A 144179-nucleotide genomic window follows, 5' to 3' on the forward strand; every position below is an offset into this window, starting at 1 on the left:
TCCTGCCAACATGATATGATTCACTGTGGCTGTTTATGACCTGGCAGTAGTCGACCTGTCACAGTCCACAACTCTGCTGTCACAAGCCAAGGTCAAAAGGTCACATTTCAGCTACTGAGCTCTGAGCTCCCCACGAGGGGAGAGTGAGTCCAGAGCAGAGAGCAGAGAGTGGGTCGGCTTAGCAGAGGGAATCCAAGCACGGGGGGGGGGCGGGCTTCAGGCAGCAGGCTGGTGTTACTCTGTCAGCTGGTGTGAGACCAACAGGGTTCAGTGATGCAGCAGCCTCAGGGACAGGACACCAGCTCAAACAAGTATTTCACAAGTATTTTAACTTCAAATACATTCTAAGAGAACACGCTCTGTGCTGTAACTATGATCTAAGACCAGCTGTGTACTACAGGGGGTACGAGAGAGGGGGACAGAGAAAATTAACAAAGTGTCAGTCTTGGTCCCACCCCAGGCGTGATAATATATATATATACTATACTTTCACTTTTCACTGAATCTAGTTCAACTACAATGCAATGGGGGAAAAAAACACACACATACATTTATATATATATATATATATATATATATATATATATATATATATATATGATAAAACACTAATTCTAGGAAAAAAAATATTTAGGGTTGACAGAAAGTTTTGATATCAAAATGGGGTCACCAGTGCACTAAAATGAGATTCTTTTAATTCCATCATTATGATCTATAGTTGTTATTAAACAGTTTTCTGCTCTAGACGTAAATAATAAAAAAACAAATACAAATGTAGGAGGCTGTTTACAGGTGTTCTTAATGTCACGATTTGAAAAATATTTGGTTTAGTATTCAGTATCATCCAGTAATGGTAATATCTGATATTGGTTGATTATTGGATTTATGAAGGCTATTTTTCAAGGTTTTCTATTTAATTTCTTATATTAATGGTATTCAATTGTAGAATATTGTCATGTTTAAAGATGACATTTATGTAAACAAATTCAACAAATAGGGTAAAAAATGTTAACCTATAAAAAAAATGTTGACAATCCCTCGTCAAAACTTATATCATAAAATGTGCATACACGTATAATAAAAAAGTTATGAGTGCAAATAATGTTTTTTCATGCTAAACTTGCCCTCAGCGTTTACAGTTTAAACCATAATAACATATAATTATCATGTAAAGGGTTTCACTGGTTGAATGAATGATTATTCTATTTTTGTATTCTATTATTAACAATTAAACAGAGCATTACATTAGATACGTTTACCTGTACATCGTCATCGCACACAGAATGCAACAAAACTTTATTTTGGATATTCCAAACTTTGATTATAAACCAACAAAAACAAAAGGGAGATGAAAATTTGCATTTCTACAAAATATTGAAATACTGTATTAAAATCTAAATAATAATAATAAACAGATCAAAATTAATGATTAATTTCCTATCAAGGATCTAAAAAAAAACTCTGACTTTAGTCTTAGTGTTAGAAATTAAAGATTTAATTCAGTTGTATTGTTCATTCAGGTGCTTAAATGTCAGATTTTGCCATTGTTTGAAAATAAGGATTTGTACAGCAGACATGTTTACATAGAAAAATATTCTCATTTAAAATAAAACATTAATAAACCCAGAATAAAAGTACGAATAAAAATAACCACCTAAAATCCTGACAACCATGTTATGGCAATTTTACTTTTAAAGCACCTTAAAACAACTGACTTATTCTCTTTTTAACGATCATATTCTGTGACTCCTACTTTAAATATGCTAATGTGGAAATTAGTAACAATATTTACAAATTTACCTCAAGCTTTCATTCATGAAGGAAATAAGTGCACACAGACAGTCTGGGTATTTTTTTAGGAATAATTTATTGCCATAGGAAAGCGTGATGCTTGTGGCAGTATTCAATAAAAACCTTAACAAGACCACAGCGTTTTTCAGACACACACAGACACCTGAAAAGTCACGTGTCCATGGATAACTCTGCACTATAAATATATTGGGTCCCATTTTCTCGGTGGAAAAATAAAGAGGTTTCAAAGTCAAAATGTACAAACAAACAATTTAAAAAAAAAAACAAAAAGAAACAAAAACACAAGAATATGCAGTCGTTCATTGAAGACCCTTTTTCTTTTTGTAATGAGCAAAAGCTGATCAACTTTACGAGTAGTACACTATTTCTAGAAAAGCCACGCTCTTCTCTTCTTTTTTTTTCTCACCACTTCTTTTTTTTCCATGAACGTGAGCAACAGTAAGGCTGATATTGTCACACCATTTAACTTGTTTGAAAATAAAAAGCAAAAGATTATCTACAAAGCCTAGTAAACCTTTAAAATCAAAACTGTACAGTTCAATTTACACTGAAAACAAGGGGCTCGTATAAAAACATTTGTACTGTTTCTAGAAACAAAGACGTAACAATGGTGTTTTCTCTTCTTTTTTTCTCTTGACGTTGTTGTTACACTGACACGTTGACCCTTCGGACGATTCACTGTGTGACGATGATGATGAAAGCAACAGCAGTGCTAACTCAGGTAAAGGTCTTCCTCTTCTGTGTCAGCTTGCATGTGTGTGTGTTTACATTTACTAAGAATGATGTATGACGAGCTAACTTTAGGTGTAGCTGTGGTTTCAGGCACTTTTGTTTGGATCCAGTGTCAGACTTCAGTGTGCTGTGTGGAGTCCAGCGCTGTGATGGCCAGCTGCTCTAAGTGGCCGTCGTCACCGCTCTCGTAGTCGCTGATCATGGCCTCCGACTCCTCGCAGCACGCCGACATGTCCGAGCACGAGGCCGTGGACGCGTACAGAGACATGGACATGTTGTCCAGTGCTGAGGAGTCAAAGTCCTGACCGCAGACTAAAGGGTAGCCCCCCCTGTAGCCGTTGGCGCCCAGGGTGGACGTCGGGGTGATGGTGGCAGAGGTGGAGCTGCCGCGCGGCCCCTCCGTGTCACCGCCCTCCCCAGGGTAGCAGTGCTGCGGCAGGTACTGGTTAAGGCTGTAGAGGTGGGGCAGGGCCGGGCGCTGGCGGACGCCGCCCCCGCCCTGAGCAGGAGGGTCTAGATCCCTGCCGAGCCCCCGCAGCGTGTCGCAGCGCTCGCTGTACTCAGGCAGCGGCGGCGGGGGGAGGTCGTCGTTAACGGGGAAGTCCTCCGGTGGGGGGGGGAAGTCGCTCTCTATGTCAAAGCCACCAGGGTAGTAGTCGGTGTCTATAGCACTGGGGTCACTGTACAGGGGGGCGGGTGACTCCACAACCTCATACTGGGGAAACTCCTGGATTCCAGGAAGTTGAACACTTGGCATCCAATCAGATGTGTCCCAGTGATATCCTGTGGGACAAGAACACAAATGTTAGCATTCAGCTACAAATACACACATTACTGTGTTATTGTTGCTAATCCACACCATGCAGGGAAACACGGGTCAGTGCCACACCACGCAACACACACTACTCACAACACAATCAACAACACACACCAAATTAGCCTTTCATTTTTAGTTCAGTTACATTTATGATCCTTATCCCCATAAACTAATCCAGTTTATTGCATTTATATATGTAATACACTTCCAGAAAACGTCAGAAACTGTGGCCATTACCCAACATTCAAAGCAGTTCTCAGAAATTGGTTGAAAATAAACCAGTCATGCACCCATAGATAATATGGTACTTTTTTCTAGGGATCTTTTACACTCCTGACTAGGGGTGTGTATTGCCTGGCATCTGGCGATACGATTCATATCCCGATACATAGGTCACGATACGATGCGATCTATCCCGATGTTAAAGTATAAGTCGATTATTGCGATTTTTTTTTTTTTATATATGACTCAAGAAACAACTAATGTGTAAATGTGTACAGCTTCATGAGAACATTATGTATGAAATATATTTTATTGGCATATTTTACTCTCAAAACATAGGCTTTAACAGTTAAAATGCCATGTGCCAACAAGTTAAAATAAAAAAAATAACAATCTGCCTGTGGCTTTTAAAGCAACTTTGACTTTAGTGTAACTTAACTGAGGTTTATGCCTAGAACTACAAATAAATGCAGAAAGTTAATACTTTAATTTTTAGATTTTATTGAAAAAACACAAGCAGGTCAACATGGCCAGGTTTCAGTGCACGTCTTTGTGCAGTTACAATGTCTCCTGCAGTGGAAAAGACTTTCCTGGTTAAATAAAGGTTAAAAATATAAAATAAATAAAAATCGATATGGATGCATTATGAATTTTTTCAACACCCCTACTGCTGACTGTTGTTTTTTATTGTAAATAGTATATGTGACATCAGTCAGCTTTCATGTTGTAAATGGTAAATGGACTTGATTTATATAGCGCTTTATCCCCTCAAAGCGCTTTACATATCAGCTCATTCACCCAATCACTCTCACATTCACACACCAGTGGGACAGGACTGCCATGCAAGGCGCTAGTCGACCACTGGGAGCAACTTAGGGTTCAGTGTCTTGCCCAAGGACACTTCGACACGTAGTCAGGTACTGGGATCAAACCCCCAACCTCTCGATCAGAAGACGACCCACTACCACCTGAGCCACGGTCGCCGTTGGGCCATGTTGCTTCACTGTATGTTAAATGTTATTATTCGACTGTATGTAATCTCACCTTCACCTGCCATGGGACAACAGATGAAATGTAGCTATGGTGCTAACTCCGGTATATTTATGTTGACGCTGTTTGCTGACACGATGACTGATATGTAATGTCTAAATAAATCAATAAATAAAATGTGCAGCACAGTTTAAACTTTCTGTCACATTAAAGAACAGCCAAAGATTCACTGATTATTTTTCAGTTATGTATTTGGTTTTATTTTCTATTTATTGGGTGAAAGATCGAAACGGAAAATTGACAACTGTTGTTATTTACTATTTAAAGGGCGGTGGAACGATAAACAGAGTTCACGATACGATGTAATAGACAATAATGGGATCACGATAACAATATTTTTGGAACAGAAAATATTGACCTTTTCAACTCAATAGGAACGTAAAAAAGTAAAATAAAAGCAAACCATAACCATGACGATACATCTTCTAAGGTTTTAACATTGCAATATCTTGTTGTACGATATATCGTCCCACCTTTACTATTAAACATTAAGTATGGAGGCATTTGAAATATAGCAGTGAATCAAGGAATAAATAAAAAGTGTATGTTTTGATGTTTATTACCATCAGCTATTATGCAGACATGTAGACATGAAGTTGCTGTGTTGTGTGAATGCTGAATATAACGACAGGGATGGGCTCAATTACATTTTTCAAATACAATTACATCTTCAATTACGGTATACATGTTCAGTTATAACTAAATTATGATTACGCTGACCAGCGAATTTTCCAATTAAAATTACAATTATTATTTTCGTCTGAAAGTCAATTACCATTACATTCTCAATTACTAAAGTTCGATTACAATTAATCATAATTACTGTTCCTGACATGAATTAAATAGCCCTCACAATTTAAACCTTCCTCTTGTGTTAGCTTTGTGTTAGCATCTTTTATGGTAATGGGTTCATTTGACCCATGTCTTAATTCAGCTGTAAAACACACTAAGGAATTGTATCTAACATCTCATTTGTTTCTCATTACTAATCAATGAAAATATTGCTTATTATATAGGGATGTAACGATTAATCGTAAGGCAGTTAAAAATCGATTCATAGGTATCACGGTTGATATCGATTTTCTGACAATTGAATCGCAGTACCTTTTTTAACCAGCAGTGGGCGCTATCCGGAAGTTTTGGCGGCGTCTGCTAATACTTTCTGTCTGGCTGCCTTCTACTCTTAAATATGTTAGTAAATGATTCATTACCCCTGTCTACAGTCCCATTTTGTAAATGAAAAAATCGTGAATCGAATCGTATCGTGAGTTGAGTGAATCGTTACATCCTACTTATTGATATTCTTAGCGTAAGTGTCTGAACCTTTTATGTGTCAGTATATCCCTGGGTTATTTATTTTTTTTATAAATGGTAAAATGGACTGACAGGAAGTGGAAAATTAATGGGAAAATTGGATATGAAACATATTTTAGTAATTGTTAACTACATATGTGTGAGCCATAGAAATGTAAAATGTTTCCCCAGTTTTGTGTTTAATTAAATTGTAATGAACAGTTTTTGTAAAATTTCCACAAAATTCCATAGAATCACAATTACAAAGTCAATTATCTAAACTCAATTACATTTCAATTATGATTACAACAGCAAGAACTTGACATATTATAATTACGCTGTAATTGGAATTAATTATCAATTGTGCAATTACAATTATAATTGACGCTCACCCTGCAGTCATTCCTTTTATAAATAAGATGCTTACAGTACAAACACAGAAACCCTGTCAGTGATCCTGTGAATCCTACAATAGTCCACGTTAACAAAGCCATGCACAGAGCGATTCTTATGCTGCGTTCGCACCAAACGCGTTTGAAAGTCAAAATCGTGCCTCACGCCCCCTGTAGGACGCTTGTGCTCATTTAATCAGTACGCTTGTCACCAGCGTTGAAGATGCTCTGGACGGGAGCGTATTGAGCGCATCGAGAGGAGGGGCTTCTCTGTTGCCGGTGGTGTTCATACAATGGATGATAGTGAGGCAATCAGTTACGTTAATAATTCACCCAGTGACTGTGACGTGGTGGGGAACCATGTGTTTAATAATAATAATGCAATGGATTTTATATAGAGCTTTATCATAGACACTCAAAGCGCTTAGAAGGCTGTGTTTCCGGTCGGATGTATTTTGGTGTGACTCTGTGTGCACTGTGATGTCAGAGTGCTATAGAGAAGTGTGGGTGAATGGAGAATACTGTGTGGAGTTCCTTGCTGAACACGCAGCCTCCGACCCCCGTTCATCGGCTCTACGTTATCCAGAGAGTGACTTGGCTTTATTTGTGCCTCTGTGCTGTTTCTGGTTTTACCAGCGTTGCTTTCAATGCTACTTCTGTCTCTCCAGTGCCCGGTTTGACGACCTGCTGACTCGCATCGGCGCTCGCATCTCCTACCAGGACACCAACTACAGGCGCTCTATTCCAGCAGAAGAGTGCCTGTCTATCTGTCTCCGGTTAGTGTTTTTTGTCTTCATTATTCTGAATATGTCACGGTTGGGAAACGCTCCTGATTGGTCGACACGCCGCAAAATGCCCCAAAATCGGTGTTGGAGGCGCCGGACGCATGTCAAAAGCTTGAAATCTCAAAATGGTCAGCATCCACCGTGCGTAAAGCTTCAAAACGCGCCGCACAGGAGGCGTGGAATGTGCAGCGGGACCTCTCGATGCTCCGAGAAGCGCGTCCACCATATATTGTCTATGTAAACCTGACACTGTTGATGCTTTGGACGTGTTTGGTGTGAACGCGCCATTAGGGCTGTTTAGCATCACCTGTGTATATTGAGTGACAGCAGCTGTTACAGTAAGTCAGTGACTTTAGTGTTAGTGGAACCAACAGTGTTAGTCAGCCCTGGTCCTGCTACAGTCCAATAACAGAACGCTCCTCAGATGCTTCATCCATCAACTAAATGTGGAGAGCTTTTACATTATGCAGGGTGAGTCATCACCAGGAGAAACCAGGGCTGACACACACACACACACACACACACACACACACACACACACACACACTGTAAGAAACCACCAGCAAACGACGAGAACACAAAGGATGAAGGTAAAAAGTCACCTCTTGGATTCTTCAGATCATGAGCCAAAAAAGACACTTTATAAGTGCAGTGATGGGAGGAGAGAGAGAGAAAGTCACATTAAAATCTAAGAGGAAAAAAGCCCCATCAGCTCAGCACAAGAACGGAAAAAGCAAATAAAAAAAACAAAAACAAACACTACACGCACAGCATGAAACACAGCTGCCATTATCTTAAACAGACGGTGGAGGTGTGAAAGCCTCTTCTTTTAGACGCTCCAATGTTATTAATCAGCAGCTTTAGCAGAGGAGGTTTTGTTTTGTTTGTCAGAGTAAGTTAATGACTAAGTTAACGGCAGCTCAGGAAAAAGTCCTACACATGGCAACAGCAAAGACCAAAGCAGATGGAAGCAGGAAAAGTACCTTCTCCCTCCACCGGGTCAACCACAGTGTTGACCAGGTGGATTACTGTCACAATGGAGGCTTGTTGGAGGGAGGGGAGGGGGAGGGGCAGAGTGGGTGGAAGAGATGTAGCATTAGAACAAAATGCTAAACACACCAGGGTTGGGGTCAATTACATTTTTCAGTTACAATTACATTTTCAATTACCCATGTTTAATTACATTTCAATTACGATTACAGTGACCAGCATTTTTTCCAATTACAGGTAAATTACAATAATTATTTTCCCGCTGAGAGTCAATTACAATTATGTTCTCAATTACTAAATTTTAATTACAATTAATCACAATTACTGAGTCTGAATTAAATAACCTAATTAAAGTGAATCTTCCTCTTGTGTTAGCTTTCTGTTAGCAGGTTCTAAAAAAGCTGTAAAATACGCTAAAACAATGATCTATCATAATTTATTTCCTATTGGTTACCTTGTTAGGCTTCGTAATATATAAAAATATAGGTTTTAATATTTTTGGTGTCAGTATATCCCTCAATTACATTTTTAAAATGGTCAAATTTAAGAAATCTTGACAAGAAACTTATTTTAATAATTGTAAACTACATATGTGTAGAACTGTACATAGAACTGTAACGTGGTTCCCCAGTTTGGCGTTAAATTACAAATATCCATTTTTATGGATTTTTCATGGTGAATTTCAATTACAAAGTAAATTATGTAAAGTCAGTTACAATTTAATTATGATTACAACAGCAACAGAATTCTAAAATTACAATTATAATTCTAATCACGCCATAATTGTAATTAATGATCAATTCCGCAGTTACAATTATAATTGACCCCAACCCTGAAACACACAGTAATGAAAGTCATGTCACTTGTGACCATTCTCTGGTCTTTTCTGCTTCAACACTGAAACATCAGGATGGTCAACACAACACATGACTGTAGGGTGACCATACGCCCACTTTTACCCAGACATGTCCTCTTTTCACGGCTTGTCCGGCGATATTTTACAAATTAATTAAATGGTTTCCCAGGGACATTGAACGCATGTCGGGAACATGTTATATATAAAAGACTGACTCAGCTAATATTTGCTCTATTGGAGAAATTCCACCAGTTTCTAAGATCTAATGAGTTGCTCTTTAAAGCCAGCATGGTTTAGTATGGTAACTTTATTTACACAGATGTGACAGAATCATTAACAAGATGGTGCTTTGTTTTGACAAAATCGTCACACATGAGGAAAAGAGAAAGACCAAAGTCCGAGAGAGTAAGAGAGAGAGAGAGTAAGAGAGAGAGAGAGAGAGAGAGAGAGAGAGAGAGAGAGAGAGAAAGAGAGAGAGAGAGAGAGAGAGAGAGCGAATAAAGAGATCAAATAACAGTGGATTTAATTGAAAAGGTTATTTATCAATATTTAATGATTATTTACTGTTCTGTTAGCAATGAGTTATTTTGTTATAGTTTTAATTTCTAGGAGGAGATATTTATCATTGTTAATGATTGAGAGATTTCAAGAAAGTTTATATGAGATTGTTAGAATGCATAATAAAGGTGGTTGACTTGAGTCACTATTGATTTCACATTTCAAAGAGAGAAATTACTTTTTTATACCTTATGGAAAATAACCACTCATTTATTTATTACATTGTAATTTGTCATTACAAGGTAAATTCAAGAAAACGTCGAGTACTTTTTGAGTACGAAGAATTTGGCCCGAGTGTCCTTTTGTTTTTGGAAATCAAAATATGGTCACCCTAATTATTGGAGATGCTGGGACGGATTCTGGGAGCGTAGAGGGCAATGATTGTGTGAGGAAGGAAACACAAAAACAACACAATACGATGCTGGTGCTGTAGACGACACAGGTGGAAGAATCAGTGAAATTCCCCAGAGGTGTGAACGCGTTGCAAAGCTGAAGCAGATCTAAAGGAGAGTTTATCTGCCTTTATTTTACTTTAAAATGTGTAAGGTATTGATGACCTTCAGTGATGGAGGAAAGATGATGTAAAGGTGAAATGAGAGAACATAAAAACCATGTATATACCCATGTGATAACTTCCTAGATGTTTGCTTTAAACATCCGTTTGTAGCTATGGTGGAGAAAAGAAAAAAACACAAAAAAAGAAAAGAAGAAGAAAAGCAAAGTGTGTAAACAAAGAAGAAACAAGGATTTGTGAATAATCTCCAAACAGAAAGTGAGCGCTGTGTGAGAAAGTCATCAAAGCCCAGTTTTCTGCTGAATTTTACGCGTCAACCACTGATAAATGATCCCTGGAGAATTCCAGCCAATGGGTGAAGACTAAGGACTTACAGGCAGGAAGCCACTATTTAAAACCTGGTTCTGGATTTGTGGACCGATTTGATCCAAATGGGAGCTGAAGCCCCGCAGCCAATAGAGAGAGAGAGAAAAAAGGAGAGAGAAACACATGACCCTGAGCCTCTGGGAGGCCCACCAATCACAGCACAGAGAAAAGAAGGGTTGCCTTTTAAATTAGCAAAGAAAACACAAGTGTTAGAAGATTTATCAGAATCATAAGATCAGAACAGACTAAGACAGTGTTTTTCAACCTAGGACAGTGGTTCCCAATCTTTTTTGTCCTGTGTACCCCCTTTGCATATTTGTCAAGTCATGTGTACCCTCTCTTAAGTACCCTCTCCGTAATTTAATATACTTTTTCATTTATGGAACAGTGGGCTCTCCTAAACCCCTAAGGTTCCCTGAAGCTTAATCTACAAATTAAAAACAATGAGTGAAATTTGAAGTGAATTAATTATTTTTTTTAAATACCGTGCACCTTTATGTGATTATTTCAATAGTAAGTAAATACGGTCTCGCTAAGTGTGATAAAATGGCCTCTACACCATAACATAATTATTTTTCAATACATTACAAGAAAATATAGTATTTTATTCAGCAATGGTAGATATAGTTTGTAGTCAATTTATTCAAAAAATAGCATAAAAAAGAACTACGGACATTTCCATATTATTTTTAAATTAATTGTTAAATCTTTCCGAGTTCCCCTTGCAATGTGCCCCTGTACCCCTAGGGGTACACGTACCCCTGTTTGGGAACAACTGACCTAGGGGTTGCCTGAAATGTAAATGGAAGTGTCCAGTAATTGATAAATAATAATAATAATAACAATAATTAGTGATTAAAAACACAATCTGAAACAACTGTATTCTGAAATATAACACTAGTTAAAAGAAGGAGAAATAGGAAGAAAAATTTAATAAAATAAAATATGAAAATATTTGAACTGGAGCATCTTATCACATTGTGCACTAATCCTAACTAATACTCTGAATGTTACACATTATAACAAACATGATCCAAAACTAAAAAAGGCTTTGAGGTGACCAGAAATGAGTGATATCCAAATTGGGTCATGATGATAAAAAAAGGTTGGAAACCACTGGACGAAGATCAACTTGATTTTGAAACATCAGGTCTCAGTAAAGGGAGAAAGGGTTAAGATGGCAGCATACCGTTGTCATCACAGGACTCAGACTGGAAAGAACTCAGGGACTGGACCTCAGACATGCTGCCTCTGGTGTTGTAAGGATGACAGGCTGTGTCTTCCACTGGTTTCTTGGTCAGGCACTGGTCCAAGTCCACCACTTTAGCTGGAAGAGAAAGTTATTTGGTCAGTAGCGATTTTCTATTTCTTGTAATTCTTCCTTAAAACTAGATCTCCATTTAAAGGGATCCTCCACTGTTTTTACTAATGTGGCCTAAAGTCTTTATTAGAAGATCTTTACCTAACAAAACAGTATTATTATTATTATTATTATTATTATTATTATTTAGCACCATATTCGTTTTATCAGCTTTTAAAAATGGGACTACCTTACCGTTTAAAAACGTATTAAATCCGCCATCTTGAAATCAAGTGATTGATGATGTCACACATCTCATTGTTTTCTATTGGAGTGAAGCATTCAGCCTGCTTTTTAGATCATTCAGCAGCTTTTTCTGTCAAAATTACCATTTCTGCTGCTTGTGGTTGCTCTAAATCAGTGGTTCTAAAACTTTTGTGACCCTTTCTTTTATTTCTTTTTTGCTCAGAATTCTATAAAAAACAACTATAGAGCATAATGATGGAATGAATGAGTAATAACACACACCTTAAAGAATCCCATTGTAAATAAGTGGAATGAAAGAGTATTTAGTAACTCTGAATTAATATATTTATATAGTTTTTCATCTCCCACCTGGTGTGGGACCCAGACTGAACCTTGTATTTTTAGATTATGTTCTATTCTAGATCATTTTAATCATCATTATTATGATTATCATTTTGAACTAAAAATAAACATTACAAAGCACCACATTTTTAATGTTTTCATCTGTTAATTTTCCACTTTCTCGCTCTCAAGTACCCCCTGTAGTACCATCGCGTACCCCCATTTGAGAAACCTGCCCTAAATAATCAGGAAAAGTTAAAGATGTCGATATAACTTTGCTACCAAAAGATCCAAAAAATAATCTATGATCGCAAGCAAATGGAGCTGTGATGTCATCAATCGATCTTTTTTCTGATAAATTCAAATGTTTTTGGGTATGAAGTAGTGCTATTGATTGATCCTGGTCCAACTGCCCATATTTGAAAGTTATTAATATATCTTTTAAAATCTAAAAATGAATGTAATACAGTACAGTGATGTCAGGAGAAAGCAGGGGTTCAGTTACTCTTTAAAGATTGAGCCATTCAACTCACCATCATAGTCATAATCCCAGTTTGGCTTCTGGATGGAGTCGCTGTCAGAGACGGAGTTGGAGGGTGGGGGCGGGGGCAGATTGGGTGCTACGCTGCACACAGCCACAGTCTTGCGATGCCCATGTACAGAGTCAGGGTTGAAGGTGCTGAACTCAGGATGCTCCGGGATGGTGGAGCCTTCAAACGAGTTCCTGTCCAGGTTGTTCCTGGAGTCACTGGGAATGCTGGGAGTGTAAGAGATGGGGCGCACCGGCACCTGAGGGGGGATGTCTGAGTAGATGTTTTTATTTAGCTTGGCGTCAAAGTAAGGCCTCTGGAGGAAGGAGTGAGGCACGTTTGACCCTCTGCCGTCCTTGTCGTCATCTCTGTTCTTTGATTTGCTGCGACACGCCCTCTTGCGAATGATGATGAAGAGGAGGACCAGGATGAAGATGCTGGAGACAAAGACTGCGATGCCGATCACCTCCTCTCGGCCGATGTTCCAGGAGGAGGAGATGAACTCGTTGTGTATCTCGGTGCGGAGCTCACATAGCTGTCCTCTGAAGCCCAGAGAACAGTTGCACCTGTAGGAGCCGTAGGTGTTCTGGCAATGGCCCCCGTTCACACACGGGCTCTTTATGCACTCGTCAACATCACCCAGACACCTGTGGCATGGAAGGATAGCTCAGTGACACACGTTCCAGTTGGAGTGTGTAAATGTGCTTTCATGCTGTCACATTATCATTTGACTCACATCATATGCATCATTGCTTTCTGAGCCATGTGGCCCAACTATCACAGTTTCAACCTGATCTTTAGAATATTTGGAAAAGTTATCAAAAATGAAAGAAGCACATAATGGCTGCTTGATTTGTTTAAAGGGTCTTTTTTTAGTGATTTAAAAATAATAAACATAAGGTAGAGAAGGTAGAATAGAACAGCATAACTGGGATTGGTTGTCATGTACTGTCATTTTTTTACAATTTCTCTACTATTATTTTCTCAGACAGAAACCCAAACATTTAAAGTTGATCCCCACAACAATTATCTATTATATAAAAACATAGCGTATGCCTCATAGATCAATGAATCGAACATTTACGTTTAAAAAAGAAATGAAAAAAAGTCAAAATTGAAAGTCTGTTTTCATCTCCACCCTAAACACTCCATTTGTTGACATTTTGCCGTATTGCATTGTGGGATGTGGAGTCACAAAGAGACATGCATAGCTGTGTTTTCACTTCATTCTGATATCACAGCGAATATCAGGAACAAATAGAACAAAAAGTGAATCACTGTCCTCATCTGGCAAATAAACACACAATAGGAATAAACTTCTATCCATCCTTTTAAGGGGATTCACATCCCATAATTTGATGTGGGAAATTTTCAACAAACGGAGTGTTTAGAGTGGAGATGGAAACAAACATTTAAGCGACAACTTCAGCCTTTGCCAAGAGGCAGAGCCTTCAGCTACCAGGCTCCTCGCCTTTGGAACCAGCTCTCAGTCTTAGTACGGGAGGCTGCTACTCTTTCCACCTTTAAAAGTAAACTCAAAACCTCCTGTTTGTTAGGGCGTATATCATATAATAGCAATAACCTAAAATGGACATGGTCTCGTTGTTCTGGTCACAATCACAGACCACTAGACTCAATGGTCAGCACCTCAGACCATTGTGAGAGACCGTTACATTCAAAACCTACTCATTTACTAAAGCGTACACTGTATAGTTGCGATAATTCAAGCGGACAAGCTCCCTCTTGTAGTGATCTTGTACTGATTGTGATCGTCGAGTTCACTACGTGCGCCCAATACAAGACAAAACACTGCCTGTAATGGTAGCATCAGAGCATGTGGGAGACCGCACAACATTTAATATTAATATTAACCTCACCACTAGGAATGAGTGTGTCATAGTGTATCATGTTTTTCCTGCAGTCTGTGCCTTCTCCTCACCCTACGCTTTCTTCTCTTTTCAGGTGTCATGATGCTGGAGCTGGTGGTTCCTGATCGATGGTTCACGGCTCAACTAGTCTGGAACACTCGGATGTTCTATCTCTCTATCCTATTCTGTTGGTCCTTCTGTCCACTAACTCCAACTAGTTGAAGCGAATGGCTGCCACCTCTGAACCTGGTTCTGCTGGAGATTTCTTCCTATTAAAAAAATAGTTTTTTCTTCCCACTGTCGCAAAATGCTTGTTCATATGGATCTTGTTGTGTTCTTTCTTTCTTACTACGGACTCTATATTTTGTGAAGCGATTTGAGATTACTTTGAATTGAGTTGCCCTTTCTTTATGGAGTAAATTACGTAATTTCATTGATCTATGAGTCCTACACTATGATTTTATCTAATAAAAAACAATGGCGGGCAGCAGCTCTATTTAATAACTGAGTGCATTTTGCCAAATTAAGACTGGTTTACCGTTCTCCGTGGAAACCAGGCTCACATTCACAAACAGGGCCGTCCAGGCTGTCGATACACTTCCCACTGTTTTTACAGGGATTATCTTTGCAGTACGGGCCCAGCTGGCACCTGCATTCACAACACAGATGATTAAAACAAACTTTCTAATATCAGAAAGAATCCATACTAATACTTCTAAATAGTGGAGGTTTATTATGTGAATGTACGACAAGGAAAGTGCATGACAAACATGATGTCTTCCAGTATACAATGTGTAGGTGTGATGATACCTTTGCCCTGAGTACTGCCCTCTGCACTGACAGAGAAAGTCTTCAGCTCGGGGCACACAGGTGCCACCGTACAGGCAGGGGTTGGAGGCACAAGGACTGATGGAGATCTCACAGTGTGTGCCCATGAAGGAGGCCAAACACTTACAGAAATAACCTGTGGGGAATAAAATAGAGAAGAAATGAAGCATCTGTGAAGCATCTGTGTTCTCAGAATCTGTGGAGGAACAGCTGATTGTAGGCTGATAAACAAAAAAGTTTAAGATTTTAAAGGTAACTCTCTTTGAATTTAGGGTCAGAAATGATCAGATCTCATTGGACACAGTGGGTGAAATATATCAAATGTCTGAGACCCAATTTTGTTTCTTAGATGCATTAAAGGGACACTCGTGTTTTTTTGTTTCATTTTTTCTATCCTTTTTTTTCCCTCATGTACAATAGTCCCTCGCTCTATCGCGGTTCACCTTTCACGGCCTCAGTGTTTCGCGGATTTTTTTACAGTGCAATTTTGGATGCATTTTTTTTTACAATGTATGAACGCGCATTGTGTTCTGCGTCCTGATTGGCTAATGCTGCGTTCACTCGCATCCAACTCGGTGAGTTTCACTGCCTGCTGAAGCAAGGAGCTGCTCTTCTTTTTCTCCTCCTCACTGATTCTCCTCCACGCCAAATCCTTCCCAGTCCGGTCCCGGTTATAAAGGCCGTGTCATACAGCTCCAGGTGGTCACACACAGCTTCTACTCCATGGTTGAATGGATGAACAGAGCGGTGCCCGTGTTGACGGCCTGACGTCATCGTCAACAAAGACTCTGAATGTGTTCGGTCTGATCGCTAGCAGTGCGACTCTGAAGTGCTGTATGTTTGAAAACAGGTTTATGTCTTAAAATCTACAAAGGTTTGAATTTTGAGTGTTTAAACAAGAGAGAAATGTTAATTCCTGTCTGAGGAAAGTGCATAAAGTGTGTGGTGAGGGGTTTTACAGCCTTAAAACATGTATAATAATTGTAAAAAATAAAGCTGACTACTTCGCAGATTTCGCTTATTGCGGGTTATTTTTAGAACCTAAGCCCTGCGATAAACGAGGGACTACTGTACTGCATAACCCATTTTAATCATGGTACTTTCTCTCTAGATGTATATAGTTGTATCCTTAGCTACCCATAAAACAAAAAAACAAGTCCATAGAGGTCAATATTTGTAGTTTTAAAGTTGAAACTGTAACCTAAGTTAATTACTACAGTATACGTTTGATATGGCTGCATGATTAATTAATATAAAATCGAAATCAGATTATTTATTGAGGGAGCTTTTAAAAAAGTCAAAATAAAAACCGATTTTACCGTTTAATGTGTAATCACGACAAGATTCTTTACAAACAAGTTTCAAACGCATGTTTAACGTGACAGACCCCCGCTATAACCTTAATCTTCTTTTTTAATTGTGAATTTTGTGTGAGGTTTCTTTTCTAATGCAAGGTGTTCTTTTTAAAAATCCTGAAGGATTCATTTTTGGTTGGGCAGGTTGTTATTTAGTCCAGTCTTTGAGACTTTGAGATGTGTCCGTGCTCCAACCCTCGAGGACTTGAATACGTTGAATACCCCTGCAGTACAGGGGATTTAACCTTCTTTGTTAAATCCCCTGTACTGTTAAGTTGCACTTCATTCCCAATATGAAAATTTGTTTTCACTTTTTCAATTAAAAGAAAATACTTGCAATTATTAAATCCAGTGTCCTTTCTTGTAAAAGGGAAAAAAAAAAATCAAGTTTTCAAAGTAAATAATCGGGATTTTGTTTTGAGCTAAAATTGTGCTGCCTTAGTGAGGAATTCTACAGTTTCTGTTATATTAAATTTAAAGCCTTTTTAAGACTTTTTTTTTTTATTGCCATTTGAAATTCAATTTAAGACCGACTTCACAGTAAAAACAATTGGGTAAAAAATTGCCACATCAATTACACAGGGTAAGGGTAATTTTTTTCCCAGTGTCCAGTGCAGACGTGCAACAGGCATCCCCCAAAACAAACACACAAAATGTCAATAAAATATACCAAAAAAAAACCTGACTAAAATAATCAAAATCACTCAAAACAAACAAGGACAACAAAAATAGCCAGAAATCTATGAAACAACAAAAATACAAAAAAATAAAAGCCATTAAGAAAAATATTTGTTGTACAGGCAATTTTCTTTAAATTTACATTTAAATTAGAGCTGGGTCCGGACTGCAATACCTCTATTTTTAGGAACAACCAGAAAAAATCAGGGCCTTATGGAGTTAATGCAGCTTCTTTCATTTCTGTGGTGACAGGTAACACAGGTACAATTGTTAAATTAAAGAAAAACAAAAAGCTTAATATAGATAAAAAATTTGATTTAAGACATTTTAATGACAATTAAGACCTTATTTTGAGATTCATGAATTTAATGCCTTTTAAGACTTTTTAACGATCCGCGTGAACCCTGTTAGTACTATGTCAAAACTAAAAATAAAATTTAAAAAAGGTAAAGTAACTACATGTTATATAAATGTTATTTCAACGGGGTAGTTTATCCCAGACTGTAAATATGCACAGATATTAAAATACTATTAGACACAGAAGTAGAAGGAATGGGTAATACCTCCATTAGGCAGTGATGTGCAGCTTCCTCCATTGATGCAGGGGTTACTGGAGCAGCTCTCGGCCGATGTTAGAGCACAGCCAGGCGACACGTCCACTATGTCCTCCAGCAATGCGTGAGCTCGGCGCGCTTTGCTGTTGAGAGGCAGCTCCTGGCCGTTGAGGGCGATGGCCTCAATGCAGCCCCGGAGCCCGTTGGTGACGGGCAGGCTGCGGCCGTGGCGAGGGGAGGTGTGCTGGCGGACATGACCGCCAAAGTAAATGTTGTTATCAAGGTTGAGGGTGCGAAGGGTGCCCGGTGCCATGCCTGAGGCGGCGTGCACACGATCCAGCACCAACTTGGCGTAGTTGCCGTCTACCTCCAGTGAGACAGAGTGCCATTCACCATCATTAACCTGGGAACTGTGGACGGAAACCAGACCAGGGCCACTGCCACAGTCGAACTTGTACTGGAGACATCCGTTTACGATCTGATGAAAGACACAAAGAAGAAGAAAAACACAAGGAAAATAATAAAGTTACAAGAAAAAAAACACGGAAGGGCAGTATGGACAGAATCACTTAAATCTAACTACAGTATATCCATTGTTTTCTATGTTTTGGAGTGACTATTGATGTGAATAATGTTAGTGATGGAAATTTGCTTTTCTAAATAAAAAGATAATTAAAAAAAGAAAATAATGAAGTTAGAGAACTTCATAAAATATATAAAATAATCAAATAATTGTGTAAAATGTGTTAAAAATCCATTATGCTGAATAAATAAATAAATAAATAAAAAGTGATAGATAGACATCAATAATTAATGATGATGAGCTTTACAACAAATTCTTAAACTTAATCATCAAAAACAATGACAGAACCCTCTGAGCTCCTTCACTACATCGACATTTTGCTTCTACCTGACAGAGGACAAAAGGAATGTGTGGAAAACCGTTTTCTGTCCTGTCCCAGGACAAAAATAGCTGCTGTATGTGTTTTTTAAGCCAAAACAACATTCCCATAGTGTCTCATGTGAAAAGGATGGTTAAATTCAGCTTTGCCACAGAAATGGCACTGTGCACATACGCAGCAGCTCCCCTGGGGAGGAGAGTTAGCAACATGTTTGGAAGCCCTTTGGATGTGAAATTGGTCAGCATTGTATATAGAGGGAAGAAATCCTAAAAGTAGAAACATTTAGACACACACCTCCAGGATGCTGTAGTCGGTCCCTTTAGCGTACATGATGGTGGCATGGCTGGAGAAGGTTCTGAGCCTCAGAGAAAGCTTCATCAACTCTTTGTTTTCATTTTCCATCAGACGGTACTTCACGTAGCCGCTTCCACTGAACGTCAGAGAGTTTCCCTCTGAGGAGCAGAAACAGATTATTATTATCATTATACATCAGTTTTATATAGCACTTTTCTGGGTACTCAAAGTCAATTTTACAATAAAGGGAGCAGTGTCGGGGTTCGGTGCCTTGCTCAAGGGAACCTCAGCAGTGCTGGAGAAGTGCCCTGGCACCACTCCAGCTACCAGAACAACTTTGGTTGTGATCAAAAATCCCAATGAAACATGTTAGAGCCAGATATGTAACAACGACCCAAATTGTATTAAAACCATTTGGTTTTTTTTAATAAAACCTGATTTTTTAAAAATAAAACCTGATTTTTTAAAAATAAAACCTGATTTTTTAAAAATAAAACGTGAAATGTAATAATTGGTCACCAATGCAACAAGATGCTGAACCCAAAATGGAACAACTTTTAGTTATTACGTTATAGGGCAGGAAACATACAGTATTTTCATCTAATAGTGTAATAATAATTACTCTATAATATAATATTTTTATTACATGATAGAGTGAGTCAATGATTCATGGATTAATGGGCTTATTGCTTCAATGTAGAATGTAGTTATCACACAAATGTGTGTGTGTGTGTGTGTGTACACAGTGTAAAATATAAATATATACATATTTACATCAAAAAGTTGTTACATTTTGGGCTCAGCATTTTTGTTGCATTAATGGCCAGTTATTAATTTTTTTTAATAACAATTCAGGTATTGTTGCATTTCGGGTCATTGTTACATATCGGACTTTAACAAGCAAGGTGGATAGTTCAAAGGAGATAAAGAGAGAAGGAAAAAGGATAATTGTGTACCTGAACATTTGCTCTTTTTGCCTTCAGGGCACACACAACTGTAGATGGTCTCTCTAGGATCAGCCACACATTCCATTCCTTCAGGACACGGACTGTTCTCACACAGGTTGTTCACCACGGGACATTTACCACCTTAAAAAAACCAACACTTCCAGTGAGACCAGCACCATGAACAGCACAAACACATTGACAGCAGGTGTTAATGTGGTACCTTCACACTGGCAGGTGGCGGTCCTCTGGTGTCGCGGGGTAACAAAGCTGAGGCGTGCCGTGCTGTATGTAGACATGCTGCCTTTATCCATGGAAACAACCTCATCACAGAAGTGGAACGGGCAATCCAGACCAGCGCACACCTTCTGCGCCACACGCACTATACGCACGCCCGTCATCTCCTCGATCACCGCCGCAGAAGAGTTCAGCTTTCGGAAAACCACCTGAACAAAGTCAACAACAAACACGATTAAATGGTTATCATTATGTGCAGTGACATCGGACATGATTATGGGGACTGGCATTTTTTCCAATTGGATTTTTTTTCCCCTTGAAAGTCAATAACAATTACATTCTCGATAACTTTTATTCATATTGCGTTGTAATGACTGTATGTGTGTACGATGTCGTTTCAGCATCTTTAAATTTGATCGGTTACATTCACAGTATTGTCAAAATTGTATTATATCCAAACTCTAACCCCTAACTCAGCTAACCCTTACCACCTGTATGGGTGTGAAGATTCACACAGTGCGAAAACTTGATATGAATCATATTTTAATAATTGTTAACGACATATGTGTAAGCCATAGAACTGTTTTGCCTTTAATAGAATTTCCATTGTATACAAAGTCAATTATCTTAACTCAACTAATTACAATTAAATTACGATTACAACGGCAACAGATTTATAAAACTTCAATACCGATTATAATTACACCATAATTGTAATTAATTATCAATTACACGATTACAATTATAATAGTCCTCAACTCTGCTCACAATGGATATAAAAACTAATTCTATTTCTTTTTACAAAAGGCGTTACATTATTTATCTTGTTTTTTCTTATATTTGACCTGACGTCTTTGCTGATCTCACCTCCTGAGATTGATACGGACTTCCAGATCTTTCCAGAGTCAGCAAGACATCCAGATCTCCCTGTTCTGAAAGCTGCAGGCTCACGAGCTGGACCTCGCTCCTCCTCACTCCAGCGATGTTTCTCAGCGCTCGCTGGAAGTTACGCCAATAGTCCCCGATGAACTCCTCTGGCGCGATATTTGCAAAGCGCACAGCGATGGAGTTGTCCAGAGCCTGACGGGTAGCTTGACGGACATGGACGTTTACATCAGCTGAAGTGGTGAAGCGTCCGTCTGTCACCGTCACATTCAGAGGGTAGTGACCCACGTCCAGAGGCCGCAGGGCGATCACTTTCCCATCAGAAGCTGAGACTGAAAACAAGGGGCCTATCTCATCTGAGGATGATGAGGAGGAAGGGGCGAGGCTGTAGCTTAGGGTATCATAGATGTCTTGATCTGTAGCATGGATCTTCCCTAAAACACCTCCAGGATATTCATCACCAGCAGTGGAGATGAAAATGTCTAGTGGGAGAATGGCTGGAGGGTAGACGCTCTCTGCTATTATACGCACACTGATGAAGGCGGTGGAGAAAAGCACGGGTTTGCCACTGTCAGACACCTGAGTGTGGGGGAGATAAACACAAGCTTCAGCTTTTTACATTTGTCAACAGTAGAGGGCAACAAAGCTCCAGCAGTACAGAGAGGAAGTTCAGCAGGAATTACATAGTAACACATTCACCAATTACTTCTATAGAGGAAAAGCCGATGACTCAAAGCCTCTTCCGTGCACTCATTCATCCACTTTTATCCTCTGATTTTATCTTCAAAATAACATGTGATGAGCCAAAGCTTATTTAAGTGACACATTTTCTGAGATGCTTCACGAGTACCTGTCAATTGTGTTTGATGAAAATGGTTTACGGGAAAACAAATGTAGAGATGTAAGTGATGGCAATGCACACAGAAAAGACAAAAATGTGGCAGGTTTGGAGACCAAAGAACGTAGACTGCTCATCTTCTGTGAGTAAATCAATGAAACTCTAGCCTGGTTTCGTCTCAGCATTGAGTCTCACCTGTGCTTGGAGCAGGTAGTTTTCTTTACTTTTCCTATCCAGCACAGCCATGGCTAGCAGAGCTCCCTGCTGATTGATGTGGAAGGCGTCGCCGTCGTTTCCCTCCACAATGTCAAACGAGAAGGGCGGGCCGTTGTGAGAGGCATCGCGATCTGTTACAGTGAGCTGAAGAACGCTCGTGCCAGTTGGTCGATTCTCCTGTGTGACAACACAACAATAGGCTGAGGTTGTTGTGTGTATGTCTTATTGCTGTGTGCATGAGGTGGTGGGAGAGCAGGGCTGTTTGCCCCTGAGTGGTGTCTGTAAGGCTGTGTGTGAGTTTAAAGTCATGAATGTTTCTGCCTGTAGTTGTAGTGACACATCTTAGCTGTGAGAAGTCGCTATGTGTGTACAGACCCATCATTGTGTGTATTCCCGTCTGTCTCTGTGCACAGAGCTGCGTCTTACTGCTACAGCAGTAACGCCTGTAATCAACGCATTTTTTTTTAAATTTTCCTCCTAGTGGCAGGTCAGTAGAAAGCAGGGGTTTAGTTCCTCCTTAAGTTCCTGCTTAAAAAATAAGTGATTTCTTACCCACCCCCTTGCATTATCCTACCCTGACTCCCTCTTCCCTGTTCCCTTCCCCCTCACCTAGGTGTAACACTGCCCTCTCTTTTTATGTTCTCTCTTTAATAAAGTTTTTTTAGCCTTCCTTAGGGAGGGTTGGTGATGGTCACATTTATGCAATAAAATAAAACACAAAACATGCATTACTGTGCTGAGAAGATTGCACTACATATAGTGTTGACCTTTGATAGCATGTGCAGACAAGGTTAAAAAAATAAAAGAATAAATAATAATTCTGTTACTGATTTTTTTTTAAAATGACTAGAAATTAGCTGGTTTGTCACTTGTATAGTCTATAGAAAGGTGTTTCTACAAGTTTTCTTTTAAACTCATTTCCCTGTGGTTCGTTCCCAATGCAAAACCTGTCTAATGCTCTTGTTCTCAAGAAAATAAGGAAAAGGTCATGTTCTATATAGGAAACCTCATGAAAGCATGTGATATATACGTCAACAATCATGGAAATGGTATTAGTGAGGTGTCCGGCTTGAACAGGACAACACAGAGGCTACATTTCTGAGAAGAAACAGTGGAAAGGACGGAGGCGATTATATCAGCAGGGCTTTGTGTGTTGCTTGTCTGTCCCTGAATGGGCTTTACAAGTCTGCCTCCTGTGAACTCTTTTAATCCCCCACTAAAAATGACCTGTATTCTCCAGAGCCACGCCAAACGCTCTTCATCCGCTGCATAGAGTTGTTCATGTTTGAAAGCACTGCATGTATTTTCCTCTTAAATGATCTTTTTTTTTATGTAACCTAGTTAACACATCATTGTTACATATTTTTGCTCAAACCCACTTTTACAAAAGACTTCATGAGAGCCTCTTCTGAGACAATTCATCTTTCCTCTACAATTGTTTTGTTTTATAATTTCTTAAACTGGTTTCCATTGAAGTTCCTGTTCAGTGTTCCCATCTCTGCAGGCGATAACAGCTTAGCTTCATGCACATTCTCCTCTCCATCTCTTTAAGATCCTCTCCTTAAATTCCTTATCTACATTTTTTTTACTTAAAATGCAGCGTCTGACTCGGCTGCCTCACCCGCCTCCCTCTCCTTACCTCTGTTTCTGCTCCATCCTCCTACTTGCTTCTTGATATTCTACTCGCACCTACTCCCATTATTTCTCTTGGTTAATCCCTTTCTCTGTGTCTACTCTCAAATTCCCCTGCACCTCCCCCCTTCTCTACATTTGCTTTTCAACTCTTATTATCTTTCGACCTCCAATCCGTACGTAGTCCTTTCCATCATCTCACCTGGATGATGAGGCTGTAGTTGGCCTGTGAGAAAAGCGGGGCATTGTCATTGATGTCTGAGATGTCGATGTTTATAATGGTGCTGCTGGACAGAGGGGGCACCCCGTTGTCTGCGGCCACCACCGTCAGCGTATACCCAGATGTCTGAGAGACAGGAAGAGAGGAAGAGAGGATAAACAAAAGCAGCCAGTCCCTCCTAAGCGTTAACGCACCAAAGATCGGTAAACACACTCTTCACCATCAACCCTGACATCGCTTTGATTGGATCCTCCATATAGTGCAAATAGCTCCCGGGTGGATTAAACTGAATGTGAACAGTCAGCATTGTGTGTGTTGTCTATCTCACCCTCTCTCTGTCCAGCTGGTGAGCGACTTTCAGTTCTCCTCTTGCCGGATCAATAGTGAAGGGGCTGCCGTGGTTACCATCCACAATGGAGTAACGCACGTGGTTGTATGACGGCCCGTCGAAATCCTCTGCCACCACCTTCAAATCAAACATTAAGATCACCATTAATCACACAATGTTATGCTCATAAGACACCTGAAAAAAATGTTTTAGTGTCATACAATGGTGGGTAGAAACGAGTTGCATTTACTCTGTTACATGTACTAGAGTATTTTTTTGTGATATATACATATATATATGTGTGTGTATATACACCAGGATTTTTCAACCTTGGGGTCGTGACCCAATGTGGGCTCACCTGGAAATAAGATGGATAGTAAAATAAAATAAATTACTGAGTAAAATTATATATTTAAAATTTTTACATTTTTTAAAATTATTTTTATGCATTCATTCATTTATTTTTATGTATCAATTTTGCACAATTAAAAAAACAATACATCATGTGAATTAGACATGAAATAGACATGCAGTGCAGGAACAGGCAGAAAGCTCAAAGACCTTAAATATGTATTATTCTTTTTCAAATTAAAACACCAAACAATCTCAAACAACTGTATTCTATTTCACTTCCTCTAATATGAATATAGTTCAAATAAAATGCTGTGTAAAAATAACTGAGCTGTTGCATATTGTCACTTTGTGCACTAATGCTTACTACTCTGTATTTGTAACACAGTAAAACTAATTTTAGAGAAAAAAGTATCTAGGGTCGCCAGAAATTTGTGATAAAAATGGGGTCATGACCCAAAAAAAGGTCGGGAACCACTGGTATACACACTTTATTAGGTTGATTCAGTTATTTTAATGCAAGCTTCCTTTTTTTAATGAATGGATCCAAGCCTCTCATTCAGCGAGTGATGGTTTGTTTTTTGGAAGTAATGAAATGCATCTGAAGTTACTCACTAATTTAGTAGTTTTTTTAAGAGGTACTTTTTATTTTTACTCAATTTAATTTTTGAGTACTTTTACTTCTACTTGAGTATTCATATTATAAAGTAACTGTACTTTTACTTTGGTACTGATGTTTACCTTCCACTGGTGTCATAGTTTTCTAGAACTAAACTTATTTTTATCTCGACCCTAGGTTACCAAAGTGGGGTATGTTGATGCTAATGCTAGGCTCATGCTATGTTGATGCTAATGCTATGCTAATGTGAATGCTAGCTAATGCCAATGTTAATGCAAGGATAATGCTAGCAAATGCTAATGTTAATTAATGCTAGTTAATGCTAATGATAGGCTAATACTTGCTCATGCTAACGGTAATACTAGGCTAATGCTAATGACATGTTCAATGATGCGGGCTAGCTCATGCTAACGGTAATGCTAATGCAGTGTTCAATGACATGGGCTAGCTCATGCTACCGGTAAGGCTAGGCTAATGCTAATACAGTGTTCAATGACGCGGGCTAGCACCTGCATCCTCACTTGCATTTTCTTCAGGAAATGCAAATATTCTTTTTACATTTGATTCCTCTAGAGGTCAGTACATTTCAGAGACTATTTTCACTGTAGGCCTACATTGTATAGTATGACATTACATTATTATGCAGGGGCATGAGTAGGGGTACATGGCTTCAGGTTAAATGTCTGAAGGGGTATGGGACTGAAAAGTTTGGGAAACACTGATCTAGACTTTACAGAGCTCTCGTTTTCAACCCTATTGGTACAATGCCAATGGGATCTCTGTCAAAGCCACACGTTGACAGTGATCCCAGGGGAAATCAGTCACCAGAAGATTTACAAGTATGCGACAATGGCAGGTATTAGAATCAAATTTCCATATGAATAATTTATCTTCAGTACTGGGGCAGAGGGGCAAGGGGAGAAGCAGAAATGCAATGGGAGATCAAATTTGACGGATTAAAAAAAAAAAAAGGAGAAAACGTCTCATCATAGATTGAAGTCTAATGAGTCACATGCTTTTTAATTAAACTGCTTGAGCATGTGTGTCAAGATACTGCACTGGACCAGAAACGCAGTGAGCATGAAGAGCATTGGTCTTAATTTAGCTGTTCAACCAGATGGTGATTTGCCACAGGTGCAGATATGTGATAGTGTAGTCAGTGAATAATAGGCAAAGACGGGCAGGGCAGAGAGGGAGTTGCTGTTCTAACTGTCCTCCAGCTAAATCTGCCAATTTGTAAACCAAGTATGAATCTATCCCCACTTGGAAGTTTTTCAGTAATTGTGGTTTAATTTGACACAATGAAGACCTGCTGACTATGTTTATATTCATTCTCACCATCAACACAGTCTTTCCTAGCTCAGCGTCTTCACTGATTACGGCAGTGTAAACGTCCTGGCTGAAGACGGGTCTGTTGTCGTTAACATCAGTCAGGTTAATGTTAACGGTGGCCATGTCGCTGAGCGGTGGCGAACCCCCATCTGTGGCCTCGACAGTGATGTAGTATTCATGGGAGGCTTCATAGTCCAGAGGCTCGATCACAAAGACGTCACCTGAGAGAAACGGAGAGGGAGAGAAAGCAGAGAAGCAGAGAGATGAGTGAGCTGCTATCATCTACTTTAGAACAACATTTAATTAAAAACAAAGAAGTGATCATTTTTGCTTATTGAAAAGCATTGTCTGAAAAGTTGGAACCACAAAGAAATGGCTGCCTTTTATCATCATTTTCTGCTCAAATGCACCTTTAGCAAAATGTCAAACTCTTAATTATTTTTTTTTTCCTCTCTGGTTGTGGATTTTAGAAGTAAAATGTTGGCCAACCAAAACCTACAATGCATCGAAATGATTGACTATAAACACATTTGTAAACATTTAATCGCAAATTCTTGTTTAACACATTTTCAATATTAATAAAAAACATCCCAAAATTTTGGATTTCATCATTCTGAATTTTCCTCTCCTGAGGACAACTAACATTCTTAAAATAAGTTTTTCACTTATGGAGCCAATAAATCATTGTAAAAAGTGAACAACAACTCCATGCTGTCTAGATGCAATATGTGTATTTTCAGATTTATGTCGTATTAACTGAATTTTTGACGTAAAGCTGTCAGCCTGTACACGCTAACAGCTGCTGTCTTGCTTTGCCTAAAATTGTCTGGCCCTGACAAATGCTGTGCAGCAGCTATAACTGTAGTTTGTTCTCTTTAATTTTTGTTTTTTATCAATGTCATATTTAAGGAATTTGTTGTTGTAGTTTAAATTAGAGCTGCCACTTTAACACTTTAATTACAATTAATTAATTACAGGAAAAATGAACACACTAAAACAATTAAAACGCCGTTAATCGCAGTTGTTTTTGCACCCCAAACCGCGCAGAACCTTTAGCATTGCACAAGTACCCGGTATACCCATAATAGTGATCCAACGGCTACAATGGTAGAACTTGAGCAGAAGTCTTTGAGCGTCGTGCGCTTTAATTTTAGTTTCAAAAACACACCAGATGGAACACAAATGCCCAGTTGTGTGCAAATTATGCAAGAAAGAGTTTGTGGATCAGTGGAGCTCTTACTACAGCGGAGCTTCTCCAACTCAACGCTAAACATGTAGCAGCTAGCACGGATAGTGGTGCTTCAGATGCTACACTAGACCGAGCAGACAGAGTGGCCAATCCGGACAAGATGACAAGGTTTAGAGCCAAAATGATTTATATTTTCTATTAGTTGGATATTGACAAAAGTACACATCAATATTCCCCGATGGTCTAAACTAAAGATGGAAGCAGCCCTTAGGACTAATCTCACATACAAAGGAATGGAAATATTTACACGTGCATCTATTCAAGTCTGTTAAACAATAAATTACTTTATAAAGCCACTTTGTGATATATCTTTTAATCTGCCGCAACAATGCAATCTAAATGAAAAGAATTCAAGTTGAGGTTTTTCTCAGCAGCCAACCCCATATTGCCAGACGTTTTAGATGATTTTCACAGATTTTTCAAGACCCACAGAATATTTTGTCCTATGACAATCAGACATCTGAAACCAGACTCTGTGATTAGACTCTAGGAATGTAACGATTCACTCAACTCCCGATACGATTCGATTCGCGATACTGGGTTCACGATACGATTCTCTCACGATTTATTTTAGAAAATGGGACTGTAGACAAATTTTTTTTTTGGGAAAAAAAATAGAAAATACGGTACTATTTTCCTTTTATTTTTCATTGTCAAAAGAATTCCTTGATAAACTATTCAAAACAATGCAATTTAACTAAAAATAAATCATGAAAGAAATAAACAAAGGAATAATACAAATGAAAATGAAGCCTATTAATTTAAATTCTGGTTCTATAATAAACAATTCAAAACTGCATAATAGTTCTTTTCTTTTAAAAGTGCAACTGAAAATGTATTTTGTGCCTTAACAATTGGACTTTAAAAAAAAATAAAAATAACCGTCATTGCCGTGATTTACGTCATATTTGTTTGGACCACCAGAGGGCGCTGGTAACCCAGTGGTCGGTTGGCATGCCAATATCTTGCAGTGAAGAAGAGAAGCTATGCTAGCAGACAGAGCTAATAGAAAAACGTGACTTTTACAGATATTCAAGTAATATTACAAATATTCTTTCGGTGCTAAAGGGGAAATGAATCATTTATTAACATATTTAAGAGTAGAAGGCGGCCAAAAAGAAAGTATTAGCAGACTCCGCCCGCCGCCTACACTGCGATTCAATTTTCAGAAAATCGATATCAACCGTGATACCTATGAATCGATTTTTAACTGCCTTACGATTAATCGTTACATCTCTATTAGACTCTCTACTTTCATCAAAAAAAATAATTCTGTTTCTATCTTGTTTCGTTCTTCTGTAATCCACAGTTGAATAGGGGCAATTTTCACACAAATTGCCAGTTTGTGACAAAAAGTTGAGAAAAATTGCTTTTTCTGAAAAAACCTATTAGTGACTTTGAAGCAATTTTTTTTGCTTTAGGGATACCTGAACATTAGTTTCCTTCTATAAAACTACAAAAACAACACTGAGACCTGGCTTTTGATGGCAACATTATTATTATTTTGCTATCTATGTCAGATTTGAATGGATTTGTTACTGTATTTTGGCATTCCTCCAAGTCTTCCCCCCTGTTAGTTCCCACGCACACAACTTCCTCCTCCTCCTGGACATGCCGAGTGTCACCGCTTGCCCCGTTTTATTTAGATCGTTTTATCTCACCATCGCCACACTCTCAATAGTCCACTTAGGTTCCACCAGTGATGTGCCGTCAGGGTAGGCAAGGTAGGCAGTGCCTACCCAAGGGTGAATTGATACTGTATTTTGATTATTTGTTTTAATTATAATATAACCCATTCATAATCCATTTCCAATAGTCTACAGTACCTATAAGTTTGAAAGTGTCAGCATTTTGTGCGTTTCATAGCCCAAATTACTAAACAGCGCTGTTTCCTGGAACAGCTGCCGTGTCACTCCTCTGTAAAGCAGGAGGAGACCACGCCTCCCAAAAGCACACGGCTGCTCTGCCTCTGTTAACATAGCGTGTTTTTACATGTTTGCACATGCGCAGTCAGGTCCCCAAGATGAAAACCATTTACGTCCAAAGGCAGCGTAGAGAGCTGCCTTTGGACCTTGTATGCTATACGTAAGTTCACAGTACATGAGTGAATTGATATCATGTGACCGCTGCTGCTACGTTCCATCTCGCTCCAGCGAATGGGCGGGATAACACTACAGGCAGAATGACAGCGCTAGAGACGATAGAGAAACTTTTTCTTGAGGAAAAACGACAGCTTTTAAAAGATGGGAGACCAACACCTGAGTTACCAGAGCTTCAGCAAAGGTAAGGTCAGAAAATGTTTCATACTTTTCACAGTGAATGGAACAAAAGGAAAGATTGACTTTGTGGTTGCGCCTCACTGAGGCTGTTCTGAGTTGTTGTTGTTGTTGTCATTTTCTCCGAGTTTCTGTGTTTACAACACAAACAACGGATTCACTGCCGTGTCATGAGATATATCGTGTTGGGAGAGTATGGAGACTATATTAAATAATTGTTTATGTTTCTTTAATGGTGTTTTAAGATGTTGATTTTGTTAGATGGCTAAATGTTTGTTCATGTGGATCTTGTTGGGTTTTTTCTTTCTTATTATGAATTTTATTTTTTGATAAGCGCATTGAGATGACTTTGTTGTAAATTTCTTTATAAAAATAAAGTTGATTTGAATTGAATGAACACTTGCCAGCAGAAACATATGAAATTGTCATTGGTGGTCTCGATTTGCAAAGTGCCTACCCAACCCTAGTGGTCACAGCACGTCACTGGGTTCCACACACGCTCTTTACCGATGAGCTGCTGGGAACTTCAGCATCAACTCTCGTAGCTCCATTTTTTGTCTCGTAAACTCTTTTCCTCTCCGTCTGAGCTCTGCCCATCACGGGTGATCTCTCATCCAAAAGTGCGCTGCTCCCACCTACATGTCACCAGTTGGTCACTACATCATTGTTAGATAGTTAGATATTCACGGGAGAGCTTCGTCACACTGTCTCCTCGCAACTCCAGCCGAAAAACACAATTCACGTCTTTAGATGTGAATGGCACTCCACATTACTAAACCAAATAACGTCTGTACACGTGAATGGCACTCAATGAGTTAATTAATCACACTATTTTTTAATCTATTGACAGCACTTAGTTAAAATCTATTCATTAAAAAAAGCAGCTAAATGAAGTGACAGTATTGACATACCTGTGCGTGGATCCACACTGAACATGCTGTGCTCGTTCCCACTGATGATGGTGTAAGCAATCTCCCCATTAGTGTCTGCATCGCGGCTCGCTGCCTGCACTCTGAGCACCTGGGTTCCCACGGACACGTCTTCGGACACAGTGGCTATGTATTCGCGCTGCTCAAACACGGGCGGATTATCGTTGATGTCCAGGACAGAGACCGTCACCTGGGTGAAGGAGGTGTAACGAGGCAATCCTTGGTCGCTGGCTCGGGCCTTCAGCTCGTATGTGGACTGCACCTCGCGGTCCAGGGCGCGCTCCAGGCTTATAACACCAGTGTGTTCATTGATGGAGAAAAAGCCATCAGCAGAGGTGTCCAATGAGTAGAGGACGTCAGCATTAAGACCTGCAACAACACAGAGGAAACAACTCAGGCCTTTGTTGCAACATGACAACAACTAATTTGGTTGCAATGTGATAGCGCTCTGTTAATTAAGTACGTTTAATTTGTCTGCCGCCCACAAAATCATCAGCCACAAGTCTGAGAACCATAGAGACAAAACCCCTCCAGTATAAACCCTCATAAATGAATCAACCTCCCTCCTAATATTCTCCCTAAATAACATCCATTGGCCCCAGCGAAGCTGATACACAGTCATTGTATTCCATGCGGTCCACATAACTCATGTCCTCCCACCAGCAAGACGCTTCCAGGAATGAGACAGAGACAGATTAAAATAATAATAATAATCAGAATACTTCTCAGTAGGTGGTCCCTGTTTAGAATGTGCTATTATATTACTGTTCATCGGGTGTGTCGCCAAACCTCGGAGGATCTCATTATCATGAAGGAGAGGCTAACCATAGGGAACGCCGCTTAAATGATTGGCATCTCTTTCGTCGGCTCTGATAAACCTTGAGACAATGGCACACATCAGACTGGTCATTGCAATCCTGCAGCGTGAGTGATTGATATCGAAGCAGACATGAGATATTAAAGGAATTTGATCCTTCTGTCAATCTAAAACAAGGCAACTAAAGGTGATGTGATGGCACATCAGTTCCTCTTCAGCTGTTTTTTTCTCTCTCTAATGTTCAAACTTATTTCAAGTACAAGTAAAAAGTAACTAAGTTCAAATGTACTCAAAGTAAAAAGGAAGGCAATAAATCTTGCACAATTAGGCCTTCATTTATTTACCACAAAGGCATCTGTATAAAATAAAAGGTCTGTCAAAATGCACAATTATTTGTTAAATAAAATAACACAAATGAATTTAAATTCATAATTAAAAAAAAAAATCCTCAGCCTCTAAGTATAGATATATTTATGGACTCTAAAACTGTGCCATGCCAAATGTACCATGCAGGGTAAAACAACATAATAGGTAGAAACCACAACCTAAACCAAAGAAAGTGGCGGGGCGTTGATCAAAAATGGTACAACTAAACATATGGATTACGTTCTTAGCCATAAACTGCATAAACTTCAAACTATGAGACTATGAAACACAAACAGAAAAATAATCACAAAAAATTATATTTTACTGATAAAGGTTGAGTGTAGAAATGTAACGACTTACTGAAATACAAGTAAAATTGCTGATATAGAAATACACTCAAAAAAGTACAAGTACCCATGAAAGCAACTCAATTACAGTAACATGAATACTTGTAATCAGTTATTTTCCCCTCTGCTGTCAATGATGTGAAACTGGTATTCATCTTTGACGTGCATTCCATCTCTGCTTGGTTAGGTTTTAGATGTGTGTACTAGTAGATACTGGCACAACAACACCTTTAAATGTTCAATAGCTGAATTCACAATGTTGGAAAAACCTGAATTGAAATAGTCTTTGCCACAACTTTTTGATAAATGATTGTAAGCATGTCTAGATTAATCACATAACATATGTCAGAGATTTTTAAAAAACAGACCGGTTTCTTGAGATTTACAATTCATAAAAAAGGAGAAAAAATGGCATCAATATTCTAACATCGGAACTGGAGGGAATTTTTTTTTTTTTATTATTATTTCTTTAAAACTTTGTGCAAGACATTAAAGAGATAACAAACCTGAAATTAAAAAAACCTGGGGACAGGAAACCAAAAAAAAGCCTGCAGCTATCACTAGGCTGAGGCATGAAAATGATCAAATTCCTTGAGAAAGGAGAAAGCTGAGTGGAGAAAGTGAGGGAGTGCATTGTGCCAATAGAGACATAGACAAACCTGAGCAAGAATTCAGTGGTTTATCAACAGATCAGGGAGACATGTCTAGGTATCTGTTTTTTAGGGAGGCTTTCTAGCCACACTTTTGTATCTGCCCAAGGTAGGCTTTGTATGTACCCTTTTATTTCTTGCATTCTACCGACACTGCACTGTACCGACATATGTACTCTTATTGTTATTGTTTTAAACAGTAAAATGCGAAGCACTTTGTGACCCTGGTCTGTGAAAAGCGCTATATAAATAAATTTTACTTACTTACTGACTTACTCTGTCTGGTTCATAATCGTTCCACCGCTCACGTGGATGTGGGTAAGTGTCAACATTATGAAAGGTTCATAAAGGTACGAAATGAGTCAGGTTGACACAGGCAAATGAAGACAATAAAGACACTCTTCTCTCTTTACCGATGAGCTACTGTAGACGTTTCTAATTTAATGCTTGGCTGCAGACTGAGTGAAGTGGGCCAAATGTCTTCCTCTTCACCAAGTTGTACTTAAAGTCCATGTAGAGCAGAAATACATTTTTGTTATGAGTTTGTCACACCACAGAAACAAATTTGAAAGATGAAAAAAATTGCTAAGTATATAAAATTAGATCTCAAAATCATGGATAAACAAGCACTTCTCTCTGCTCTGAAACGCTCGGGGTGTGTCAATTAGAGGCGTTACCCGTTACCCTGCACACTGTGGCATCCTGGAAAGATGCACGAGCGACGTGGAGGAGACATGACTTTTTAGCTGAGTGGTTGACTGGTTAGCTGACCTTTTGACTGGTTAGCTGACTGGTTGATTGGTTAGCTGACTGGTTGACTGGTTAGCTGACTGATTGACTGGTTAGCTGACTGATTGACTGGTTAGCTGACTGGTGGACTGGTTAGCTAACTGGTTGATTAGTTAGCTAACTGGTTGATTGGTTAGCTGACTGATTGACTGGTTAGCTGACTGGCTGACTGGTTAGCTAACTGGTTGACTGGTTAGCTGACTGGTTGATTGGTGAGCTGACTGGTTGATTGGTTAGCTGACTGGTTGATTGGTTATCTGACAGGTTGATTGGTTAGCTAACTGGTTGACTAGTTAGCTGACTGGTTGACCGGTTAGATGACTGATTGACTGGTTAGCTGGCTGGTTGATTGGTTAGTTAACTGGTTGATTGGTTAGCTGACTGGTTAGCTAACTGGTTGACTTGTTAGCTGACCGGTTGACTGGTTAGCTGACTGGTTGATTGGTTAGCTGATCTTTTGACTGGTTAGCTGATCTTTTGACTGGTTAGCTGACTGGTTGATTGGTTAGCTGACCTTTTGACTGGTTAGCTGACTGGTTGATTGGTTAGCTGACTGGTTGATTGGTTAGCTGACTGGTTGATTGGTTAGCTGACTGATTGACTGGTTAGCTGACTGGCTGACTGGTTAGCTAACTGGTTGACTGGTTAGCTGACTGGTTGATTGGTGAGCTGACTGGTTGATTGGTTAGCTGACTGGTTGATTGGTTAGCTGACAGGTTGATTGGTTAGCTAACTGGTTGACTAGTTAGCTGACTGGTTGACCGGTTAGATGACTGATTGACTGGTTAGCTGGCTGGTTGATTGGTTAGTTAACTGGTTGATTGGTTAGCTGACTGGTTAGCTAACTGGTTGACTTGTTAGCTGACCGGTTGACTGGTTAGCTGACTGGTTGATTGGTTAGCTGATCTTTTGACTGGTTAGCTGACTGGTTGATTGGTTAGCTGACCTTTTGACTGGTTAGCTGACTGGTTGATTGGTTAGCTGACTGGTTAGCTAACTGGTTAGCTAGCTGCCAAGTGTCATAAGAAATGCTATCTGGGACTTGAGAGCGAGCAAGAAAACCACCGAAGCTAATGAATGTATTCATATGCTTCAGCAGCAGGGTTTACGCTAATGATGGCTCCGTTACATAACGCAGCTATGATTTCTGACCTGCCCATTAAATCCTGAAGACATTTTTTTAAACACAAATTGTGAAGCCTAGCTCCACAATCATAAATGGTTGAATGGCTTTTAATGTTTTAAGGAATACATTTATGACCTATTTAATGTGTTTAGGAGAAAGTCGCTGAATTTGTTTGACACAGTCTTTAAAGCTTGAGACAGAATGGGAAAAAAGCCAAAGAAACGCCAGACAATATTATTAAAGTGTGCAGTGTGAAAGAAAGAGATCAATTTTCCATTCCTGTTTTCTCTTAGTGTAACTAAATAATTACTGCCCCTGGCAAAACTACAGGAGTCACTTTTTTCCCACAACTCAACCATGATTTTTGAGATTCAAAATATCCAGTCCACTGAGAAGAAAGGTGTTCAATGCTTTTTGATGCTCTTTTCTTTCACCACTTTCTGAGGGACTGGAGTACATCCTCCTTTCACTCCGTCGAGCTGCCCACCTCCTCCCAAATAAGAAAGTTTGGGGAAAAAGAGCAACGTTGGTTTCGTGCCAAGTTAAAAGAGAAAAATGGAGTGTTGCAGCCAAACTGACAGGTTCACTAGGAAGCAATCCGAAAGGGTTTAAATAACTGCTAAACTGCATGTTTCAGGCTTGCCAACCTTTTCCCTCCTAATGATCTGTAATGGTTGCTGAACAGAAGGGAAGTCGGGGATAAATATGGGACCCCGAGGCTTTGAATTATGAAACTTATACAATCGCAAATATCCCTTTAGAGAATTGAAGACAAAAAAGTGTCATTAACGCATAATAAAGCTTTTAATTTGGGGGGTTAATCATTCACAAAATGTCATACTCGTTATCCCTCCCGCTCACCATTTAGAGTAAAGCAGTTTGATAGCACGAAGGCAATATGTTGCATATGTTGGCAAATGAACACTGTTGTAAAGCCATATCATTACCTCAAAACCCTGATTTCCCAGATATCACTGCTCCAACCAGCACTCAGTGAGGCAGACACCATTAAGCATTAAATGCACTGTAGAAAACAGCCAATACTTGGTGTGATTATCGGAAATGCTGGGTAATAAAACATGCATTATTCCAAGCCTAACTATGGGTGTGACTTCGGTCATTCAACATTAAACTGTAACCGTAATATCATCATAGTTTTTACAATCTACAACTAAAAAAGAAAGAAAAAAAAGGAGCATTTAGTAAATAAATGAAATGAAACATTAGTTAGTGGCTCCTGAATAGATTTATTTCTACAGTTTCAGTTTCCGTTCATGTTCTACTGAAGATAATTTCTATCATAATTATTTGTGTTTTTGGTGCATTTTGTGTATTTTGTTGTTGTTTGTCTGTTCTTTTTATTATTCAGTATATTTTTGTGTATTTTTGTTGTTGTTTTTCTGTGTTGTTGGTCTTATTTAAATTATTCTCTCTCAGTGTGTGTGTTTTTGGTGTCGTTTGGTTGTTTCTTATGTCGTTTTGTACGTTTCTCTGTTATTTTTGTGTATTTTGTAGTGATCTTGTCTGTTTTTCTTACATTTAGTGTGTCTTTGTTGTCGTTTTGTGTGTTGCTGGTAAAGGAAGTATTTTTCTCTCTTAGTGTGTTATTGGTGTCATTTTGTGTATTTTTTTGTTGTTTGTCTGTTCTTTATATTATTCAGTGTATTTTTCTCTTATTTTGTGAGTTTTTGTTGTTGTTTTGTGAGTTCCTGGTAATATTGAGTGTGATTATCATGTTTAACTAAGAATGAAATTATAAAACCTTATATTTTTAATGCTTTCATTTGTTAATTTTCCTCTCTCTTTCTCAAGTACCCACTGTAGTGCCATCGCGTACCCCCATTTGAGAAACACCGCTTTAGAGCATCCAATTTGGCCTGTAGAAAAAAGTATAAATAACAGAGAAAACTATAATCATTGTGTAAATTACCAACTAATTGAGTTGTATATATCTCACCCCTCTAAATACAAAAATTCGACAATATTCACAATATCTGCAGGGCTCACATTTTTCTCGTGCTTCTATCACATGATTGTAATCATTTTTAATCTCATTTAGTTTTTCTTTTTTTTAAATTAAATTAAAATTAGTGAAAAAAGTCAAGGAAATTTAAAAATAAGATCCCTGAGGGACTAAAAACTGTTATTTACATATTTATTAGAAAGTCAGTGCTAAACATACTTTATATATAATTTAAACATGGATGTGCAATGAAGGGAACATTCATGTTGAAAATGCTTGTTTTCCCACCTAAAATCTGTGGCCCACTTGAGATAAAACTGGTCTGTATTTGGCCCCTGAACTAAAATGAGTTAAAACCCTGCATTAGAGGATCTCCATTGTTAATAATGCACCACTGGCTAACAATTGATTTCAATATAAAGCAGTAGTTTACAGATCAAATAGACATACAGCCAAATGAGCTCCATGCACACATGTAACCTTATCTGTTCCAAATTATGATAATAAACGATAAATGATAAACAATATATTTACATTCTCAAACTTTGATTCTATTGGTTATTATGATTCACATTCTATACAATAACATGTTTTATGAAAGCGGGGCTGGCCACGAGAGAAAATAATTTAAGTGGGTTCTGACCTAAAGTCAGAATTCTGACTTTATTTCTAAGAAGAATTCTGAAATTTTTTGATTAATTGCAATTTTGTCTAAAATTCTAAGGGTAAAATCTTTGTGCTTATTTATTAAATGTGTCAATACCTTAAATGTTACTAATTTAAAAGACACTGATGCCTCTAGAGGGAGATCATAGGTACAACATGGAACGCCAGAGCAAAACCTTGTGTAGATGTCATGTAATGACCCTTAAATGTGTATAATCGTGAACTCTGCAAAAGCATGTTTAATATAAAAGGGATTTAGCAGAAAGAATTGAGACCTACTGCTCTACTTTATTGGTTATTCACTGAAACCGTGCCTTCCACTGTGACTGCTTAGTCAAGCATCAAATTACTGCACATGCTGACAAAGTACTGAATGTGGCTGCAGAGAAACCAATACTCAGCATTTAAAGACTTTGAGAAATGGTTTCTTGCTTTCAAAGTCTGGAAAAAAAAACCTTTAGCCAGAAGAGCTAATAGTTCACGTCTTCTTCAAGCATTAGAGAAGATTGCCTGTGATGTAAATCCATTCACATTGAAAAACCTTCTTTTCTTGCCACAGGGTTTAGTTAAGTAAAAAAACATCAGCTCTTAACAATGACTGATTTAGGTAGTTAAAATTTCAGCTTCATAAATCATCAGCATGATGAATAGATGAGGGGTAATTAAAAGCTGCTTCCTCACCCAGTTTACAGAGTTCATAAATAAACATAGATTGATCTGCTGAACTATGTATTTACAAATTGTAAGGTTTGTCAGGAAAGGGAAAAACAGCAAATATAGGTAATTAGGTAGGTAGGTAAAGTATGATAATGCTCAGAAGCACTTGGCTTCCTTCACTTCCCTAGACTTTCATAAAAAGTCGTTTTATAATTAGTGTCTGGCTGGCAGTTTTTCATTGGACTATATGCAATTCTACACAATGTTCCTGAATATTAAGCCTCTTACCCTTGTCCACATCATTCGCCTGCAGTTTTGCCACAAAGGTTCCGGGCTCAGTGTTCTCAAACACAGTGATGGAGTACGGGTCGGATGAAAACTGTGGTGGGTTATCATTGACGTCCTCAACTGTGATGTTAATGTCTGATTCACAGTAGCGTCCGCCTCCGTCCACTGCCCTCACTTTGAATCTGTGCTCTTCCTGCTCCTCTCGGTCCAAAGGTTGTAAAGTCTTCAGCTCTCCTGAAAGTCACACACAGGCTGTGTTATCATGGATCCATACGACTAAAAACAAACGGTTCCATTTGCACATTAGTTTAATGTTTTTCCTCTGATCGTTTTATGTAAGACAACAATGAGCCGTCTTGTGTTGACTATCTGCTAACGGGATGAAAAGCTTTTAAACAACTAATGGCTTTCAACAGGGAATGGAGGGGAATAAATAAGTAATTGGAGAACGACTGAATAGCAAAAGGAGCGCAATTGGAAAGGGAAAACATCTAAGTTGGCAGCAATGATGAGCTTTGGATACATCCTGGGAAGTTATGCAACAAACATTACCACAACCTCTCTGGAAAACTCTGGGGCCTCTTGGCTTGGCAGTCTCCATCAGCAATAATCCTCCTCGTCTACACTGAACAAAATAATGTTTCCTCTCCTTGCCAAATAACCCATGGATTACATTGTTGCCCTATTATCTGCCATAGTGTCAGCATTGGCATATTAAAGATAACTGCCTGAGGTTTCTACCCAAGAGCATATGAGCTGCTTGACTGTTAAATTCAATAGATTGATACTTAGCATTTCTTTTCTTTTTTTAAAAAAGTGGCTGATTAACTGGCACTTCTTTTTTTCCTCCCAGCAGCCAGATGGAGGGTCTAATTTGAAATGTGTCCCAGAAGAGATTATATCCAGGGAAGAAGTATAGTTGCCGTAAATCCAACATAAGTGTGCAACTTGGTGCTTTAGTGCCACTGCAGGTCTCTTAGTAGCCCTTTGGGAAAACGTTGTAAGTTCTTTATGAAATAAATTCGTATATAACTGGACACAAGAAGACTATGTTGGCCTCTCTGGCTGACAATAACTTGTATGAAGGAAGAAAAGCAATAAAATATTGCAGAAGATCTGGCTTCCTCACGTATAAAAAAACAAACAAAACATCATGCTGAGCTGTGATTTTGTATGTTGGTTGCTTAAAACAGAAGGCCACAAGTCTGAAGTTTATAGATGCTACACGTGACTTTGTTAAAATCGAAGAAATAAATGTTTATGTCCCAGATAGACAGCTATATTTTACAGGCCTTTGCACCTTAAACCACTGCTGGAATGGTGTTTGAACAAACGCCTGCTACCACATGAACACACACACACACACACACACACACACACACACACACACACACACACACACACCAGTTTCAGAGTCGATAACAAAGAGTTGTGATCCAACTCCCTGGAGCTCGTAGGAGATTTGGGCGTTTGAGCGGATGTCAGCATCTGTGGCTGAAACCTGCAAGATGAGCCTTCCAGCAGGCGAGTCCTCAGGGACGCTTTCACTGTACACAGACTGCAGGGCAGAAAGAATAAAATGAATGTGGGGAGGAAATTAAAGTCAATATCAAAGTCAAACAAGCACAGCAAGCTGAAAAATGGTGCTAGAATAACGTTTTACCTTTTCACACACAGGGCTATTATCATTGGCATCCAGAACCTTCACTTCCACAACTGCTTTAGCAGTAAAGATACCATCACTGGCAGTAATGTTCAGGAGATAGTTGTCCCTTTCCTCACGGTCCAGGGGCTTCCTGACCAACACCTTCCATTCATTCTGAATGTGCTCAATAGCAAATTGGCCAAGTGGGTCCCCTCCTGAAAATATATACACCAGTGTTACCGACAAAATGGCTCAATCACTAGTAATGACACAATAATGGATAATTGATTAACTTTAGAGCAAGCAGAACTAAATTTACTTTTCCAAAACAAAAAGCATATAAACAAACTGGTTATGTGCCTTGATTGATTATAGTACTGCTTACTAGTTCTCCCAATAATTCCAGACTTGGAATTGTTCTTCACACTTATTAATTACCCCCAGAAAAATGGTTTTCTGACATCTATTTCACTATTCAGCGAGGTAATTATACATTTCTGTTTTAATGACCAAGATATTAGCCTGCAATTTGGGTAGAATTAGTAACAGTTATAATAATAATAATAATAATAATAATAATAATAATAATATAAAATAATCTCGTTAAAATAAGTGAATGCCTTATTTCCCAAAGCTCTCCATTCATAAAAACAAAACAAATAAAAAAACAGGTACACAAAGCAGTAGGGAAATATGATTTTTTTTTACCATGCAAATGCCCACCTGTGATAAAGTAGTTCACTTGTTTATTAATGTCTTCAGAGTCGTCATCTGTGGTGCTGAGGATTGCAATCACACCACTCGGAGGGGGGTCATCTTCACTGACTGTGCCTTTGTAGATTTCTGCGGTGAAGCGAGGTGGGTTGTCGTTCACATCAGCAACTGTTACCTCCACTTTTGTACCAGTAGCATGTTGGACTCTGTCTCCCTGGTCTGTGGCAATGACCCTTATTGTGTATTTGTTCATCTTTTCCCGGTCTAGCTCTTTTAATGTGGACACCCATCCAGTTTCTCTGTTGACAGCAAAAAGCTCAGGGATTTCATGTGAATCCTGTTTGGAGTCAAGGCTGTAAACAACATGTCCGTTGGTTCCAAAATCATAGTCATTGGCTTTGACTTGAATAACCTGAGTGCCGCTTGGAAGGTTTTCAACAATCACAGCTTCGTAAGGGTCCGACTCAAAGACTGGCTTGTTGTCATTAACATCTTTAACTTGAACGTTTACATCCACTGAGGCAACTACCTCAAAGTTCTGCTGTATAGTTTGTGCCAACAACGTAAGTTGGTACCATTTGGTTATCTCATGGTCGAGGCTTTTTTGCACTTTCAGGGCTCCACTGTCTCTGTCTATAACAAACACTTCATCTTCATTGCTCTCAGGAGTGTTGCCCTTGACAATGCTGTACACAATTGGCAGCTCACTCTCAGCCTGAATCACATCTATCTCAGAGCTGATGGGAAGGTCTTCAGCAATTGTGTAGCGGTAATGCGTTTCGGCAAATTTGGGAATTGGGGTCTCTGATGTGACAATTCTAATGTATACCTGAACAACTGATTGCTTTAGTGGGTTTCCATTATCTTTTGCCCTTACAATTAATGAATAGATTACATCTTCAAGTCCAATGAGGCTTTCTTTGGTTACAATGACACCAGACGTTGGATGAATCTCAAAGTTTTCCTCCCCATTTTCAACATCTGCTTCAAGTGAATACACAATATCAGCATTGGTTCCCTCGTCCATGTCTGAAGCAGCAATTTTAACAACTGAAGTTCCTCGAGGTACATCAGATGTGATCGTGGCTTTGTAATCTACTGCTCTGAATTGTGGGGCATTGTCATTAGCATCAGTGACAATAACATTGACGGTACAAAAGCCAACTTTTCCACCACCATCTTTAGCTATTAGAGAAATTGGTATGACCTTTTCATCTGGATTTTCACGATCAAGGGGTTCTAGCGTAAATATCTCTCCATTACTGTTAATGGAGAATTTGTCTTTTGCAAAGTCATTGATAATCTGGTAAGTGATTTGTCCGTAGATGCCTTCATCATCATCCGTGGCCTTTGCATCGCCTACCAAAGTACCAGCAGGAGAGTTTTCAATGAGCTCCATCAAATAGTCCTCTTGTGAGAAGATGGGGTTATGGAAATTGGCACTAATTACAGTAACAACAACAAGGGTGGAGCTTCTGAACACCCCGTCGGACACTGATACGTTGAGATTATAAAGATTCTGCATATGAGGCCTTCGGTGGTTGGAAATGACAATTGTGCCTGTGTGCTTGTTGATTGCAAAGTTCTGATCTTCATTTCCAGATATTAATGCAAACTCCAACATTTTCAAATCTGAACTGTCAGCATCAGAAGCCTGAATTTGGCAGATGAAGTGTCCACGAGGTGCCAATTCACTGATTGTCACTCTGTAGATGTGCTCTGTAAACTCTGGAGGGTTGTCATTGAGATCGTTTACATCTATTGTCACCATGACGTCGCTGGAAAGGGCAGGAACTCCTCCGTCCACAACGCGAACTATTAGCTGGTGTTGCTGAATTTCCTCATGATCCAGAACTTGAGCTGTAGCGATTACTCCTGTGTCACGGTCAATCCTGAAACAATCCAAACTCTTTCCCTTTTCCTCAACTAACTGAAAAAATACTTCCTGATTATGGCCTGTATCAGCATCTTTGGCCTCAACCTGTAAAACAGATGTACCAATAACTGAGGCCTCAGAGATATTGGCGTAATAGGACTTTGACAAAAACATGGGAAAGTTGTCATTCACATCTTCCAGGATGATATCCACAAAAACCTCAGAATGTGCTCCAGTTAATGAGTCTGTAGCTCTGACATTTAGCTTATAAGCAGGATGTGTCTCGAAGTCTAAAGGTTTAACCACATGAATAACCCCTGTGTTGAAATCAATTGAGAACTGTTTGAATGGATCTCCCTCAGAAATGGTGTAGACAATTCTTGGGCCCTCAGAGTCAGTGGCCTGCACGAGAAGGACTGGCGAGTGTAACTGGATGTTCTCAGGGATTTCAATGCTGTAAAAGGCTTTCTCAAACACAGGTACTGCTTTGTTCACAACCCTCACAGGCAATTCTACCTCAGCAGACAGAGCAGGTTCTCCACTATCTTTTGCAATAACAACAAGAAGAAAGTCTGCATTAAGTGAATCCTCATCAAACTTCCTTTTTATTGAAATCTCTCCAGCAGGATTAATTTGAAAGTGCTCTTGATGTTCCCTCAGATGATAATGGATTTCTGCATTGACGCCAGTATCTTTATCCACTGCAGTGACTTGTCGTATAACGTGGCCTTCCACTGCATCTATTTGGACCAAGGCGTGGTATGGCAGGTTCACAAACATAGGCTTGTTATCATTTTCATCCAACACTGTCACCGTCAATATAACGTGAGCTCTTTCTTCAGACTTGTCTTCTCTTGTGACCTCAACAACAATGTCAAATGTATCCTGTGCTTCACGGTCAAATGGGATTCCAGTGGTTGAGATGACCCCAGATGTGCGGCTGATTTCAAACCTGCTGTCAGGGTTCAGGATTTTATAAAATAAAGGCTCATTCACCTGATTTCCAGCAGTAGCAATGACTGCCAGCGTTTTCTTGTTTGATGAGTTTTCCTGGATGTAGGCTTTATATGATTCTCTGGTAAACTTGAGTGTTCCCTCCTTGTTTTCCTTAACATTAATCTTCACTCCTGCAACGCTGGCAAATCTACCATCAGAGACCCTGATTTTTAACTCATATCTGCTCCTTAGCTGAGTGATGTTCTGTATTGTGATTATGCCTGTAATAGGATCCATTTTAAATTTGTCACCAATATTCCCCTCAGAAATGGAAAAGAGAAGTCTGGAGTTGGGTCCGGTGTCTGCGTCTGTGGCATTGACCTGAATGACTTCCACACCTTTGTATGTGGGCAGGAGGACGGTAGTCTCATAAAGTTCTTGGCTAAAAACTGGTGCGCAGTCATTCACATCAATTACTTCAATAGTCACATTTGCCGCAACCTCTGCAAACATCCGTGGCATTCCAAGATCATGCACCTGGACTGTGAATCGAAACACACTTCTCTGTTCATAATCCAAAGCTGTTGTGGTCCTGATGGCTCCGGTGCTCAAGTCAATTGAGAAATAGTTGTGTGCAAAAGGTTCAACGATTTGATAAACAAGCATGGCATTCTGATCAGAATCAGCATCAGAGGCTTGAATGACTAAGGGGCTGTTTTTATCAGTAAGGACAACACTGTTGATGGGTGCTGACTCACTGATCACTCCTTTGAATTCTGACTGGGTAAAGATTGGAGCATTGTCATTATCGTCCTTCAGATGAATTACAAGCGTTGTGTTGCTTGAGAGCCCAGCCATGTTGGTGGCCTGTATGATCATCATGTAGAGAGTGGTGGTCTCGTAATCCAATGCTTGCCGTGTCACCACCACTCCAGAGTTTGGGTTTATGTCAAAGGCATTGTTGATGTTCCCACTTTTTATTTGGTAGAAAACTGATGACTGACTGACAGCAGTGACAGAGCTCACAAAGCTTCCTGGGTACAAAGATTCACTGACTTCTACTGAGAACTCCTTTTCAGTGAACCTGGGCGCAGCATTGTCAGAGACTGTTACCACAATTTTCACAGTGGTTGTAGCTGACAGTGGAGGGATGCCATTATCAGATGCCTTGATAGTGAGCTCGAACATAGTTTTACTGCTGCGATCAAGCTCTCTGGCTACAGAGATGGTCCCAAGAACAGGATCTATGGTAAATGAGTTGGCTACATTTCCTGTAAAAAAATAAAAAATTATATATTAAAAATAATTTGACTCTGACATAATAACAATGATAATGTTAACTCAATTAAAATGTATACCCTAAGCAAAGCAATAGCAACAACAACAAAATCAAGCTTTAATATAAATACATAATGTCATCAGAGCAATTTTAAAACAGAGCATCTAAAAAATAATCCAACTGTTGCGTAATTTTCCTTTTTATACATCAACTCACTGAAGGACAAAACCACTTTGAGGAAAGCTGGGAAGGATCCATGAACAAAGTCTTCAATATAAGCAAACTCTAAAGCATTTCATTCATGATCCAGCATGCAATAGGACTCATACATTTTTATGAGCTGATTTCATTAGCATTACACCACAATGAAAGCTTTTTTTGTGCCGTTGGACAGAAACACGAGCGGAAATTGTGGCTAATGACTCAGATGGTCTTTCATACCTGATTCAATGCTGTAGACAACCTCTGAATTTGGTCCCTTGTCCTTATCCAGAGCTGTCACCTGCAGCACGGCGGAACCAACGGCAGCCGATTCAAACACTTGCCCCGAGTACGGCATCCCAATGAACCAGGGTGTATTATCATTGGCATCATCCACTTCAACGATGACACGTACAAGGTTTCTTTTAACAGGAATGTCCTGGTCTCGGACCTGGAAATAAATTAGTTATGAAAAAGAGAAAAGGTAATTATCTGAAAATATACTTTTGTAAATGCCTACAATCTCATACCATAACAGTGAGAGTGTGGCGATGCATGGTTTCATGATCTAGTCTCTCAGTGGTGTAAAGGGTTCCAGTTCCTGGATCGAGACGGAACTTTCTCAGGCTGAAGGGATCCGTGCTGCTCAAGAGCGTGTAAGTTAATTTGTTCTTCTCATCTCGGTCCACGGCACTGATTTGCAGGACCTCGGACCCGGCTGGCTTGTCTTCAGGGAGGTTCACCATGTACACCTGCTGAGAGAACTCTGGCCTGTGGTTGTTTGTGTCGATGACGCGGATTAGTACCTAGAGGAGAGAATCAATATTGTATAGTATTAATTTTTTAAGCAGTTAAACATCTGTTTTAGAGTTAATATTGTTGCTAATAAGTGTCTGGATTGATACATCATTCATTCACAGTTTGACTGGTTGAGTTAAGTTATCCGTAGCCACAGCTTCTGTCAATTTGCGCCAGAGTCATTATCAAGCACTGATAAATGTATACATATAATACAATTACGTGTACTGTGTCCAGGGAAAGGAGCGTTAAGTGCCTTGCCAAAGGACACTGCAAAAATGTTGTTGATGGGAGGAATTTTAACATTCAGCCCTCCGGTTATTGAGCAACTTGCTCTACTTTCAAAGCTACTGCCACCCATAGTCTAAAGTACCGTAAGTGGTATACATCAATAGCAATATTCAGTATTTTAGTAACCTTTCTTGAATATAAATCTATATGTATCATAATTTTACAAAATATTTAAATTAAACGCACCACTTGATGATCTCTCACTTGTAAACGATCTCTAAATCAGTGTATTGTTTTTTTGAAGAGATACTGATTGCTGGTAACAGAAAATAAAATAAAAAACACAACAAAGAAATAGACCTGCCAATATACTGTGAAGACATATTTTATTATGACGTTCCACTTGTGCTTTTCTGTTTTTATTTTATTCTAATCTATTCAACTTAATTTTAGATGTTTACACTGACTTTGTTTTTTCTTATTCATTGTGCACACATGGGGGCCAGTGTCCCCAAAAGTCCAAAATTCCACTAGGAGCAAGTTTTATCAACACCAGCCATTTGTCGACTCGACTTCCGACAGAGGATTATGGAGAGCTGCTGGAATGCCATCTCTGCCTCCCAGAGCAGCGAGGGACTTCTATGGTTGCCAAACATGAGGAACAAAAGGGATCAGCCCAGATTAGACACCTGCATACCAAACACCAGGGGGTGATCTCCCATAAGGAGAAGCTCAAAGTCAACAGTCCTGCTTGGTCGAGGAGTGGACAGGTGATAAGATGCTAGGTGATGAGAGGGTTTGGTGACTTTCTGCTCTGTTTTGTTTTGGTGTTTGTGGATCCATGCAAGCTTCTATCAGAGACAAATATAGACTCAACCTGTCAGGACTGATAACATTTACAATCTGCTGGGTGCTGGGATGTTGGCGAGGCTGCTCAAGCTCACAGATGCCGCCTTGCCGGGAAGCTTGGACTGCGTGGCATCTGTCAGTGCTGTGATCAGGCTGTTTGCAATGAATCATGTGGAATCAGCAACCCATGTCATAACAATAATCAACACCTAAGGTAATACATGCATAATGTTTCTCGTTTTCTTATGAAATGTCAGACAAATAGCCTCCAATCACTGATATCTTACACACAACACTATGTAAGGTAATAGGCCACCGCTATTTAACCCATCATGTCAACAGTGAGTGAGGTGAAAGCTAACAATGCTATCAAGATTCAAGAAGAGGAATGAAACATTTTTAGTAGGATTTACATCTCGTCACCCAACAATGCACCTACATAAGCACAAAAACTTATTTGCATGGAGGCAGTGCACTTCAAAGGAACTTTGCCCCTGAAACATTTCAAAGGTTCATGATACAGGCTGACTGCAGCAGAAATGCTGCTACAGAGGAGCTGGAGTCTTTGTATATAGATTCCTCTGGGAGTACTGAGAAGGAACGAAAATGGGACACAGACATGACAGATAGAGATTTAAGGGGAGAAAGTGCTGCAAGGGTGAGATAAAACTGAAAGACAACTGACAGAAAACAAAACAAAACAAAACTACAGTTAAAAAAATAGCAATTTTAAAAAACCTGGGGTATAGGAAGATAATGCTTGAAGAAAAGATGTGACTGAGAAAAACCAGACCCCAGAGAAAGTGGCATCGACACGCCTGTCAACTTCAGTTTTAAAGGCAGGAAAATGTGTAAGCGTGAGTAAATGAGTTGAACCTTACAGAATGAGGTATAAAGGGAACCTTTGTGATGTGGACTAAGATAACATGGGAAGCAGGGGAGTGGGAACAGATTGGGAACAGAACAGCTTGAGGTGGTACCACACAGCCAAAAGAGGATGCAGTATAGCTGGGAGGAAAGGAAGGCCAGGCTGAGAACCGAGGCTGCCTTGTTGGCAGCTTCTGGCTCTTTGGTGCCAGAGCTAGAATGCAGCACCCCTCGTTTACGTCAGCTGATCCATCAAAGACGCCTTCTTACAGCTGCAATGGTCAGATGGAAAACACATATACGGCTGACTCAATCTTTCCACGGGCCTCCCACAGGCCAAAACCCCTGATACTGTCGGTCACTAAAATCAGTTTTTTTTTGTCTTGAAAATACCCTAATTGTAATTTAAACAAAGAGCTCAAACATGTATAAAATGATTCTTTCTGAATAAAGCAACACCTTTTGTATTCTATCCAGAGCAGGGCACGAGGGGCCTCTCACTGTGCTCATTGTCAGTTTGTGCCATGTGTGGGAGTGGAAGCCCTCCTGCCAGGTGGCAGATTTGGGCAAAGGAAAAGGCTACTGGCACAGAACACTTCCAACATGTTCCCAAAGCAGGATTAGCTCACACCACTTCCTACTGAGGCCCACAGCTCCTGTTTACATTTAATGCCAACAAAATAGAACAATCACCAGCCATCACTTGTGCTTGGCCAATAAATGTTAAAAAAAAAAAAAAAGTTTAAATTGGTGCATGCAGATGTTAGAATAAGGCGGATCTGGATAAAAAAGCTAGAGAGAAACAAAGAAAGAAAAAAAAATGTTTCTTCGAGGGAGGAAAATAGGCCAGCCTGTCTGGCAGCACACATTCCACATGACTTTGATTTGAACAATAGATAAATCGAAGCGCCCACAAGGTGAGCTGCATGAGTGTGATGACTTTCATTTGATTTGCAGAAAAAGCTTCTGCGTGGGTTTTTAACAAGAAAACAAAGAATGTCTCCAAAGAACACAAACATAAACACATAGATCCTTGGTTGACAGGGAAACTTCCTTATTTTCTCCTTCAAACACAAATTAGGTGCAAGTATGCACTTGGAAACTCCTTGAATTTTCTGAATGCACATTAACTGCTTGATTTACATGGTTTGCATGCATAAACTAGAAAGCAAACTTCACTTGATTAACTAACCAAGATTGCATCAGTTAAACATACAAAAAAACAAGCACTTAATTTAACATTTTTGGCTCTAATAATTATGCAATCTGGGTGGAGCTGTTATAACGCGCTAAATAGTCGAAGTAGGAAATAGAACAGGGACTATTTTGTGCATTTCTTTAGCATGTTTGAAAAGCAGGTGTTAACTGCCACTTTACACGTGATAGCTGCAAATATAGCTGCATGATAGCTGCCTAAATGAGGGGGAGACGTTGGTATAAAAAAGGATAACGGGGAGGACAGATCTTTTCTGCTTGACATTTCTGGAATGACTAAATCAAACTATGTTTCCTTTGTTCTTCTTATATCGGTCCATCTTTTCATAACGTCATCTCTTGTTTTTTGTTTTCCACATCATTCACTTTATCACAGACAGCCTCTAATATTGTGTTTCTCCAGCTTATATTCACATTTCTTTGCTGTAATTTAAAAATACTAGTACAGTGCCCGTCGGAAGTATGCATTCATGTGGGAGCATAAGGGGTATATTTGCGGGTGCAATTTTCCTGGTTTAATTCTATGCAACGTGCATCACTTTTATATTTTTTTTGTTTGGTGTATTTTTCTGTTTTTTGGAGTCATGTGTATTTGTGTATCTTTCTGTTGTCTTTTTGTGCATAAATGTTTGTTTTTTTTTTTTTTTTTTTTTTTTTTGGGGTCATGTGTATTTTTGTATCTTTCTGTTGCGTTTTTGTGCATTTTTTGTATAATTATTGTTTTTTGTTGCCATTGCAGTGTGATTCTGGAACGTTTTTGTGTATTTTTGTATCTTTTTTAGTGTAGTTTAGTGCATTTCTGTTGTTATTTTGTGTGTTTTTGTATAAATATTTAGTTTTGTGTATTTTGAGTCATTTTCATATTTTTGTTGTTGTTTGGTGTATTTTTCTGTAATGTATGTTTATTGGAGTCATGTGCATTTTTTATTCTTTCAGTTGTCTTTTTGTGCATTGTGTTTTATTTTACTCATTTAGTATTAGTATATTTAAATAAATAAATAAATACCGTGTGTGTGTTACGTGAAATGCTTGAGACGCTGATAACCAAACTCCATAGTGATTGTAGCACCAATCAGAAAAACAACCAAACTGCACAAAACAAAACGTAAAGCTCAAAACTACATGAGTGAGTAAGTAAATTAAAGTATTACCTACAATTCGGCTGTCTTTTTAAAAAAAACAAAAATCGTGTTTTACCTTCGAACCGAGTGGTCGGAGCTTAGCTTCCATGCACGGCACCACACAGAATCTGCAGTTTTCCAGATGGAGAATTGAACAGGTTGAGGTCAATACCGACTCTAGTGAAACAGCGCGTTATTGAGCAACAGTTATATGGTTTAAACAATGGGAAACGTGTTTGCAAAAAAGTCACCAGTGGCTGACGGTTTCAAATGATCTATTCAGAGAGCTCCCGTGTTTAAGAAGCTAACGACAGCATGGCACAGGAGGAAGCGGAGGAGGAGTGGCCGCACATGTAACTCTTGCTCGGGTGAGGAGCTGTGCAGTGAAATAGATATAGATGCGCCCCCTCACACCCTGAGGTCAAAAGTTGAATAGGTTTTATTTCAGGGCCGTCCAGAAGTGAAATAAAATTAAAATAAACATTTGGAAATGACCAAATTACTTCAAAATAACAGATACACACACTCGGGGTATTTGGAACCCGTTGACCGAGTTTCAGGTCGAACTTGCAACGTGTCGGGGAGATCATCAGAAGATCACCAACAAATGTCCAATGGTGAACAAATACTTCCTCTCTACACTGTGATGATTCTCTGAACCAATCAGTGTCTGCTTTGTGCCTACGTCACATCTTTAGGCCAGGGCTGTTTTTTTTGGAACCTCAGCGAAGGAGGTACTAAAAAAAGCAGCACTAGATACCAAGGAGAAGGTATTTTTTCCCAGTGGAAACGAGCCGATACCGCCAGTGGAAACGCGCCAAAGTGACTCATTTATGTGAAATACGATGGAAACAACAGAAGAAACGATGGAGTGTAACTCGCAGCCAAAAGAGGCAGAACATCCCTGGCCTCACATTCAATCCATATTCACCCCACAGACTACGAAAAAGAACAGCTATATCATGCAATGTCATCTGTGTCAGCCTAGAAATGACAACACTTCAGCCAACAAGAACTTCATTTCAAAATTTAGAAAACATGTTGCAGTAAGTTGTAGTTTAATTTTGTTTTTTTTAATATAGAAAAAAAGCCTTTCAATGATTAAATACTGTATATGATTTGGGGATTATTTTCTTGTTTTGAATTACATTTGATGTTTAGAAATCGTTAGAGCGGCGTCCAAGCGCTGTCTAGCAGATGCCTGCTGGCGTGTATAGTGCTGTATACCCAGCTGACCACTGCAAGTCAGCTTTTTGTTATGGAGGGAGCAGAATTACTGAATCTGTATGCTTTATAAGCCACACTTTGTGACGTACGCCAAATGCTCCTGTTGTGCTGACAGCCAAATGCTGAGCGAAAGAGACAGAATAAAAGAATTCCCAGACCTTGTAACAATTACACAAATTTTGGTCGGCCAGCCATACATACATACAACACTGAAAATAGACTGTGACTATCCCTGAGCACAAATCCCAAAAGAGGAACACATGTCTATCAGTGTAATTGATTAAAAAGGTTTATTGGACTTGCTTATATTTTAGGAGAATTAGTTTCAGTGTCCTTGGGAAACTGAGGCATTTACTTTGCTGCCGGGGGGCTTAAAAGTAACCATAATATGAGGTCTAGCTGCCAATAAGCTTAACAGTTTAGGAAATAATCAAAAATGCATTCTTGTCTCAGAGTAAGTTGGCTGTCTTTTTGTGTTTTGTTTTTTCATTTTCTTAGTACTGCAATAAACATCAAACAGACCTTTTTATTTATTTTTTTCAATCATGGTGACATATTATTCATTAGTCAGACTCATGTTTAACAAAGATCTTACACAAATTCATCCAATTTTGTTGACCTATTTAAAAACTTTTCGTATTATGTGTACAGTTGATTTGCATACCACATTCTCGGCTGTGTGACAGGGCCAGTGCCACAGGAACCTTTGCCTATGATTATTTAATCTAAAATGTCATCACATTCTGTATTTAATGGAAGCCTTTACACCACAGCGCATCATGAGTGAATTTGATAATCTCTGTTGGCTGTTTTAAAGGATCTCTTCTGGAATAAGGGACGTGTTGCTTCCTTGGATGAGCAGCGAAATGCCAGCGAAAGCGGCGCTTTATTCGAGACCGAGTGGAGCGCAGCAGCCAGATGATGAAAGGCTTTATTCATACGGAGTGACGACAAAATAGTCTCTTTCCAGCTACAGTTCTTTGCAGCTCCTCTTTGAGAACAAAGGACAAAACATTTTGAATGCGGCTGTCCCTTATAAATCAAAGTACCATGGAGAAAAACCATCAAAATCTCACACACACACACACACGCACGGCGGAATAATCAGAACAAAACACTAAGACAACTAGCATATTATAAAGGCTTTGTTGCAGCAGCTCAGCTTTGTGCATTGTTGGACATAATTGTTCCATATTTAATTTTTTATGGTTCATCTTCAAAAGACCGTGTCAAAGTAAGAGGAGGCGAAAAGACTGATCGAGAGGGACAGCAGAAAGTATTTTGGGAGGGGTGCGAGGAACTCAGGAATGCACATTGGTACAAAAAGCTTGGAAACAGATGATATCATCGTCATAACAGAATGACAATGCTGCACAATGTACGATTCAGTGTTCAAAGGATGATAAATATTATCACAGTTTACTTTGGTTTGCTAACATTTATAGGATAAATACAACTTTTTTTATGTTTTTTCACATGACTCCTTATTTTCAGCTGCTTTTTGATTTAAAATATGAAAACTGATGCTCTTTGAGAAATAAAGAAGCTAAAATCCTTCCTCTAGAACACACATAGGCAACAGGCGGCCCTCGTTCTAAATTTGTGCGGTCTTCAAAACAAAATTGCAATTCATGGAGTTGGAAGTTATGAAGCCCAATATAAAACACACAACTCCAGAAACAGAAAACGACAGCAAAATGCACAAAATGTCAACAAAAGTACACAAAATGATAACAAAGACAAACAACCACTTATAAACAAAATGACCACAAAAACAACAACATATACAAAAGGACTTCAAAGACACAAAATGCCCTCGAAAATGCACAAAACGACAGAAAAATACACAAAAAGACGGCAATAACACAAAAATATAACACACAAAAGGGCAACAAAAATTTGCCACATTGATAAGAAAAAGACAAAATGAAATCAAAAACACAAAATATCTAAAAACTCAAAAAACACCTAGAAAAGCCATACAAAAGGACTATAAAGACAAAACCCTTTGTTCTTTCCTGCATTAATGCTCACGTTGTCCATTATTCTAAATGCTCACATACAGTAAATGTTGATAATGTGGCCCTCCCATCAGACAATCACATTTTTGTGGGCCACGCTCTGATAGCAGTTGCCCATCTCTGCTTTAGAAGACTCCATCTGCCCATGCCTCACACATAAACATGAGAGCAATGTTACAGCTATCATTTACTGATATTTCAAAGTGAACCCACAAGGCCACTGTGTGTTTCACAAAGCAGTTAGCAGATTACTGTGAGACTGACTCTAGCTTCTGAGCTCAGCTGGGATGTCACATGTGCTGCTCATTACTTAGCGTACTGTTAACAACCTCTTCTGTTTTAAAAGGACATCTTTCATAATCATACTTATTTGGGAGACCTGTTAATAGGGTTGAATCACAAAAAATAGCAAACATCAAAGCAAAATGTACTTTGAAGATGTCCCTAAAATAAACTCACTTTCTCAGTTTCTGAATAGAGATTCAACATTTCTGAATATCTCATTATTTGTTTGTTTTTTTCTAAGAAGGTGATTGATATCAAAGACTGCCTGAAACATAACAGGTTTTATTCATACAAATAAACATAATTTAACCTAATGACACCAAGAAACTAAAGGCCACGTTGCAAGATTATACCGAAACAGGGGTGTGCCAAAAATATTGTTACAATAAATTGTGATATTTCGTCTTGCTGTACGTTATCGATACACTGGTGCTGAACATTAATTTTTTTATTTTTTGTTGTCATTTTTTTACATATATTAAGTACTAACAGGGTTCCCACTTTTTTTTTCCTCAATGGTTTTTCAAAACTTTTCCAAAATATTACTGGTACTGGTTTAACAGAGGTCTGCCAGTGTGCCATGGTTAGTAGCAAAAATGTGGCTCAGAAAATGCAAGTTGTCCTCCATTACTTATCTATCATAGCATCGTACAATGGCACAATGGCTTTTAACACCCATTTTGCAATATATCATAAACATTAAAATGAAATAGCCGACATTTCCAAAACTTTTCCAAAGCAGTTAAATTATTCCATGACTCTTCAAGACTGGAAAATATTTTTTTTCAAATTCCATAACTTTTCCAGGAATTTCATGACAGTGGAATCCCTGCGCTCAGCACAAGTTAAATGTTCTCAGGTTTTCAAGTTTACAAGTTTACAAAAAACAAATTAATATTAGCATTATTAGCACTGAAATGTATGTGCAGTGCTGGTTTAAGTTTTACACATGGTGGTAAGTTTTCATAGACCACCCAGTTGTTTATATTTTTAATGCACTGACTGAAATGTTTATTTTTCATATGCAGTGAAATGTTCCAGTTTTCATAAAACAAGTTCCTTCTGCTTGTAAAGCAGCCCTGATATGAGACCATGTTTACAGAGAAGTTGATAATACTAGCACTGGAATGACTATTTTCTGCATTCATTTTGTTTTTAATGATTTAAAGTTAATTTGCAAATATCATCAATAATATTTTTGGTGCAGCATTATATTGTATCAGTCTTTCCTTAAAGACTTAAACATAACACAAGGACATGTGACTAGTTGTGGTCAGTGTGTGTTAAGAGGAGTCACTGTGCAGTATACACTGTGTTTTACTTGGCTATCATTTATGTGAAATTGATTAACAATGTTTTGTAATTCCTGTGAAATGGATTCAGTGCAGTAGATAAATTCTGAATTTCTTCAGTGACAAATATCGTAATGTGTTATGGATGAAATTTCCCCCGTGTTATATTGATTATCGCAGATTTGCTGTATCGCATTAATATCATTATCGTGGGCAAAATGGTGATATATCGTATCACAAAGCACCTGGTGATAACCAGCCCTATACCAAAAGCTGTCATTTTTGTTTTTATTGTAAATCAGGCGTATCAGTTTGATCTCAAGTGGGCCACAGACTTTATGCAGGAAAACAAGTATTTTGAACATTATTGTGCCATAGTTTTCACTTCTAAAAACACAAAATACGTAAGAAACATCCAAACAATAAGTGGCCGATAGTCCCAACAGGATCTTCACTTTAAACTTCCTAGATTTTGTGACCAATTTCTATTTAATTAAGGGAAATATTACATCAGGATTATAAGGATTTAGTAAGAATTTTGAGGTTTTTTCAACTGTTCAACTTTAAAAATTACTTCAATCTTGGGAAATAAGCCCTGGGAAAAATGTGAGTCTCTGCATATATTGTTGAGTTTAATTTACACAATGATTCATGTCATTTTTACTTTCTGCTGCGGGCCGAATTGGATGCTCCAACAGGCTGGATTTGGCCCCTGGGCCATGAGTTGTAAATATACAGTATATGAACCAAAAATGATGTTGAAACTGTTTAAGATCGAGGTTATTTCATTGAGTACTTATATTTAAATGCTTAATTTTTGTATTAAAATGTTAATGTAACAGGAACTTTTTATATGTTGCCCTTTTTCTATCCAAAAGTCTTATAGCCTTAACTTATTTTTGAGACATCCAAATCAAGTCCGTTGTAGTAAATGTATAGAGTTGGTATAAAGACATAGATACAATGAAGTGAACACGTTTTGACCTACTTTACTGAAACTGAAAACTGCAAACAGGACACATGAATGGTGACTGTTTGTCAGCCTGCTTTATGAAAAAGGGTTTTCAGACGAGATGACATCACCTCACTCAGCACAGCCTGAGGACATCATATACCACAATGCTTGTATTATTAGTCCAGACATTGTTTGGAAGCCGCTAGCTACAGGTAACAGCAATCTGAGGGGAGCCCTACAACTAATCAAATGTTTGGCTTTTTTTCATTATTTGTTGTTGGTCTGTTGAAAACAAGCACAGTATTAAACCTTCACCCAGCTCAACAAACAGGCCAGCCTGACAAAGTGCCTAACTCGGTACTTTCAGCGCCACAGAAAACAACTATGACAACTGCCTCATCAGACTCCGACTGTTTCATTAGCGTTTCAATTACCTGGGTGCTGACAGTTCGTGTCCCGTCCGTGGCTTCCACTGTCAAGTTGTAATTTGATTTCTGCTCCGCGTCCAAGGGCCGAGCTACAATCAAGGTTCCACTGGCCTTGCCCACGTCAAAGCGGCTGTCATAATTACCACCTGTGGAATTGTTTTTCATTGTAAACAGAAGGACAGGAGACGACAGGGGATTAGCAGGACATCATTACTCATTGTGTGCATATAACAGGGTTACTCAAATGCACAATGATGATGCCCATAGATGAACACAAAGACACTTTTTCCTAAACCTCTTTAATGTGTTGGGGTCAATTATTATTGTATTGTATTGTTCTAATCGCGTAATTGATAATTAATTACAATTATGGTGCAATAATAAATTACATTTTAATAAAATAAAAAAACTAAACTATTGCGCTACATATAGTGTTGACCTTTGACAGCATGTGCAAACAAGGTAGAAAATAATAAATAAATTGAAGAAAAAAAATAATCTGTTGCTGTCGTTATCGTAGTTAAATTGTAACTGAGTTTAGATAATTAACTGTGTAATTGTCATTGCCATTAAAATTCTATGAAAACTATCCATTACAACAACTGTCAATTATAATTCAATGCAAAAACAATTCTATTTACAGTTCTACACATGTGTAGTTACCAATTATTATAATATGTTCCATATCAAGCTTTCCCACATTTTACCATTTAAAACATTTTTTAAATCTAGGGGTATACGGACACCAAAAAGGCTCAGACACCCACATCAAAAATATTAAAACTTATATTTTCATTAATTAGGAAACCTAACAAGGTAACCAAGAGATAGGGAAGAAATTAGATGATAGATATTTGTATTTAATTTATTTTACAGCTGATTTAGGACCTGCTATCATAAGAAACACTAACAGAAAGCTAACACGTGTAGAAGGTTAACTTTTATTAGGTTATTTATTTCAGGCACAGTAATTATGATTATTTATAATTGAACTTCAGTAACTGAGAACGTAATTGTAATTGACTTAATGAGGATAAAAATATATATATATATATTATTTCAATTGGGAAAAATGGTGGTCATTGTAATTATAATTGAACATAGATAATTGTAACTGACTCCAACCCTGGTAGATATAGGCAAAGCCGTGTATATGTAACACTAGTAAATACGCTTTGTTTAGGATGAAGGATAAACTGTTCGACAGCGGATATAACCTACAGCCCTAATTCTCAGTAGGAAAGCAGGTTTATCCAGCTCTTGTAAGACCCTTAATCAGGTCACAGGTTTGAAAGGAAAGAGGGAAGTGGCACAACGTCAAACCATCGCACAACACAGGTCAAACACAGCCACGAGACAATGGGGGAGACAATCTCCTAATACAGCACAGCCTGTTAGGAGACGCCAGCAGCTACCTTCTGCTGTACAGTTGTGGTCACAAGCCATCTGAAGGATGAAAAACACCTCAGTATCCTCTAAGCCGTCTTGAAAACAATCCAACCAAACAGAACATTCCAGAGACAAAAGGAGAGCAGGAAAAGAAAAACACAGAGGAAGAGAAAAGAAGAGAAGAGATGTGTCAGTCGGACATTGATTAGAAGGTTAGGAAGGAAAAGACAGAAGATCCAATACTTTTTTAAATCTTATCATGCAAAGAGTGCCTAACACAGTTGAACATTGAACTACTCCAATGTCTCACAAAAGAATAAGAGGTCGCAACTTAATATGCAACACCTCTTTAGGCGTTTTAGTTCACAGCTTCCATAAACATTGGTGCAGTATGTTTCTGAATCTAATCTCTTCAAGGTGTCATTTGATCTGTTTTTGTGAAAGATTGTGAACATGTCTTCATGGTTTTTTGCTTTCCTTACTCTGGATGTCTTGAGACAAATTGCTTCATGTCAGAACTAATGGGATCAAAATAGGGTCATGAAGACTTAGTGAAGACTAGCAATCGCAAAGGCAGCATTTTTTTCTGTCCTGTTTTGTACTGTCCTGTTATGTTCACAGAGTGTTTAAGAAGTACAGTCCACATGTTTACATGAAGTTAGTTAGATATGTTGAAGAGGTAAAGCCACAGATTTGTTTGCTTTATTGTTGTAATCTGTGCTTTAAAATGTATATTTTATATTTATTTAAAGTTTTAATAAATCTGAAATTGTTTATTATGAAATGAAAATAATTTATTGCTTGTGTTCATTGAAAAATACATGACAAGAGGCCCTCGCAATCGCAATATTGAGGAAAAAAATTGGAATTAGATTATTTTCCGAAATTGTTCAGCCCTAGTTTCCATGACAGATTTTCGCAAAATAAAATCAATATTTCTAAATGTCGACAAAGTTATGCTTTGAATGTGTTTCCATTGAAGATTGTTTAGGGGAGGAGCCTCATAAATCGCACCCAGCAAAACTTCGCTGCAGGAAGACGGACGCTCAGAACCTCCTTATAACTCTCCACATTCTTTTGTTATTTCACGTCTAATGTGGCAGTAATAATTTCAAAGTATAATGTTAAGAAATGTATCAGTCTCTTCTTCTGTTTACACGTGCCGCGCCATGTTTTCTCGGAGAGCAGTGGTCATGTGACCATGTACGCCACGTCATGTGACCATGTACGTCACGCTCTATGATGCGTGTTTGCGGAAATAGTGTTTCCATAGCGTGTTTTGCAACACATTTCAATATTGAAATGTCTGAAACACTTCCTCATGAATGCGTGAACACTTTTTTAGCGATGATTGAGTTCTTTTTAGTAATTCAGTTGATTCCATCACCATTTTTCATTGCCCTATTTAGACTTTGCACATTTCCAAGGGTAATGGAAACGTAGTTAGTGCAAGAGTGAAGCAAGAGTGAAGTGTTTGTCTTCTGATTGGCTGGTTAGTAAATCAATGAGCAGTGCTGATTGACGAATCGCCTGAGCTGGTAAAACAGGTACAACATTTTGAGTTTACATCATTAGACAAGATTTGCAATTACAAAACTGCTTTGCACATGCACAATATATTTTTACACATCAAAAACCTTTATAATCCTAATTAGAACCCATAAAAAATTTGTAATAAGTTAGACTTTTAGTCAGCCAGTAAGTCTATAACAAGCCTGGGTTATAGCTCTGCATCATGCACACTTAGTGGCATCAAAACATGGCCTTAATTGCTTTTCTTTCATTATAATAACACAATTACACTCAATCGACATACCCCTAAATGAATGATTGATGTGACTGTAAAAGGACAGTTACCTGTTATTTCAAACCACACAGAGACATCAGAGGACTCTGTGGCTATAACTCCCACCATGTGGGCCACGGGGTCACTTTCCATCACTGAAAATGTGAAGGGAGACTCCTCAAAAAGCAGTGGAGCGGGATCGGCTGGCAATTCTGGTTTGGGGATCCACTCAATGTGAAGGCGACAGGTGGAAGCCTTCTGAGGGCGTCCATTGTCCACAGCTTTAATCTAAAGGGGCAAAAATTTAACAAATGAACGTCATTTTCACTTTCCACATGCAGCTGGTTGTCTCTCTGAAATGATTTAGTGTAAACCATAAAAGCTTTCTTCTTCTTTTTTTTTTTTTGCATCCGTTAGCTCGCTGCACAGGAACTCTGATCAACAAAACATCTTTTGTGCTGGGCTCTTTTGTGCTTCACCCCTTTGTTCAGAGTTCAGTGCACTGTAACATTAACTCTGGTGAGCAGTGTGTAATTGTGGCACACTTTAAAACATAAATCAGAACAGGATCTCGAGAAAATGGAGGGAAATGTGGGTACTTTTCTTTTCATAGCCAAGTGAGGGGCTTGGAGACTTATTGAAACTCAAGGCATATGCATTCAATAGTAAATCTATTATTATTTCTCAATGAAAACATGTATAAAAATATCAATGTTTGTAAATGCAGCAATTTACAGCTTGCTCTCAGCGATTAAGATACTCACTGTAAGAATATCATATTCTCCAGCTGAGGAGAACTTCTTGGACGACACCAGGCCCGTCTTTGGCTCGATGAAGAACTTGCCGTGTTCATCGCCCTCCTCGATGCTGTAGGAGATCTCAGCGTTTGCTCCCTCATCACGGTCCGATGCAATCACTCTATACACAGGGTCCCTTTTAGTGTTCCGCTCTCTCTCGGGCCTCTCTCGCTCAGGGAGTTGGATCTTATAGATCTTTTCCAGGAACAGCGGCCTATTGTCGTTCTCGTCAAGGACTTTAACAATGACGCGGACGGTGGTGGATTTGGCAGGAACGCCGTGATCAGTAATTGTGATCTGATGAGAAGAAAAAGAACATCTCATGTAAAAATCATCTGTAAGCTTATAAACAGACAGGAATAGGATGTATATCTTATGATTTGAACTTATTTCCCACTGAGTAATTCTTCTATCTCCAAGCTAGAGCCACTCTTTTTATTTTCTTTGTATTCCTAGTTGTTTTGATGATACAGACTGTGCACGGGATTAGTAAACATCCAGACATCTGCTTAGAGTTACAAATCCATCAGTCTCATAATAAAGAGAACACATGCTTTTGCACGTTTATAATCACTTATGCCTTCATCTGTGACTGCAACAAAACGCTGACTGCAAATTATTGAGAAATGTAAAATTTATAGTTTCCAAAGAATCTAGTTTAAAAGTAAATAATAGAATTTGATTGATTGTTTTTTGGTTTATGACTGGACATAGGTAGTCTAGATCTGTTATCAATGTTCAGGTATTAGAAAAAGGCTTTGTTATCTAGAAAGAATTGACTTGACAATCAAACAAAAAATATAAATACTGAGTAGGAAACTAGTTTTCGGCCCCATTGTGTAGAAATTTGGATAAATGTGATGTCTTTGACTGTCTTCATCTGAATGGGATGATGTACTATTCTGATGTGTTATTCCATCTGCAAATGGCTAAGATAGAAAGACATTTCAAAATCTCAATCAATTAAATTGGCTGCACTCATATTTATTAGGAGCCATTGCACTACTTTAAAGGGGACATATCATGGTTTTAAATCCTTCCTTTTTACATATAAATCATACAGTTGTGGTCTATATAAAGCAGAACTGCAATGCTTGAGTCTGAATTCCTCATTATTATAGCTCCACAGGCCCTTTTCTACCCCTTTTCTGAGGTGCTTCTGAGAGCAACTCGTTTTGGTGCTGTCTCTTTAAATGCAAATGAGACACTCCATACCTCACCCCCGCTCGGACATTTTTGTAGTTTGATAGAAGAGATACGGCTATGTAGCAGCGCATAAACTTTTTATTCAGAGGTTATTTACAAAATGTCAACAACGGAAGACTTGTCCATCCAGCCTTACATGTTCGAGCCAGAGTCGGACCCGGCGGAGCGAGATAAAAATGAAGATGATGAGCCTGCAGAACCCTAACAAGTGAGCTAACACAAGCACCGAGCTAACGCTAGCGCCAAGCTAACGTCACGAAATGCATTTTAATACAGTCTTTTCAAAGACAAAAACGGCAAAATGAAATGACTAATGAAAACTTTAGACTTAAATTAAATCACGTAGGCCATATCATCAAGGATCTAAAACGAGCACACAGCGTTAACATATGAAGTCTGCAGACGGTGCAACTGCTAATGCTAACAAAACAATTGACAGGGACGTCTTATCATCACACTTTTTAGCGTTATTTACAGCTTACCGAAGTGCTCTGTTCGTCGTCTCCAAAGATAGAAGGAATTGAACCCTCAATCAGACAAAGTCTTTCGGCAAATCCTTCTTTATACTGGCGGAGGTTGCAGAAGCAGTCATCCTTGAAGTGCTTCGTGCACACAAAAATGACCTTACCCACAGATGTGGGTACATTTCTGTGAAAAATAAAACTCAACCAGGCACTTCGAAAAGGTTCTGATGCTGGGAGACGGTGTAATGAAGCGTGTGGGTTACTACATCCAACAACCGAACATTTTGACTTATCCTCTCGTAACTTCGGCATCCTTGAGCTTGGACTACAAAATAAAAGCGAGAAATAAAAATGGCGGATTCCTCGAAGTGTTGGACATGGAGTTGATGCACTAATTTGGCAGTTCCGCTGCAAATACTGTGATGTAATAGTTCAAAAAACGTAATAGAGAATAGAAAAATCGAAACAGATTGAAAAATATGAGCAAAACAGAATATAAAGATATCTACGGAGCATCTGAAGAGACTAATTTGATTTTTTCTGTACTTCTAAGCACTCTAAATATACAATAAAATGCATTTAAGGGCTAAAAAAGTGGATTTAGCATGATATGTCCCCTTTAAACCCACAATTAGCTGGAATACAGTTAAAATAACGAATACATTTGCATTAATATTTTTATCATTAACATTTCCATGCTCAGTTTGAGGAGACGATGAAAACAGAAAGAACCAGATGCTGCCCTGAACAAAGAACATTTTTATTAAGTCCTAGAAAGATATTGAGCGTATACACTCCAACAGCGATAAGAGCAATTCCTGATTTCAAGCAACAGAGCAATGCAGAGGGACAGAGCAAATGTCAAAGTCATTTTACAACCATCTGCTGAGCACTTCAGTGGAAACAGCCAGAAGTCCAGGGCAGCGCCAACACCATTTGGTTACAATAGCTTCAATTACCAAACCAATGTGCTGGTGTTTTCCTCGCAGTGTCTGCAGCTGTCCACTCTGTTCACGTGAAGAGAATTGAATAAACGGAAGGACACTAAACCCGAATGAGAATGGCTCTCCATGGAGCTGTTACGTTGTTTAATTGAGATTTTAAATGTTATCATGCAGGGTTATTGACGGCAGCTAAGAATTGATGTCACTTACTTCTATGGTACTGAACACTTTGGTTACTTTGATAGAATGAACTATAACACAAACAAGAAAATGAAGTATTGCAATGATGCTCTTCTATTGCTATAGCTGTAGAACTAGGAACATAGGTGGACATATTACTCACCCTTATTATTTGAGTAAAATGACAGATACCACTTGTCAAAAACTACTCCAATACAAATAAAAAGCAGCTTGGTCAAAATATTACTTAAGTGAAAGAACTGAACTATTTCCAATAAAAAAAAAAAAAAAACACTTAAGTACCAAGAGTGAATTCTCCAACATAATTTCCCTAATGATAATTGCATATAAGAAAACACTATAGTGCTGTAGTACCACTGAATAACACTATGTGGTGTTTCATTAACTACCAAAACATCAAACCTAATCATCATTACTGTACTCACAGAATGGACAAAGGGCTGCTCAATAAGCACAACAATACACAAATAATGATATAAAGTCTGAGTTTAATAACAGCTGCATTCATCATCTATTTAAGTAACCAAAAAAAACCAAACTAAATGTATGTACACCTGTAGATTTTAGCATCATAGGCAACGTTTAGTGTGTCTTTTGTTTAACTAACCAGACCTTACATTAGGGCTGCTCGATTATAGACAAAATGATAGTCACGATTATTTTAGTCATAATTGAAATAACGATTATTTGTCAACCAAAAAGTTATTTATTTTTTGTACAGCAAAACATAAAATATATTCTTTAAACATAAATAAAATCCTTCAAACACTAAAATCATGTGTGTTCACTTTTGCACAGAACAAAACACTTCTTGCACGTGATGTCTTCATCATAAAACCCAGTGTTCCCATAGAGGAGAATTTGACTTGACACTTGTTTATAGAGGGGTTTTGCTGCTGCCATGTTTCAAGACCACTAGCAACAACTTTCCTCATGTTGGCCTGCAGGCTAGCTTTGGCTTTGAGAGGGGCGGGGTGGAGGGGAGGAGCTTGCATGTGTATGGATTAAACAACTCAAAATTAGTATTAATAACATGTGTGTGCCAAGCTTTATTATTTGTAACTGTCTGAAATAGTGTGTTTGTTTTATTTAGCAAATAAAACATGTGTAAAAAAATATACACATACATATACTGTATATGTAACTATTTTTTTTCTTCTTTTTAATAGTTGTTTTTTTTCTCGATTATGTTATTTTTCTAATCGTTGGGTGTGAAAATCAAAATTGCAATTCCCTACTTTACAATGGCAGCAATGAATTGCTGCTTGCTCTTGCATTGACGAGCATTAAAGGTAGAAGTGAGATAACCCATATTAGGATCAACGGAAACTTTTTACAATCCGAGCTGAAACAATAGAATAACCTAAGCTGACAGGAGAGAAATACGGTGGAGTGAAAGTAACAAATAATAAACTCAAGAAAGTACAGATACTTGAAAATACTACTTAAATACAGTACTTAAGTAAATTTACTTAGTCTGTGCAGCATCAGTAAAACAAAGCTGTTGTTTATTATCCTCAGGGTAATTAAAACAGTTTTTAAAATAATTTTGGAAACAAAACATTTAATTCAGAGTCAACTATCTAATATATTGCAACAAAAGTTACATTGTCATATTTTATTTATTTCTGCTCTTCTTCACGTGATAAAAACAGCAATAACGTTTGTGTATACTTTAGTGAGACATACGGTATTTAGCGGTAAATGTGACGTCAAAATCTCAAACTCAAATCAACGTTTTGTAAACACAGCACAGCCTGTCTTTAGTTACAAGAGAATGAGACATTTTACATTGTGGCATTGTTTGACACCCAAGAATGCCAATTTTCAGGTACTGTGAGTCACTTTGATTAAAATATATAACTTTGGAGAATTCATGAACCACAACCCCTCCCAAATATACAGTGGAGCTGATCAGAATTAGGTTTATTACACATGTGAACTTGTGCATGAATGGCAAACTTCCCAGGCTCAATGCAAGTCCCTGTGTTTAAAGGGTTAAAAAAAAACGATTATAATTATCATTATCATTATTATTATTATTATTATTATTAATAATAATAATAATAATAATAATAATAATAATAATAATAATAATAATAATAATAATAATAATAATAATAATAACAATAATAATAATAATAATAATAATAATAATAATAATAATACAACAAGACAACAAGCAGTAGTTGCACCTATTTAGAGGAATGGTGTGTGGTCGTCTGAAAATAAAATATTACCACACAAGTTTTTATACTTTTGTGTGCTTAATAACCTAAAGAAGCAACAATTCAAAACCAAAAGACCAAAACTGTTAAAAGAATTACTTTAGTAGTTTTATCTGAATCTAAGCTTCTTGATAACTCATTTATGAAGGTTTTTCTGAGAGCAAATCTATTCTAAGGAACATTGCCACCTTCTACTTATTATCATTTATTTATTTGAGACTTTCACTTCTTATTCAGGGCGGAGGCTTGTGTCACAGACCAGCATACAAAGGGACTTTAGGGTTCAGGCACAAACAGCTCATTCACCTCTGCTTTATATAATGCATTTCCTAAAGTCCTGGTCCTGAATCCTCAGCATGTTCAGGCATGTCCCACGTTTGCTATTTACCCACCCCCCACCGTCTCTGGACAGAGGCCTGTGATCCTGCCGCCACAGCTCGCACTCAGACTATCAGGAACAGCTTTGCCTTTTCTCAGATTCCCCCACTGGGTCTCTGCTTTTAGCCGTCTCTCTTTCTCACAAACAGGCACACGACAACAGCCAACCCCCATTCCTCTCATCATAAATGCCAAAGCCTCTACCCCCTAACCCCAACCCCCACCTCTACCCCCTCATCTTGGTATTTGGTGCAAACAATGCTGACACAGCCCCCCACCCTAATTGCTCCACATGTTTCACATGGCTCCACATGTTTGGTTTCTTCTGCTGCCAGGGATAAAATGTGAGTGAGTTGGTTTCTGCTTAGGACTTCAGCTTGATTTGTTCTGCCTGGCACTAAATTGTAGGGTGTGCGGGTCTGCGCTGGAGGCAAAGAAACAACTTCCTCCCGAATTCTCAATAACCTGTGACGACCGTTCACAAACTTAAGTTTCCATGGTTACACAACTCTGTTCAGACTGTGCTCCCTCACCCTTCTACTGCCTATTTAGGCAAAACATTACTTAGCCTTAAGTGTTCCTCCAACTCCCATTTAGATTAACAAAGAATGTGCGAGTCACACTTTTAATATGGTTGCTTATCAGATTGAAGTTCAGCCATAAACTTCTTAAAAAAATAAGCACCGCACAATTGAGTCTGGCTTCACATTAAAGCATTCAATGGATTAAGATGAATGTTTATTGTGGTAAATAAATGTATGTCTAGCGGCATTTTGTTAAAAAAGATAAATGAACAACAGCCAGTGTAAGTTTAAAGCAGATTTTTCCCCAAAGGCAAAAAAGACTTTGTATTAGAAATCGACGGATGCTTTCAACAGCTTTGATGCACATGGTGGATTTTTTTTTCTTCCATTGAAGCTCTAATGAATTAGATACAAAATTTCAATACTCAGAAAACATTCAGCTCTTATGGATTATCCACAATGAATAGGACTTTCTCCACTCCTCCCTATTGCTTTTGTCCAATGTAAAAGTGCAGTGAAATGTACAATCTCTAAGAATAACAACGCTGCTCTGGCACCAGATGTACCAGTATAAACTATGGCCCAGAGATCACAAAGTTGTATAATTTCCAACAATAATTTGGAAAATCATTTAGTTTGCTCCCTGTCAGCACCGGAAACACAATTATAACAGCCATAATTAACCAAAGCTCTCTGACGAGAGAGAGAGAGAGAGAGAGAGAGAGACAGAGAGAGAGAGAGAGAGAGAGAGAGAGAGAGAGAGAGAGAGAGAGAGAGAGAGAGAGAGAGAGAGACAGAGAGAGAGAGAGAGAGAGGGAGGGAGAGAGAGAGAGACAGAGAGAGAGAGAATTTGAAATGAGCCTCAGACCCACAAGTTCAGACGTTGGTTTGCTGGTTTGACAGTTTCCTGTCCCAGCTTGTTGCTCCATCCATAAGACGCAACAGTGGGAAAGAACAAAGGGGCAGTCACTAGGATCTCCCACGTGCTCTCAACCTCTGTCCTCAGAAATCCATCAGTTCATGCAGAAAATAATCTTTTCTTGGATACAAAGGATATGCTAATTGTATCCCTCCCTGATATTTTGCGTTTAAGGTAACTACTGTATATTTGCATCCATAAGTAAGGTGAAAGGAAACTATAAAGTCAATACACAGTTGATACAACAAAAAATATACCTCAAGGATGTGTTCATCCTGTTGCTCTCGGTCCAGTTTCCGTGATGTGGTTGTAACCAGACCTGTTGAAGTGAAAAAAAGAAGAAGTTATTAACACTATTTCTGGTAAATCTGTAGGAAAATCGCATTAGCATTTATTGTAATGCTTTCAATAAGTTATGTTTAGAGATGTGCCGATACAACTTTTTCACTTACGATACAATACCGATATTGCAGCCTTGAGTAATGGTCGATACCGATATCGATACGATACGATGTCAGCACGAATCATACATACTTTTAATACTTCATTCAGTGTGTAATGTTAGAAAAGACTTGATCAAGTGATGTGACCCAAACAGAGAACAATAGTCAACAATTCAAGTTCACTTCAGTTATTTTTTACTGCCAGTATATGGTGGGAACAACTGAGGGCGGGGACAAAAACAGCAAAAACTTAATGAAGCGCTTATATCGGAGATTTTAGATGCAGTCCGATATAAACCGATATTTGTTTTCTGGCTGATATTGGACCGATATTCAATATCAATATCGGATTGGGACACCCCTAGTTATGTGCAAATAATGTTTAAAGGCAGACAGACAAGGAAAATGCAATCTGATTTTGGATGGTGGGAGACCAGAGGACCCGGACAAAACGCACACAAGCATAGAAAGAACATGCAAAATTAGGGCTGGAACTTCGAACCACTGCACCACCATATTGCCATTTCTTCAGTTTCTTACAATCAAAATATTATTGCAATTTCTTAAAAAAATCAATGCCATTGGTGATTCTATGTTTTCCAACCACATTTTCCCCATTTAATTTCTGGTCTTGGTTTAATGCCCCTCTAGGCAGCAGTTTCTCAGTCCAAAACAAATGGCTAAATTGAAATTATTCCAAATGTTGACATAACGTACATTTACATTTCTGCCCAAACAGTTTATAATCACAGTGATCATCACTATTATTCTGTCCTTTCTTCTTTTCTTTAAACTTTATTCCATTTTTATCTAATGTAACTTCAATCAGCAGAGTCTGAGCAGATTTACAAATGATTGCTGAACAGCTTTTAGTTATTTTGACAAAATTTGTACACAGAAAAAAACTGAACATAAGCTCAGGGAGAACATGAAAACTCCACCTAAATATGTTTTGGGAATCAAACCCAGGGCTGGTTATGGTGAGGCAGAAGGCCTAACCATTTCTCAACCGTGCATGAAGAAGTCTTGCACATTTTAAAGTAGAAAGGCAAACATTTTGGCAAACAAAGAAGGAAAAACGATTGTATTTGATGGATAGGGAAGACCGTGAGTGAACTATAATACATAGCTGGATTTCTCATCAGTCACCCATGAGTAAAGTGTTTCTGTCCAAAGGAACAGCTCTCCCTGTGGTCCTCTCTGTTTTCTACTTACCACATAGGCTACCACACTGCCATGCAAATGTGAAATTTTACAAAGAGCCGCAAAAGAATGCCCAAACAGTTTTAACACCCTGCTTTTAGTTTTTCCAAAAGCTGAATAAACACAAAGGCAGCCTGACATCAGTGAGTCTGAGCTTTATTTGTAACCCACGGACATTAAAAACAGGCTGGAGCTTCTATCTCAAGTACAATTCAGAGTCAAATTAATTAAATAGAAACAACATAACACGAGCACAGTATGTGTGTCTCTGTGTGTTTGTGTAATGTATTGTACAATATGGAGCGCACTCAGTTCTCACTCCAAAAGTAATTGCAACATTGCAGAGACACTAAGTGTAGAGTAGTGAAGCCAATTCCAGCCGCACCAGAGCTGTCTGCCTGCCACACTACGTCTGATTAGCAAAAGGCAGAGGATTTCCGAAACCAAAAGCCAACCCAATGGCACATATGGCTGCAACAAGAATAGCAGACCACACAATACTGAACTGTCTGAAATAGCCTACACTACTGTAACTCTGCTGTGGAGGCACTTTGATTTATATATATCCCCCATCCTCAAAAAGAGTGCATTTCCCCATAGTGCAACTTGGATTTTCTTTGCTTGTGTAGATTACATTTGTTTGGATGCGTATAATCTTTATACAACAGGGGAAATCTGCTTTTATTACTGATTTCAGTAGGAATATGAACCTGTTGGGACCTCTCTGATGTTGATTTAACTATATAAAGCTACAGATCTGCACTGGTTTTATGAGTTTGCAAGCTGCAGATGATCATTTTGAAAATTAATAGCCCTGCTGTGCCCACATCAAAGCGAACCCCACCAGCTAACTATCCGTGTCTTAGCGTGGCTGGAGATGATGTTTAGTAATGTTTCCCAGCTCCCCTGTGTGCTGTTTTGTTCAAACTGCTCTCTAACATGTAAATCATACACAAGAACACGTTACTACTGAGTCAAACTACCAGTATCACCTATTGAAAAATGTTCCTTTTCTGATTTGATGTCAAGATGTTGATTTGCCTTAAATAAGTGAGATTAAAAATTACTAAAAACATGGAAAATATGGGAAAATATTGTTTAACAAAACTAAGTATATCCATAGCCTTTTCATACTTTAAAAATACATTAAAAAAAGAACAAAAAAACAAAGCTCAACATTCCTTATGCAGATGTTATAGATCTGAAGGATTTTTTCTACAGTATTCATCAATTCCCTGCATTCCAAAAATGGCAGGAAACATCCTCAACACACACGTGCACACACACACACACACAGGAGAGTAATATGCAGACCAGCTCTCATCCGTTGTCAACCTTGTAGCCCTCAGCAGAGCAGTGCCTGCTGTTAGAGAGGCCTTCTCTCAGTTTACAACCACAGTCTATTTGACCATATGCGCAGTCACCTGGTTGGTATTTTATCTGCAAGGAATAAAGCTGGAAGATCTAGGAGGTGTTTTTTTTGTTGTTGTTCCATTTAAGTTGAAAGAATTCTATTCTGAAAACAATTCCAAACATAAGTATTGTGATCTTTTTTCCTTCTTTTTTATCTTGTGTACCTATATTTTTTATTCTTAGTGTGTTCCTTTATTTTATTCAAACATGGACACCCAAACTGCACTATTTTTTCTGCTGCTGCAATTTTTGCGATCGTGTCGGGAAATAGTGCTCGGATTGTTTACAGCCGAGATCAGCTGTTAGCACTCCGTGCTAATGCTACTCCAGCCTATGCAGACCCGACATCCCCCGTGAACTAAGAAGGAAACAACGGGGATGTCGCACGGGGGCAAAGCGCCAACCAAGGAGGATAATATATGAGCCTGTCCTCCCATCCATCATCATGGGGAACGTTAGATCTATCTTCAATAAGATGGATGAGCTAGCGGCGCTAACCAGCATGAGAAGGACTTCCGGGAGGCGAGCCGTCTGATGTTTACGGAGTCGTGGCTCACAGCGCTGTAGGTACGTGAATGTATAGTTATGTATATATATATATATATATATATATATATATATATATATATATATATATATATATATATATATATCTCCCTTTTTATTGTATCGTACTCATCATTTTAAATTACAGTTTTATTTTCCACATACATTTTTCTTTAATTATGGTTTACTTTTTATTAGTATTTATCGCAGGAGTTAAAAACTACTATGTTCCCCAAAAAAATATATTAAAACTAAAAAAAAAAAAAAAATAGAATTTAAAAAAAATTATGTGGAAAACCTGGTATTTGGAAAAAAGAAAAAAAAAAACGGATTTGAAAAAAAATAAACAGATTTTATCAGGCCCTAATACATGAGCCTTATTGGTATGTCTACAAGGTAAAATGATCAAATAATAGCACGTACACATAAACTTCCTGAAAACTGAATGGTCAACTATTTTTATCAGTAATATATGGTTTGGTTTTGAAAACAAAAGCTTAGTAGAATGGATGCGGTTCTTGCCTGACGTGACAAGTGACCTTTGAAAAACAATGTAGAGCCTTGGGTGGATGACAGTAATCATTGTTTTTATTTCAGGGACTTGATGAATGCAGAAACAACAGCAGGATAGTAAGACTGGTATAGGTCAAACTGGGTGTGTTTGTTCTTGTTGAAAGAAAACAAATCAGGAGTCTATTTTCTACTTTTCCAAACAAAATGTGTTTAAGGGATTTTGATGGAACAGGAAACCTGTAACTATTTTAGGAAGTAACCATCCCAAAGTAGGAACGACTACTTCTGCAGTGTAGAAGAGTTTTTTCAGCATAGCTGCGGATGTAGCTGTTCTTTTCTTTTGTACCAATTACAACTCTGAAATTATATGAAGGCACTTGTTTGGATCAAAATTTTAAGTAAAAATGTAAAACAAAGCTCAGCATGTTATGTCATACTTCAAAAGTAACATGAGCATAATTTTTCTGGCACAAGCATCCTGTCCGTAAAGGTGCATTCTCCAGCATTGCTACCTAAATGTTAAGGAACAGCGAAATGATCAGTTAGCCAGCCAAAGCTGACCAAAAGAGTTTCCAAACCACAGCCTCTGGCACACACACATACACACACACGAGCGTCGTCCCCGGGCGTGGGCTAGAACGGGCCGACAGTAATTATAGTCTGTTTTGAGAGGAGGAGAAAAACAACAGTGAAGCAGAAGTGGCACTCTTAGGCCCATCCTTGAGTGCTATATCAACCTCTCTAAAATGGAGTTCTGAAGGAGTTTGTGGAGCTCTAGATGTTGTTGTGGTGGTAGGTTTCAGAGCGAGTTAATTAGCCGTCTTGAGGGCGGCGCATATTTGTGACACAGTTCTAGCCATAACTCCAGACAATCAGGAATTTGCTACTTGTCTGCCACGGTAGTCAGCATCAACGCTGAACTGACAGAAACAAAAGTTGTTCCTGTCTGCTTTTTATTTCTGGGTACAAAAACATTCACTATTAAAGCTTATTTTGGTGAAACGTCTGCCAAATTAGATCTATCTTCAAAATGCACTGAAAATGAGATGATTACAAATCTCCACTAACACAGACACACAAAGCATTTAAATCTAGTGTAGTTAACTGAAATTGTCTACATAGCAAACAAAAATTTAACCAAATGCAAAAAACAGAGCCCAATAAGCTCAATCAAACACAGTCAAACATACACAGTATCCCTGCAAAAAGATAGCACAATGCAATAAAGAGGGAAGTACTGTTTACATTGGGTTGGGAAATCTCAGCACCTCACAGCTGCAAGGCTTATTTGTAATCTGAAAAGACAGACTTGTCATGGAGGACTCGGGGCTACGGAGGATTCCAGCTCCTGAGTGCTTGTGAAAGTAAATGTTACACGAGTAAATAAATGAAAGCTCAGAGACGGAAATATTACAGAACAAAATGAAGTTACTCAAAGATGAGTTGGGACCTTGTACAAAATTGTCACTAAAGTCCTGTAACAGAGGTATTCCTTTTGTTTGAAGTAAGTTTGAAGTAATTCAGTCTTTCCAGAAGAGAATAGGTTTTTTTTTAAAAATTTTTTTATTGGAAATGATTTTCTAAACACAAACTTTTATTTACCGTACTTTATAGTTCCTTTGATCAGTGATTCTTACCACTGTTCCATGGCACGCACCCTGAGGTTATCTGATGCCCTGCAGGAAATTGAATTTATTTAGACCAATCAAGTGAAATTAAACAGGGAACAGTGGCATTGTTGGGCATCGGTGCCTACAATAGCACAAGAACAATGTTGTCTGTGTGTGTGTGTGTGTGTGTGTGTGTGTGTGTGTACGTGCGTACGTGCGTGCGTGGAGCGAATATCTCCCCGACGCGGTGCCTGTTCCACCTGAAACTTTGTCAACGTTACGTAGACAGTGCTACATAGGTCACCTGATTACTGCAGCTTCACTCACGACACACCTGCCACTACACCTAACTACTGAAAATAGATACGTTTAGGGATAGGGTTAGGCAGGTACACATGGATGGACTGGTGCGCATAAATTTAGAATGGATTCACCCCCTCCAACACACACAACAACAAAAATATGAAAATGACTCAAAATACACAAAACTAAATATTTATACAAAAAATACACAAAAGACAACAGAAATACAAAAAACTACACTAGAAAAAGATACAAAATGACAATAATTATACAAAAAATGCACAAATGACGTAAAACAAAAAACTAAACAATATTTATACAGGAAGTACACAAAACAACAACGGAAATGTACAAAAATATACAAAAAGGCTCCAAAAACAAACAAAATGACTCTCCACAAAACAAAAAAAATATGAAAATGACTCAAAATACACTAAACAAAATATTTATACAAAAAATACAATAAAATGACAACAGACATGCACAAAACTACACAAAACAAGGCACAAAAATACACAAAATGACTAAAGAATCACACTTCAATGGCAACGAAAAAACAATAAATATACAAAAAATGCACAAATGACGTAAAACAAAAAACTAAACAATATTTATACAGGAAGTACACAAAATGACAACAGAAATGCACAAAAATATACAAAAAGGCTCCAAAAACACACAAAACATATATTACAGAAAAATACACTAAACAAAAATACACCAAACGTCAACGAAAATATAAAAATGACTCAAAATACACTAAACAAAAAATTTATACAAAAAATACACTAAAATGACAACAGAAATGCACAAAACTACACCAAAAAATACACAAAATGACTCCAGAATCACACTACAATGGCAACAAAAATCACTAATTATACAAAAATCCACAAAAAGACAACAGAAAGATACAAAAATACACATGACTCCAAAAAAACATACATTACAGAAAAATACACCAAACGAAAAAAATATAAAAATGAGTAAAAAAAACCCAACACATTCATCATGCGCATGTCCCATAGAATTAAACCAGGGAAATTGCATATGCTATTTTACTTTGCACCTGCAAATATACCCCTTAATAATGCTACAGAGTATGTTGTTATTATTATGCCCATAATTGACAACTCTACTTAAGCGCCCACTATATGAATACATACTTCCGACGGGCACTGTACTAGTCAGTTACAGTGCAACATTTAGTGGACAACTTACAGCGGATCTAAAAAGTCAGCACACCCCTGTTCAAATGCCAGGTTTTTGTGATGTAAAATAATGACACCAAGATAAATAATTTCACAACTTTTTCCACCTTTAATGTGACCTATAACCTGTACAAGGCAATTGAAAAACAAACTGAAAGTGAAAATACAAAACTGAGAGATTGAGGTTGCTAAAGTGTGCACACTCTCTTATAACTGGGGCCGGGGCTGTGTTCGGATTTAATCAATTACATTCAAACTCATGTTAAATTGGAGTCAGCACACACCTGTCACCATTTAAAGTGCCACTGATTAACCCCAAATAAAATTCAGCTGTTCTAGTAGGCTTTTTCTGACATTTTTGTAGCCACATCTTCCAGCACCAGCCATGGTCCGAAGAGAGCTTCCAAAGCATCAGAGGGATCACATTGTTCAAAGATATCAGTCAGGTGAACGGTACAAAATAATTTCCAAGGAATTAGATATAACAGGAAACACAGAGAAGACAGTCATCATAAAGTGGAGAAAATGAGGCACAACAGTGACTTTTTTTGATGACAAGATGAGAAGAAAACTGGTCAGGGACGCTGCCAAGAGGCCGACAGCAACATTGATGGAGCTGCAGGAATTTCTGGCAAGTGTTGGCTGTGTAGTACATGTGACAACAATCTCCTTCTTCTTCATATGTCTGGGCTATGGGGTAGGGTGGCTGGACGGAAGCCTTATCTTACAAAGAAAAACATCCAAGCCCGGCTTCATTTTGCAAAAACCCATTTGAAGTCTCCCAAACGCATGTGGGAAAATGTGTTATGGTCCGATGAAACAAGGTTGAACTTTTTGGCCATATTTCCAAAAACAACACTGCTCATCACCAAATGAACACCATGCCTACAGCGAAGTATGGTGGTGGCAGCATCATGCTTTGTGGCTGTTTTTTCTTAGCTGGAACTGGGGCCTTAGTCACGGTGGATGGAATTATGAACAGTTCCAAATACCAGGCAGTGTTGGCACAAAACCTTAGGGCTTCTGTTAAAAAGCTGAGGATGAAGAGGGACTTTATCTTTCAGCACGACAATGACCCTTAGCACACAGCCAAATCAACAAAAGAATGACTTTTTTTATTTTAATTTATTGAAAACATGAGTGAAACAACTAAAAAATTCAGGAAATCCATTTTGTTTTCTCAGTTTATTTCCTATTTTCTACGCATTTCACTCCTCATTAAATAAATCCTACTTTCACACTGATGCGTTTTAGGTATATAGTACTTTATTTTATACTTTTAATTTATTCATATTCCATACCCAATTGCTGTATATAGTTGTAGGAGGTCTGCCAATACCTATCCCGGCTTAAACCAGGTTTAAGGTGGGTGTACACCTTAGACTGTTGTAGGTTAAACAGTAAAAAATAAAGATAATTTCTATTTGAAAAGCAGAGTAATTCTGAGGTTGCAACATTCCCAAAAAAATTATACAAATGTTTTTTTTTATATTTAAAATAAAAAACTCCCAGTAGTTCCAAGGTAAGATTGGGTTTGGAAATTGGATATAAAGGGTGTTCACGGTCGCTTGGTGGACTTAAATGCACTGCAAAGATTTAGAGAAAAACCAGACTTCATTCACCCTTCCACATTTTCTTCTAATAATCTCTTTTGAGAGCTCTGACAAATGTGTAGCCCCAAATCAACAGCAACATCCGGAAGTTGTTGGAAGTATTCATTTCCTATCTTGCTTCCCCTGATAGTGGCTGTGCCTTTGGTGACCCACTGACAATACCACTTTGTGTGTGTGTGTGCGTGTGTGTATGTGTAAAAGATTTGTGACTATGAATCCATCTCGCGGTTTACCGTCACCTTTCTATTCAACCCACAGAATGACAAATGCACATAAAAGCTGTCAAAGGTGTTTGAGCCAGCCAAAGTGAGGCTACAGCATTACTCATTCAGTTGATATCAAAGCAATGCAGGCCTCAGGGAGTTAAAAAAAAAGGTGAAGAAATCCTTCCAATGTGCCCAGACAAATTCACCTGGGTTTATCTTTCTTTACTTGGGTTTAACCACTTGATTCAAAAGCTTTTATTAAAGAGTAAAAACAATTATGGATAAACAGCCCAATCCTATTAGAGGCCAATTTTGGTCAAACAAAGCAACACTTTTGTCTAGTGACACCTTTGGGTATGTACTTTTAAATACAGGGTGGAGTTTTCAACAGGCTTCAACAAAAATGTGCCAGGTGAACTCAAGCTAATGAAAATCTACTCTAAGATTCAATGGACAAGAACCATTAGGTAAGTTATAGGAAGTACTTGCTGTAGAAGGGTAGTGCACCAAACAGGAAGTAGAGTAATAAGCATACAGGAAGATAAGAAAGCCATCGTAAAGATCTGTGCGCCTGCACTCTGGCTTGAATCTAGAAAACTTCCTGTGTGTGTGTGTGTGTGTGTGTGTGTCACTGTAAATGCATGCATGGCCACACACCAAGCCCTGCTCCTGTTCATGCACAACACTAGAGCTGGGTATCATGGCCAATTTCCCGAATCTATTCAAGTTCGATTAATAAGGTCTTGAATCGATTCATCACGATTCGATTTCCTTTTTTTTTTTTTTTTTTTTTTTTTTACACATGCGCAGTAGTCGACTTTGCTAACGCCAGACTATAGTACGAGACTACTGTAATTAGAGTAAAGAAAAACAAATAATTTCAGCACCTGTGAATCCATTTTTTAAAATTTCAATGAAATCCATTCCAGATCAATTAAATCATTTTTTTACTCAGCTCCACACAAGACCCATGTTTAAAGTCCAGTTAATTCAACTGTAACACAAAGAGAAAAGGAGAGAGATATCCAGCATGTAGTAAACTCTACTGGTTCTACTACAAAGTGAACAGCTCATGTCAGTTCTTGCCTTTGACAAATGTTTTATAAGGAGAAATCATATGCTCACTCCAGCTAGACTGACTGTTTAAAATGCTGCCGCATGTGTGAAAAAATTCATCCTTATTTCCCTCCTACACAACAAGCATGTGTTTGTCTAACATTTGGTTGCATCTACTGACAAAAATACTTCAATTTTTCTCTCTAAGAATTTCAGTTCTCTGCAGAATCCAAAGAAAGCCTGAAGAGTCTGGATCTTGCCTGTGGGTGTGATGAGATCTGTGCCACTTGATAACTGAGCACTGGTTCATATTTAAAATGTTTAGACCCGAGCAATAATACTGGAACTGACTGATCTCACAGTGATTTAGAACATATAATTTATATCTAGCTGCCTGGCGCAGTTTCCTAAGCCCCATCTTTCTTTCTCTTTCTCAATCCCTTCAAATGCTAGCCCATATCAAGCTGTTCACTTCTAAGCTCTCAGACGTTCAGATTGTTGCAGCTTCTGTTGGAGAGAAGAGCTGGTCTTGCACTTAAATGACAAACGAGAGTCGAGAAACATCCAAAACAGCGGGGCTTGTTTACTTGGCAGAAATAAAGTAGAGCTAAGCCTTTCATCCTATGCTTTGCTGAGCCACTATGGCTTTGTGCTGAAAAAAAGGCCAACCAGCACCACCCAAGGCGTCAAGTGAAGCCTTGGTACATGTTTGAAGCTGAACAGGCAGCTTGGGAGCAACATTAAACCAAAGCACACGATAAGAGGACAAGCGACTTCAGTTTTTTTTTCTCCTTCCCAACTTCTTTATGTTGAGCTTGTTTGACATGCAAGACAGAGTCGATGTCTCCAAGGCCATTTTTTTTTACCATGTAATCAAAGAGATGTCTATGCTGTAAATTTGAACATGTTTACAACCTGTGATATGCACTAAGATTCTCACATTGAGATGATAATGCAAAGCAGCGTTGATTAATAATTCTATGTAAAGTACCTTAGATATTAAAATTTATCAAAAAGAATAATTCTTCAATATTTCTTACTTCAGCACCCGTTCGTTACTCCTTAAAAAAAAATCAGTGACACTGTTTTATTCTCAATGCTGCAACCATCAAAAAGAACAACAAAGAACATTTTTTTTTACAGTGGCAGAGCTGTGATTCAATGTATTTCTAAGCCCCGTCAGCTCTCTGAGTCTGATGCAAAGAGCTCTGGTGTCCTAGCGATAAAAGTTTTAACAGGCCTTTGATATGCATGGATGGGTATGCTTCAGTAGAGCTGTTTTTATCTCATTTCAATGAGCCAATGTGGAGGAAAGTCATCCTATACAACACATGACCTGTTGATCAGTGTAAATCTCCGAGCAGGAAATCTTTACTATTACTGTTTATTTCTGGACTATAAAGCGCACTGTTTTATTGGCCCCATTACAATAATTTTGTAATTTTTTAAGAAAATTCCACACAAATGCCGCAGCCTAACAGAGGCCGCACTCTATTGGCTGACGAGGGTGCTCTTCAGACAACTCGACCTATCAGAATGGGCAGTTGGCGGGCTGCTGTACTTTCACTGAAATGTCCATGTTTCAACTGATAAGTTTCCTGTACTGCATGAAATCACATCCTCACTGCCCCAAGTCTACATATCAGTCCATTTACAGCTTTTTATGGTCACGTTTTACTGGAACCAGATTGATACACCGCTTTGTCCACTCTTCTTACCGTGAACTACCGCGGAGCGATCACAGCGAACAGTGAATGTGAGTCAGAATATGGACGCGATCGCTTCTGAACAAATCTAACTTGGTGATTTGGCAACTTCATGCTACTATTACAAACTGGCTGACTTTTGCTGTAGACGGAGCGGAGATCATAACTGCCTGGATACAGCCTGGATCCAGGCTGTTCTGATCTACGCTCCATCTGTCCGTCCTCCTTCCAGAGCATTGATCACTCCTGAACAAAGCTAACGCAGTAATTTAACAACTTTATGCTGTTTATCCTTCTATTACAAACTGGCTGACTTTTACTGCATCCACACTGCTGCTGCTGATGCAGCGGGCACTCGTGCTCTCTCTCTCCCTATCTCTGATAACATTTCTCCGCTTTGTTGCTATGATGAGGGAGTGTGCATCATGACAAAATATGAGTGATCAGAATGATTCAGCGCAAGCAAGAATGATTTAATGTTAACAATTTTATTGTTTCACCTGGTCTAATGTGACGGAGCTCAATTCTGTGGCGGCATGAAGCTTATAAAACCAGGAAAAATCCACAATTTAGCCGCGTCATTGTTTAAGCCGCAGGGTTCAAAGCCTGAAAAAAAAGTAGCGACTTATAAGTAAGGTAAGAGTTTACCACTAGTGGCTATAAACAATCACCAGGAAACTGTAACGTGGGCATAGGTCAAATACTTATTTCACAAGTATTAATCAGTGGCAGAAAATGATTAAAGAGTGTGAAAACACTGTAAACTAATGCCACTAAATAACTTGATCAGCTCCTTTACACATTACTCCAGTTTTAAAGTCTTTACACTGGCTCCCAGTCAGCCTCAGAATAGACTTTAAAGTTCTGCTGCTGGTGTATAAATCTGTGAATGGGTTTGGTCCAGAAAACATCAGTGAGATGTTAGTCAGGTATGAACCCAGCAGGTCTCTCAGATCTACGGACACAGGTCAGATAGTGGAGCCCAGAGCTAACAGTAAACATGGTGATGCTGCGTTTAGTTGTTATGCTGCAAAGAAGTGGAACAAACCGCCAGCAGAGCTGAAGTCGGCATCTAATGTGACCATTTTTAAATCAAAGTTAAAGGCACTTTTTTTCTCTACTGCATATGATTGAGAGAGAGATTTTTGGTCATATTGTTGATGTAATGTGTTTGTTGATTTTAATTGATTTTACTGATGATTTTAAATGTTCTTATTGATTTTAAGCTGTTGAATGTTTTATCATGTAAAGCACATTGAGTTGCCTTGTGTATAAATGCACTATACAAATAAATTTGCCTTGCCTTGCCTTGCCTTTGTGTGAACCTTTTTTTGCTTGTTATGGAACCATATTCATCACAGGGTTAATACAACAGAAGGACAAAAACTGAGCATGTAAAGACAAATGTTATAATCTCTCTACCGCTCTAGATCTAGCGTCTTGGTTTAAGTGCTGTAATTTATCACCTCTTTGTTGGAAGATAAAAGCTTAATTTCCAACTACTTTCCTTTTCTGCATCCCAAACTCCCTACCAGAGGGTGCGCGCTGATCTTGCAGACAAAACACTGCCTGCATGCCAACGACGAAAGGTACCTTTCTCCTCCTCTCCAATCGTTTATTTTGTCTTTCTTCTTTCTGTCTGGGGGGGAGTGCCCAGAGTTACAGTGGGGCTTGTTTGTTAGCCAGGCTACATAACAAATCCTTATTTGGTCAGTAAATTCACATTGCTACTTCCAAACCGAAATAACTCACAGAGTTTGTTGATGTGTGCGACTACCTTGGGAAACAAGACCACACACGTCAGTGAGGACAAACTGGGGCACAACTGCTGCATGACCCATTCCTCATTTCAAGCTGATCATCTCTTGCACTCACAGCAATACAGAAAGATCTCCTGTATACACTACTAAAGAAAAATACATTCAATTACTGGCTTTTTTAGTGACATACTGGTGAAAATAGATGTAATTGCAGCTAATTCAATTCTTGATTAAGTTCAAAATGTAACAAATTTAATGAATTTTCCAATACATTTATTTAATTAAAAAAAAAAACCAAGGCTGCACAATAATTTTGCAGATTTTCTTTTTCACTCTGCTATTCAACCAAATATAGCTTGTTCAAGCAACTTTAAAAGAGACCAATGAAATATTAATCATCACACCATTTTCAGTGTGCCATATGAGAACACACTTTTAGAGTGTTAGAGTGGGAAAAAACCCCACAGGGCTTAACCCACTCCTGTTCTGGGTGAGGAGGAACGACATAGAAACCTTAACAGCTGCACACTGCAGCATGTCTTCTTCATCAGATACTTATGAACAGCCTTTATATGCTGGCCTACATATGTGAGCTACCTACAGTATATGTGTAAGCACACTCAGGTTTTCCAACAGACAAAACCTTAAGTTTGAAGCTGATTGACTGTATGCGAGTCTAATAATATCCACTTGACTCTGTAAGAACATTTTCTATGAACAATGAGATGTAGATATATGTTATATTGTATATCAAAAAAGGCTGCATTTCATCACGTTACAATTGCTTCTTTTAAGGTTATAATTTCTCTTCTTATACAACTTAAGCTCTCGGTCAGGAACAGAAACTTCCCGATGCAAGGATACAAGTCACAGCAACATAAATCATCATCCCAGCATCAACAGTCTTACCTGTCTTGGCATTAACGGTGAAAAAACCCTGGGGATTTCCACTGGTGATCCTGTAGGTGAGTTTGTCACTGGCCTTGGCATCTGGATCGACAGCGTTGATTTGAATGATGGATACGTCTTTGGCTGAGTTCTCCATGATGGAAGGGTAGTAGACAGGTTCAGAAGTCTGTGGTGCATTGTCATTGACATCCAGCACTTGGATGTAGACCTCCACAAAGGCAGAGAGTGGCACCACGCCTCGATCCATGGCATAGACAGTAAGCCAGTAGTGAGGAGTTGTCTCGTGATCCAGCAGCTCTTGTGTCCGAATAACACCTGAGAGAAGAGAAAAAACACGTGAGCTGGGATGTTTGATTGAATTTCTTGCGCAACTGCATTGTTAGTGATTTCTTTGAATGATATATGGAAATGAATAAAAACAGCAATCAACACAGCACCTGTCCCTATAGAATCCGGCCATGGAGGAATGGTTAAATGGCCTTTTGCCTAAAACTTGTCAAGGTAGTATATTAGCCACAACCAGTCAGGGCTCTGGTGTTTACATTTCATTGCCATGTGAGGGCTGTAACCTTCAGCTGAGCAAACAAAACAGCTTTCAGACCCATAGAGGAGTAATATAAGTTTACAACAGCTGAATAAAAAGAGAGGTGAGGGCACTAACAAAGGATATATCCAAGGACAGTAGATCATTTGACTTGAAATTTTTACAAACTGTATAGCTGCAGTACTATGATAAAGCATATAGACTTGGTGTTGCTGGATTAAAATAATTCAAGGGAAATTAGCAGATGGGGTTACCTCATTAAATAAAACAGGGCTGTGATCTCCTTCAACACTTTGTTGAAGGAAACAAAACAAAAAAAATATATTAAATTTTAATTAAATATTAATATTACTAATCAATTACTAGAGTAATGTAATTTTTTTAATATTGCTCTGTATTGTCAATGGGTAAAGGTACTAAAGGTGAGACAAAATAGGGATAATATTTAAAAGCCATGAGAAATCTATACATTTAACATTTTAACATCAACAAGTTCTGCAACCAACTTATGTATGATGGGCATTTTGATTCCTAAATATGAACAAATCCTAGTAACACAAATACATTTAACTTGCAATGTTTTGCTACTTTTAAACTTAGCAAGACAAAAGTTCATCGGACAGATGTTTCTTTTACGTTTTTCTTTTTTGTTTTTAATCCGCCCCTTATCTTGCCACTGAAGGACAAAATCAATGTGACGCCCTTGAGCAAAAGTTGGTGTGTGAGACTGCACCAAATAATTACTCCAAATAATAATACTTTATTTACTGCTACTGTTCATTTGAATGAAATACCTGAAGATGCAGGAAACTCAGGCTTAGGGTTAGATTGTTTTCCATATTACTAGTATTTACTACAATGTCTGATTATTAGATAGTGTATTTTATTTAATTATTTGTTTGCTTTTTAAATTGCTTCGTGAATGTATAACACAAAAATGCATACATCCTGCAGCCAACTGAAATTTTACTAATTCAAATATTTCTAGGGAGTAGATACCGTGGTGATGCATTCTTTTAGATTAATTCCTCACATTTGATAATCAAACAAGCAATACTGAAAAAAAATCAATTTGTGCGGGGCCTGTGAATGCCCTAATAACAGATTCCCGATTAGCTATGCACTAGAAGAACAAGAAGAACAATAATACAGAAATCCAAGGTTTTCAAACGCCGGAAGAGAGCTGGTAAATGTGTATCATTATCATACTATCATATCATATTATCCATTAAGTACTCAGAGTCTCATTATCTCACCAAGCAAAAAGACACATAGCAATGTCCGAGAAGAGAAATAAACATTAACAGCGTGACAACTGCCGAAACATACAACAGGTGCAATTACAACTTGGTTTACTACTTACTGATGCACAATGATCACAGAACAGCCATAGCACCACTAAATATGTACAGGTATGTCACAAGGAACTGAAATTGATCTGTTAGCAGTTTTCACTATAATTAATTTATCCCTGATTAGAGCTTTAACAATTTAACATTTCTATTACACAAGGTGGTGGCATTTTATCTTCAATGACTGAAGATAGACCAGGAAATCTATGGAAACCAAAAGATGTTTTTTTGGCCAAATTAAAAAGATGATACATGATATTTCTCATTTTCATTTTGTCACTGAAGTTGAAAAGAGCATTATGAGGAGTTTGTTACAAAACAGTCATAATCATAGTTCACAAAACAGTGATGAAAAATGAGAAGAGACAAATTATGGATAATTACTAATTATTCTGACATGCACTAATTAAGTAGGTTATCTTGGACAAATGCTGGCAGAATGGCAAAAAATAAAAAAAGAACGAGAGCAGATAAGGTTCATGAGTGACCAATAGCCAGGTTGGAAAAGTGGAGAACTACACTATAATTATCAATAGCCTGATATCCTTAGTTGAATCTGGATCAAAATATAGACATTTAGAGATTTAAAAGGGTTAGTAAAGTTTCAGAATTGAACTTAGAGAAACCAGAACACCTTTAGTAGTTTGTTATAATCATAAACAATAGACTTGCTGAAAAAATTGAACCATAACTTGTGTTGTGGCCTAACAGACAAGGAAAAAATCAGTTGAAGACAAGCAAAGATTCCAAAAGAAGAGAGTAAAAGAGAGAAAGAACAGAAAGTAGGGCTGGGCGGTATGACCAAGAAGGTATATCACAGTATTTTTCTAAATTCTAATGGTTTCACAGTATATGACGGTATCTTTTTTTTTCATGCATAATCAGGTGTTCACAGCATTTTCTACTGGTTGAGAGAGGAATAGGAATTACAAATTGCAATCCTTTGCTCTCTTTTTTTGTGTATTACTGCTGAATTGCCAACATGCTAAGCTAACCGTGCCTCAGTGTCCGTGAGTGTTGTTCTCCTGTAGCAATGGCATGCGCATGCAGGCACATGCTCACATGCAGCTTCAGAACTTTCAATTGACTTTCTTATCCATTTACACGTATGATTTACACCACAACTAACACCAGAGCGCTACTGTTTACCTTCCTATTTAGAAGTGCAACATTGAAAAGGGTCCTGTCTGAAACGCGGCGGAGCGTAAAGTTCTGAAAGTAGTGTAATCAAATACACCGGTAAGGCGGTATATTAAAAATTCATATCAGAACGAAAATATATACCAGTATTCAGTATGAACCGGTACTACTTCCCAGCCCTAATTTAAAGTTTGAACACACTCATGCTTTAAGGATGTTGGCGTGCGTGTAAATGGTTAACTTTATAGTCGTCAACTTCTAGTCAACTGCCAAAAAGACGTTGGTTTTTATTTGTTTTAACAGTGATGTAATAATTAACAGCAGCATTGATCTGTTTTAGAAAACTGTGAGTGATAAAGTAGTCGACTAGTCGATAAGGAAACATCATTGTAGTCGACAAGGAAAATAAATTGCTGGCAACATCTGTCGCTTGACAGCTGAGATAAAAGTCATTGTATTGCTGAAACTTTTTTCTTTTTTCTTTGCCTTTCTTTAAAGCAGAACCTAAATATTCAAAACTCATTTGATAAGCTATTGAGCACCACCTCTTGGTAAATACTTCCTAACAATGCATATGTGAATAGGAAAAAAAATCTGTTGCCACACCCACGCCATAAACCTCATATGCCAACTGGATCAGACTAAACCTGCCCTTTGGCCACAAAAAAAAACTCAATCACGCAACTGCTTTGGACTGCATTCTGCTTTTTCCCCTTACCTATTGCTTTTCCTTTTGGCTAATTGTTTTAAGCCCACGGCCATTAGGGAGACTCAGAGTCGGACTACTACTACAAATACAAGTGATGTTAACTAGTTAGTCAACAGGTAGTTTATAAACAGTTGATTCTATAAAAACTTACACTGACTTTTAAAAAAAGTTTAAATCCAATTCCTTGTATTCCATAATTAAAACTCAACTTAATTTGCTCATTTTAAAACATTACTGACACTGATTGATTGTCATCTTAGATTATAAAGACCAAATTCGATACAGCAACCTTTTCCTAAGGGTTCTTTCTGCTTTGAACTTTATTATATCGCTCTAACTTCCCAACATTCCTCAGCCCTCTCAGACCTCCAGCTCACATGCTTGCATAAACTTTCTCAGCGCCCCTCCTCCCATCCTTCTCTTTCCACAGCCCTGGCAGAATGTTTCAAATTCCTCCACCTTCTTGTGGGATTGTCTGATACAACCACATTTCCGGAAAACCTTTGACATTGGTTAAAAAGTACACCTAAACAAAGAAAGAGTCGGTTGTTGTTTTGAATGTAAATACATGTCTATTAACTCAAGTTTGCTTTTGTTTTGTTTTTTTAATCGGTAGTTTTAACAAAATAAGATGACATGGGTTTGCTTAATTCAGGTCTCCTCGGCACACATTTTGCCTATTGTCTGATCCTAATTGTTGTCCACATGTTGGCCATTCAAAGCAAACATCCTTTGAAAAATGACAGAGTTAATGCATACTGAATGAGACATGGTTAATGAAAAGAATAAACAAATACCATTAGATGTGGCTTTGATGGTGGCATGTTTTTCTAAATCATATTATGCATCCTGCATGCGCCCCATGTAGCAATCATGTACTGAACAATTACAGATTGTTTTACTTTCCAACCAATAGTTTATTTTATTTCTTATTTTTATATTATTCTGATGCCTAGGCTGATAATCAATGTTATGGAAAGGTTGCTAGTACTTTGAACTAGGGATGCACCAAAATGAAAATATGTGCCCGAAGCTGAAGCCGAATAAAATATAAATGCTTGGCCGAATACTGAATAAAGAATGCGGTTTTTCACAATTTATTTAATAGTGCATAAATAGCCTAGAATAAATTTAAATAATAATATATAAAGGTTTTTTAAAGAAAGTAAATGTTTGAATATTCTGACATTTTGGAAATGTTCTGGTAGCCTTTGCTTTTCAAAAAAAGCACAGCAAAGTTTTTCATTTATATTAGCCCTTCAAATAAAACAAAACATGCATTCAAAAAAAACTAAAGTGCATTAAAGGGGAGTTATGATGAAAGAATCACTTTACAATGGTTTTGCTACTGTGATATACATCCCTTTAGCCTCATTCAGAGGGTCAAAGTTGAAACAGTTCTGTTTCCTCCCTCCATTGTTATTCCACTTTTGTAAAGTCAGCTTTAAATGGGCAAGTTGGATTTTGCCCAAGTTGGCAGGTGACGTCACCAAACACGCCTCCTAGAATATGAGCTCCTCCCTCTCCAACTATCCAACAGCTAAAACAAACACTGTGGTTCAATATAGAATATATATTATACTTTATTGCCATATATGTAAATTCAAACTGCAATACTGGACGCCCAAACTGCACTACTATTTCTGCTGCCGATCGTGTTGGGAGTCAGTGCTTGGAGCCACGGACCCATTGTTTACACACATCAGTTGTTAGCACTCTGTGCTAATGCTAAACCAGTCTATGCAGCGAGACCCGGTGTAGTGTAAGGAGGAAACGATGGAGATGTTTTCGGATTCGTGGCTCACAGCACAAACAACAAACTCGATTGTGGAACTGGACGGCTTCCAACTTTCATGTGGACGATGGAGAGCGGTAAGCGGAAAGGAGAGAGTTTGGCTGTGTTTGTGTGTGGAAAGGAGGAGCTGCTGCTGCTCTGCTCCTGCAGCAACGCGCACACACTTTTCCAACTCAAAATCACTGCACGTTGTTTGATTGCGTCATTGCGTCACACGCTACTATTCGGTCTTGCTTTTAACTCACTAAACCGAAAGCCGAATGTGGTTTTTTTTGCAATATTCGGCCGAATATATTCGGCCACCAAACATTCAGTGCATCCCGACCTTGAACTTTGTCTAGGAAGTGACAAAAGCCATGTTTTAATTTTGATTCCATGAAAAACTAGCAAATATTTCCAACTCGTCAGGAATCAATATCATCTTTTACGCAAGAGAAATTACACAAGAGTGGGTGCCAGATATAGAGGCAACGATGAAATAGTATCACACAAAAATATCTTCCATTCCATCTGCTCTGACATAATGGACAAACTGTTACAGCCTGTTGAGCTAGAGAGCCATTTCTGCTTGATGCTTGACTGAGCAGGTTATATACTATTCCTTGAAGCAGAACTGTCAGCCACCAGCTTTTGCTAGAGTATTTCATAAACTCCGAAATATGACAATAACGCAACATGAGCTGGAAAAACAATCCAAATTACACATTCACAACCAAAAAATAAATCATTTCTACATTTAATTGTGGTGTAATGTATTGTCTTTACAAACTGTTGTTGCAATTCAGTGATGAATAACTGAATTGAATGCTCTGTCTTAATATATATATATATATATATAAACATTCATTCCATTTGAGATAGCTTTTGGGATTGTGCTGACGACACAAAGCTGCTATTGTTACTGAGAACTGTGTTGTTTCAAAGATCTTCAAAAAGGCCTTGGAGAATGCCTCCTTGACTCAATATCACATTATTATATTGAAACTGTGGCACTGCCTGTTTGTTCAGATCATCATGAGACTCAGCTGCTTGCACTTCTCTATCCCATTAAGCACAATGGGTCCATCTCCAGCATCTGCATTGATCTATTTATCAATATCTATAATCTTTAATGGCACTGCCCGGCCCGCTATAAAAAATTCAGTCAACAGCAAACACTGTCTTTACTGTATTGTCTAGCATGTAGGCCACTTTTTTTGTCGTTTAAAGTTAAGGATGCAGCCAATGCGGCAGCACATTCCATGAGTGGATTTTCCAGCAAGTCGGCACTCATTAGTCCAGTGAAAGTAGCTGTATGGAGCAGAATTGTTTACCGACCATCATACCATCGGTACCGCCATGGCCAGTGTACATCTACATTAACCGAACATTCAAAATTGAGCTTCGGAAGTTGTGGGTAAAGTGATAGACTCACAGCAAGCACAGCCCACAGGATGGATGAGACGTGCTTCGTATGTAGGACGGTGTCTGTGTGCAGAAAATATGTGTGGGAGCGAGTGACTAAAGAAAGTCATACATCTGTTATATATTTGCTTTCATTCTCTATTCCTACAATAAGGTGTTTGCTTAAATAAAAAGTAAATACCGGTAATAAATTGAAGTTTCTGGACCGGAGGGAGGGAGCAGGCTCGCCTGCATTCATGGCAGGAAGAGGGTAAATTAAAGATATAATAAGGTTTCATATGTAAGATATCTCATCCAATTTGTTATAGTAAGACAGGTAACTATCTTCCTCTATCTTTATTCAAGAAAGTTGAAAATAACAAATGGCATAAAGTTGCCAAATCACATAAGGTTTGTTCAGGAGAAGTGATCGCCCCTCCGGACTCTAAGGCTAGAGCACATGGTAAAGGCAGCCTGGTTACAGTAAAAACCATAAAAGCTGTAAATAGACTGATATGCAGATGTGGTTCCGACGGAAACTAATAAAAATTCACGTAAATCTCTGTTAATCAGCACCAGAGTAGCAGCCCTCCTTCCAGCACATTCTGATTGGCTGAGTGGTTTGAAGGGCACCCCCATCAGCCAATAGCGTCTGACCTATGTCACAGAGCGGCTTATTCAAGGATTTTTACAGGAATATTGGAAATACAATCCAATGCAGGAAATACAATCCAATGCAGGACAAACAATACAATGTAATGGTGTGAAACTTAGCCAGCCAGATAAAATGATAAAACTGACGCAAAATTGATTTTAAGAACAAAGCAGCAATGTTTACAAAAATGTGTCTTTGCATCAACATCAAAAGCCGAATGCTCCTTTGGCAATTAAACAAATACATCAAACAATAGCATTGTGATGAGAGAATAATATAATATAGAATCCCTATGACGTACCCAGAGGTGAAATTAGGGTTGTTGGGTTTCAAACAACTTAACACAAGGCCTTAATTCCCTGTTCCTGATTAAATGTGCTGGGGCATATGCTTGCACTTCCTGGATTTGAAATAATTAAACAAAGATACTTGACAACTTACTGCATGATTCATTGAGGTGAATCACCCCTGACTTGTTACCAGTACTGGCTGACATCACTCCCACTCTAATCTGCAAGGTGCACTAAATTCATAAACTGGCAGTGAAAGCCTTTGAGGATCCCACACAACATGGATATAACTCAGTCCAGGATACAGGATTTACTCGCCAAGGCTAATTCTCACAGCAACCCTTTTAGCGCCACACACAAAAATGCAAGAAAGCACTAAACGGCAGGAGAGCCCCTCAACATCCTAGGTTCACAATCAATCAAAACAAGTTGCCCCGATAAAGAAACCTTTAAATAAGAAACCGAGTCAGCTTCAAAAGACATTTTTTGAAAAACTCAATTTTCCAGATATGCATCATTTGCCTTTTTAAAATATTGCACGACATGACCGCTAAATATGACAGGTCTGGAGCTTATCTTCCTACACCACAAGTGATATGGCTTGTATATTTCAGCGTGATAATATTGTCTCCCACAAAGAAAGAAGAAGCCAAAGAACAAAAACAGATAAAGACAATGACTCACTATTTACCATCTTTAAAATATTTTATTGTTTATTACTAAAATATATTGCAGAATACCAAAGACTAAAATTCAAACCATCTAATTTGTATTAATGAGCCAAGTTCATGAGGGTGCAAACCGAAAACAAAGCCTTAGGTCTAAAACTGTCTCTACCATAAACAAGAAGAGGCATGATGTACACCTAATCAATGACTGAAGATTAGTGCCACCAAAATAATCAGGCACGCCCACTAACTGTGGCACCTCCATGTTTCTTATTTAAAACCAATGGACTGAGAGGAAAAAACATATTCTTAATGAGGCAATGTGTGATTTTCATTCAGTAACTTTCTATCGACTGGGTCGCGCCTCACATTCCTCTCTTTTCCACAGTAACAGCACTCAGGCAAATACGATTTGAAGTCATGTGGCACTGTGTAGTTCAAACTGCAGTTCAAAAGTATCCCAGACATAGAAAAACTTCAAGGACTACATCCAAGCTGACCTCTATGACTTCTAATTTAAAATTACCCTTGACACAAAGAGTCGGCTAATGAGTAAGTACGCTTTATCAGCATTGTAAAGAAATTGTTTACTTGCACATGTCGACACTGAGGAAGGAAAATAAAAAAAAATATTTTTTTCATTGGAAAGGAACATTTCTTTTCTCAATTTTTCTCAAAATGTTCATGATTTGGTATCACAAAGAAGCCTTTCATAACATGTGCTGCATCAGAGTAAAAGGGCATCACATATCTTATTCAACATAATGCAAACAATACGATAGCATCTGCTTCTAACTAGTAACTACACAAAATCTTTACTTAAGCAGCATTGCCAACTGGATTATTCAAGCCTAAAGGTTATTATTTCTTATTTCTTCAGGTTACACTAAATCTAAATCCAAGAGGCAACTTTTTAATACAGCTATGAAAGCATAGTCCAAAATGTTCACCTATTCTTTTTAAATATCCAAATGGAAAAAAAAAAAAAACAACAAAAAAAGAACCCATGTCTCTTCTTTACGGTTGGACATAAAAATACTCAGTGAGCTGAACCCACATTAGGTTTTGGCCTTCCATATTTCTAATTGAAGAATTATAAAAGCAACTAGTCACATGACTATTTTTTTTTAAAATTCATACTATCAAAATAGTATTTACTAGAAAGGATGTGAGTCTTTGGGTGTCTTATGATTTGATTCGATTCGATTCCGATTCTTAGGGTCACGATTCGATTAAAAATCGCTTCTTGATTCAACCGATTTTCGATTCAAAAATTGATACAATGCATAATGTGTTTAAGCAAATTATGGCATCAAAACAATACAGTTTGTATAAGATCATTTTAAATAAACTGATTCCAATAATGTAATCAAACAAAGGTGAACATAAGACAAAAGGTAACATTTATTTATGCTAAACAAATGAAAAATAACTTACTGTACAAGAAATAACTTGCAGAAATAAAAGCTTAGGCCAAATGCCCCTTTCTTCGAGAAGTAAGTCTCAACTCTCATTGACTACAAGAATTGCATAATTGCTTTTGTCCTGTACTTTGTCTATTTTTTTATTGTTGTTTTGGTTTAACAAAAATAGATTTTTGAAGTTTATGAATTGATTCAGAATTATAGATGATTAGAATCGTGATTCGTATGTGAATCGATTTTTTCCCCCACCCCTGTTTAATAGCAATCTCTATTTCCTGAGGTTAGAAACAAAGTTAAGCAGTGAATTATTAAAGTGATGAAGAGCAAGCAGAAAAGGCTGCACTCATGCCTCTTGCTCAGACCTCCGTGCAGCTGCCAAGCTGCGCTTTTTAATCGATCAGGGCACAGTTTCCTGACTTGCACAATTGTTGTTAGATGTTGCAACCAAAGGAAAATGAATAGACACTAACTCAGAGACAATAAAAAATATTTTACTATTCCGACGACTGCTTGATATAAGGTGTGTCAGGCAGAGTGAAGCTCATGTACTTTGATAAGTGTAAGACTTTTATTACTAGTCTGTTTCACTGTCAAAGTTGACCTGAAATGGGTTCATGTCATTTTCACCTCAATATTGATGTATTGAATGTGCTGACGATTTTTTTCTCATCCATTGCCATCATTTTTTGCTATCAACGTGACAGGAAATATGCCTATGTTTAAATAGGCGTGTAGTTTAAAGCTGACAAATTCCTGATATTTCTAAAAGTACGGACATACATACACGCTGTAGAGCTTAACTAGATGATATTTCAACCACAAAGTCAGCAGAGCAGCACCTTAACTCACTGACTGCCAGCCATTTTCAGAACAGCAACCCCCCTCACTGCCAGACATTTTTGGAGCATTTTGACTGATTTTGAAGATCCACAGAATATTCTGTACTATGACTATGTAAAATCCAAAACCAGATTCTGAAAGAATAAGCTCTCTGCTTTTATTAGAAAAAAAATAGTTTCTAGCTTGTCTCGTTCTTCCATAATCAGCAGTTGAATAGTAAGTTTCACACAAAATGCCAGTTTCTGAGCAAAACGCTGAGAAAAATGTCACTGTCACTGTCAGTGACTTTGAGGCTAATGTTTTTTGCTTTAGTGACACCTCGACACCTTCTATAAAACAACACTGAGACTGGGCTTTTGTTGGCAAAATTCTTATTATTTTGCTATCTGGGTCAGAGTTGTATGGTACCCTTGACCTATTTTGGCCTTCCTCCATGTCTCGGATCTTGGCTATCGGAACGGGACACCCCTAATAAGCACCAATCCTTAAACACATTGATTAACGTATAGAGCCCCAACATGTAAAATAGTCATTGCCACTAATGGCAAATACTTGTAATAATAATGACATCATTGATGTACTTCTCAAGATTTAGGCAAAATGGAAAGAAACAGACAATAAAAAATCTAAAGTTGTTGATGTATAATATTAAATGGTTGTCCAAGGCCATCTAAGTATTTGAAATTGATACATTTCACAGACTTGCAGAACAAACGGCATTCAAATGTTGGTGCCATTGTACGGATATTCAAACATGATTACAAAATAAGAGAGTTAAAGATAGCAACGAATTCTAGCCTGAAGATCAGATTTTATTTTTAAATACATTTTTACTTCCACTCCATGTATAAACAACTATGAGTAAACCTGGCCATCAGAGCAATGAGTGGTAATTTTGGTGTATGGCATGGGAAGGGGCCCAGAGGAGTATCAATAATAGGAGTACGCTTAAACTGAGATGGCATCATGCCAGTGACCACAGAGCTTTTAATAACATGGGAATGTCTGGACAAACAGTTGCCATGGACTCTTGGGCAAGTTAGACAGAAGAACTTTTTTGTAAAATAATGTATTTAATCTTAAAGAAAATACACCCTTGTTTTGAAACTAGCAGTCAAGCAGATAAGAAGCACGGTGAATTTGCTACTTTATAAAAATAAATGTATGTTGAAGATTTGTTTGTTGCTAACATAGTATTATTACCGTGTTATAGTGGAAATCTCAAAAGGGAACGCTTAAAGAAAGAGTAGTGATTGATACTGCAGTGAAAAAAAACTAAAAATTGCAACACAATTAAAGGGTATGCAACACAGTGGTTTTCGCCAAACATATGTGCATGGGTTGATGGTTAGTATTGGCATTGAGTGAAACTTCAGTGGGTTTCTTTAACTCCATCTAACGCTGAAAAAAATAAATACAGAAGAAGTGTGACAACTACTTTTTTTCTCACACGACATACAGTACATTCATTTTCCAATTTTAAACTACTTTATAGCAAAACAGTAAAAAAGGAGGAAAAAACTTGCTTGTGCAGCTGTAGCGGTTATTACATAGCTGAGAGTGTTTTCCTTTTAGTAATATATTTTAAATGCATATGGTCACCCAAGAAATAACTCCCTTCATCTAGTAAAATCATAGGAGGGGCATTATCACCTTGGGTTGCATTCAGTTGTCTACTTACAGAGCTCACATATAATCCATAATAACAGACTAACCCAAGAAAATATCTTTATTACACCTCCTGAAGATCAAGTAGATAGTAATTAGGTAGCTGATTAAACCAGACACCTGTTGTGGGTGCCCAATACAGGATTTCAAGGTATCATCAAAACACTAGTTACAGCCCTGCATGTAGACCCATCAAGAATCCTGAAGTACATTAGTACTGATACAGGTCAGTAGACCACCTACTACTTACTGTAAATGATTACATTTGTATGTATTTTATTCATTTACATGTGTTATATGTTGAAAAATAGCCACAATATGATCTTTTACTCTCCAATGTTATCCATCAATACCTTTGAAAATGTAATTAAATGCAGCTTCTAAACAAATACTTAACTCCCCATTGGGAAAAAAAACTCATTCTAATGCTCCCAACAACATCCACACAGTAAATAACCCTATTGGAAAATAAAAACTAGGTTGATTAGAACAAAACACATGTACTATAGCTGATAAATCATTATTAGCCAATATATTTGGTCCAATTACCGTTTCCAATAGCACAGCAACTAGCTAAGCCAACAAAAGGCAGTCTCAGTTAAATTGGTTGCCACATAAACCATACCACCGTCAGTGGACCACAAACTGTATTCCAGTATTGCAAAAATTCCTTTGCACTTTGTTTTGTTGGATGGTATTCAAAAAGTTCAGTGACTGCTGAAGAATTAGTAGAAAAAGAATAGATGACACAAATTCAAAAGATGAAACAAAGGTATTAGTTTTACTGTTATTTGTTCATATAATATAATGTGATTACCTTTTTGAATTCTTCTAAAAAGGACTTTTAGAATAGATCTCTACAAAACTTTGAAATTAGGGGGAAATGTGACTGATTTTATGAATTGTAGAAGTGTAAATTTGTCTCTTTATAGGGGAAAAATCCTTGTCAGTGTATGTCACCAGCCAATAATAAATGTTCTTTATGTCATATGGACAACATTGATGAGTGTTAGACATGTAAGTAGGTAATTTGCTTTCTATCATAAATATGGCTTTCCTAGCAATTTTTAAATCTTTTTTACATAAGGTCCATGTGGACACCATAATCTTTTATTAATAAATTATCTTAATATTTAGCCAAAACCTAAAGAAAAACAAATACATGGATTAAATTCTTAATTGCTGCAGACACACAATATAGTTGAAATTTGTGTGTCTTGTAAATTCAATCAAACTAAATTTCATATACTATGGTAGTTTTTGATGGTTAAACAAGCACCTCTTCTTGGCGAGCTTTTAAGGTAAAATGATCAAACAGTAGCACATACACGTTAAATAGTTACTGAATTGATAACTGACTGGTTAATTATTTTAATCAAAGTCTTAATTTACCACATGGCACATAGATTGGATGCCCAACATGATAAGTGACATTTAAAAGTTAATGTAGAGCCCTGCTTTGAGATCACATGTTATGCCAGAGAAAAAAACCCCACTTCATAATGCATAGTTTCAAAGCCTTATTTAAACATTAAATATGTATCATCCAGGGGGAATTTAATTTGAAGCAGTGGAAGTTTCACATTAAAATGTCAAAGAATGCAGATGCCTTGGTTAAAAGGGAGGGCAGAAAGCCAAGGAAAACACAGCTACCTCAGGTGATTGCAAGCTTTGGGGTGAAGACACCCAGAATTTTAAACAGTCAGTTTCTAATAGGAGTCAGCAACTGAGTGTGAAATCCTACATTTTCTCAGACACATAAACATCTGAGATATCATGGTGCAGCAAAGGTCTACTCCTGGAGACAGTTTTTTCAGAGCAGTGATGTGTGTGCCTGTTTGAACCTTAGACAATATTGGAAAACTTGCCACATTGCTGTAGTTTCAAAGATGACAAATCACAGAAGCATCTCATTAGTATCACATAAACTACTCAGGAATATAAACAAAGGGCTGAGTCTAACTTTTCCTGTCACTACTTTTTCCAAAGAAGAAAAATGAAACTCATTGCATAGGACATTCCCTTGCCTCATCATTCCACACAGCAATGTATGCCAATAAATGCAGTTTTGTTGCCTAATAACTCAATATTTATGGATGTCAGACTACCATGGGATTGCTGCAAGCATAAACAAAGTTTATAGGATGTATAAATAGAAACTCACCTGTTTTCTCATCAATGGAGAAAATTCCCAGGCCCGATCCGTCTCGTATAGAGTACTGTATCTCTCCGTCTCGTCCTTTATCTTCATCTTCAGCTCTTACTGTCATCACAGAAGTCCCAATAAGCGCATCCTCCTTGATAAATCCCTTTTCCATAAATGATCGGAAAAAAGGTCTGTAGAGATTCTCGTTCACGTCCACCACGTCCACCTCAATGAAGCAAGTGGACGACAGAGAAATGGGTTTTCCTTTGTCTTTAGCTTTTGCTGTCAGATTATAAACCTGCTTGGTCTCATAATCCAAATTTTTAACGATCCGCAGCGCACCGCTGAGTTTGTCTACTTCAAAGTTTCCATCTCCGTTATCAATGAGGGTGTATCGTACCTGACTGGAGGGTCCAATATCAGGGTCATGTGCCTCCAGCCACATGATTACAGTACCGATAGGAAGGTCCTCCCGCACTTTTACACGGTAGTTAGGGGGAACAAATTTAGGTGGATTATCATTCACATCTTCTAGGGTGATTTTAAGTGGCACAGTGGACACTAACTGAGGGTCACTCACTGCTTGGTCCTGTGCAGCAATCTTCAGAATATAAACTGGATGGCGTTCACGATCCAGCGGCTTTGTCACAGTCACTACACCAGTTTTCTCATTAATTGTGAAATGATCCGTCCCTCCCAAGATTGAATACTTGACAACTCCATTATCACCTTGATCCTTGTCTGTTGCGTCTACCTGTATTATTTCTGTCCCCACAGGAGTGCTCTCACTTATTTCAGCTGCGTAAGAGTCTTTTAAAAACTGAGGGCTATTGTCATTAGCATCTAAAATTTTTACATCCAAGAGACGTGATGAGGATTTTTGTGGAACGCCAAGATCATAAACTGTAATGTTGAGAGTGTAGTGATCCGCTATTTCCCGGTCTAGAGGAGAGTAAATCATGAGCCATCCGCTTTCCATATCTACAATGAAGTGGCTTTCCGTGTCTCCTCCTGAAATAACATAGACCAGTTTTCCATTGAAGCCACTATCAGAGTCTGTGGCACTCAAATGAACAATCCGGGCGCCCGCAGAAAGGTCCTCTTTAACCTCAATAACAATCGGAAAAGACTCTGCAAATTGAGGAGAGTACCGGTTAACAGAATGGATATCCATAAAGTTGTCATCTAGCTCAGTGAGCGTGTGGATTTTGCTACCCAGCAGGAGCTTTTCAGCCAACATGGTAGCCACACCGGTTTCCACACATTTTATCTGGACGGCCTTGCGTGCAGTGATAACCGTTATGTTGATGATCAGAGGGTGAGTCTCGTGTTCGCCATCACTTGCAATGATGTGTAAATTATGAAAAGACACTTTTGCTGCCTCCCCCTCGGTCAGTGTGTGCTTCAGTGTCAGGATGCCAGAGTTTGGATTTAGTTCAAACAAATCCAGATCATTTCCTGCTTTAATGTTGTACCGTACAAGTTGAAGTTCATCAGCATCTATCGCAGACGCGGTTGTGATCTGCTCTCCTACACCATGATCTCGTGGAACGATCACTTCACAGTCCACATTTTCAAACAGAGGCCTATTATCATTCAGGTTATTTAATGTTATGGTGACTGATGCCTCCACTTCCCTTCGGAAAGGGGATCCCCAATCAGATGCCCTAACCTTGAGATTGTAAATTCTGGGCATTAGCTCATAATCCAGGACCTCGGAGGTACTTATCACCCCAGTAAAATAATCAATGACAAATGGCTGGGGGTTAAGGTTAGTAATGCTATATGTCACATAGCCATTCTCTCCGCTGTCTAGATCAGTGGCTTTCACTGTTAACACACTCGTCCCGACGGGCACATTCTCATCGACACTGGCCTTGTAAGATGTCTGCTGGAACTCAGGTGCATTGTTATTTACATCAATCACATCAACAATCACTTTTGTTGATGCCTTTTTGTCGCTCGTGATCACTTCTAGCTCAAAGTGTGAGGTGATATCAGCATTGATTGGCCCTGCGACGCTTATCAAGCCAGTATCTGGATTTATGGCGAACCTGCTCTTGTCAAATTTGTGTCTAAAAGCATACTTTTGTTGCAGATACTTTGGCACAGCTGTTACCATAGTTACAGGTGTGTGAAGAGGGGCAAATTCACTCAGATTTACTCTGTAAATGGCCTTTTCAAAGATAGGAGGTCCCACTTTAAACTGCGGAGAAGTGACATGTACCAATTTTGCAGATGAAAACTGAGGGGGGTTGCCTTTGTCCTTAGCCTGTAGAGTCAGGTTGTATCCATATAGCTGGCTATCCCAGTCTACATCTTTTACAGCTTTGATTTTGTACTCCTTGCTCCCGGGGCTTGTTCTTACAGCTTTGAACTGCTGGAGAGGATCACCGGCCACGATGCTCAATGACGCAATTTCTCCGTTTGGTCCCTGGTCGTTGTCCTCCACCGTCACAATGGCGTATGTTGGGTCATGGTTTGCATCGGACGGTTCCAAGGTCACTGCTGTTATTACAGGAGCGTGCTCATTAGCCTGTTCCACCCGTACAGTGAGTTTGGCCATGCTACTGAAGCCACTGCTGCCGTAGAGCTTCATCCCCCTGTCCACAGCAAGGATCTCCAACTCGTAAAGCTTGGTCTCAGAGTAGTCTAATTTACTGGTAAGAGTCACCACACCGCTTGTTGGATGTACCGCAAACATGTCTGTCCACGCTCTGAAACTATAATAGTATTCTCCATTCGTACCAATATCGGCATCAGTGGCCGTAACCTTTGCCACACTTGTGCGTATGGCCGTGTTCTCTAGTAGAGAGATGCTGTAGGATGTTGGAGAAAAAAGCGGCCTCAGATCATTAGTGTCCAGTACCTGCACTTTGACTCTGGTACGACACTCTAGGTTAGTATTCCTCTCTGAGGCTTTAACAGTCAGCATGTAGTGGTCCTTAACCTCCCGATTCAAAATGGCAGTGCTGCCTCCTTTGGTCCTTATTCGAAGAAAACTGAAATCTCCCAGCAGGTAGTCTTCGGCTTTGAATAGGTTTTCATTATCCCCAGAGATGATTTTGTACCGTATCTCCCACGCTGGCTCCGTGATATAGATCCCCATCTTAGTGTGACTCTCCAAGTACGTTTTAGCAGCAGAGTTCTCATATATGGTGGCATTGTAAACTGAGTGGGTGAACTGCATGGAGGCAGCCCTAGACATCCTTTGGTTCGCCGCGCAGCCAAAGCTGAGCTGCAGGAGCAGCAAAAGCAGTAGAACCAAATGCTTCCCCATTATCGTACCGTGATCTTAACAGAACCACCTGCAAAACACAAGCACGGACACGTTTCAGTGACACATTCAAAAATATATTTAGATATGAAATTGCAATAAAAAATCTAAATTAGCTTTGCTTTTTTATTCCTGCATTTTCAGTAAAGGTCAAAATAAACTGCGGAGAAAACATTGCTACTTTCTCTATCTCACTTAGTCCAAAACACCTTGAAATGTCAAGACAAGTAAGAGCAAGGCTGATAAATAGCTAAATAGGTTCCGGCGTGGAAATAGGATGAAGCAGAGCAGTCAGTCAGGTGACAAGATCTAAGACAGCTCTGCACAAGCCAGATGTCCGCTCGATGTGCAATCCACAACCATCAAAAAGGTTTTTTTTTTTTTTATATATATATATATATATATATATATATATATATATATATATATATATATATATATATATATATATATATATAAGGCATCAGCAATACGCAAACATTTATTTTTTATTAGTGAAAGAATATACCTCACTTTTTTAGACAATAATGAGACCTCCACATCATTTATATTCCTTATTGTGTTTCAGCAGATAGAAAAGCAATATTGTGTGATATAATAACACTGTGAAACTGTGGTAACAACGGTAAAATATATATATATATATATTATTTTTTATTTTATTTTTTTAAGTCAATACTTTGTACAACAGGCAGGAAAAACAAGCTGTAGTAGTAAATCAAAGTCAACGGCGCTCTCATCGAAACACAATATGTATTAAAGTGTGCACCGATGACTAAAGGACTGCTTCAAACTCCACATGTATTCGTTTTGCAGTGGTTTTACAGCTTCTGTTCCCCCTCTCTGTGTGGGAGTCCAGTACAAAGAAAAATGTCTGCACACAGCCGAGCTCCGTTTGAAAAGATGATCTCAAACTTACATTATTTACTTTGGGTGTGTGTGAAGAACCCACACAGCGGTTTAGTTATTAATGTTTTATGTCGGGTTAATAAATAACTGCAGGGCACCAATCACTTCAAGTCTCAAAGCATCGCCTGCAGGTACAAAAGAACCAGCTGCTTCTAATCGACTCCTGGAGGAAAGAAAAAGAAAAAGAAAAGGGGAAATAGCCGAAAAGTTGTGCGTGCTTTTTTTTTTTCTCCACACATACATAAAAACCATTGTTCGCATTTGAGAGAGAAGTGATACGAGTTTTTTTTTCTCTTTTTTTTCTTAAGACGAAACTTTATTCTCAGGCTATTTAAGTTAAGAGCTTTGAGTGTGGTTTCCAAACCCATCCCCCAACAACCACAGCCGTCCACTTCTTGAAACGATGGCAGCGCTGAGCAAAGATTGGCTTGTGGGAGAAAAGGAAAAAAAAAAAAAAAAAAAAATAGCCACACGTACGTTTCCGACGATGAACTAGCTCCAGATAAACTCGAATGAATATTATTTTTTAAAACACACGCAACACAAACACAAAAAAGTCTGAAAACTGATGTTTAAACTTTCTCTTCCCGAGATTTAATACAAACTTATCCAACGGCAGCAGCAGCAGCAGCGGGTTGCTTTCACTACAATGGGAGAAGACCTAACCTATGTCAACTTTTTTTTTTGACGCGTTGGAGAAAAGATAAAATAAAAAAAGGCTGGTTTTAAAAAAAAAAAAAAAAGAGCAAACATACCTCTTCTCTTATTACGCTGGTGGGTTGGGAGGTTTTGCATGTGGTTTATGTAGTCCAAATCTCGGCATGGTAGTAATACATGGACTTCTCTGCCCTCTCCGTTACTCCATCTGCCAGCGGCGGCGTCAGGCAGCTCTCTCCCTCTCTCTCTCTCCCTCTCTCCCTCCCTCTCTTTGGAGCTGCCCGGTATCTCTCCGCGCTGCGCACGCCCGGAACTACTTGGAGCAGCGGGGAGGATGAAACCCACGGCAGCGGAAGGCGGTCTACTTTTACATGAAATCTCTTTAAAAAGCTCCCACCGCCTGCCTAAACCCATTAGTTCTCCTCCTGCTTCACTTTAGCCAACTATGCATAATCGTTTAAGGACATAACCTCTGGGGTTCTACTAGTTCTTCTTTCTCTACAGCCGTCACATTTGTTTTAGTTCAGCGCAATCATGAATTTAGCCAACAGAAGGTCTAAACTAAATATTTCTATAAAGTCAGTGCAACAGTTCAAAACATTTTTTTTGCTTTACTCATACATCACATATTATCCGGAAGAGTATTAGGGCCACAGAAAGAAAGGGGGAAAAAATTTGCAGGCTAAAAAAAAAAAAGCGAAAAATTCGAAATAAAGTCTAGATTTTTTTTTTTTAAGGTAAAAAAACGTCGATATTTTTTAGGGCCACTGAATAAAATAAATAAATATCTGAGATTTGAATTTTTAAAAAAAACTTCATTCACTTCAAGAAAAAAGTCGAAAATCGATGTCAACTTTTTTTTTTCATTATGCTGACTGTGCAAAATGCCTGCCAGGTAGTTTGAGGAACTGGTTAAATTATACTTTAGAATAAATACGGATGACTGTTACTTCAAAGTGCAAAAACTGCGACTCTGCTTACGTGCTTCTTCATATGATGGTTAGTATCCCTGATGAGGAGAATACATCATTATTCGTCATGTGCTTTTTTTCAAATTTTATAGAATGTGTCATTTGTTTGGATTATCTTTCCAGGAACTAACAGTGTTTTAGTCTGATTCAGTCTGCCTTGTTAATTATATTCAGCATTCCGACTGTATAAAAATGGAGAAGATTTAGGATGTCCAATTGTGTCCTGGCTTACAAAATCTTTAATGGATACGATAATGGTAAGTATAGTTTAACCAGTTCCTCAAACAGGCATTTTGTACAAACAGTCAACATAATGAAAAAAAAAAATTCGATTTTGGACTTTTTTCTTGAAGTGCATGATTTTTTTTTTAGCTTCCCGATTTTTTTTCTTCTTCTGTGGCCCTAATACTCTTCCATACTTATTGTCACCAGGGTTGGGGTCAAATATAATTGTATTGGCGTAATTGATGATAAAATACGTTTATGGAGTAATTATGAATTTGATTTTTAATTGTATCTGTTGCTGTCATAATCGTAATTAAATTGTAATTGAGTATAGATAATTCACTATGTAATTGTAATTGCCATGAAAATTCTCTAAAAAATGTCAATTATAATTTAAGAAAGTGTCTATTTGTATGGTTGTCGTACAGACAACCCCTGGTGCTATTGGTACGGTTACCAAAGTACAAGTACGTAGCATTTTAGGGTTAGGATTAGGTTTAGGGTTAGGGTTAAGTTATAACCCGATATTGCAACAATTTTTAGGGTTAGGGTTAGAGTTAGGTTTAGGGTTTAGGGTTTAGGGTTTAGGGTAAGGTTTGGTCTTAGTCACGTGACCTAAACTGTCCAAATTGGGGCGCTGCGTATGGATAGAATGTCGGTATAAAGATATGGCAACCGTACGGATAGCCACTGCCATATTTTATTTTATTTTGTAATTATTTTTACTAAATATTTTAAACATTTTAACTGAACAACAAACAAGCGATATTATTATTAATGATAAATCAATTAATTCGGAAAACTGATTTTTTATTTTTTTTTACTGACTACAATGCTCCATCGTAATAAATAAAAGAGGAAAGGAAAAAAAGTAAGTCAAAAGTATTAAAACCTGTATTTTCCATGATTAAAAAGCCTAACAAGATAGGAAAGACTTTCTGCAGATAAAAATAATTTTAATTTAATTATAATTGGAAAAAATGCTGGTGACTGTAATTGTAATTGAATTGTAATTGAAGACGTAATTGTAACTGAAAAATGTAATTGACCCCTAACCCTGCTTATCACTAAATAAAAACATGCGTACAATTAATCAATCTGCACAATTCCTCGATTTGATTCAGATTATTAAAGTCTCGATTCCAATTCAAACCAATTTTTGATTAAATTGTCGATTATCGATTCAATTTGCGAATATTGCTAATGATTGATCTTCCATGAAACATCAGTCAGCTGCTGAATTATTTGACTTTTCTTTTGAGTAACACATTCACAGCACCTTCGCTATAATGATACATTTGATTTATCATGCACTTTCCATTTAAAACACATTTCTAAATATTATCTACAGTATACTCGTGTAATTGAAATAGTGCGCACGGTGGTGATAGCACGTCTTCCTCACAGCAAGAAGGTCCTGGGTTCAAGCCCTTGGGTGGGCACTTGGGTATTTTCCATGTGGAGTTTGCATGTTCTCCCCTACTTTTCATAGGTTTTTTTCTGTGTACTCCGGTTTCCTCCCACATTTTGAAAACATTACTGTCAAATGGAGTCTATAGATTAGGAGTGTTTGGGAGTGTGAGAGGTTGTCTGACTGCATGTATAATATTGCCTGGTTTGTATTACAGTTTGGAAAATTTAAATAATTAATTATTTGAAATTCAAGAATCAATTCACAAATTTAAAAAAATAAATATGAGCGATCTATTACTGATTGTTTCCACTACCTCTATAGTGTACAATAACATTTGATTTATTTCAATTGGTTTTTTTTACACTCAAACTGACACTGCAAATTGGTAGTGTAAATCATATTTATTTTTTATTTTACCAGGTGGTCTCATTGAGATCAATATCTATTTTACAAGAGAGACCTGGAATAACAAACAATTACAAATAGCAGACAGTGTTAATATTGTCGACCAAAGCTTTCATCATAGTTTTCATCCACTATATTTTGACAGTGACAGAAACTATACTTATATGACTAATTAAAGAATACACGTGAATGACAATTAAATAAAAATGGTTATTTTTGTCAACTAATGAAAACTAAACTATATTGTGCACATGGAACAAAGTCCGATAACAACTAGGTTTCTTTTTTGGAATGTAACCAATCAAAACTACTTTTGTTACATGGAAGGCGGGGCAAGCCTTAATATGATTACATATCAGGTTGAAAAATGGTAATTGAAGCTTAGAAAAAAAACCCAAACATAAATGCTTATCTTTATATTTTAGTCAACTATTCAGTATCTGTAACAGATTTAGTCAACTAAAATATTAGTGTTATTGAGTTGACGGAAACTAGAGACTATAACTGAAATAGTCCTGATGACTACATTTTGACTAAAACTAAGTTGCATTTTAGTCAAAAGACTATGACTAAAACTAAATTTAAATTGTCTGTCAAAATTAATGCTGTAGCACACACCAAACATGGTAGAAAACTACCAGAATAAACAGAAATGAACACACAGTTACAACAATCATAATAATAATAATATCTTAACATTACTTACCACCACATGCAAATTCAGCGTAAATTCTCACTTTCAGCAATCCGACAACCCCCTGAAGTTAAGGAGTTTTAATGAGCTGCCAAAACAAGTCAGATTATTAACAACATAGCTGAGTTTGTCTGTAATGCATCGTCTTGTTTCCCTTCAAAGTCCTTCCTTTTCTTAAAGGCCTCAAATGAGTTGACTGACAGCTAGATTTTCATTTCTATTGCTAAGCCACAATCAAATATATACATTTTTGATAAGGTCACAGATATGTGACATTTAAATCCAACTGCATTACTGGCTTCTTTGGAACATGAAGTACAGTACCTCAAATTTACTGTATAACTTTGTGTGGCTTTAAACATAGAATGCTAATACAATACAAAGTCAAACCGAATAGCCCCACCACAGTTTGCTAACCAGTGCATTGAAAAGCAATAATAATAAATAATGCATAATACAAACCTGCTGCATCACCTTTATCCATTATTCGGGCTACATGGGCACTTTTGTATTTCTTTTTTTTTTATTTTTGTTTTTGCATGACCCCCTGGCTGACAACAAGCAGTATAATCTTGAATTAATTATACAGATTTAAAAAAAAAAACAGCCCCTTATTATAAATTGTAATTTGTTTTCACCATAAAAATGTGAATAAATTGGTTAAAATTATATATTGGGGCTCTCACAATGACGATAAATAGCCTGGGATCAGATGAAATTGATCTCATTACTCCTTTTAAAGCTGTTATCTTCTTAAAACCAGGCTTAGCTGCAGCAGTGCGTCCTGGGGTTTGTGTACAGGACGCTGGAGCAGGTGCTGGTTCAGTCTCTCAGCCATTCTCAGACTCAGATCTGCACCTCAGCACCTTTTTACCCTCCTGCACGGCATGCACAGAGCCTCCACAAGCTGCTGTACACGGAGGGGGTGGAGGGGGTGGCGCTGTCTCCCTGCTTGGCTGCGATGGCTGCAGAAAGCCGGTGCTGTCCTCCGCTTGATTGACATCTTGTCAACACGTGCGGCTCTGTGAGCAGGATGTGCACATTTGGCGAGAAACAGGGAGGTCTGACGTTTTGTTCTTTGGGGCTACCTGAGAGAGGAATGCAGATGAGCTCAATGTTTTAAACTACTCCTTTTAATTACATTACTCATTGGAGAGTTTGGAGAGAAGTAGATTTCGCTTAGTCAGGCCTCTACCTTCAGACCTGCCCATTGGGTGTCCCACCTGAAGACCAAGCTCCTGCTGGCATAGCTCTTTAGGTCACTGAGGCACGCAAACCCCCTGACCACAATAAGTTGGCAATCCCTCAAGGGAGAAAACTGAAAACTGAAAATAAATAAAATTCTTTATTCAGATTTTATCAACCAACAACATAACATATCTTAACTGGATGATTTTGATTTTGGTTCTGTGTTGATGAGTTCACCCAGAGGGAGGGGCGGTGGGGTCCTCTGGGGTTTTGGTAAAACTGTTTGGGTCGGATGGGAGTGAATTTGAACAGTAGTGGCTATTTCAGTCTTCCTAAATGGTGACCAATCCCCTGTTGGCTCTGTCATGGTAGCCGTGGTAACCTTTGAGGATGGTCTGGTGACAACAAGGGGTGAAATGGGGGAAGGGGGGCCAGGGGGGGCCACCCTTATATCTCCGTCTATCCATAACAGGAGTAACACAGCTAAAAGGAAGAAAAAGCAAGCCGGTAACTCGAGGAGTCGGTCCTTAAAAGGACCTTTTTCAGGCAGGCATGTTTGCTAATACATGTGTAAAAATGTGCAGGAACAGAGTGTAATAGATGCGTCTCTTGTGAAATCTGACCATAGAGTGAGGAATCGTAATATTTCATTTGAGGGGGCAAGACACTTATTTGAGGAGGCACTGCCCCCTCTTGCCCCTGAGTAGAGCCAGCCCTGCTTAGGCTTTGTTCGAAATTGCATACTAACATAATACTCGTATGAAGTCTGACGTCAAAATGAGTATGCAGTGCGTTCATATTAGATAATACGGAAGAAATACCCGGATGTATACTATATTGGCACAGTTTTGAAGTATGCATGGTGGGCGCTCATCATACTAAACAGCCCCATGATGCATTGCGAGCAGAACGTAAAATCGTCCTCAAACCGGCTTCAAGCTTAAAATCAAACATCCCCTTTTCAAAACAAAAGCTTCTCTTCTTGTCTTTCATTAGCGTTTTAACTCTTTTGTAAATAGGGCTCTTGTTTTGAAGTTAACCGGAAGTTTCGTCAGTTGCACAATGGATGGTCTTTGAAAATCTCTGAAATGTCAGCATGAAATGTGTTTTCGCACGTTTTATGGATTAAATGACCACATGTTGATATTCTACTTTCTCACTTAAAATGTTTTCAGAACTTTCAAAGGTGGCGAATAAACGGAGATATTTAGCCTCAGTGTGCTTCAGGTTTTTGTCGTTGCAGGTTCATAATGGATCTTGAGAAACCTCGAAGTATACTTCAGTGGGAATGGTCATCATCCTAATCATACTTATTGATATACTGATTGAGTTTGAAGCGCATAGTACGGAGTATGCCATTTCCGATCACACCTGTGAAGAGCAGCTTGATGAATTGGGTCGGATCAGATTGGGTGGAACATCCTACTGTTGCTGTCTTCATAGCACTGCAATCCTAACAGAGGCACAACAACAAGCACTAAGCCTGGGGAAAAATGTTGAGTGGGTCTTTTTTTTTTTTTTTTTTTGCATCTCTCAGGAGAAGTAATAAATCCGTTAAAGAGGTGAAGGAGGGAAGAGAGGAAATCAAATGAACTATTGATGGTAAAAATCACCTATCTTCTATTCTTAACCAGTTATTTGTCAGAAGCATTTAATTCCTTTTTATCCAAAAGATATTCCCTGGTGTGCATTATTTTCTCTACTTTATATCTGAATACATTATATTTTTACAGTTTGTTTTTCTCTCACAAATAATTGATGCTCTTGTCCTCTAAATGGCCACAGATGTATAATTTTGTTTTATGTTTTTGTTGTTTGTGTGTTTTTCACATGTTTTAGGGTTTTTCACTCAGGGTTGGAATTCCAATTACTACTGGACTGTTGGTTTAAAGCCTCCCACGTCCTATTTATTGTCCCCGTGCCCTTGTGCAAGACACTTTATCCACATTGTCCAAATGATTACTAGGGCTGGCCCGCCAGTGCGTGGAAGATTGCATACATCCATGTGCGTTCCATAACGTAACATAACAATCCCGAAAATATCCCCACATCTAGTGATGGCGTTCTCCTCCTTTCCTGAAGTTGTTTATATTTCACTCCAAGAGTTGTGAGCCGTCTGGCTCATCATTTTCTTTTAAATTGTGAGTTTATAGATGGGGAGACGGGGGATCTCCTCACACAAGGACCTGGACATGACTCAGAGATGCCAGAATGTAGAAAAAATTAAAATAAGTTACGTTTCACAACAGACTTTGTTAAAAAAAAAAGCTACTGTAAAGGGTAGTTTTATTAAGGCAGCAGAGATTGCAAAATCAGCACGACCCTTCAATGAGGGAGAGTTTGTGAAAAAGTGCATAAAGAAAGTTTGTGAACTCATTTGCCCAGAGAAACAGCAAGCATTTTCAAATGTGAGAAGGCTGCAAAAAAAAGAGGCATACTGTATGATCTTTATTTGAATTTTATTTTAGAAATTAATGCCATTCATGTGTTTTTTTTTTTTTTAATTTGAAATTCTATTTTTTAATTCTGCAATATTTAATTATATACTGTATAGTATTGAACTTTGCTTGTATTGAATGTAAAGCAAAGCAAAACTTGTTTGGACCTTATGAAAATGTAATGTATGAAGAAGATTATTACATAAATATCAATGTTGGCCCACGACTTTGTCCAAGTTTTACATTTTGGCCCACTGTGTATTTGAGTTTGACACCCCTGCCATAGAGCATGAGATCCCAAACTTTTCAGCCCACGACACACAATATATATTCTCTTTGCCCTCGAGACGAGGGTAACGCATTAAACCTACCTCCCTGCTGGGTACCTGGGGGGCGCGTTGAACGGGGTGACGGCCAGAGCAAACCGCCGCACCCGCCGGAGCAAAGCAACGGCCGGCAAACCGTTAAGAGCACGTTCGTAGTGAGAATACATGTGAATGAAAACTAAATAAAAATATATTGTTGTTTTATTTTATTTTATTTTTACTAATAAATCTAAACTATAGTGTGCAAATGGGACGAAGTCCAATAACAACTGAGTTTCTGTTTTGGAAGGTCTCCAATCAAAACTACATTTGTTACATGGAAGGCCGGACAAGCCTTAATACGATTACAAATCCGGTTGATAAATGACAATTGAAGCTTAAAAAAAACATAAACCTCCGTCTCGGCGTGGAGCCAAAGCCGTTTGCGGTGGGGAGAGGGTGAGACCCGGACCCTACGGGAGCATGCGGGGCGTCAATTTTTTCAGCAAAAACGTGCCACATATTGCTACTTCAGTAAATTAGCAAGCACTATTAGCATCATATGATATAAGGTCGCTGTGTTGCTGTCAGCTGCTTCATCAAATTGTATTTTTGGACAGAGACCATGTCTAATGCTCAGTGTTGGGAACGTTACTTTAAAAAAGTAATTAGTTATAGTTACTCACTACTTGTTCCAAAAAGTAACTGAATTAGTGACTGAGTTACTCTATAACAAAAGCAACTCATTACCAAGGAAAGTAACTATTTGCTTTACTGTAAAGTTGCTATATGTCAAATAATTCAGATTTTTTAGATGCATGTGTCGTTGTGAGGTGCTTCATTAAATTTGTGTTGCTTACAATGGATGTCGACAAAGTCTTCACTCCTGGATATAATGTACACTTCACATGCACATTCTTACCTTTGACCACAATTAATTTATAGTAGTGTTTGTAACGCCACCTTAAAAATGACAACTTTTCATTAGACTGCTCCACGCTCGCCATCTCTGCTGATTCATCATATCTGTAGTGTGTGTGTGTGTGTGTTGGCACATGTGTAAAAACACAGGCTCTGATTGGCTACCATGGAACATGACGCCGCCTTAGCTAATCATAATCTCTTACCTTGTTTTTAACCCACCTCCTCACAATAGCTGCGTATGAAGCCAGGGATGCTTTCATATTACAGTTTATTCAATCAATGCATGTAACGCACTGCATTTAACATTCAGTAACGTTAACGGAGTTGTAACGGCGTTGTAAGGGCGTTGTAACGGTGTTGTAACGGCGTTGTAACGGCGTAAAAAGTAATTCGTTTGATTACCCCGTTACTGAAAAACATTACCTAACGCCGTTATTTTAAACGCCGTTATTTTAAACGCCGTTATTCCAAACACTGCTAATGCTGCAGTCAGTATCAGCTCCTCTGCTATGGTGTGGCTTTATTATTATTATTATTATTATTATTATTATTATTATTATTATTATTATTATTATTGAGTTTATTTAATTCTATTTTTCAGTATTAAATTGTTCAAGTTGGTCAACTTGCATATACTGTATGTATATATCCATTATTATTATTATTATTATTATTATTATTATTATTATTATTATTATAGTGTTTCTAGTTGATGTGTTTTTTTGTTCTTTGCACCATCCACCAAGATAAATTCCTTGTATTGTTTTTGTAAACTGTAGTTGGCGAATAAAACAGATTCTGATTCAAAAAAAGGTTAAAAGTTTAAATAAAAATGATTTTTTTTTTTTTTCAGGCAAATTGATGTACTTTAAATCTTTTCTGTTACAGACAAAAAAAATGATGTTATTAAAGTTATTCTTTGATGTAAGTTGATCTATATTTCTTTCTTTTTTGTTTTCTTTAATATTAATATGAATACAATGTTATGCAGAGGTGTACTTATCACATTTTAATAGACAAAGGATACTATTTATAGTCGCGGCGGAGAGTGGGTGGGAGCTTAATATTTTCGTCTATCTCGGGGGCGTAGCAGATAAAAATTGAGAAGCATTGTTTTAAACACAAGTCACATTGACAACTTCATCATCTTAACTTATAGCATAGGGTGAGTTTGAGTATTTAGCCTTTCTGATTTTACACAATAGTGCAGAGAGATGTTAAGTTGAGGTTTCATTTGTTCAGACAAGATTTTTCAGGAAATTTTTATCTCCTGGCATGTTTCGACTGTCAACTGCCTGTCTTCGTCAGAGGAGTTCTGCTGTCGAAACATGTCAGGAGATATACTGTACATTTCCTGAAGAACCTTGTCTGAATAAATAAAACCTCAAATTAACATACTATTTAAAAAGAAGACAAAATCAATCTCGCTGGAACTAGTGCAGAGAAAAACGACCACCAATACATGAATTTGATTATTTTGACGGAACCTGCAGACAGGCCTAGACCTCAACCTAATAAAACCTTTGGAATACATTAGAATTGAGGCTCTATATGCGAGAAGATTAACTCTCAAAGCCAATTCTGGAAAGCATAGTGGGATTTTCTTGGATCACACTATAAGAACCTGTAGAAACCCTCAACAGAGAGAAATATAAAGGCATACTTCATAGGACTGATGTAAATTAAGAATGGGATGACATTTTCTTCATGCGCTGTGAAGACAGTTGTTCATATATATAGAATCATAGCTTGTGCATTGTTTTGAAGATCTCTGGAGGGTTTCCTTAAAGCACTGAGTCATCTAACCCTGGCACCTACAGAAACAAACCTCTAACCAGCTCTGATGTCTGTAAAGCTATGTCCAACCCTCTGCAAATCCTTTTTTTTCTCCTTTCATTTTCCAATTTACTCATTCTCTTTATCATTTGTGGTTATGAAATCTTAATGAAACCACCCCCAAGATCTAACAGAGATAACAGATTTTTTCCGAGGAAACCCAGCGTCTTCATTCAGATCATTGAACATGTGGTTTACAGCCAAACTGGAGCTGTGTAGCGTCTGCCAGAAAAGCAGGAATAGGCCAGAGAATGGAGGACGGCTGGAGCTGGAGAATCAGCAAGAGAATCTTTGCTGAATGTTTCTTTAGCACCGGCTCATTAAATTCCAACATTCCCACTGGCTAAGTAAATGAATGAGACCTCTGGACCTGGTGTGTTTGGATATGTGTGTGAGAGAAAACAAAGACAAAGCAAGACTAAATAAAAAAATAGCTTTTTGTTTTTTGTACCTCAGTTTTCAGTTTCACTACTTTCAGTTTTGATCCGAGTAACTACTTTGTTCACTCTTAATTAGCCTCCTCTCAGATCGGCCTGTAAAGCTGTAATTGAATTCAGGCCAGGAGACCCCGGGGCTGCTCCACTGCTTTGATCTTACCAAGTGTTTGCAGTCCCGGCTGCTGGAGGTCAGGTCTCAGTCTCTTATAGACCTTATAGTTGTGTAGTGTTAACTGTGAGGAACTCCTAGTTCTTTTAACGCCATCTGATCTTAGATGAAGAGATTGATATAAAGGAACTTGAAATCAGAAAGGAAGGAATGATGCCAAGCCTGAAATATCATTTCAGGAAAAAAAAGAACCACGTAAAAAACGGGAGAGGCGCACCGAGTGATGCAGTTGGCTCAAGTGAGGAACATCTGCCTCGACCTGTGTTTGTGACATTAACTAAATCATTGTTAGCTCCAAAGGGAGACAAAAAGGCATAAGAATACACTTTATAGCCACTTAAACTATGATAAAGCCTGTAGGAGGCTACTTCTTCATTGCTCGTTTTATTTTTCTAAAAGCGTTTTTTTTTCTTTTTTTCTTGATTTTGTTTTCTTTATATTTAATATTCAGAAATATTGGAAATTTCACCAAGGAGTAAATGAAAAAGACTGGGCTGGGAGAAATGATAGTTTCAACCCCGTGCTTTAATAATGCTATACACAGGACATATTGCAGGAACCGAAGCAGATGTCTTTTGCTCGTTTCCATTGGGAAACTAATAATTGCATTTGTGCCAGTGTGGGGCATGTCCAAAAAAAAATTAGGTTGGGTCTGTTATGTTTCATTCCATTTTTTGTCATCTTTATTTTGACAACAGTGTATAACCAGTAAAATGTGTTTTGTCCCTAATGTAAGCATATCTTTTAAAGTACAAAAATTGTATAGATTATATTTATGATAATATTTAACACCGGTTCCTCAAAATAACTGAGGTTCCACTGCAGTAGCTAAGTTAGATATTTGATCATTTTCTATCCCTAAAACATTACACGTCAAAGGGTCGGTGACGTATGCGTTAACTCACTTTTTCAGCACAAAGACAACTCGTGTTACATACAAAATATGACAGGTAAGGGTATATACAGACAGTCTTTATTATTATTTTATGAAAAAAAAAGTATTTATGTCAAGTGAAGTCAGGAAAGACTGTCTTTTTCTTTCTTTTCTACAAAAACTTATTTTCTTAGGCCGGGCTGTTGTTGTTGTTGTTGTTGTTGTCGTCGTTGTTGTTGTTATTGTTGTTGTTGTTGTTGTGTACACTAGTCAAAATTGCTACTCTTCATGAACGGATCGGGCTGAAATTTGATAGGTAAAATCTATGGATGTTTTTCAAATAACTACTCCTCCATTAGTTCTTGTTAGATCGTAATACAGTTTGGTATGAATACTTTACGAATGAATATGATGAGATGCTCAAAGCCCATTTCTGGTAATTTCCAAATTTATAGGAACATAGTCGTGTGATATATCGTTTCAAAGGTATTTCAACGTAGATTACAATTATGCCTCGCACAATGCGATTAGAGCCCACCTTTCTTTTTTATCACATTACTGCGTATGTGCCACAGGGGCGCTAATTTACTCGGTGTAACAGAGTAATTTGAACTGAATTTTCAGGAACGTGGTACGTGCTATTCGGCACGGAGACGTTCCGCTGGCCCGGCCATAGTTTCTCCGAACTTGATTTTTAAGATAATGGTTTATCAGGAAATACATTATTGATTATTGATTGAAAAATGCACTTTCATTAAAGTGAGTATTGGTAAAACAAAAAAAAAAATGTCATTTTTATGTTTAGGTGGTGGGGATGTTGTCGGCAACTGCTAAATGTAACTAATAAAATAACTTGTAATCCAACTAAGTTACTTTAAGAATCAAGTAATCAGTAAAGTAACTAAGTTCCTTTTCAAAGGAGTAATCAGTAGTCAGATTACTTTTTCAAGATAACTGGCTATACTGAGGTAATGGCAGGTGAGACAAGATTGAGTGTAATAAAAATGTTATTATAACAACATACAAACATTTTAAATCTAAATGAATATCAATGAATTCAAATGTCTTAGACGTGCTGTGTGCCAGCTTGGTGGCTGACTGCGTAGCTTTACTGTAGCATCATAATTCAGTCTATTTCATATTAATGGTTATATAATTTATCCCCCGTAACTCATTAAAGACTCAATTTATATGTAGTGCTTGTGCTGGAAAGACAATTTTAGAAAACAGGCATGGACTGGCTTGCTGAGTAAGGTGTTTTTTCCCTTTTCCTGTGACTAATGTCTTTAGCTGTAGCTTCCCAGCAACTTGAAACTAGATAGAGATCAGGAAGAGATATGAATGATTTGTAGTGCCCGCAGCTATTGAGCACCTTGGTGTCTGTTTCTTTCACCATTCAATCGGTGTACACATTCTTAATCCTAGGGCAGAGCTTGGCAGTAAAAGAGATTAAAATAATTCAATATCCCTTCTCCTCAAGTGTCCTCAAGTAGAAACTAACCCTATTTAAAATACAACCCACTGTGCAACAAGAGTCTACAACATCACAAAATGAGCACACTAAAGTGATTATTAGATTATTGTCTAATCTGGTATACTGCATGCATATCTGACACAATGATACCTGCTGCACTGTATATATATATTTATATTTATCCTATTTATCCTTTATTCTCTATCTATCCTTTATTTATCCCTCATCCTTTATATTTATCATTATTATTATTATTATTGTTGCTGGGTTGTTCTATGTTGTGTTGTTTTTATTTCTTTTGTTTCTTTTTGTTGCTTGTTTTGTGCACCAACCACCAAGTCAAATTCCTTGTACTGTCCTCAAAACTGTACATGGCAAATAAAACATTTCTGATTCTGATTCTGATTCTGATTCTGATGTGGCAAGTAAAGCTAGAATACTTTTTTAAAATTAAAAATGCCAATGATAATCATTTTGTATTCATTGCATAGTGTACTAATTGTCAAAGTTCCTTAATTAATATACAAAAATTAAAAAAGACTGATTAAATCTACCATCCATCCTCTTCCGCTTATCCATTGCCAGGTCGCTGGGGCAGCATCCTTAGCATGGAGGCCCAGACTTCCCTTACTCTGGCCACTTTTTCCAGCTCCTCCGGGGGGATCCAGAGGGGTTCCCAGGCCAGCGGAGAGACATAGTCTTTCCAGTGCATCCTCGGTTTTCCTCAAGGTTTCCTTCCGGAGGGACTTACCCTTTATGCCTCACTAGGGAGGCGTCCGGGTGAAATTCTAATTAGGTGCCCAAACTACCTCATCTGGCTATTCTCAATGCAGAGGAGTAGCGGCTGTACTCTGATCCCCTCCCCGATGACTGAGCTTCTCACCCTATCTCTAAGGGAGAGCCCAGCCACCCTACGAAGAAAACTCATTTCGGCCGCTTGTACCCGCCAGGAAAAACCACAACTTTGTTTACTGCTGTTGTTGTAATTAGAGCATATACAGCCGAGGGAAAAAAGGAAATGTACAACACAAAATGTCAGAAGCATAGTGGATACGAGAACGTGGGTAAGTGTATCATTATGAAGACTTGTCAGTCAGCAAAAGACAATAAGAGAAGAGTATATCCTCCAAAGAGCACGTTACATTCATTCAATCTTACAAAGGGGGCAAACTGGTTAGAGCCAGTACAGAGTTTAATGGAAAATCTAAACAGAAGTAGAATGAATTGTCATGACAAATTACACACAGTTCACTCGTCTTTAAAGCAATATGTAACCCATCAAAGGACACAATGGGCCACTATTGTATATCTATATCTTACTATGGCTGATCAGAAAAGACTGAATCACTTCATAAAACCAGTTTGATGTACATGAATGGTACACTTCCCGGAGAAGTCTCCACGTCACACACCTCCACCATCTTGTGTTTCACAAGCTTTTTATTGCATATGCAGCTTCTAAATCACCTCTAACTCCTACTACTGAAGTCTATACACAACAGTCTTTGAGTTGAGCTGTTTATCATTAAAGTTGAGTGTCCTTTTAAATTGCTGACTAAGTCTTTGGATCCGCAGTGTGTACACAAAAGCGTTACATTAGCATACTTCAGTAAAAATGTTTGTTGGGCTGATACTCTTAAAAATGCCAGCTTTCATGTACTGTACTGTAATAAACGGTTAGAGATGAACAACAAATTGAACACCCAATGATTTTTAATGTCCTCTATTCCAACTGTCATTTTTTTTCCCCCCCTTTGCTGAATCGTAATCCCACAGAAATTGTGTCAGGATTATACACAAAAGGCGCATTTTGGACAAGGATTTGCATTGCTGGATTAAGCCCTTGTAATAGAGGCTCTTGTTTGCAAAGAGACCTCCATCTTCTTGCTGTTGCACATTAAAACGATGCTGGACTCAGCTTTATGTTAACACACATTGCTCATCACGCACCCTGGGAAACCAGATAAGTGCCCATTGCGTAGAAAGTTGGGGAATTTGTACGTATCAGCAAAAAACAGATACTCAAGACAAAAACATTCTGCTTCAAAAGGACCGTTTATGCATCAACAAGACTCTCCAAACATACATCAATTGCTGCCTGTTCATTTAAAGCTAAGGCTCTGAGACACTAGTGAGGAGGATTGGGATTGCTTTGAACCCTTAATGCTGCTTTTAACCATTAACGTGCTTTCCTTTAATGTAATAGGGCTCACAAAAACAGGAAATTGCAAATGGTAAAAAAAACAGTCAACACTATTTTAAGACAACAATGCCTAGCTCTTCAGTCAAATCCTTTGTACAAACACAGGCCAATCATAGTCTAATGTATTATGGATTCACATAGACATTTGCATTTCTAATTGAAGCCATATCACATTTCAGATTTAAGAAGCTTAAGTAGTACCCTGAGGGCGCCATGCTGCTTCCTAATCCCAAGATTTGGGGACAGCCAGATCACTCCTGGGTATGAATAAGAGGTCCTTGAAAAAAAAAAAGTCTCCCCCATTTCTATTTTTTGATTTATGTCACAAAACAGAAGACATTTCTGTGACAAAGTGCTTGAATACTGCATGCTTGTCCTTGACACACTCATATCAGAGGAGCACAGCTTGGGTTCTTCCTCTAGAAGTTTTCTGTGGTGAAAAATCTGCCGGCTCAGCTTTAGTCCCTATCCATTTACCGACAGGTACAAAACTAAGCTGTAATTATAGGTCTGTGGTTGAAATAAACAATTTTCGGATGCAGCGATTGTTATTGATATAGGCACGTGTTGGCTCTATTCTAACAATAAGCACAACAAACAAACCAACTCGGTTACAACCGGAGTCTCATTGCAATAACAGTGAACAACATGTTGATGTTTTGGTTTTTTTCTTACAAAATACAAGATGTAACAGTAAAGGCTTTGGAAGTTGACTCTACCTTCTGCCAAATAGTATTTATTTGTTTGTCTGATAGCAGGAATACATCAATAGTTTTTAACAGATTTTGACCAAATTCTCACCAAAGATAGACTTTACGCCATTGAACACGAGATTCCATAAAATTTTGTGTGAGATACGGATCAATATACTGATTGTGGATCAGTTTGAAAAGTAAAAGAAAAAAAAAACCCTATCTCTCATCGTTGGCCACAAAGCTGCCCGTACATTTGGACTTAGTATATAATTACTAATGGGAATAGACATTTCTTACAATCCTTTAAAGTGTGAATGATCATGGTAGTATTATCAGGTTTTTCACATACAACACTGAGTTTCATCGCAATTTCTCAAAAAAAAAAAAAAAAAGAAAGAAAAAAAAAAAAAGAGGTGACCATTCATTTCTACCTACTGTATTGTTATTATTGTGGATAGAAAATTATTACAAGCCTTACAAGTAGGGGTGGGCACTGAGAACTGGTTCCAGAACCGTTATGAAGATGTTTGTATTTCGATTCTTTTTTTGATTCCTAAATGCTCGCACTAGTTTGTTTCCGCGGCTTGCTCTGTTTGTTTCCGCGGGGTTTGTATAAGATGCGTTCAGAACGCGACTGCAGTGTGTGTGTGTGTGTGTGTCTGGCTACGGTTTCAGTTTGGACTGCGGAGCGCAAGGGAGCTAGAAACTAATCACCAGTAAAAAGCACAGTAAAACTCCGGAAAACAATCACCAGTAATAAATATTATCTCCCTGGTAAAGATAGTAGCTCTAACAACTGGTAAAATGATAAACTGATGATATTACAGCCTGTACATGCAGTTCGGGGACGCATTTACTCCACCTCTGGGTCCTAGTGCCTGCCCACCGGTGAAGCCTGTTCTGTTTACAGAGGTCCGTGTGTGTTTAATAAGTCCGTGTGTGTCAGTGTAAAAGTCTGCATGTTTATGTCTCTGTCCATCCACTCTTTTCATTATATCCATGTCTTTTAAGGCTTTTATTAAATAGTGTCGTCACCAGAGCAAGTCGCGCAAGCGCAGAATGACCCAAATAACTGTAAAGAGGTCTTATATTAGTCTATTTTCTTTTTAAAGTGGTGTTTTTTTGTGGCTTTAGACTCCAATTACATATTTGTATATAATATGTTCCCTTCAATATAAATAGGTTCACAATGTAACTATTTTTATCGTTTCTGTTTCCACTGTATCCAGAATAATAATAGTAATTCTCAACAAGAACTGTTGGTTGAATTGTCACATGACTGCTCTAGGGTTTGAGTTTGTTTTATTTAGTTTCACATCTACCTGTAGCTCTTTGTTTTTTAGACTGATGACAACTTGTTTGTAGCTTTATTTCAGCAAGTTTCACTTTTACAGTTAGAGTTGGGGACCTTTGTAATTGAATACCCTAGTTACATTACAGCAACCAAATTGAACTATATCAACTCAGTGAATTAATAAAAATGGCTTGTGTAAAGGCTTTTTCAAACTAAAAAAATATCTTGTGAAATCTGTGACCTGTTGACCTGCACAAGTCAAAAAATCGGAATGGAGAATTGTTTAGAACAGGAATCGAAACTGAGAATCGGATTCAGAATCAGAATTGTTAAAATCCAAACGATGCCCAACCCTACTTACAAGTGTGAATGATCATAGTTCTATGATAGGGTTAACTGATCCAGGTAACAGCAAATATCTGGCAATGAGGAGATTTTGTGCAAATAGGAGATTTTGCGCAAGGTGGAGGTTTGTGCTGTCCGAGGGCTTTTGTTATGAAAATCCTATTTCTGCTGTTTGGTCAATGAGCAAAGCAACGGTTCCCCTTCTTGTCACTATTAAGGCTTAACCTACAGTATGTAGAAATCCATGGTGGATTACATGGAATAAAACACATCCAAAAGTATCAACACATCTTAACCCTTGTAAAGAACTGCACTACTGGAGCATTTCTCATTTTATTTTACAGTTCTCCATTGTCTGTAACCTATGCTGAGTTGTCGAAAACACTGATTTCAGTTTAGTTCTTGAGCTGCAGAGATATAAGTCTTCAGGGGATATGTCTGATGTATTCTCCTAGTCTATTATTTGTGTAATACAGCCAGTGTGACATGGACATTAGTTCTGCCATCCCATGCTCACTCGCAAAATGGTAAAAGCAAATTGCCTCAGTAGCAAATAATATGCTCCATGTATTAGCCTTGGCACAGTTGATATTGCAGAAAAGCAACACGTTCCCGTGTGTCCATGTTTGTGCTTGTTGACTATTAAAGTGTAACTTTTTAATAAATGCACTGGCTCAGAGCTATTGAGATTAATTTACATGCACTTGCATGAGTTTGAAATCATGGCCAAGGCACAGATGCAAATCAGTTGAGCAGCAGGCTGAGAGTGGCATTCATCAATGTTTGATGACTTTCTATCTACAGTAACTTAGCAGCAGTCTGCTGAGCACACAACGGCACAGAGAGATGAGCAGCGGGTGAACTCACACATACAAAAAAAAAAATGCAGTACAGAAGGTCATTATCGTGTTGTGGCTTGTCTAAATCAATATTCAAAAAGTAGTCTGCGTACACTTTGAAGAAGAAAACTACCCTAGAAGAATACATCATGCTGTATGTATCACGAGGAAAGTTCGTCAGTTACTCGATAAGTAAAACCCCTTCTTCCCTGGCTGACATTTGAGTAGATATAATAGGGTACAATGTGGCTGCTTGCAGTGCTTTGAAACATCAGATTCCACCCTCGGCCCCTGGAGAAATGACACTGCAGACAGCGCTGGGTGACAGTTTGACACTCACTGAATAGACTTGTCACAAAAGTGGTTCACTTTAACCAAACTCTGTTTTTTCCATTTACTGCTTTCAAGTTATGATGCTGTATTTATTTTTGTGTAGTTTATGGGATGACAGACTTATTTCAGAACATCAGAGGAGCAGAACCGCCTCAGGGGCTGCACGGTATGGCCGTCTGGCTGGGCCCTTGTGGGGGGGGCTGACTTTAGCTATAACTAAGGCTAATCTTGGGTGGGTTGCTAGCTGGGCCCTCCCCTTGAGGGATTGGGTGCGGGGGTGTAGGCGGAGGTGGGGGGGCCATCTGTTGGTGGGGGGCCTTGGGGGTTGAGGGTCAGGGTTGGTGGCGGTTTGCGCCATCTGGGGTGCTGCTCGGCCATTGGGGGGTGACCTGGGGCTCCCTGGCACCCGCTCATTCTGCTGGCCTGGCTGCATCTTCGGGTCCGGGGCAGCGCTTGTGTTTGCAGTAGCGGTTCTTGCACATACATTGGTCTACGATGCACTGGCATGCCTTGTGCCATGACTGTGGGATAAAACTCGTAATGGGCTTAACTTTTGACACGTTGATCCAAAATGCCTGTTTTAGGTATTACCACTCACTCCTTCCCTCTGCCCACAGCCACCACCACCATTATACCTAAGCCTCACACTTTATACCAGACTTGATTACACAACACAATAAGCACAATATGCACAACGACAACTTCACATCTCACTCTGACTTTAAAATAATCAACTCTTCCCCACCCTTTTCATTTCCTACCTCGAGTCTCTCCTCCCTGTTCCCTGTTAAAAATAATTGTATAATTTAATAATTTGGAGAGAATCTTTTTTCTTTTCATTTTCCATCTCAACCTTATCCATCTATAACATTGTAACAGTCACAGTAATATTACATCATCGACCAGTGAAAAACGTGACTTCCAGTCAAGATTTTAAGTCAGATTGTGTTTGTTGTGATCTAAAATAAATAAAATGAATTGCTTGGGGTCGTCGGTGCAAGGGCAAGTGTGTTAACTCAGTATTATGAATATTAGTACAAATACTTTACACATCATATTTGAGCATCATATTGTTCAGGACATTACATGCACATAGATTTTGTTGATTTGTTTTGCCATAAACTCTAATTTCTTAAAAAAACAAACAATTTTATTTTTGTCTGCACATGCTGTCAAAGGTCAACACTACAAGAAGTGCAATCTTTTTTAGACAGCAATGCATTTTTGTTATTGCAATTAAATAAATTGCATTATTTTATTGCATAATTGTGACGATCACCAGCCCTCCCTAAGGAAGAGAAAGAAACACTTTATTAAAGGGAGAATATAAAAAGAGAGGGCAGTGTTACACCTAGGTGAGGGGGTGGGGGGGGAGGTGTAGGGGGAAGAGAGCAGGGAGGAGCGATTCAAGGTAGAGAAATGGAAGGGTGGGGAGGAGTTGATTACTGTAAAGTGAGAGTGAGATGTGAAGTTGTAGGCGTGAGGCTTAAATATAATGGTGGTGGCTGTGGGCAGAGGGAAGGAGTGAGTGGTAATACCTGAAACAGGTATTTGGGATCAACGTGTCTAAAGTTAAGCCCACTACAAGTTTTATCCCACAGTCCAAGGCATGCTAGTGCATCGTAGACAGATGTATGTGCAAGATACTGCTACTGTAAACCCAAGCGCTGCCACGGACTCGAGGACAAAGCCAGAATAGCAGGAAGAGCGGGGGCCAGGGAGCCCAGGCAACCCCCCCGGCCGAGCAGCCCCCCAGACGCCCTCAAGATACCAAGCCGAGAGGCAGCCACCGCCCCCCACATACACACCCGAGAAAGCACTTAGAAGCCGAGGAGCCGGTGCACCCCGCCACCGCCCCCAACACCCCAACCCAAAGGCCCCGACCCAGCCCCCCAGGTCACCCTTTTTTGACACCACCAGCGCGATGCGCCTCAGTTATTGCTAAAGTCTCCCCAGGAGGGGAGGCACTCCAATGGCACCCACCCAGTGCGGAACAGCAGTCCCCAACTAAGGGCGCCCCGGACCCACCCACCGATCCGCAGATAGAAGGACAGACCTACCAGGCAGCCGACGGCAACCGCAACCACGGAAAAAGCTAGCACCGCCCCCTAGCAAACAGCATTATCTCAAAGCGCCAAGCAACCCTGTCCCAACCCCGCTACAAATGCCAGCACCTCCCAGCGCGCCCACCCCCCACACCGGCGAAGCGGGCCGCCTTGGGGCCGCACACACCGAGGACAGCCCCCAAGGCGACCAGGAGACGAGACAAGGACCAAGCCACACCCATAGGGAAGAGGCACCCCCACTCCCCGCCGGGCTGACACTGCCCGAAGAGACCCCGCGAAGAGAGCCCCCAGCAGCACCCCCCCACGCCCCCGAGACCCCCCAGGTGTCTTGAGATGCGATTAAAATTGGAGGGATTGGTAGGGCAATTTGAGGTGGGAATGCCGCCCTCGCGCCACTACTCAGTAGCACAGGCGGCGGCACCCTCAACCCTCAGCCCCACCATCCAGCTTCCCAAGGGTTGGGTATGGATGTGTGGTGCACCAAGTGAGTGAGCCAGACCAGCTGGGAGTGAAGTGAGGTGTTCATTTTAGGAGGCCTGTCTGGTGGGAGCCTGGCCCGTCCACATGGCGGGCCACCGGAGAGGGTAGATGGCGCAGACGGGCACGCGGCACAATGGACCCCAGGGACGCGCCGAGCAGCACAGCCGGAGACCCACCCCGCGGCACCCCCCAGACAATGTTTGCCCCACGGGGCACGGCGGCACCCCCACCCCCCAGACGTGGCTAGGCACCAGCCACACCCCCAGCAGTCCAGGGGGCGACACCCGCCACACGCCAGCCCGAAGCGCCCCCCCCGCCGCAACAGGGAGCGGCCAGGCAGGAGAGAAGCCCGCGCCCGTATCAGGGCCAGCACAGGCCCGCAGGGCACCATGATACAACACCCTCTACAGGGAGGCAGCCCCGGCCCCCCCGGCAAGAGAGGATGTAATCAGCCGCCCAAGCAGGACCATCCCGCCACCCACCAACCGACAAGCGGGCGAACCCAAGCACCCCCAGCCAGGTCCCGCCAACCCACACCAAGTGCCACCAACAGAGCCCCCCCCCCCCAAAAGGCCACCCCCGGCCACACACATGCCGGCACGAGACACCCCCCGATGCCAGCACAGTCCGGAGGACGGCGGGCCCCAGGCCACCCGCCCCACTCTGCTAAAGGCAGCGCGGCGGCACACCGAACGGCAGCCAGCTCCCGGGTGGACCGCAGGAGGACACGCCCCAACCAAAGACCCACCCCCGGGCGGACCCCCGCCCCGGAACAGCGCCCACGTGGCCTGGCGCACCCAACCAACAGACCAACCACCCCCGACGCGGATCCGCCAGGGCAAGAACAACAGGCCACGCCCCCACACACCCACCCAGCACAACTCTAGGGGGGGCCCCCGCACGGGCAAGGCCCCACCCCACCTCAGTCACGCGCCGCACACCGGCCCACGCGGTCCCCCAAGTGAGCCAAAGGGGGAAGGGGGGGGCGCGTGGTGGGGGCACCGCGCTAGCGATATCCACGGTCGACGGTGCGCTCAAGGAAACAAAGCCGAGGCGCCCAGACAGGCAGGCGGAGCGACCCACGGCAGCACCCTGCCACCCAGCGACCCAGGATGTAGGTACCGCCCCCGAGCAGTAGCCACCCCCACCCCAAACCTCCCCGGCCAGGACCCACAAACCCCACCACCCAGGCCCCTCGAAGGGCCCACCCCCAAGCTAACCCACCCGACGCAGCCCCGCCCACCCCCCAGGCGAAAGCCACAGCCCCCTCCACCAGTACCCCGGGCCGACAGGTACCCCCCAATGCCCAACCCAGCAGGAGAGCAGGCGCCAGAGCAAAGGAAAAGGAGGAGGGGAGAACGGGACAGGGGGACAGAGAGCAAGAGGAAAGAGCGGCAGAAAAACACGCAGGCTCCCAGCTCCACTGGCCTCCCAGACGTGTACGGAGGGGGCAGGAGAGCAAAATCAAACAGCCCAGGGTCGGGAGGACACCCAGAAGGAACGCACACCCACGAAGAGGCACCCAGACACCCAGGCAACCCACCCAGGCCACCCCACAAGCCCAGGGAGATCCAGGTCTACAGTTTGATTAGTGTGTTAGTAAAGAGTGGTGCTGGCAGTTCACTTGCAGGGTAGATCATTAAGCTAAGAAATCGAGATTAAATGCAGTTAAAAAAGGAATCCAGCGCTCCTCAAAGCAGGTTAATTTATTTTTTCTGAGAGCTGGAAATATAGTCTATGAGGAGATTTTGCCATTGGTTTATGTTTAAGGATTTTTCATCTTTCCAATTCACTAATATTGTTTTTTTTTTTTGCTATGGTGAGTGTCACGAGGATGGATTGTGATTGGTTTACTGGAAGATCAAGCTTTGTCGGGTCTCCTGTCAGACAGTTTTTTTAGTAATTAGAGACCAAAACTGTTGAACTGGGGAACAGAGCCATAAGGCATGTAAATAAGAATCAATAGTTCCCTGGGTGCACTGAGAGCAGATGTCTGTTGGGGAGAAGCCCATTTTATACATTTTCTGTTGGGTAATGTGAGATCTGTGGAGGACTTTGTATTGAATTAGCTGTAGGTTTGTGTTTTTGTCATCTTAAAAGTATTACAACATTTTCTGTCCAGAAATCGGTGTTCGTGGTGATTGAAAGTTCAGCCTCCCATTTAGCGATTGGTAAGTGATTAGAGTTAGTGTTCGAGAGTGCTCTGCATATTTTTGAGAGTTTTGTTTTTAAATTTTGTTGAGATTTTCTTCATATATACAGTATAGCCAGTTCTGGAGGTTGTAAAGTAATTGGATCTACAGAAGTGTTTTTCTTGATTGTTTCTGTTACTTACTAGTACTGTAAAAAAAATTACTTTTATTCATAATGAATGTTTGGGTTAGATTGTTATATGTCATGAGCTTGTTATTTTCAAAGAGGTCTTGGAGACAAGTGATTCCACTGTCTTCCCATGTCTTCAGATAGAGCAGTGTTTTTTTAATTCTAAAGTTGGGGTTGTGCCAGATTGGAGACAACATGCTAGTTTTTAAATGAATATTCGTAATGTCCAAAGCTTTCCACCACGCAGTCAGGGTGGAGGCAATCAGTGGGTTTTTAAAACAGTTGTGACATTTGAGGGTCGTAGTGATAAAAGGGAGATCAGAGAGTTTAATATGTTTGCAGTCCAGCTGTTCTATTTCTAGCCAGGTGTTGAAGTATTCTTTTGGTTTTAGCCATTCTGTTAAGTATAATATTTGGTTTGCTAATTAAAGTTAGGGGCTTCTAAACCACCCTCGCTTTTATTTTTTTGGAGGGTTGAAAGACTTATTTTAGGTTTTTTTTTCCTCGCATAGAATTTTGTAATTGCAGAATCTTATCTTTGAAACTATTGCGTTGGTGGTTTCAGCGGGATCATAGAGAACAGATAGTTTATTTTAGGTAAGATTTTCATTTTAACTGCAGCTATTCTGCCAAGGAGTGAGATGGGGAGATTGTTCCATCTTCGCAGATCATCTGTGACTTTATCCAACAGCGGGTCCAGGTTCAGTTTAATTAATTCACTTAGGTTTGGTGATATATTTAAGCCTAGATATTTAATTGTATTTGTGGGGGAGGGGTATTGCGGGTTTTGGCTTACTGGGTTCCATTATTTTTTTGTTAAAGGGAGGATTGATGATTTTGACCAGTTTATGGAATAGTCTGATAGTTTAGAGAAGCTGTTTATTAGTTTAAATACTTCTTCTAATGAGGATTGGGGTTCTTCCAAATAGAGTAAAATATCATCAGCAAAAAGATTTATTTTGTGTTCTGAGATGAATTATTTCAATTCATAACATCGAACATTGTCATCAGGCCATTGGCATAGTCCATTTTTCTAACTTGGAGGCTAGCACAACATCAAAACTGAAGCCTTAAGTATCTCAATATGATTTCATTATCTATTAAATGTGGAAACCTGACTCCAACTCCAAATGGATCTGCCGTTCTTTTCAGGCCAATGCAGGACAATTACCTGAGGGCTGCTGATTGTGGGTAAGACATGACATGACATAGATCAAGCATATTACTGGTATTAGGTTTTTATTGAACAACTTAGTAGACATGAATTATTTATGCTCCATGAGAAAAATGGGAAAAAAGAGAAAACATGAGCACTCAGAGAACGCAAACCTCCACTATGCCATAGTAGTCTGCCATACTGCATTGTCAGCTACAGTAAATGTTAGATTTGGGATATTGATCTAGATCATGCCCTAAAATCTGATCATTTATTCCTCATCCCCTTTGGGATGATTCTTGTAATATTCATCAAAATCTGTCTTTTGGTAATTTAGTTAGACAGTTCACAGACAAATAAATACATGGCGGCAAAAACATTACATCCTTAGGTGGAGTAAAAAATTAAGACTTAGAGAGATTAAAAAGGACGTCACACAGCGCGTTTCACAGTCTTGGTCTGTATTTATTCACAATCACAACTACATAAAAATAATTTAGTTTGAAGGATGGCGGAGTGGGGGCCTTCAGGCAGATCGAACGCCAGTAAAGTAACTTCCCAGATCAGTGGCCAGCTGCACTTGGTTAGACCCTGGTTAGTTCTCCAGCCAATCCTGGAGCTCCACCTGCAAAGACTCAAAACAGAAAAATCCTTGTGCCAACATTGAGGGGGCCTGGGACTTAAACATCATTCACACTTTAACAATTGGAAGAAATTTAAATCTCAATTAACAATAATACAGTTGGTAGAAATGTATGAGCTCGAGCTGTAATTTAAAAGTTAGAGCTGACACAGCCCAGGCTTACAGAAAATCAACCCTAACCTGTTCAAACCAATCCAAACCCATTACTGCCTGGTATTATTGGAATATCTTGGCCAAGAGTGATGCTGAAAAACAAAACAAATCCATGCATTTGTTACATCTAGGCTGGATTATTGTAACTCTTTACTGTCAGGATGTCCCAGTAACTCACTAAAAAGTCTCCAGTTAATTCAGAATGCTCCAGCTATAGTACTAACAGGTACAAACAGGTAAATTGAAGTGAATCAGTGCAGGCCACCAGCTCTTTTTCCTTTTGTCAAGAATGAGCCATTTATATGTTTTTTTAAAAAAACCAAATAATATTATGTTTTCATTTGCCAGAGGTCAGTCATCGATTCAACTCCTCAGCATCCATTTTTTTACATTTTGTTTGTGCTAATCAAAACACATCACCAGACCGCTTCTTTACCACGAAGCCCGAGCCTGACCCGAGCCTGTGTAAAATGACAGAAAAGAAGACCCAACCCAAAGGGCAAAGATTTTTTAGCTCTCTTATGGACACCCCCATTCATTTCGCAAAAAAATTGCGCAATATTGATCCAATCCAGAGAAAACTCAATGGAGTAATTGAGTAACCAACTTGACATTACTGAATTAAATGTAATAAAGATTGGTCAATTATGACCCAAGATATGAGTTTCTTGAATTTTCGCCAATGAAAAGAGATAGGGATTGTTTGATTTTTTAATAAACTGATCTAGAATCAGTATGATCTGGATCCCCTACAAAAATCTAACGGAATCTTCCATAGTGTATGGTCTATCCTTGGGTACAATTTTGTCAAAAACAAGTACAGATAAATTGAATAAATGCTGGTGAAAATACTACCTCCTTTGCGAATGAAAGAAAATAGAATCCTATTGGGTGATAGTTGAATGAGTGTACTTGTAGATTTATCCATCAATGTACAACTTGTCCTTCAGAGCCTGACCAGCATTACCCAACAGGATAAAAAGGCATTGCAGACTTAAAAATCATTTAATAATCAATTACACCATGTAAATCTACCCCTCACTGGAATAATTTACTATCTAGCAGATATAAGACAGTCCTTTGTTAGCTGATGACTTACCACACATAATCTCTCTACTCACTCAGCACAAATATTCTGGCAAAAAGTCAATTCACAATACTGTTGCACTTTTAACACAATCATAGGCTTGAAATGAGAAGAAACTCCCTGCGTGGGAAATAAAATGAAGGCGATACTATATGTCACTGCCTGTCCGTGAAAAGTTCATGTTCTGTTGGTTTTTTTTTACTCTTTACTTTTTTATCTAATAACAATCACCACTCAAGTGCATGGCCTTTTCTTGGAACAGTGATCAATACAGCTTGCCACAAAGCTGCAAGCAAACTAGTGTTTACCTTACCTTAGCGTATCTTTCACTCATTTAAAAAGGTCAACAGACTCTGTTATTCTGATAAGGCGAGTACCCTGCCCTTTCCATTTTGGATTGATCTGAAGGTTCCTGCAAAATGAACTGTACTCCCCCCTGCCATAGATCTTCTCTCACCGTCACTTGGTATGTAATACCGCCACATGTTTTTCGTGAGTGAGTAGAAAAGAGAGTTTGCACAGTGCATGTGTGCTGAGGATTTTTGTTCGAGTTCATGTATTGTAACAGTCTTCAAAGAGATGGGTCGAAACAGTGTTTTATCATCAAGCAGGTTCGACTTCTCTTTGAAGGTCTAACGAATGTGTCTTGAAGCGTGGGCCCTCTTTAGGTTTGTGTGCAAAACATCTCACAGGCAGGGGTTGAGGGGGAAGTGGAAGGAACCGCAGCTATTGAAGTTTGGAAAGAATGAAGGCTGAGGATTAGAGTGTTCAAACATTAGTGTCCTGTGCCAGCCTTGATATGAGTGCACCTGGAAACAGGCAGTGCTTTCTGTACAATGAGAGATAGTTACTTTTGGTCCTGTAGCAAAGCCACTACAAGAACAATCTATATGAACATTTAGTAAAAGATGACATTGCTGTTTTGTATTAATTTCAAGGATAGCCCCTTGAGTCGTAGCATCTTCTTTCCGAAAGGGGTCTTGTTACGACTCTCTTTTTGGTTATAGGATCTATGTAAGGGCCTGCCCTCTGCGTTCATTATAATGTATATTCACTTGAGTTCTAAACTGCTACACATGTGCGTATGTGGGGAGGCCATCTGTCACTCTGACCTTGATATCTTTATATGCTACTGCTCTACTTTACAGCAAAAAAAGCCTATTTTTAGTGCCGTTTGTTTCTTCCATGAGATGAAATCGTTTTAAGTGATTAAAGGAAATCTCAGCCTTGTAAAGCCAATAGTCTGAGCACACATAATAGAAAACCGGAGATGAATTTTTATACATGTATGATTGCAAGCTAGAGATAGTTTTCGTTTCCAACTGCATTGGATTAAGTTCCTAAAAACAAATATTGAACCACCCTGCATGTTCACACAAAAATGATCTTAAATCCAAGGAGTCGGCTCTTTTTGTTCTCTTTTTTTTGTAAACTGCAAAATGAAGACAAACAGGACAATTGTGATTTGGTCCAACAAAACATCCACATTTCTGATTATTTGAACCTTTTTTAACTGTTGCGTTCTGTTCACACCTGAATTAATAATAGAGACTGACCGCCTTTCAAAGGAGTTTTACTTGAACTGGTGTAAACGTTGGCCAAAAAGCACGAAGATCAGAGACTTTGGAAGAGAAACACAGAATAACTCAACAGAATATTTAATATAGTTCAGTGGGTTACATGAAAGTATTAGTGCCAACACAGAGGACTGATAGTTTTGTTACACTCCAAAGTCTGAAATAGTTGAGACTGAGTTTAGGTAAACTGAGTGTGTTTAAGTGATGGCGTGTGATGTCTTTTATGTATTTTATGAGTCATTTTGGATCATTTACTGTTATTTTGGGGGATTTTTGTAGGTTATCTTGTGTGTTAAAATCATTTTGTATATTTGTGTTGTCCTTTTGTGTATTTTCTGTCCTTTTATGTGTTTTTGGAGTAAATTAGTGCTGTTTACTTTGAGGGTCGCACAAGGCCACATGTGGCCGCCTTTAGCCACCTTTGATCTAAATTATGTCTGATCTATATTATGGACAGCCAGGCCTTATTATAAATGTGTTTAACTAGTCATTTAATTTAATAATTTGTGAGGGATTGCACAACCCAAGGTGAGACACTCACCTTGTTGCCTCACTGTATGTCTCCAAAAGGCAAAAAATAACTATCAAAATAGTTTAAATTAACCAAAAGAGTGGAGAATAAATAGATACTTAACATGTATTTGATCTTTATCTGTTTTCTTACCATAATGAGATGTGACTGCACATGTGAATACAATTTGCATTTAATTCCAGGTATTGGAGTGAGAAAAGTGTTAAAGAAGGATTCTGTACTCTATTTTACTTAACATTTTAATCAAAACAGCTCTGCTTTCAACATTTTGAAAACAGCCTCAGTTTTGTTGTGTGATTGAGTTTTGATAGGAAAAGGAAAATGTCGAGTCATTCACAGCGCTTTGTAATCTAGCATATGCTTTAAAGTATGAATATAAAGTGTGGACGAAGGCAATTTTTTGAGAAGATTACAGGAATAAGATTTCAGCCTCTGGTATTCCTACATCTAATGTTGATTCAGGGATCAAATATTCATATAATCATGATAAGGGAAGGCTCCTACTGTGAAGATCATTAACAAGGGGATATAGGCAATATTGACACTGTCACAGCTCATCTAAAGGAAGTCTTTTTTATCTAACAAACCAAATTTGTTACATTTTTTAGGCTACTGGACTCATAACGCCACTCACTTTGTTGTTGTTCTTCTTGTTGTGTACACTGGTTAAAATCGCTACTCCTCTGTTATTCGTGAACGGATCGGGCTGAAATTTGGTAGGTATAATCTATGGATGTGTACGCATTGATGCTCGGAGCTTGATTTTCGATTTGGGTCCCAAGAGGCCCCAAGGGGCTCCAAAAGAAGAAGAAGAAGAAAAATAACGAAAGTCAATTTCTCATTTATTTGCAAGTCAAATATCACGACGGTTGGTGGTACAGAATCATTGGCACATACCAATGTATAAATAGGGCCCATTACCCCGTACGTGTCACGGGGGCACCAGGGGGACCCCAGGGGACCCATTTTTTAAATTATTACTCCTCCGTTAGTTCTCATTAGATTGGAATGCAGTTTCCGGTCATTTCTAATTTATCTGAACATAATTGTGTGATATATCATTTCAAAGGCAATTCAACATAGATTACGATTTTAAGTTGCACAATTTCATTTGTTTTACTTGGTGGAACCGAGTCATTTCACTGAATTTTCAGGAAGGTGGTACGTGCTATTCAGCGCAGAGAGTTTCCGAGTTCCCGGCTGCAGTTCATCAGAATTTGTTAATTCGATTAAAAGCAGCCTAAGAAATTACAATGAGTAGGGATTGAGAGTAACTCATTGAGGAAAGACAAAAGGGGTCTGTGCTGGTGCTGAACACAGCTCACATCAAGTGGAAGATGAATGCCAGTCTATCACAGAGCTAGAATACATATTGTGCACCTGTAACAATCTTAAAACATCTGATGTGACGGAAGTGGCCCTGGCATGACGAAAGTGCCTGACTAGACACAAGCCATTAAATAACACCCACATGTGCGACAAACCTTGAATTTAGCCAGGAAGTGGAGGCGGTAGCAGTTAGGGTTAGGATTAGTAAAAAAGAAAGGTAAGTATTGCAAAGTTTCAAATTTGCCAGAACGTCAGGGGCACTTCCGCACTAATTGTCCAGTTAGGAAGCAACACTGATTGTAAACCAATTTCACCTGCTGTTGTGCAAATGGAACAGACAACAGGTGGAGATTAGAAGCAATTAGCAAGACAACTTTGATAAAGTATGTTAAGGTTCAGTTTATTCAGACAAGTTTTTTTCAGGAAATGTTATCTCCTGACATGTTTCGACTGTCAATTGCCAGCCTTCCTCAGAGGTGATTGTTTTGATGTACGTATCCCTACAAGTTTATTAAACCTTAACATATATTAAAAAAAAAGAAGACAATGAACTTACTGGAATTATTAACCCGAATAAAGGTTGTTGGAGGTTGTCCTAATACTTTCTTGCTTACTTTTGGTCGCTTTTGCATTTTGCCAGTGCCAATAAAAATAGCATGAGACAATGTCTAAACGTGACAAGTTGTTCTGGTAGTACGGCTTTAGGTAGTATCAAGAGCATGAAGGAGATACCAGGAGACGAACCAGTAGACGTGGAGGGATTAGGATTAGTAGGACAACAACCCAGCAGCAGGGCCACTATCTGCTCCTTTGTGCAAATAGGAACAGGAAGCACACTGCCATGATCCTCCAAAATTACCACCAACAGACCACTAATGTACACCTTTCTATTCAGTAACACTCTCTATGAGGGTGATTTGAGGTGCCAAACCCACATGTGGGGCCTTTGCTTACAGCCCAGCAGGGCAATTTGCGTTTTCCAGAGAACCCCAAAATTGGCAGCTTTGCCATTTGACGCCCTGGGCACTTCACCCGATTTGAGCAGGTTCACACCGAAGGCATGTAGTGGACATAACAGAGTCTGTAGACGCCGTGGAGAACGTGACCTCTGGTAGATTGCAGAGGCAGGGGGAGGAAGTGAGGCTGTTGAGGGCGGGACATCGCGATGTTTCTCAGAAACTCCAGATAGCAGCTTTAATCCAATCGAGCACATCATGGAACATCACGTTTCCACCAATGTCGCACCATACACTGTCCAAGAGATGATTGATGCTTTGATCCAGGCCTAGAAAAAGATCCTTCAGGAGAACGTCCATTATCTCATCAGGAGTGTGGCACTGGTCAGGCATTGTAGGGAGGTCATACAGGCCTCATAACTGAGCCTAATTTTGACTTGTCTTGAGGAATTTTCACACCTTTAATTTGGAGGATGGTACTGAATCCAGACCTCGATGGGATAATGATTTAGATTTCCATTGATCATTTATTGTTCATATCTATTGTATATGTTTGGTTTTTCAGGAAATCTCTCAACATGTTTCGACTGCCAACTGCCAGTCTTCCTCAGAGGTGATTGCTTTGATATATCCCTTCAAGTTCTCTCATAAGAAAAGCATCAAAGCAAAGCATGATCCAGAGATTTCCAGAAAAACCTTGTCTGAATAAATGAAAACCTTAACATATCTATATTACAAAAGACAAAATTAACTTGCTGGAATTATTGTTCAAATCGTTCCACTATGTCAGGAATAAAGATTTTAAACTGGAGTATATATTTGTTGAACTGTGTAGGTTAAACAGTGCTGTATTGATACAACAAATGGCGCCGTGGATGGCTGCTGTGGTGTGTTGGTGCGCACTTTTTTGTCTTGTTTTTGTCATAAAATCCGCTACTGGGTGCTCTTATTCCAGAGAAGAGCTCTTGAACGTCAGGGCAACAATCCCCAAAGATTTATTTCCCACTTTCATCGCTTCCTCTGTGGATTTACTGTACATTTTACTCAAAGGTGCGCTCACCTTTGCTCACACAGTCTCTCCTTCCACCCTAACACTAGAAGTCCCACAGAGGTGTCAAATTAACTTTTTACCTATAAAACCCAGAGAGGTGTCATTTGACCCAAAGAGAACACAAAAATTATTTATTTTTAATGACAGTGTGGTGTGAGAAATGTGCAAAAGAACAACTGTGATTTGTTTTCAATGGTTTTTATTTGTGTAAAAAATAAATAAATAAATAAAAATAATGATAATAACAAAGCAACTGTGCACATATTTAGAAGAATCTCCTTCATCCTCTTATTGAGACTCGTGACATACTTGGCACTGCCACGGTACCTCTCTCCTACATTTGCCACATGTGTATTTGTGGCAATGAACACATCGCACAGTTGCGCGATTGCTCTTGCAGCAATGGTTGATCTGACACTTAGCCCTTTTCCCAGGGCCAGGTGTAGGCGGTTGTTGTTGGCGCAGTTGCTCTTTGAGTGCCTTCTTTTCACTCACATGAGAGTTAGCCAACTCTCTTGCTAGCTGAACCAGGAAGTCCACCCATCTCTCCTGCACCCCGGTGCATGCTTGATAAAGCAGATGTGCATTGAGTGCCGCCATGTCGATCATGTTGTAGAACACGGCGACTGGCCATCGCCGTGTTCCTGTGCGCACACTGTACTCCCGCACCATCTGGTCCATCACATCCACTCCGCACTTTGTGGTGTTGTATTGGGTGATGGTGTTTGGCTTCCTTTTGATGGTTTCCTCAGTCTCAACCACGCTGTGCATGCTGCTGAGAATGTAGACGGTCTTTTTTTGTTTGGGCGCATACACCGTCAGCGTGGCACCAGTGGTGGAAAACACCTAAAAAAGAAGAAATTGTTGTTATTATAGCGGTTTTAAACACAATGACACACTCAGAGGTGTTGATGGAATAAAAAGACCAACAACATACCTGAGTGGTGAATTCCTTGCGGTCCATCTTTCTAGTTGACTGAGGAATTTCCCGGCGAATCTTGTTGACTGTCCCGAGGATGGTGGTTTTCCGGCTGAGCAGTCGTCGTGCAAGTGTCAGTGATGTAAAGAAATTGTCCGTGGTGACAGTCCTGCCTTTGTCCATAAATGGTTCCATCAGCTTCATCACCACACTCTCAGAAAGTCTCTCCTCACTGGGACGACTGGGGTCCTTTCCAAGATATGGGAGGACATTGCAGATGTACTTTGTTTTCAAATCACAAGCCACCCAAAACTTTATGCCAAATTTGTCGGGTTTTGTTGCAATGTACTGCAGGAAACAGCAGCGAGTCTTCGATGGGAAAAGCTGTTCATCAGTTGTGATGTGTCGACCAGGGTTGTAGCATGTGATGCAGTTGGTAACAAACGATCCCCACACATCCGAAATTGCAGCAAACTTATCTGTCTGCACTCGCTCACTGCGCGTAAACATGTCATCAAATCGTAGGTGACGCATGATGTCTTGGAAACGGTTTCGTGACATAATTCCAGTGATAAGTGGGTTTCCCAGGCATGCTGACCAGCTGTCACGCAGAGATGGAACCTTGGTCACCCCCCTCAAAATAATAACAGAAATAAATGCCATTAGTTCATGGAGGATCATGAACCAGTCCGTCTGCTCCGTTTGCCGTGCATGCTGAATAGTCCATTCTTGAATGGTACGGAGCATGCCAACAGTAATGAAACAGAGGAAGCTCTGAAGGCGACTCCTGATTCTTCTTCTGGCCTTTGCTGTTGGCTCTCCATCTGCAGCGTACGGTTCCATTGGAGTGAAACGGAGAATTGTACCCACATGTTCTTCATGCCACACTGTGCCCTCTTTCGCCGTCTCTGTGGGCTCACTCTCCAACCGAGCTCTCTTTTCCAGATGAGGAGCAGTCTCGTCATCTGCAATGTGAACAAATTCAAATTATTCTTTTGTTTGGTTTTAAATAAAAATAAAGTCAGGAAATGAAAATAGGATGTTTGGGAAATCTAACCTGAAGACAGCTCAGAGTCCGAATCTGAATTTGACTGAAGGTTTATGTCCTCTCCATCTGAGTCACAAGGGTTTGCCTTGTTCAGGATCAATTCCAGCGCTTCTTGAGTGGTAAATCTTCTCTGCATTTTGAGTAGAATAAGTGTGGAGTGTCAGCAGGTGGAAGCAGCCAGCTATTTATTCCCCACAGCACAAAAGGCTGCATGACAACAGGGTATTCCAGGGGTGTCCAATTCCGGTCCTCGAGGGCCACTAATCAGCACACCTTATTCAAATGATCATCCAGCTCTGCAGAAGCCTGATAATCATTTGAATCAGGTGTGTTGGAAGAGGTGACTGTTTCTTTCAATGTTTGTAGTCTGTGTTTGTTCTCCCCCAGCATCAAGCAGAACGAGTTAATAAACGGGGCATTGTGACTTTAGCTTCCAGGGCACTTCCCCCTAACATTCCAGACTTCCATTGTTAGAGTCAGGCTCTCCCCCCTGCTGATTTCTCAGGTGATTCATTTACAAATGAATAGATGCAAATTGTAGCCATCAGAGTCGTCAGTTTGGTCCTAGAGTTCATTTGACCCTGCTCTGGGACTTCTGGGGGGATATAGAAATCCCTGGGACTTCTAGTGTTAAAGCACTGTGCTGATCAGCTGTCTCCAGTGTTCACAGACATTTTTAACACCTCACTGGAGACATGCACCGTACCAGCCTGTTTTAAGGCCTCCACCATCGTTCCTGTCCCCAAAAAGCTGAGCATCACATGACTTAATGACTTCAGACTTGTGGTCATGAAGTCCTTTAAACGCCTCATGCTCTTCCACATCAAGGACATCACCGACCCCCACCTGGACCCCCTGCAGTTCGCCTGCAGAGCCGATGGCAACCCTCTGGCAGAGTCAGACATGTTGTCCGCGAGTCGCGCTATCAACAGCTGATGGGATTAGGCGCACCGATGACGTTGACGGCAGCGCGGATTGATGGAAACGGAAGAGAAAATAGTGCCGCATATCTTTTTTTCTATTAAAAACGCACAGTTTTGTGGCCCCCGGAAACTAACCGGGACTACTTTCTTGACCAACTTCAAACGGCCAGAACTCGGACCAGGGAGGTGACCACTGAGTGACACAATGTGTATGCACTATAGTGCTGGTGAGGATTGCATACAACGTCATGTCTTAAATAGGCGAACTATCCCTTTAACCCAGAATTGTCTTTCTGGTCAGACTTTATTTAATAATAATTGTATATCACCATTTTGAGAAAATATATTGAGATATGAGTTTTGGTCCATATCACCCAGTCCTAGTAGGAATGTTCACAGCATTTTAATGTTAATAAAGGTCGACCTACCAGATTCTAATCACATAATTGTATTTAGTAAGTGGGTGATAAGTGAGTATTTTAGATTTATTGTACACCTGTCTTAAAATATAAGGGATACTGGACCTTGGTTGGGCGGGTGGGACGACTCGTAGTGGGCGCTAGAAAATTTCCCTCATTTTCAAATCCAAATCTTGACAGGTATGAGCAGATACCCATTAATGTTCCCTGCAACAACATACTGTTACTTTCTCTGTCCTCTGTTGGAGGACAAAAACAGTTTTCTTTTTTGTTTTTCATCAATAGATATCAACGATATTATATTCCTTTACTGGTCTGATTTTGTTAGTTTACCTCATACTCAACACAGGCAGAAAAAAAGGAATTAGAGAAAATTGAAGAGGATAACACACAACAGTGAAGGTTTATAGAGGTGACAGTGACATTACAGAGATATTATCCTGAAAGTGGTAAATCCAATTAGGCTATGACTCTGTGTGGTGAAAATTCCTTCACTATCTGAGACATATCTCAAACACCATAGGATTGAGACAAAACAGTGACAATCGAAACCAAAGGAAGCAACAAGTAATATTTCAATGTTTAGAGATGTTGTATGTCATTATTGATTAGGTGATGTTATTTATTCAGTCACTGTCAACATGTTTATATTCTAGGAAAAACATGTTAAAGCGTATTATACAGCGTACATATTATGCTATTTTGAACCCATCTCTATTTGTTCTAAGAACTCCAACAACATAATATGTGAGGTTTGTTTTCCTTAACCTGCCTGTTTATTGGAGTTTTAGCCCTCTGAAAAGTCACTTTCTGACCAATTCTAAAACCGGGCTGTTTGAGTGGGTGTGTCTATAGACGTGGACTCCACACAACAGCTGATCACTAGCAAATTTCTTTTGCTATTCATACACTCTTGTTATTGTTTTCAGCCAAAAAACTGCACATTACAGTAAAACACATGGATATTTAAGCGGCTATGGGTATTGTGAGTCAGAAAAACACTGTTTGATGAAGCATATGCACAGTGTAGCAACAGCAGCTACAGAATCAGAATGCTTTATTTGCCAGGTACAGTTTAGAACAATACTAGGAATTTGACTTGGTAGTTGCGGCGAAAGAATACACATCAACACACCGGAGCAGCCATTTGGGGCGCAAAAGCAGCTATTTTAGCTGCTTCAAACACTTACCGGATCTGCTATGTTGCTTTCTTGTCATCATCTCATTTAGATACTGTATTACAGGAATAGTCCATTCAAAGTGAAAGTCCACTATTTTGTCTGACCGCTGCATCGCATTGTGTCAGACACAGTGTTGCCAGATTTGTGGTTCATGTTTGTGCTGTTTTTATTGGAATGGGAGTGTTCAAAGATGTGATTGGGCTGGAAATTGTCAATGTGATCTGGCAACACTGATTCCCGATTTTTCTTGTGATGTCACAAATGTAGAAAATGAATCGGCGCAAATTTCTCTGTGTTGTAAGACTTACACAGACCACAAACAAATGACTGGATGGTTTTATTTCGCATTTTGTGTGCTGGTGGACAGTCAACTTACCTCATATGTGATCAAAAAACTGCAAAAGTACATTTTTCATAACATGTCCTGTGAGTAGTCAATGAAGCACCAACATTTCTTGGGAAAAAGCTTAATAAAACAGTCAAGATCAATGTAAAATGATAAAAACAGTATTTTATGAAATGCATTAAGAAAATCATGACAATTGCAGAGGCCTTTTTTTTTTTAAGCAGTAAAATTAAACTGCATATTTTATTTCTTCATTTCAGTCTTATTTTATCACAGTTTGACAATATTAAGACATAAAATAGAGAGCCAGAGCCTGGGGAGCTTGTGAATTTTGCTCATACTGGAGATTACAAAATACATGGAATGGGACTGGAATATTTTACACGACTGCAGGGGTGACCCACAATGTTATTATCCTCATCAGTCATTTAGTTCCAGGCTGAAAATTGCCCTTGGGTAGTGAGACATGCCATCCAATCTTCAACACTTTAAAGTCTTTGGCATGTTCATGCCCCCGGTATTTTTTTATTGAGTGAATGACCGCAGCTTGGGCCATTGTGACATGTCATTAAAATTTCATGAAGTCATGACCAAGGCTTATGGATTCATGGTATACATGGAGTATTGGTATACTGTATTTATACTTTGTTTTTCACAGACACTGATGTCAGTCAAGAAGAGGGATACACAACTGGATCAGCATCTGGGCATTCTGCCTGGCCATATGGTTGGAGACTTTCTTTGTTCAGGTTACTGATGAAAAACACAATAGACTTGAAGTTTTTGAATAATCAACTGTGAATGTCACCTATTCAAAAAAGCCCAGATGTATTCCGTTGTGTGTAGCCTACATCAAGGTTCAATTATAGAACTCTGAAGAGGCTTTTTAATTTTTTTCTTTTTTTTTTTTAAATCCTAGGTTCCCAAAGTGGGGTATGAGTACACTTCAGGGGTATGCAAATGGTCATAGGGGTCCATGAATAAAAAATGAAAACAGGAAACTAGAATATAAATTGACCAGCAGTCAGGATCCTCCATGCATTGCCAAAAATTACACTGCAAATATAAGACGACCTAGATTCTTCTTCTTTTTTTTTTTATTATATATTATTCCTCAACAGGATAGGGAAAATTCAGAGACACATTTCACTGTAGGGCTACATTGTATCTGACATTACACCAGTGGTTCCCAACTTTTTTGACTCGCGACCCCATTTTAATATCACACATTATTGGCATCTCTAGAGACTTCTTTTTTTTATAGAATTACCTTTTGATGATGTTTGTTGTTGCCAGAATTTGCCAGCTCAGATATTTTTATACTGTTTTATTTAAACTAGATTTATGTTTGAGAAAGTGAAAGTATAGAAAATGGTTGTTTAAGATCGTTTTGTGTGTGGTGTTATAATTTGAAAAATAATTACATTTTGAAAATACATTTTTCATCAGTGTTTTTTTTTAATTATTTTAAATTATTAGACATTTCAGGGGACCCCATTAGAATTTCAGGCCACCCCAAGGTTAAAAAACACTGCATTACAATATGTTTTTTAAGTGTGCAGCGGTAGGGGGTACATGGCTTCAGGATAATGTCTGAAGGGGAACAGGATGGTGAAAAGTTTGGGAAATAATCACTTAGTTACTGTCTAAGATGGCACTGATGATCAATAGTAGTTATAGCTGCTATCAAAATATGTTTTTCAACCATTTTAAGAACAATGCAGCACTTAAAACTACAGAACTATTGCGATATTATAGGCAAGAACAGACATACTACTGAAAATACAGGACTCCAAAGGCAGGCAGTAATTTAACACAGTTTATTCAGTCTAAAGGTCGATACGCGGTGAGTCAGTCAGCAAAGGCAGAAGTAAAAAGGTGCAGTGCAGAAAAAAAAAAAAAACAAAGGTCCAAAGATCAGAACGCAAGCACCGCAACCATTGATAAGCTGGTTGAATACATGCAAACTGACAGAGTGGTACAGGAGGGACATGGCTTATGAGCCCCTCCTGTAAGCAGGCCAGAAAAATGACCTGATTAGTTGCAGCTGGACAACACAGGTGAAATGAGTGAGGCTGATTAGAGTAGTGAGCTGGAGCTGTGACAGCGATGAGGGATTGGCTTTTATTTTGAAAAAAGTCTATTCAATGTGGTTGAAATGTACAGAACCAAACAAATATTGTGTCTCCTTGAATCTATCTCGGATACTAAAGATGAAAGTGCCATATTAGTAGACATTTTTTCTATATTTAATTGATGCAAAAATTAAGAAATTTGTCTTTGGAGTTAAAATCATGCCAAAACCTCACAAATTCACAAATTATGTTTTACTCAGAGTAAAATATATTTCTTATTACATTTACTGGCATCTGTGTGTGAATCTGCAAGGTGGAAAATTTGTGCCAAAACAAGTCCTGTGGCAAAAAAAACTGTCATGTGAGTGAGTACCGATATAAATCACCTGTCATTTACCTACATTTACTTTTCATCTTGTACATTCTCTTCCCCAGCTTGATCAAATGAGATAAAATAAAATGATTTAGTATCAATAAATAATAATAACAACAAAAACACTCACTAATATCTGAAATAAAGGGTGGTAAACCAGTTGCTTCCCTAAATCTTTTGGTGACGCGTTTTCCTCACCTGCTGCGAGGAATTCACTAAGATTGCAGCAATCATTCGCGCACATTTTGTACGTGTTATGTTGAACATGGAGCGTGAAGGAGAGCTGAGTGCGCGGAGGTGATAAAATACATTTGAAGCAGCAGAATTGGAGGTGTTAGTAGAAAAAAATGGATGAATTACAGCAACGACATAGATAGATAGATAGATAGATAGATAGATAGATAGATAGATTTTTTTAGTCATCCCCCAGTGGGGCTGATGCGCGTGAGTGAGTGCATACGGGTAGAGTCCATCAGGCGACTGTCAGGTAGCGAGCTCATATTTATACTGCGGCCAGAAAATAAAGTATAGCTCTACAACAACAAAACGGTCTGTTCTTTCTAGTGGTGCAACCGATCATCATTGATCCGTGATCCACACGGATCTCTCTCCATGGTTCGGTACGCGCGTGGTCCGCGATATTGGTTGACGAGATCATTTTTATTTATTTTTTATAATAATTAGTAATGCCTCGATGAAGCCTGTTTCGTGTGTGCGTATAACTCTGCGTGTGCGTGTTCGTGTGTGTGCGCGCGCGTGACTGAGAGCGAGCGTACCTGCACATGTGTGGTTCACGCTCCTAGTCGTGTATCCGTGGCAGATTGCGTGAGAGTTGAAGAGAGACACACACACAGGGAGGGAGAGTGAAAGGAACAGCTTTGTGTGCGTAATAAGTCCGTGTGAATGTAGTTATACGTTTATGCCTACGTTATCAGCTCAAGTCCGGACGGCCATCCTTGACTATTGTAAGAAATTGAAGTTATAAACTCAGATCTGCTTTCTTTTCCTTCTTTCATTCTTGTTTGATGATGTTTTTAATTCACTCTCCATGTTTAAAATAATTTTTTTCCATACACTTACCTTACTATATATTGCACTGTAATTTGTTTTTATATGATTCAAATTTTTATTTAAGCATTGGATTGACACTTCAAGTTAAATGTTGTTTGTATTAAATGAGCAGAAAAATGTTTTACAAAATAAATGGAGAGCAAAGTTATTTGTCTTGTCTTTTTCTTTTTTTTTCTCTGCTGATCGAAAAAATGTTCCGATCTGTGACTCAAAACCGTGATACGATCCGAACCGTGAGTTTTTTGATCCGTTGCACCACTCGTTCTTTCGACGCAGTACCATCTTTCACAAGCGTATGGCAGTGATCCCCGGAGGAGAAGCAGCCTCCGGCCATGGAGAGTGCAGATTTCTACTGTGTCCCCAGCCATGGTGGGGAGACGTAACAAGAAAGGTTTAAACACGTTCTTAAAATTGTGAATTCATTCATCCAAAATATATTACCTCGAGGTCGGAAAATGCCATCCCTTGGCCGTCTTCCCTGTCCCCTGCCCTGTCTCCTCACAAATATCACTGCTGTCATCACTGTGCAAAAAACTTTTGACAGTTACCACCTGGTTGTGGGCCGTGCGAAATTTATACGGAAAAACAGAGGCAGCAATGAAGTCCAGGTTTGATGAATTGCATTGTGTCCTCTGCATTAATTTATTTGCATGTCCTCCTCCCATTTATTTGCTCGCCTTGTGAGCTCCGCCTACTATACATATTCATCAGAGGGATGTTAAAAATATTGCCTCCTTGGTAAAGGTAATAACTCAGCTCATAAGATTTCACGCTAGGCTTTTTAGTATCTGTTGCATCGAGGGCTTTTATTCCCTACACTTTTTGTGAGAGAAAATGCATCTCCAATGTATCAAACTGCTCAGCTCTGCCAAGAAGCTGTGCTCAAAGGAAAGCAGGGTTTCTGACAAGTCAGTGCAGGTTACACCCTGAAGGAAGGATGGAAGGATGCAAATGAGTAACCTTGTCTGTCTAAAGAGTAAAGAGTGTGGGCTCGTGTGAATGAATCTGGCCTGATAACTAAGATATCATTTTCTTCTCATTACTTTGACATTGTGACTCATGAGGTCACACCATAAGCTCTTTACAAGCATTTACAATATCACACAACTGGCAAATGACTGGGGTCGCTTTTACAAACAAGCTCCCCTATTAATAACTTGGAATTTATTGAAGACTCCTTCATTATAAATGATCAGGTAGGGACAGACAGTCACATTCACACACCTATTGACTCATACAGGAAATTTGGAAAGTCCAAGTGAACCGTACACGCATGTTTCTGGAAAGTAGATGAAAAAATAGAGCACAGAAAACCCAGCATGGAGAGAACATGCAAACTCAACAACACAGAAAGGTCTCAGGTTAGGACCTGGAAATCTACCGAGGAGTTTAAAGCAGGCATAACTACTAACCATAACAGTGCTGCCCTAAAAAATGTACCTTTGTAAAGAAAATGCCTGAATTATACGACAATAAATACATTTGACCATGTCATACCTGCTTATTTGTGTTAGAACTGTGATTTGACTGCAGTCTAACAAGGCTGCAATGATCCAGCTATTTAAAACCTTTTTATTGATTGAGTTGATAAAGACACATCACACACGAGGAGACGTTTTTAAGGTTATTAGGAATCCCGACCTTAGCGAGCCTCACATCAGTGAAACCCTAAAGG

General features: G+C 38.9%; 1 protein-coding gene across 7 annotated transcripts; it reads right to left on the reverse strand.

Moving 5' to 3' along the window:
• Positions 1 to 1858: 1858 nt before the first annotated feature.
• Positions 1859 to 101966, reverse strand: fat1a (FAT atypical cadherin 1a). 7 transcript variants are annotated; one of them, XR_003674736.1, is made up of 31 exons: positions 101833 to 101966; positions 96910 to 100199; positions 82278 to 82592; positions 68043 to 68104; positions 60889 to 61218; positions 60196 to 60412; positions 58365 to 58433; positions 56956 to 57095; positions 46191 to 46466; positions 45901 to 46111; positions 41378 to 45451; positions 40673 to 40869; positions 40414 to 40567; positions 39010 to 39243; positions 31323 to 31709; positions 26893 to 27107; positions 24585 to 24722; positions 24239 to 24382; positions 22384 to 22581; positions 21333 to 21929; positions 20452 to 20674; positions 20241 to 20372; positions 19285 to 19442; positions 18098 to 18566; positions 15484 to 15637; positions 15212 to 15322; positions 12809 to 13452; positions 11577 to 11714; positions 10396 to 10459; positions 7706 to 7741; positions 3230 to 3327 (listed from the first exon to the last, which is right to left on the reverse strand). XR_003674736.1 is itself a non-coding variant. In XM_028456414.1 (30 exons), exons 2-30 carry the CDS (start codon positions 100169 to 100171, stop codon positions 2657 to 2659), a joined length of 13956 nt encoding a protein of 4651 aa, XP_028312215.1. In that variant the 5' UTR covers positions 100172 to 100199; positions 101833 to 101966; the 3' UTR covers positions 1859 to 2656. The 7 variants fall into 7 exon arrangements, 5 of the variants coding, with proteins under 5 accessions (XP_028312215.1, XP_028312232.1, XP_028312225.1 ...); XR_003674738.1 differs by lacking the exon at positions 3230 to 3327 and adding an exon at positions 8087 to 8146 and having other exon boundaries at positions 7718 to 7741; XM_028456414.1 differs by lacking the exon at positions 10396 to 10459 and having other exon boundaries at positions 1859 to 3327.
• Between the last annotated feature and the right edge of the window lie 42213 nt (positions 101967 to 144179).

This window comes from Gouania willdenowi, chromosome 1, assembly GCF_900634775.1.
Source record: "Gouania willdenowi chromosome 1, fGouWil2.1, whole genome shotgun sequence".
Taxonomy (NCBI): Eukaryota; Metazoa; Chordata; class Actinopteri; order Blenniiformes; family Gobiesocidae; genus Gouania; species Gouania willdenowi.

Coding starts and splice junctions, on each gene's coding strand:
- fat1a (XM_028456414.1), bottom strand. CDS start 100,171: ATGGGGAAGCATTTGGTTCTACTGCTTTTGCTGCTCCTGCAGCTCAGC. Junction 24,383..24,584: donor ACCAGCTGGACAGAGAGAGG/GTGAGATAGACA, acceptor CCTGTCTCTCAG/ACATCTGGGTATACGCTGAC. Junction 15,323..15,483: donor GGGCAGTACTCAGGGCAAAG/GTATCATCACAC, acceptor TTGTGAATGCAG/GTGCCAGCTGGGCCCGTACT.